Source organism: Balaenoptera acutorostrata, chromosome 10 (assembly GCF_949987535.1).
Source record: "Balaenoptera acutorostrata chromosome 10, mBalAcu1.1, whole genome shotgun sequence".
Lineage (NCBI taxonomy): Eukaryota > Metazoa > Chordata > Mammalia > Artiodactyla > Balaenopteridae > Balaenoptera > Balaenoptera acutorostrata.
In genome coordinates this window covers 85124323-85263168 of record NC_080073.1, presented here as the reverse complement: position 1 = coordinate 85263168, position 138846 = coordinate 85124323, and the positions used below count along the sequence as shown (strand labels likewise).

Sequence of the window (138846 nt, the reverse complement as noted above, 5' to 3'; positions counted from 1 at the left end):
GGACCAGGGCTCGAAACTGTCCCCTGCATTGGCACGTGGATTCTTAACCACTGCACCACCAGGGAAGCTCCAGGAATGCCGTTTTAAAATGCAGGCAGAATTTAATGCAATCCCTATCAAATTACCCATTAACATTTTTCACAGAACTAGAATAAATAAACCTAAAATTTATATGGAATCATAAAAGACCCAGAATTGCCAAAGCAATGCTGAGGAATAAAAACAAAGCTGGAGGCATAACCCTCCCAGACTTCAGACAATATTACAAAGCTACAATAATCAAAACAGTGTCATACTGGCACAGAAACAGACACATGGATCAATGGAACAGAACAGAGAGCCCAGAAATAAACCTACACCTACGGTCAGTTAATCTTCTACAAAGGAGGCAAGAATATACAATGGAGAAAAGACAGTCTCTCCAGCAAGTGGTGTTGGGAAAGTTGGACAACCGCATGTAAATCAGTGAAGGTAGAACACACCCTCACACCATACACAAAAATAAACTCAAAATGGCTTAAAGACTTAAATATAAGGCATGACACCATAAAACTTCTAGAAGAGGACCTAGGCAGAACATTCTCTGACATAAATTGTAGCCATGTTTTCTTAGGTCAGTTTTCCAAGGCAATAGAAATAAAAGCAAAAATAAACAAATGGGACCTAATCAAACTTACAAGCTTTTGCACAGCAAAGGGAACAATAAGGTGAAAAGAAAACTTATGGACAGGGAGAAAATAGTTCAAAATGATGTGACTGACAAGGGCTTAATTTCCAAAATAGACAAACAGCTCATACAACTCAATAACAACAGCAAAAAACCCAATCAAAAAATGAGAAGACCTAAATAGACATTTCTCCAAAGAAGACATACAGATGGCCAAAAAGCACATGAAAAGATGCTCAACATTGCTAATTATTAGAGAAATGCAAATCAAAACTACAATGAGGTATCACCTCACACCAGTCAGAATGGCCATCATCAAAAAGTCTGCAAATAACAAATGTTGGAGAGGATGTGGGGAAAAGGGAGCCCTCCTGCACTGTTGGTGGGAATGTAAATTGGTGCAGCCACTGTGGAGAACAGTATGGAGATTCCTTAAAAAAACTAAAAATAGAGTTACCATATGATCAAGCAATCCCACTCTTGGGCATATATCTGGAGAAAAAACTAATTTGAAAAGATACATGCACCCAGTATTCATAGCAGCACTATTTATAATAGCCAAGACACAGAAGCAACCTAAATGTCTATTGACAGATGAATGGGTGAAGAAGATGTGGTACATATATACAATGAAATACTACTCAGCCATAAAAAAGAATGAAATAATGCCATTTGCAGCAACATGGATGGACCTAGAGATTATCATACTAAGTGAAGTAAGTCACACAGAAAAAGACAAATATGATATCACTTATAAGTGGAATCTAAAATAGGATACAAATGAACTTATTTACAGAACAGAAACAAACACATAGACATAGAAAACTTATGGTTACCAAAGGGGAGAGGGTGAGGGAGGGGTAAATTAGGAGTTTGGAATTAGCAGATACACACTACTATATATAAAGTAGGTAAACAAGGTCCTACTGTATAGGACAGGGAAGTATAGTCAATATCTTGTAATAAATTATATGGAAAATAAAAATAACCATAGAATGGCACTGAATCCATAGTTGAAAACCTAAACAGAGCCCATGATGTCAGGATGATCTAAACAAAATGTAGGTGTCAGAGGCTGAAGACCTGAGCATTGGTGTAACCGCATCCGATTGTGTGTAGGCAGGAATGCTGAAGGAGAGTTCTGTAAAGGGAAAACCGGGGCTGAAGCAGTCTCTTTGAATATTGAAATGAAAGGTGTGTCCTATTGTGACTGTGGACGTTGGCAGTAGAAGTCAAAAGAAAACTGAGGAAACTGAGGCAATATGGAGCAAATCAGGGTAACAATAGAATCATTATGAGAAGAAAGGGAAGGATAGCAGTAAAGTTGACGTAAAGCCCATGTTGAAAACTACTAAGGAGATTAGATGAGTCCAGGATTCAAGTCATAAGGATAGATAACCAAAGGAGAAATACTTGAAAAAAGTGGATGATGTGAACTCTTTCGTGTTGAAGTCTAGTATTGATGAATTAGTCTAGAGGGTAAAGAGAAGATGGACCCCACCTCATTTCTGTGGGTCTTACCTTGCATTCCTTTCACACCCGAACATTTACTGTCCCAATTCTGGCTGAATGGCAGGTAGTCAGGCTTGAATTCTTTCAAAAGGCGTGAAATTGTGCACATGCTGAGGTGCAAGTGTAAGCCATGCATAACAGTAACAGATTCACTTACTTCACACACAGATGTTCAAATATGTTCAATATTTCCTTTAATTAATCTGTTATTCCTTGTGAAATACCAATATATCACTAAGGTGGGTTAGTTTCTGCTTTCAAGCAATGGAATGTCTGGTATCTATAAATACCCACTTACAAGAGTATTAATAGAATGCAGGTTTAAATTAAATGGTAAATGAATAGTACAGATACTGATTGCTAATGTGGGCAGGAATTATTTACAGAATAAACTCTTATTTCACTTTCTTTTCTATCTTGATCTTTAGAGCCCTCTGGCCATCCCCTACTTGGCAGTTATCAAAGGCTGCACTTAATATCTCCCCCTTCTAAGTGTGTTCTTCTCTTCTCTAGGGTTCAATAATTAAATAAATGACTTCAATACCTACCCCCCAGGTAACGTAGATGTCATCTGTGATCCTTTCCTTCTACCACCCACCTCTAATCTCTCTTGAATCTGTTGTACGTCTCCACCCCCTGCCATTACTATCATTTAGATCACAGTTCTGTGATGTTGCCTGGCTGCCCACCACAGCCTCCCTCCACGCCCCCCCACCATTCCCTTCTCCAAATCACATCCACAGTGAGAGTTCAAAAGAGCAAGTCAGCACTGGCCATGCAGAAGGCAGAGACAGTATCTTATAAGGCAGCATAAATAATATTTATAAAGCAGCATAAATGTGGGTCTTGGCACCAGAAAGTCTTTGAATTCCAACTGTATGACCTTGGGCAGATTACCTCTCTGAGCCTGGCCTACACTCTCACCATGACCCTCAATGCCACCCCACAGCTGAGAAGAAACAGTGAGCCCAAGGGATACGGTGAGTGACTCTAGTCCTAAGACTAGAGCAGAACTGGCCCAGGCGCTCTATACACACCAGTACCTGCTCAGGAAGTGATGGAGAAATAAGCTAGAAGGAACCTGGTTCCCTAAAGGCTGGAATAGAGCCCTGGAAATTGCCTCCCTCCAAAATTTACATGTGAGGACATAAACATATCTTGGTGAAGTCACTGCTACTGGGATGAGGGAGGGGTTGGGTCTTTGTTACTTCCAGATCTCCCAGAGATGGCTCAGAGCCAAGGCCCAAGGAAATCCTGGTAGCAGAAGTGCTATCTGCAGATTTCCTGGTGTAAAGAACTCTTTCCTAGCAGGCTAGATTCCTGATTCTATGTGAAGCTGTTTTTCTCCACCTTGATTCGTGTAGCCCTTTTTTGTTCTGGAGGGAACTGGCATGGCCACAACTGGGATTTCTCTTGCTTCTCCGATAGTCCAGATAATTTAGTAGCAGGTTCACTCTGCCTGGAGCCTGGGATTCAGGAGGACTCCAATTTAGCATCTTGTCTTCAGAGGTAGTCCTATTTTTTTAATGACACATATGTGTGTGTGTGTGTGTGTATACACACATAACTGTGCCAATTAAAACTATGTGATTAATTAATCCATATTAATTAAGGGGTTAATATACAGACTATAAAGAATTTCTGCCAATCAATAAGGAAAAGTTAAAAAGCCCATAAAGAAGCTGGACAAAGGATATGAATAAGGAATTCACAAAGGAAGAAATGCAAATGGCCAATAAGCATATAAAAAAATCATAATTCTATTAGTATTTGGAGATTAAAAATAAAAACAAGACACCATTACACACCTAAGAGATTGGCAACTATTTAAAAGTTTGATTAATATTGGCAAGGATATGGGATATGGGATGTAAACTGGCAAAGCCAATTTGGAGTTACTTTAGTATCTATTAAAATTTTAAATGCATAAATGATGTGATATTTTAATTTTATCATCCCACTGTCCTTGATAACTAGAATTCTTGACATGGGAGAAAAGTGTGGTAGGCAGGCTGTAAGATGTCCTCCAATGATCGCCGTTCCCAGTATTCAAAGCCTTATATAATCCCTCACCCCCTTTAAATAACTTGCTTCTAACCAATAGAATACAGTAATGTTGAGGGGATGTAACCTCTGTGAATAGGCTAAAAAAAATTTTTTTTTAAACTGTGATTTCTGCTTGATAGCTGATGCTCTCCTCTGGGGATTTAGATGAAGCAAGCAATCATGTTTTAAACAAAAAAAAAAAGAAAACTTATGGACTGGGAGAAAAATATTTGCAAATGATGTGACCGATAAGGGCTTAATTTCCAAAATATACAAAGAGCTCATACAACTGAATAACACAACCACAACAAAAACCCAAACAACCTAATCAAAAAATGGGCCGAAGATCTGAATAGACATATCTCCAAAGAAGACAGATAGCCAAAAGGCACATGAAAAAATGCTCATCATCGCTAATTACCAGAGAAATGCAAATCAAAACTACAATGAGGTACCACCTCACACCAGTCAGAATGGCCATCATTAAAAAGTCTACAAATAACAAATGCTGGAGAGGGTGTGGAGAAAAGGGAACCCTCCTACACTGTTAGTGGGAATGTACATTGGAGCAGCCACTATGGAAAACAGTAGGGAGGTTCCTCAAAAAACGAGTTGCCATATGATCCAGCAATCCCACTCCTGGGCATATATCCAAACAAAACTATAATTCAAAAAGATACATGTACCCCTATGTTCATAGTAGCACTACTTACAAGAGCCAAAACATGGAAAAAACGTAAATGTCCATCAACAGATGAATGGAAAAAGAAGATGTGGTGTATATATATATATAATGGAATATTACTGAGCCATAAAAATGAAATAATGCCATTTGCAGCAACATGGACCTAGAAATTATTGTACTAAGTGTAGTAAGTCAGAAAGAGAAAAACAAATACCATATGATATCACTTATATGTGGAATCTAAAATACAACACAAATGAACGTGTCTACAAAACAGAAACAGACTCACAGATATACAGAACAGACTTGTGGTTGCGGGAGGAGGGATGGAGGGAAGGATTGGGAGTTTGGGATTAGCAGATGCAGACTATTATGTATAGGACAGATAAACAACAATGTCCTCAAAACTCTGCAACTCAGTCGTGGGGAAAACCTAATCTTGATTGGGAGACAAGATGGCAGAATAGAAGGACGTGAGCTCACCTCTTCTTACATAAACACCAAAATTACAACTAACTGCTGAACAACCATCAACAAAAAAAATGCTGGAACCTACAACAAAGATACCCTACATCCAAAGATAAAGAAGAAGCCACAACAAGACAGTAGGAGGGGTACAATCATGATAAAATCAAGTCCCATACATGCCAGGTAGGCGACCCTCAAACTGGAAACTAATTATACCACAGAAGTTCTCCCATAGGAGTGAAACTCCTGAGCCTCACATCAGGCTCCCCAGCCTGGGGTCTGGCAATGGGAGGAGGAGCCGCCAGAGAATCTGGCTTTGAAGGCCAGTGGGGTTTGATCATAGGAATTCCACAGGACTGGGGGAAACAGAAAGTCCACTCTTAGAGGGCACACACAGGGTCTTCTGTGCACCAGGATCCAGGGGAAAAAGTGGTGACCTCATAAAAGACTGGGCCAGACTTAACCTGCTAGTATTGGAGGGTCTCCTGCAGAGGCAGGGGGTAGCTGTGGCTCACTGCAGGGACAGGGACACTGGTGGCAGCAGTTCTAGGGAGTACTCATTGGTATGAGCCCACCTGGAGGGCACCATCTTCTCACCAAGACCTGGCCCCACCCAACAGCCTGTAGGCTCCAGTGATGGGATGCCTCAGGCCAGACAACCAACAGGGCGAGAACACAGCCCCACCCATCAGCAGATGGGCTGCTTAAAGTCTTCCTGAGCACACAGCTTCCTGATAAACACACTCCCTGGCAGGGCCCTGCCCACCAGAGGTACAAGACCCAGCTCCACACACCAGTGGGCAGGAACCAGTCCCTCCCACCAGGAAGCCTGCACAAGCCTCTTAGACAGCCTCATCCACCAGGGAGCAGACAGCAGAAGCAAGAAGAACTACAACCCTGCATCCTGCAGAATGGAAATCACAATCACAGAAAGTTAAGACAAAATGAGATGGCAGAGGAATATGTCCCAGATGAAGGACCAAGATAAAAACCCAAGAAGAAAAGCTAAGTGAATTGGAAATAGGCAATCTACCTGAAAAAGAATTCAGAATAATGATAGTAAAGATGATCCAAGATCTCAAAACAGAATGGAGGCACAGATCAAGAAGATACAAGAAATGTTTAACAAAGACATATAAGAACTAAAGAATGAACAAACAGAGGTGAACAATACAATAACTGAAATGAAAAATACACTAGAAGGAATCAATAGCAGGATAACTGAGGCAGAAGAACAGATAAGTGAGATGGAAGACAGAATGGTGGAAATCACTTCCGTGGAACAGAATAAAGAAAAAAGAATGATAAGAAATGAGGACAGTATGAGAGGACTCTGGGACAACATTAAATGCACCAACATTTGCATTAAAGGGGTCCCAGAGGGAGAAGAGAGAGAGAAAGGATCTGAGAAAGTATTTGAAGAGATAATAGCTGAAAACTTCCTCAAAATGGAAAAGGAAACAGTCACCCAAGTCCAGGAAGTGCAGAGTCCCAGGCAGGATAAATCGAAGGAGGAACATGCTGAGACACATAGTAATCAAACTGACAAAAATTAAAGACTAAGAAAAAATATTAAAAGCAACGAGGGAGAAGAAACAAATAACACACAAGGGAATTCCCATAAGGTTATCAGCTGATTTCTCAGCAGTAACTCTGCAGGCCAGAAGGGAATGGCACAATATATTTAAAGTGATGAAAGGAAGAAGAACCTACAACCAATAATACTGTACCCAGCAAGGCTCTCATTCAGATTTGACAGAGAAATCAAAAGATTTACAGACAAGCAAAAGCTAAGAGAATTCAGCACCACCAGACCAGATTTGCAGCAAATGCTAAAGGAACTTCTCTAGGCAGAAAAGAAAAGGCCACCACTAGAAACAAGAAAATTATGAATAGAAAAGCTCACTGGTAAAGGCAAACATACAGTAAAGGTGGAAATCATCTGCACACGAATATGATATCAAAACCAGCAACTGTGAGAAAAGGAGAGCACAAATGCAGGATATTGGAAATGCATTTGAAATTAAAAGACCAGCAACTTAAAACAATCTTGTTTATATATAATCTGCTATACCAAAACCTAATTGTAACCATGAACAAAAATCTACTATAGATACACACACAAAAAGAAAAAGGAATCCAAACACAACACTAAAGTTAGTCATCAAATCACAAGAGAAGAAAGAGAACAAAAGAGGAAGGGAAAAAAACCACCTATAAAAGCAAATCCAAAGTAATTAACAAAACAGCAATACGAACATACATATTGATAATTACCTTAAATGCAAACGGATTAAATGCTCCAACCAAAAGAAACAGACTCACTGAACGGATAAAAAAACCAAGACCCATATATATGTTCTCTATAAGAGACACACTTCAGATCTAGCCACACATACAGACTGAAAGTGAGCAGATGGAACAAGGAATTCCATACAAATGGAAATCAAAAGAAAGCTGGAGTAACAATACTCATATCAGACAAAACCGACTTTTTACTTTTTTGGCCACACCATGCTGCATGCGGGATCTTAGTTCCCCAACCAGGGATTAAACCCGTGACCCCTGCAATGGAAGTGTGGAGTCTTAACCATTGGACCTCCAGGGAAGTCCCCAAAATAGACTTTAAAATAAAGACTGTTACAAGAGACAAAGAAGGACACTATATAATGATCAAGGGAGCAATCCAAGAAGAAGATGTAACAACTGTAAATATATATGCACCCAACATAGGAGCACCTCAATATATAAGGCGAATACCAACAGCCATAAAAGAAGAAATAGACAGAAACACAATAACAGTGGGGAGTTTAACACCCCATTTTCATCATGGACAGATCATCCAGACAGAAAATCAATAAGGAAACACAGGCCTTAAATAACACTTTAGATCAGATGGACTTAATTGATATTTATAGAGCATTCCATCCAAAAACAGCAGAATACACATTCTTCTCAAGTGCACCTAAACATTCTCCAGGATTGATCACATGCTGGGCCACAAAGAGAGCCTCAGTAAATTTAAGAAAATTTAAATCATATCAAGCAACTTTTCTGACTGCAACGCCATGAGACTAGAAATCAGCTATTGGAAAATAACTAAAAAACACAAACATGTGGGGGCTAAACAATATGCTACTAACCAACCAATGGATTACTGAAGAAATCAAACAGGAAATAAAAAAATACCTAGAGATAAATGAAAATGAAAGCATGATGATCCAAAACCTATGGGATGCAGCAAAAGCAGTTCTAAAAGGGAAATATATAGCAATACAATCTTACCTCAAGAAACTAGAAAAATCTCAAATAAATAACCTAACCTTACACCTAAAGGAACTAGAGAAAGAAGAAAAAACAAAACCCAGAGTTAGTAGAAGGAAAGAAACCATAAAGCTCAGAGCAGAAATAAATGAAATAGAGATGAAGAAAACAACACAAAAGATCAATGAAACTAAAAGCTGGTTCTTTGAAAAGATAAACAAAATTGATAAACCTTTAACCAGATTCAACAAGAAAAAGAGAGAGAGGGCTCAAATCAATAAAATTAGAAATGAAAAAGGAGAAGTTACAACAACAGACACCACAGAAATACAAAGGATCACAAGAGACTACTACAAGCAACTGTATGCTGATAAAATGGACAATGTAGAAGAAATGAACATTTTTTTAGAAAGGTACAATCTCCCAAGACTGAACCAGGAAAAAACAGAAAATATGAACAGAAGAAATAGAAAATATGAACAGACCAATCACAAGTACTGAAGTTGAAAATATGATTTAAAAACTCCTAACAGGGGTTTCCCTGGTGGCGCAGTGGTTGGGGTTCCGCCTGCCAATCCAGGGGACATGGGTTCAAGCCCTGGTCCAGGAAGATCCCACATGCCATGGAGCAACTAACCCTGTGCACCACAACTACTGAGCCTGCGCTCTAGAGCCCACAAGCCACAACTGCTGAGCCCACATGCTACAACTACTGAAGCCCGCACACCTAGACCCCATGCTCCACAAGAGAAGCCACCACAACTAGAAGCCTGTGCACTGCAAGGAAGAGTAGCCCCCGCTCACCACAACTAGATAAAGCCCGTGCACAGCAACGAAGACCCAATGCAGCCAAAAATAAATTAAAAAAAAAAAACCTCCTTTTGTTTAAAAAACAAAAGTCCAGGACCAGATGTCTTCACAGGTGAATCCTATCAAACATTTAGAGAAGAGTTAACACCTATCCTTCTGAAACTATTCCAAAAAATTGCAGAGGAAGGAACACTCCCAAACTCATTCTATGAGGCCACCATCACCCTGATATCAAAACCAGAAAACGACACCACAGGAAGGAAGGAAGGAAGGAAGGAAGGAAGGAAGAAAAGAAAATTACAGGCTAATATCACTGATGAACATAGATGCAAAAATCCTCAACAAAATACTAGCAAACTGAATCCAACAATACATCAAATGGATCATACGCCATGATCAACTGGGATATATCCCAGGGATGCAAGGATTTTTCAGTATCTGCAAATCAATCAGTGTGATACACCACATCAACAAATTGAAGAATAAAAACTATATGATCATTTCAATAGATGCAGAAAAAGCTTTTGACAAAATTCAACACCCAATTATGATAAAAAGCTCTCCAGAAAGTGGGCATACAGTGAACATACCTCAACATAATTAAGGCCATATATGACAAACCTAGAGCTACATCATACTCAACAGTGAAAAGCTGAAAGCATTTCCTTTAAGATCAGGAACAAGACAAGGATGTCCATTCTCAACACTATTATGCAACATAGTTTTGGCAGTCCTAGCCATGGCAATCAGAGAAGAAAAATAAATAAAGGGAATTCCAATTTGGAAAAGAATAAGTAAAACTGTCACTATTTGGGACTTCCCTGGTGGTCCCGTGGTTAAGAATCTGCCTTCCAATGCAGGAGACGCAGGTTCAATCCCTGATCAGGGAACTAAGTTCTCACATGCTGTGGGGCAACTAAGCCCATGTGCTGTAGAGCCCATGTGCCACAATTAGTGAGTCCGTGCACTGCAACTACTGAGCCTGCATGCTCTGAAGCCCGCATGCCATAACTAGAGAGAAGCCCACATGCTGCAACTAGAGAGCCCATGCCCCACAACTACTGAGCCTGTGCACCACAACCAGAGAGAAGCCTGCGCACCACAACTAGAGAAGCCCACGCGCCACAACAATAGATCCCGCATACCACAACAAAGATCCCACATGCTGCAACAAAGATCCCACATGCCACAACTAGACCTGACACAGACAAATAATAATAAAATTAAAAAGAAAAAACAAAAACTGTCACTGTTTGCAGATGACATGACACTATACATGGAAAATCCTAAAGATGCTACCAGAAAACTGCTAGAGCTCATCAATGAATTCAGTAAAGTTGCAGGATACAAAATTAATACACAGAAATCTGTTGCATTTCTATACACTAACAATGAAAGTTCAGAAAAAGAAATTAAAGAAACAATCCCATTTGCCATCACATCAAAAAGAATAAAATACCTAGGAATAAACGTACCTAAGGAGGCAAAAGACCTGTACTCCGAAAACTATAAGACGCTGATGAAAGAAATGGAAGATGACACAAATAGATGGAAAGATATACCATGTTCTTGGGTTGGAAGAATCAGTATTATCGAAATGACTTTACTATCCAAGGCAATCTACAGATTCAGTGCAATCCCTATCAAATTACCAATGGCATTTTTCACAAAACTAGAACAAAAAAATCTTAAAATGTCTATGGAGACACAAAAGACCCTGAATAGCCAAAGCAATATTGAGAAAGAAAAACGAAGCTGGAGGAAGCAAGCTGCCAGACTTCAGACTATACTAAAAAGCTACAGTAATCAAAACAGTATGGTACTGGCACAAAAACAGAAATATAGATCACCGGAACAGGATAGAAAGCCCAGAAATAAACCCATGCACCTATGGTCAATTAATCTATGACAAAGGAGGCAAGACTATACAATGGAGAAATGTCAGTCTCTTCAATAAATGGCTCTGGGAAAACTGGACAGCTATATGTAAAAAAATAAAATTAGAACATTCTTAAACACCGTACACAAAAATAAACTCAAAATGGGTTAAAGACCTAAATGTAAGACTGGATACTGTAAAACTCTTAGAGGAAAACATAAGCAGAGCACTCTTACACATAAATCACAGCAATATCTTTTTTGATCCATCTCCTAGAGTAATGGAAATAAAAACAAAAATAAACAAATGGGACCTAATTAAACTCAAAAGCTTGTGTATAGCAAGGGAAATCATAAACAAAATGAAAAGACAACCCACAGAATGGGAGAAAATATTTGCAAACAATGTGACAGACAAGGGATTAATCTCCAAAATTTACAAACAGCTCATGTGGCTCAATATGAAAAAATAAACAACAACCCAATCAAAAAATGGCAGAAGACCTAAATAGACATTTCTCCAAAGAAGACATACAGATGGCCAAGAGGTACATGAAAAGATGCTCAACATCGCTAATTATTAGAGAAATGCAAATCAAAACTACAACGAGGGAATTCCCTGGTGGTCCAGTGGTTAGGACTCCACGCTTTCACTGCTGAGGGCCCAGGTTCAATCCCTGGTTGGGGAACTAAGATCCTGCAGGCTACACGGCAAAACAAAACAAAATAAACAAAAAACTACAATGAGAGGGACTTCCCTGTGGTCCAGTGGCTGGGACTCCATACTCCAAATGCAGGGGGCCTGGGTTCGATCCCTGGTCAGGGAACTAGATCCCACATGCTGCAACTAAGAGTTTGCATGCTGCAGCTAAAGATCCCACATGCCACAACTGAAAAAGATCCCATATACCGCAACTAAGACCCAGCATAGCCAAATAAATAAATAAATATTTTTAAAAAAAGAAAGAAACTACAATGAGAGGGAATTCCCTGGTGGTCCAGTGGTTAGGACTCCATGCTTCCACTGCTGGGGGCCCAGGTTCCATCCCTGGTTGGGGAACTAAGATCCTGCAAGCTGCACAACATGGCCAGAAAAAAAACCCAAAGAAACTACAATGAGATATCACCTCACATCAGTCAGAATGGCCATCATCAAAAAGTCTACAAACAATAAATGCTGGAGAGGGTGTGGAGAAAAGGGAACCCTCCTACGCTGTTGGTAGGAATGTAAATTGGTACAGCTACTGTGGAGAACAGTATGGAGGTTCCTTAAGAAACTAAAAATAGAACTGTCATATGATCCTGCAATCCTAATCCTGGGCATATATCTGGAGAAAAACATGGTTCAAAAGGATACATGCACCCCAGTGTTCATTGCAGCACTATTTACAATAGTCAGGTCATGGAAGCAACCTAATGTCCATCAACAGATGAATGGATAAACAAGATGTGGTACATATATACAATGGAATATTACTCAGCCATGAAAGAGAATGAAATAATGCCATTTGCAGCAACATGGTTAGACTTGTAGATTATCATACTAATTGAAGTAAGTCAGAGAAAGACAAACATCATATGATATCACTGATATGCAGAATCTAAAAAAAAATTGATACAAATGAACTTATTTATAAAACGGAAATAGAGTCACAGACTTAGAGAATGAACTTATGGTTACCGGGGGGATGGGTGGGGGGGAAGGATAGATTGGGAGTTTGGAAATTTACATGTACACTCTGCTATATTTAAAATAGATAACCAACAAGGACCTACCATATAGCACAAGGAACTCTGCTCAATACTCTGTAATAAACTAAATGGGAAAAGAATTTGAAAAAGAATAGATACATGTATATGTATAACTGAATAACTTTGCCGTACACTTAAAACCAACACACATTGTTAATCAACTATACTCCAATATAAAATAAAAATTTTTTAAAAAATCCATAGGAACTGAAATCTAAAAATAAATAAATAAATAAAAATAAAATAATAAACAACAACAACCCAAAAACAAAGTCCTATTTATAGCACAGGGAACTATATTCAATATCCTCTGATAAACCATAATGGAAAAGAATATATATATATATGTATAACTGAATCACTTTGCTGTACAGCAAAAATTAACATATTATAAATCAACTATACTTCAATAAAAATTTAAAAGTATATAAAGGCAGCCATGTTAAAGAGGCCTACATGGCTCTCTTGTCAACAGCCAGCAAGTAACTGAGTAATTAAGGCCCTCAGTCCAAGAACCATCAAGGAACAGAATCCTGTCAACAACCATGTGAACTTGGAAGCAGATCCTTCCCCAGACAAGCTTTCTGATGAGACAAAAGCCCTGTTTAACACCTTGATTTCAGTCTTGAGAGACTCTGAAGCAGAGGACCCAGTTGAGCCATACCTGGATTCCTGACACATGAAAACTATGAGATAATGTTTTAAACTACTAAGTTTTGAAATAGAAATAACTAATACAAAAGGAGACACAAAAGTAAGAGAAGTAAATACCCTATAGTCCTGAATTTGAATTGGAAGTATCAATAAAATATAGATGCCCTAGGTCTTTCTACTAAAATGGCTTAGAAACAGTGGACATCCCCTGGCATCCAATTTGTGGTCTTGAAATTCTGTTTCCCCAAGAAGAAACCAAGGCTCCTTGGAGAAATGGCTGAATCCAGATCTGAGGCAGGAATTATATGACATAAGCCTGAAACATCTTGTCACCATAAAGCAAGGAAGTTCCTGACTATGAGGGTCTAATGTCAGAAGCCAACCTGAAGAACTTCCCACTTGAAGATGGGAAAATTTGAGCATCAGTAAAGATAATGACAGCAGTGGATGAAACACTTTAAGGATGTTTACATCCATGAATTCATAATTACTCTTATTTTAAAAAACTGGATTGGTCACCACTAGAGAATGCTAGAGAACCAACTAACTATTCTGAAAACTGGTAAATAAAAGGAAACAATCAAGGATTTATCCTTCCTTTTCCATGTGAATTATAACACTTGGTAACCAAATAGATGATAAGAAAAAGTTTCTTTTAATAAACGTATTCTTCTAGGGAATTCCCTGACGGTCCGGTGGTTAGGACTCCATCCTTTCCCTGCCAAGGTCCCGGGTTCGATCACTGGTCGGGGAACTGAAAAATCCCACAAGCTGGGCTGCGCAGCCAAAAAAAAAAAAAGTATTCTTCTAGTGAATAAAGAAGGAATGATATAATTAGAATATTGTGATTTTGCCACCAATTATGAATTAGTGGATAGAGACACTATTCATCAATGGCTGCTAACATCACAAAGAGAAACCAGACATTCCTTCCTGATGGAAGAAAGTGACACCATGATTAAGTGGTCTTGCCAGAAAGGCTGAACCTGAATATGTTCAAGCCTCCAGACTGAACTACCAATTTCCAGGAAACAGAAACAGAGAAAGATGTGAAAGTACACTACAAGGAAGCATTTGTCAAAATGCATACTGGGGGCAACTACAGGATAAACAACCCCCACCCCCAGCAAATACAATGCAATGGGAAGAAAGAAATGGAGCGGAAATCCAATTCAAAGAGACAAGAGGGACTTCCCTGGTGGCGCAGTGGTTAAGAATCCGCCTGCCAATGCAGGGGACACGGGTTCGAGCCCTGATGCGGGAAGATCCCACATGCCGCGGAGCAACTAAGCCCGTGCGCCACAACAAGAGAAGCCACCGCAATAAGCCCGCCCACCGCAACGAAGAGTAGCCCCGCTCGCCGCAGCTAGAGAAAGCCCGCTGGTAGCAACCAAGACCCAACGCAGCCAAAAACAAACAAAAAAATAGACAAGACCTATCAGTCAAACACATTTTGTAGACATAATGGGGATCCTGATTCAACTAAACATTTATATATATATATGATATATGATATACATATTCAACTAAACATATATATACATATAAGAATTGGAATGTAAGCACTTACTGGATATGTAATGACATAAGGAATAACTATTAAGCTTTTATGAGATAAAGGTATTATGCCTATGTTTTAAAAAGTATTTGTTAGAGATACATACTGGAATATTTACAGGTAAAACAGTATATGTTTTTGCTTCAAAATAACAAGGGAGTGGGTGGATGGGGACATACATGATACAAGACTGGTCAAGAGTTGCTAACTGTTGAAGGTGGATGAGCATGTAAGTGTTCATTATATTATTCTTTCAGTCTTTGTCAACGTTTTAAATTCTTTGTAATTGAAAAAAAAAGCTTTAAAAAATGTGCATATGCTATGGTTCTGCACTTAACACTTGTGCTCAAGGAGGCAAGTACACGACCTGGCACTGCAGTGTTGTTCCTAATAGTGAAAACAGGACACAACCTCAATGTCTATCAGTAGAACTGCTAAAGAAACGGTGCTCTCAATTCTAACTAGGGTAGCAGTTAAAACGGAATCCAGTACAGCCTTGACAGCACTGATGTAATACTTTGTAGCTTCTTACTGAAATGGGGTCAAGAGCACAAAGGGGGCCTTCAAGCTGTGTGACCTTGAGCGAGTGACTTAACCTCTCCGTGCCTCAGTTTCACCCTCTTTAACATGGAATTGATAATAATCATATTGACTTTTTTGGCCACGCCCCTCGGCTTGCGGGATTTTAGTTCCCCGACCCTCGGCAGTGAAAGTGCGGAGTCCTAACCACTGGACCGCCAGGGAATTCCCGTATACAGACCATTTTTTGACGATTAAATGAGTTAATTCCTGTTAAGCGATTAGAACAGTGCCAGGCTCGTGGTGAGCGCTACAGAAGTATCTATTAGTAGTAGTCGTGGTATATCTATTCCTGGAAGGCCGGCCTTGGTTCTTGGCGCACCCCGTACTGCGCGCCCTCTTTCCTGGACTTTAGCCTGGAGCCCGATGCACCGCCCCCGCCCGCCCCGCTCGCCCGGGGACTCACCTGAGCCGGGTCGACCCGCGACCGAGACTCTTGAAACGCCGGTGGGGCCTTGGGATCTGGGCCGAAGGAGCACCGCGGACCCTCTCTCCGCTCCGCTAGGCTGACACTTCCCGCTGTCTCTTTAGGCCGCTCGGAAGCTGTTTCATGTCGTCGGCCTCCTCACTTTGGGCCCATCCAGTGCAAAGAGGCAAATAGGAAACTGTCCCCCTTCCCCCGCTCCCCCCAAATCCTGGGACCTCCTGTTCCATACAAGCCTGGCTCTTCCCTTCCATTTCCTAGCCCCACCCCATCCTGCCCCCGACTTGCCCCACAAGTGGATTTCATTTGGTGATCAGAGGAGCAGCACCGCGAGACCCAGAGAAGGGGTCGCCTGCATTGCCTTACCCCTGAGAGCCCCACACACCCGCCTGGCCTTCTTGTCTTCCCACTTGGGCACAGAGAGGTGAAGTAACTCGTCCACAGCAACACTAGTGGACAGGGACAAACCACAGAAGCACCCTGCTACCAAGACACTCATTCTCCCACCCCGCGGCTTTCCCCGCCCTTCCTTCCCATCGGGCTCTGGCTGCCTGCAGAGTCCCTGCACCTGGCCACTCTCCATGAGGATCATCTGAGAAACCCCATGGGAAAGCTTTTTAGTCTATACCTTAAGGCCTTTTCATCAGCTGATCCCACTTCCTGGATTACCCTCCCAGGTAGCACTGAGCTGATTCCCTCATCTGCTCTGTATCTTAGCTCAAACGCCTCTTTCGTAACGAAGCCTCCCCTGACCACCCTAATGAAACCTCACTCCTTTATCCTGCTCCACTTTCTTCTGTTTCCAAAGCACTGTATCACCTATATATTACACTATATCGTTTATTTATTATACTTATTGTTTTTCTCAGGCAGGGTTTTCTGCTGTGTCCCAAATCCCTGCAACAGCGTCCACTAGCCCATAGCGGTGCTCGGCAGATGCTGCCGACTGGTTGAGTGCCCTGTTCACTGCCTGAACTTCCTTTCTTCTCTAGGTGCTCCGCTGATCACAGGCACTGAAAATCCTTCATGACACTGTCAATGAGGCTGAATGCAGGGGAGTGGTATCAGCGACACTTTGGACTAGATTGGTGAAAGAGAAACTGAAAAAAACCTGCAACATTCCCAAATTCTCCCTTCAACTTTCTCTTTGCTGCAGGCTTACCCTATCAGGCCCCCTCTTCTCCCCCTGTCTCTCCCTTCCTGTCTCTCATTCATTGGGAGGCCTCTCCTCCCCTTTGCTTTTCTCCTTTACTCCTTGGGCCTCTTTTGTGACTGCTTTCTCCTCTGTGAGCTTTTCTTTGCCTTTCTGGGTAGGTGAGAGAGGAAGGGGCTGTCTGAGCAGTGGGGTTGGAGTCTCAGAGAGACCAAACTGAAATTCAGTGTTGAAGGTAAGTGTGGTCTGTACTAGCAGCCTAGATAAGGACACGGCAGCTGAGACTTTGTCCCTGTGTCCTGAGATGCTCAGGGAGCACAGGGAGGACTGCAGGTCTGCACTGTGCTCGTAAACATGCAACAGCTGCTTTCCCCTCACCCTGGGAGCCCACGTGAAGGGGAGGGAGGAGGCAGAGCGGAAGCTCTGTAGCAGCGGCTTTTTCCTAAAGCAAACGTTTATAGGAACTGCTTAGGCTTCCCAGGTAAAGATTTGGCTTAATCTGCCTGTGCTAGAGCAGAGAACACTGCCTGGTTTCCCAAACCCAACTCAGCCCACCTGCCCATTGCACTTCTGGGGCATCTCACTCCTCTGAGGGTGGGGTGGGCAGTGGGGAGCACAGGTATAGGAGCAACATGCTGATGTAGAGGTTGCAGGTGGAAGAAGGATGGGAAGGAAATGGATTTGCTGGCACCTCTAGCTGATTAGAAGGACCATCAGGAGTGTCTGGGGCCTTGATACTCAAAGTGTGTTCCATGAACCAGCAGCATCAGCATCACTGGGAGCATACTGAAAATGCAGATTCCTGGGCCACACTGTGACCTTCTGAATTAGAATCTGTATTTTAACAAGATCTCGGGTGATTTGTAGATACTCTAAAATTCAGTAAGCACTATTCTAGGGACTTCCCTGGCGGTCCAGTGGTTAAGACTCCATACTTCCACTGCAGGGTGCATGGGTTCGATTCCTGGTTGGGGACCTAAGATCCCACATGTCACGCAGTGCAGCCAAAAAAAAAAAAAAAAAATTCAATAAGCACTATTCTAGGTAGTCTGCATTTAGCCACTGTTCTATTTACAAATGAAACAGTCAAGGAATTTTAGAGTTTTTTGGTTGTTGTTATGGTCCCTAAGCTATAAGGAAAACCAAATGTATATACATATGCATATACATATATACACACATATATAGACTTCTTTAACTTTTTAAAAATAGACTTTGAAGACATATTTAGTACAGTATACTCTTAGGTTGAACTTTTATTTCCCTTCTTTTGAAATTCTGATTCAGATTTTGACTGTGGAGAAAAGTATAATGAGACTGTCAGCAGAGCCATTTAACATTCTATTTAGTTCAAACATGATACTTACAATTCCACCTACATTCATTAGATGGTATTATTTCTTTATGTAAATCATAGTGCACGTTTGTTGAGAGTTATGTTTTCAGTGCTTTACAAGTTTGTATTAATTTATTCTTATGTTCCCTATGAGAAAGGTCCTCTTATCCCCTATTTTATAGACAGGGAGACTGTAGCATAGGGGCATTTAATTAAACTGCCCAAAGTCACACAGCTCACAGATGCAGAGGCAGGTATTGAACCTAGACAGTGTGGTACCAGACTTGTGTGTTTAACCCTGACAGTAAATGGCCTGAGAACGCTGGACTCCCCAGTTAAGCAGCAAGCTGCCCGAGGTCAGAGGCTCCCTTTCTTGACAGAGTCACAATGATGCTGCTCGCAATGGCCCTCCCAAGTTGCTGACTAGCCTTCAAAAGGTAGTGGCAGAAAAGGCTATGAATAAAACAGGCACACTGAAAAGGTTTTAAAGTATCATCTTATTCGTTATTTATAACAAAAGTGGAAACCTTAATATGGTAATGACCTGCACTGGGAATTTGGAGTTAGATATCAAAATGGGACATGGATTTCTAAACCATCAAATCTATAGGTTTCACACCATGGGTAATGCTGCTTAATAAATGAGTTTGCCACCCATTCTGATGAAAGCAACAAAGAAATCATCCATTAAATTCCTGGGGAGACTGTAGCAATGATATCCTATGGGAATGGGAATGATTCTTTTTTTTTTTTTTTTTTTAATGAGGATCTTGAATCAGATGCGTATGTTTGATTGATTGATTGATTGATTGATTTTGGCTGTGTTGGGTCTTCGTTTCTGTGCGAGGGCTTTCTCCAGTTGTGGCAAGCGGGGGCCACTCTTCATCGCGATGCGCGGGCCTCTCTCGTTGCGGAGCACAGGCTCCAGACGCGCAGGCTCAGCAGTTGTGGCTCACGGGCCCAGCCGCTCTGCGGCATGTGGGATCTTCCCAGGCCAGGGCTCGAACCCGTGTCCCCTGCATTAGCAGGCAGATTCTCAACCACTGCGCCACCAGGGAAGCCCATGGGAATGATTCTTATTCCCCCAAATCTTAATTGTGTTTAAAATGTCACTTTTACAAAAAAAAAAGACTCATCTCTGAATATCTTTTGAATGTATCCAATCTTAAAAAAAAGTATACACAATTGCTAGTCATTTAGAGTTATTCAATATTAAATATTACTCAATAATGGCCCCTCCATACCAATTTATCTCCAGGTAAGATTTGGTCCCTTGAAGAGAAATCGTTAGAAATGAACCAAGGGATAGGGAAGAAGGAGGTTGCCAAGCAACTGCCAACAGTCATCCACCCAGGAGACAGCAGCACCTGGTCTGCAGAAAAGCCACACATTCCAAAGCAAAATAAATTTCATAAGAGCAAAATAAGCCACTTGAAAATCCTACTTTCCAAGTTCACCTCATTTAGGGGCCCTGGTGGTCCATGGGATTAGTCCAGTTTGGCAACAGTATGGATTCTAAAATGCCTAATGAGGTTGCAATGATGACTGAAGGCTTTCCCACACTCATCACACTCATATGGTCTCTCTCCAGTGTGGCTTCTCTGATGCTTTATAAGGAGTGTTCGCCTACTAAAGCTTTTACTGCACTGACTGCATTGATAGGGTTTCTCACCAGTGTGGATTCGGAGATGCTGGAAAAGCCCCGCATTTTGACTGAAGGCTTTACCACACTCGTTACAGCGATAGCGCTTCTCTCCAGTGTGTATCCTCTGATGCTGAACAAGGTATGAGCTCAGGCGGAAGGCTTTCCCACACTCTTCACATTCATATGGTTTTTCCCCTGTGTGGATCCTTCTGTGTCTGATGAGGCCATTGCTGGCACTGAAGGCTTTCCCACAATCCTTACATTGATAGGGTTTCTCTCCAGTGTGGCTCCGCTGATGTTCAACTAGGCCTGACCTCTGGCTGAAGGTCTTTCCACATTCTTCACATTCATATGGCTTCTCCCCAGTGTGGATTCTCTGGTGCTGAATGAGAACTGAACTCTGGGTAAAGCTTTTCCCACATTCGTTGCACCTGTGACGTCTCTCTCCAGTGGGGTGTCCCCTCTGCTTTTCTACCCTGCTCTCACGTTTACAAGTTTCTCTGTACTTAGAATCTAAAGGAACATCTCTTTGGAGTCTGCTATTCTCAAAATGTCCCATTTCTTTTAAGACTTCTTGTTTTGATGCCAAGTCCTGGTTTTCAAGTACAGTTTCACCATCTAGAATAATAAATAGATCAAACGTCATCTCTTTCCTTCATGAAAGAGTATAACCACAGGATGGGGAACAGGAAGATCCATATCAAGCACACACATTCTAGGAATCCAAAACTGGCAGTGTAATGTAAAGAAGACCTAAATGGAGATATTGAGACCAACAGAGTGAGGGGTCATCAGCACCTGCTGAAATGGCTGGAGGGGGTCACCCAGAGAAGGAGAGGCTTCCAGAGAGGATGTAGGCAAGCAGGCACTGTGGAATGCTTACTAGGAAGCAGGAACTGTTCTAAGTGTTTTACGTATATTAATTTATTAAATCTTCAAATGACTCTCTGACTCCATACTATGATTATCTCCGTTTTTACAGTTGCATAAACTGAAGGCACAGGAAGGTTACTTGACCTGCCCAATGTCACACAGCTTCTAAGTAGCACTGCTTAAATTCCAACCCAGGCAATTTGGTGCCAGAGTCCACAGTCTTTACTACCCTATACTGAACCACCAGAGATCCCCTGAATGGACCTGTGAAATCCTTACCTTGTTCTCCAAATTTGTGGGGCCCAAAAGATTCACATTTGAGCTGTGTCACCATGGACTGAACCTGGAGAGCTGTTGATTCCTGCTTGGCCTTCAAATGTACTGCATCCCCTGAGAGCACTTCAGAATGTCCGTGTTCACAGTCTGGGGCCTGAAGGCAGGTAGGTATATTTGGGTTCATAAGAGGAGGACTACAGGAATCCAGGCTAATACTCAATGAAAGAGATCATATGGAACCATATGAGACATTTTGTAGAGCAATGGCACAGTGGAAGACCCAGAGTTTAAATCCACACCCAAAAGCAGAAGGGGGAGAACAAGAGTGGCCCAACGTGATATGGTGGTTTAAAATATGTTCATAAGTTCTTTGATGCTCCTTCCATTAATTCCTCTCCCCTTGAGTGACAGCTATACTTAAAATGGCTCATTTCTACTGAATAGAATATATGGCAGAAGTGATGGTATATAATTCCTGAGACTAAGTAGTAAAAAGGATGTGGCTTCATCCTTATTCTTTCTCTATTTCTCTGTCTGTCTCTTGGGGAAGCCAACTGACATGTTGTGAGGACACTCAATGAGCCCTAAGGAGTAACCCACATGGTAAAGACCTCCCACCAACAGCCAGTGAAGAACCGAGGCCCCCTACCAACAACAATGGGAGTGAGCCATCTTGGAAGTGGGTCCACCAGCCGCAGTCAGGTCTTCAGAGGACTATAGTCTTGGTTGACATCTTCACAGCAACCTTATGAGAGATCCTCCTAAGTGGCTCCCAAAACCCTGACTCAGAAACTGGGAGATAATATTTGTTGTTTCAAGCCATTAAAGCTTAGGGAGGGGGGTAATTTGTTACCCAGCAACAGAGAACTAATACATGAGGCTATAGCCAACCAACCTGGGTCACTGAACTTCACCCTTCATTTAATATTCTGTGTCCAGGAGCCTATCTTCCTCCTCTCACCTGGTTCTCTGGCTCACTTAGCTCTCGCTCCAGATCTTCAACTGCAGCCACCGCCTCCTCCCCACTCTCGGGATGGTGTTTCTGCACCCAGGCCTGGAGCTCCTCGGGCAGGATAGTCAGGAACTGCTCCAGCACCAGGAGCTCCAGGATTTGCTCCTTGGTATGTGTGTCTGGCCTCAGCCACTGATGACAGAGTTCCCGGAGCCGGCTCAGTGCTTCTCGGGGACCAGGAGTCTCTTGGTAACAAAAGTGCCTAAAAAGTTGGCGGGAGGCCTCCTGGCCAGAAAAGCTGCTCTCCTGAAGGTAGGTTCCTTGATCCCAGATAGGGTCTTCCTCCACCTTCACAATCTTAAGTCCATCCTGTTCCCCTGTTGAAGCCATTCTGGGATTAACTTAGAAGGGCTCACTCCAGCCTGAGGCAGAGGGGTAACTGATTTAAGATCCCCTGATTTAACCTTCTTTAGGAGGATGTACCTGATGAGAAAAATTATGTCTTAATGGAAATTAAAAAGTAATGGGGAAAAAAAACAAAGTATAAGAACAATAAGTATTATGCTATCATTTATGTTAATAAAAGGTATATATAGTATTTTACTTCTGTACGTTTAGAAATTGGAAAAAAAAGGCATATGGCAGAATACATTACTGACCCCAATTCTTCACCCTTCCCTGTAGATATGTACTTTGTTGTGCCCTCCCACTGTGATTCTGGGCTCAGCCATATGACTTGACTTGGCCAGTGTGATACTAGCAAGTGTGATACAAGCTAGACTTGAAAAGTACTTGTGTGATTGGGCTTGCTTGCCCTTGCCTGCTACAATTGCTAGGAGGATATGCTGGCTTTCAGATGATAAGAAACATGCAGGACAGAGCCAAATCACCCCAGAGGGGCAGATGAGACCATCCTAGGTCAGCTAACAGCCAGCTAATCCCCAGACATGTAAGTGAGCCTAGCTGAGATTTGCAGAGCTGCCTGGAGGACTCACAGCTGACTGCAGATATACAAGTAAGCCCTGTCCCTATGAGCTGAACCCCAGACTCATGTGCTAAATAAATGTTTATTGCTGTATGCTGCCAAAGATTTGTAATTGTTACACCACATTATTATAGCAATGAAAAACTAATACAGAGGGGTGGCCTCTGGGGAGGGAACTAGGTAACTCAGAATAAGAGAGGAAGGAAAATAATACCTTCTGTATTTTTTCTGATTGTTGAGCCATTTCAAATAAAGTACTTATTCCAAGAAAATAAATAAATAAATTTTAGTGATTTAAAAGCCTCATAGTCAATATATGGTAGCTTTAGGGGAAGAACAGGACATATAAAACTAGCCATAATATCAAATGATGAGTGGTATATAGAGGCTTCAACAGAATACCTAGGGAGTGATGAGCAGGAAAAACATAATTCTGACAGGGTATGGAGCAGTGAAAGAATGTGGCTTAGGGGCAAGTACATTTGAATTAGGGCTAAAATAACGAACAGAAATTTGTCAGGCAGAGAAAGGGTGATGGGAGGAGATTCAACATCACAGGCCAAGCAAACAACAGAATCAAAGGTATTTAAGGTTACACTGCACAGTGACTCTAAGGATAGGCAATGGGTCCTGGTGGCTGAACTACAGAGTATAGGGTGTGGGGAGAAAAAGCATGACAAGAGATGAGGTTGGAAAGATGCATTTCATCGGAATAGAGAACAACCCTGAACTCTAGGCTAAGATGTTTAGACTTTACGATATGGAAAACTGAGGGTCATCAAGGTTTTTATTTCACTGTCATAGAGTTAGACCTGTATTTTAAAGGAATACTAAGTAAGATTCAGGAGGGAAATGGTAAGAATATGCTGTAGGATTGTGGCAGTTTAAGTTGGGAGGTTTAATGGTGGTTACACTGATACAATGTTTACTTTAGCAGTGGAATTTAAGTTTTATATATAACTTTAGTCCTGTTTTAATAGACTCATTAAGGTCTGAGAGAACTGAGAAGAGTTTCTCAGTTATACTTTATTGGGGGAAAATGTATTTATTCCATTCATTCAAATATCATGTGCCTACCAGATGCCTGGCATAGTGTGGGCACTTAGGTCAAAGTGGTGAAACGGAACAGACCTGGTCCTTGCCTTTATGGGATTTGCAGTGGGAGAGACAGACTTTAGTACAATATTCATATCAACTTATGTTGTAGTGTTAAGAATAGAGAGCGTTACAAAGATTGTGGGTCTTATTCTTTGTCCATGTCCAGCATCAATTCTATTTTTTTACTCCTTACTGCAGCATCTGGGTATCAGGTTTGTTGAGTCTTCAGTCCAGGAAGACTGTAAGCCTGAGAATTCTTATGAATTTACATCGGATTCCACTATTATTAAAAATGTGGCAAAAATTGTTCTGTGACTATAGGTTCTGCACCTGAACGCTACTGAGAAACCATGGTGATCAGGTTTTTCTCTTGAGCACCACAGGCAACCCCTCACAGACCCAAAGCCCCAGGTGGGGCAGCCTCTGCATTTGCTGTGCTGCTCTCCCCACAGTTGGTGGACTTAGGATTTACCTCCTGATCTTGTGCCACCATGAACTCTGTCTTTATCCCTGTTTTCTGGATAAATAAATGAATTCTCCCTATCTATGTCCCTTTTCCTTTCATCAAGCCATGGCAAGGGCAGGGAAGGGAGAAGGCAGAGAAAATGCACTCTTCCTATTCTCCCCTATGCCACCTCTGCTCCCAGGATCTGTATGTGTTACCCTATGTTCCCAGCTAGTCCTCCCTTGTCTCCTGTCTCCTCTCCCAGCCATGTCCCAACCTGCTACAGATCCCAGACACCTCTTGTACTTGATACACATCTGATAAACTGAATGGACTGAGTTCTTTAAAATCATCTTTAGAGAAGCACTGCAAGGTAGAGACTAATGTTCAAATCATGTGGCCTTTCTAAAATGAGACTGACCAAAGCACCCCTCTCACAGAACTGTGATAATTATATAAGGTAATGCATATGAAAAACTTAGCACAGTACCTGGCCCATAGCAATTGCTAAACATTAAAAAATTACCAGGTATTATTAGCAAAGCAGTATTAATAAGGTGAATATCCTCTTTTTATAGAGGAAATAGACCCAACAAAATAAACCATTGAATTCACAGGCCAAATGCAGTAGACTGTTGAAAATCTTGGAAGAAATATTTTCTGATGCTAGAGGCTTCAGTGGACTTCCACACTCATGAAAGGGGGTAGGAAAAAAAAAAAAAGACTGTAGGCTACTGACTCAGGCTACGGCTTTATCAGAAACTATGGACCCAGTGGCCAAGGGACAGGACCAGTCTCATCTTCAGTAACTAAGCCCTGAAGCTGCTGGCCCCATACTAGATCTGCCCACCCTAAGAACTTCTTGGGGCAGCAACACTCAAACACTGGGTGTAAGTTCCAGAAAGGGTCTTAAATATAATGCTGAATGAAGAGAGAGAAATCTAAGACAGAAAGCTGCCCACACAAAATAAACCTACAGACTAAATTCTAAAACGCATGAATAACTCTAACCCTAAGAAAAATAATCAACAAATCAGAATAGAAATTCACTTGATATGAAATTTATTTTATAGTCCAAGGAATTTTTTAAATAAGTGATTTTGAGAAATACATGAGATAATGAAACCAAAACAGGCAAAAAATGCAACATCGGGTAGATATAAAAAAGGACTAATGAGAAATCTTAGGATTTAGAAGAAACTTTGACATTTAAAATGCATTAGAGGATAAACAACAGAATGGACACAGCTGAAGAACAACAGTGATTTTTAAGACAATACTGAAGGCTTTACTCTGAATGCAGCAGATGAAAAATATGAAAGAGCAGTTAAGAAGAAAGAGAGAATATTTCATATATATATCTTCTTAACTGCTCTGTCATATATATACACATATATAATACCTAAATATATATACATACTGTATATATAAAATGTTAAGAAAATACAACATTAATATACAGGAGCTTCAGAAGATGAGAATGTAGTGAATGACTGAGAAATAATAGTTGAGAAAAAAAATTAAGAATTTTCCAGAAATGAAGGCCTGACTTCTCAGATCAAGAGTGCACACCTAGACATAATATAGTGAAACTGCAGCCTATTGAGGATAAAGAGACAATCTTAAAAGCTACCAGAGGAAAAGAGACAGATTACCTACAAAGGAAACACAGCAAAGTGCTCATTAATGGATTTCAGAAGGCAGAGTGGGGAAATGACTGTTGACACACAGAATTTACCCCCAGCCAAAAATAAATAAATAGAGCAAAATGAAGCCATTTACAACCCACGAACCTTCCTAAGAGAGTAACTAAAGGATGTAGTTCAGCAAACAAAAGTGAACTCAGAGAGAAGGTATGAAACAGAGAAAACAACATAAGTCCAAAAACTGACAAAATATGGCAATAAATTTAAATGATTATGGAAAAAAAAACCTCCTGTAAATATATTCATTCACATGTAAAATGATGTACATAAAAGGTTATTTACTGTAGCACTGTTTGTGAGGCAAAAGGTTGGAAACAACCTAAATGTCCACCAATATAGGACTGGTTAAATAAATTAGAGTAATCCATATATTGGACTACTACTATGCAGTTTTTAAAAATGAGGAAACTCTTTATGTACAGATATGAAAGAATTGACTATTTTTCACTAAATGCAAGATACATTTAGTGAAAAAAGCAAGGTGAAGAACCACTGTGAAAATATTATCAGTTGTATTTTAAAAAGGAAAAAATATATATATATATTGGATACCCAAGCAACATTACCTATCTCTGGGAATGGGAAATGAGTGGTTGGGAGCAGGCATGATGTGGAATTTTTCAATGGATAACCCTTATTACATTTTTTTTACATGAGAATGTTTTACTACGCAAAAGGGGAAGAATATAAAACTAAAATTCTTTATAATAACAAGATGTGGTAGATGGTCAATTCAGTAGAAAGAGTGTATTAAGGTTTGTCAGGAGAATAGAAATACTGAACAACAGACCTCATTAAAAAAAATTCTAAAAGTAAATACACATCTTATAATTTAAGGGTAAATCAGCAAGGAATTGGAGCAAATGGAACTCTCATACATTAATATGATAGTTTAATGGGTACAACCACTTTGGAAAATTCTTTAGAACTATCTCTTAAAGCTTGAGAATAAAAAAAGTTCTGCAGCTGTGGTATCAAGTAGCCCAGAACTGACCTAAATGGGAAGGAAATCCAAAAAAGAGGGGATATATGTATACGTACAGCTGATTCACTTTGCTGCACAGGAGAAACTAACACAACATTGTAAAGCAACTATACTCCAATAAAAATGAATTTAAAAAAAAAATGTAGCCCTGAACTGGTCTGTTCAATCAATCAACAATTCACTTCAGAGAACATGTTTTTGTAAGTCCATCAATTAGTGGTAACCCATAGCTTTTGAAAATCAGCCAATCCGTAATGACTCGTTCCAATAAACACAGCTCTGAGAGCCAACTAATCAACAACAGTTTGTCCCATGAAACCAAGCCCCCAGAGATGATGTCAGCCCACCGAACTCCATGCTTCTCAAAACGCCTGTGTAAGAGCAGCAATCTCTTCTGTACCTAGTGAGGACTGTTCCTAGTCAGGATCTCTCTCCAGCTGTCTTTTCATTTCAGATATTGAGTGATGGTCTCATCATTCTTTGACAAGCTGAACATATGTGTACGCCATGACCTAGTAATTCCACTCTTGGATATATTCCCCAAGGAAACAAGTGCTTACGTACACTAAAAGCTAAAACTACAGGAATGTTCAGAGCAGCTTTATTCAAAATAGCTCCAAATTAGAAACAACCCAAATGTCCATCAACTGCAGGATAAACAAACAGTGGAACTGTGGTAGGCAGAATTCTAAGATCGTCACATGATCTCCGTCCTCTATGACTGTCATCATGTCACTTAAGATTATTAGTTTACATGATAAAAGGTGTAATTAAGATGCTTCCCTGGTGGCGCAGTGGTTGAGACTCTGCCTGCCAATGCAGGGGACACGGGTTCAAGCCCTGGTCTGGGAGGATCCCACATGCCGCGGAGCAACTGGGCCCGTGAGCCACAGCTACTGAGCCTGTGCTTCTGGGGCCTGTGCTCCGCAACAAGAGAGGCCGCGATAGTGGGAGGCCCACGCACCGCGATGAGGAGTGGCCCCCGCTTGCCGCAACTAGAGAAAGCCCTCGCACAGAAACGAAGACCCAACACAGCCAAAAATAAATAAATAAATAAATAATTTAATAAAATAATAACAATAAAAATAAATAAATTTAAATTTCCATCTTCCCTAATGTCAATTAGTGGTTCTTACAAAACAATCAAAAGACTAATTTAAAAAAAAAAAAAAGATGTAATTAAGGTACCAATCACTTGACCTTAGGAGACCTCTAGGTGGGCCTAACCTACTACATAACTCCTTTAACAGCAGAGTTTTCTCTGGCTGGTAGCAGAAGACGAAGTCAGAGATTTGAAGCATGAGAAGGATTAGATACACAATTGCTGACTTGCTGATGGAGGGAGCCACCAGTAAAGGAATGCAGGCAGCCTCAAGAAGCTGAGACCAATTACATGAAATTTCTAAAAATCTTAAAAAAAAAAAAAAAAAAAAGAAGCTGAGACCAGTCCCACAGTGGCAGCCAGCAAGGAAAGGGAGACCTTGGTCCTACCAGGGACTTCAGTTCTACAACTGAAAGAAATTAAATTCTATAAATGGTTTAAGACTCTTGTATTTTTAAAACATAGTCAATAAATTTATTGCCATTTACATTAACCAAAGTTTTCCTATTTGATTTCCTCTGCTGTCCTGCTTCCTGGCTGTGTTCCAGAGAGAACCAGTCTCTGTGTTGCTAGAGCTTTCATTCTAATGGGGAAGACACTGAGTTATCAAATAAATGGAGGACCTATTAAGATAGGATGGTGAGAGGTGAGCCCTTAAGAACAAAAAGGAGTGAGCCCTGCAGAGTAGAGGTGGGGGACAGGGGGGAGAACTGTTCAAAAGCCCTGAGGCAGGGCATGGTGTGGTCAAAACAATGAAAGGAGGCAGAGTGCCTACAGCCATGTGAGAGGAGAGTGGCAAAAATTAGGCTGATAAGACAAGCCAGATCATGCAGGGCACAGGAGTTTATTTTTTAATTCTAATTACACTGGAAAGCCACTGAAGGCTTTTAGGAAGGTAAGTGACAAGACCGGGTTTACGTTTTAAGAAGCTCTGCTACTGGATGGTAGGCGAGCTGAGGGAATGAAGGCGGAGGCAAGAGAGTGGAGGCAGAAAAGGCAAAAGTTGAAAGCGTGGTGGTGGAGGCTATTGCACTGGATCCAAAAGACTGCCACTTAGGTATAATGTTAATGTATTCATCAAATTAATTTAACTTTGAAAAATACAACTGAAAGGCAAAACAGCTTAACTTTTGTTTGAAAAAAGTGCTTCGGTCTTTGGACAGATATTTATGGAGCTGTGCTAAGAGCTGGGTATACACAGGAGTTTATAACTCATGGAGATAAAATTATAATAGAATGAAATAAAAGCCATAATCTCGAAGATGTGTATAAGGTACACTCCTGGAGGAAGTAGGACAACTCATCCTAAATTCCGTGCATTACCTGTAACCCACAAAGGAATTCACTTCAAAAATATTTACTAAGTGCCTATTACGTGTCAGGCAACAAACGCATGATAAAAGAGTGATACAATTGCAGAATTTGATGTGTCCTCATCTCCCTTAATTGAACTAAAAAAATTAAAACATGACGTGGCGTAAAGAGCGTTTTCCTTTCTTTCCTTTTTTTTTTTTCTGGCAGCGCCCCGCGGCTTGCGGGATCTTAGTTCCCTGACCAGGGATCGAACCCGCGACCCCTGCGATGGAAGCGCGGAGTCCTAAACACTGACTGCCAGGGAATTCCCACGCGTTTTTCTTATTAGCTTCAGCATACTAGCACATCAGCACAACGAAGAGATAATGAAAATCATAAACCACCTGTGTTGCAAAATAAATTCCAAAGGAAAACTGATGACAAAGGCAAGGAAAAGAGGAACAACTTAAATACCACAAGGAAACAGGCAAATCCGGAAATGAAGATACTCTACGGGACGACTGGCAAGTCCTTCAACCAGGCAATAGGATGGGAAGAAGGGAGGGGAAGGATAGGGCTGTTTTAAATTAAGAGACTTAACTACATGCAACGAATGGTCTTTAACTGGATCCTAGTTGGTACAAACCAACTGCAAAAAACATTTGTAGGACAACGAGGGGAAATCTGAATATGAAGCAGGTGTCAGGCAATACTAGGGAATGCGCTTAGGTTTAGTTGGGTGTGTTGATATTGGGGTTATGATTTGTGTATGTAAAATGTCCTTAATTTTCAGAGATGCACATACGAAACTATTTAGGGGTGACAAGTCATGATGCTTGTAATTTATTTCGAAACACTTAAAGAAAAAATAGATGCGATAAATACTGTATAATGTTAACACTTGTTAAATAAAAGTGATGGGTATATACGGAGTCGGGCTTTTGACAGGGAGCGAGACTCCCAGTCGGACGCTCCTCCTCCACCTCCCCACCTCCGCTCAAGACCACAAAGCCCCGCCTGGGCAGGGGCGGGACCTCCTTCTACTCCACTGGGGCTTCAGCCCTGTGTCGAGGAGACGGCGAGAGGATGGCGGGGCCACGCCCGCGCAGACGTCCCCTCCCTGTCTACCCCAAGTCACCGACTTTAATCTTCCCGGGGCGGGAGGGTCGGGACGAGGGGCCTGGGACTCACCTTCGGGGTCCCGGGAACTTCGGATCCGTGGCGCGGGCGGCAGCGCCCGTACAACCGACAAACAACAAAGGCCGGAAGTGCGTCATCGTTCCGAGCCCCGTCGCTGAAGCCAAGCAGCCCTTTCCGCGATCTTGTTCTCTCTAGGAGCTCCGGAGGTTGATGCACTTTATGACTGCCTCATTACAAGGCTCGGAACCAGAAATTCAGCCCGAGGCGGGGAAACCCAGCGAGATTTCTGTACGGAGTGGCTCCCGGCATCTGGGAATCAGATGGTCATAGCAATGAAAAATGTTAGGGCCGAAAGGGACTTCATAGTTCCTCCAGTCTGGTACTTAACCGCCCATTGCTTCCTGAGGCGATCTCCTAACTTTGGTCCCTTTGACACCACAAAGGAGAGATGGTAGTTGTTGGGGTTTTTTGTTTGTTCATTTTTAACTCTCAACCTCTGTTTTCTAGAATCGCAGTCTAGAAGGAGACACGGGGACAGAAACAAGTAACTACATACAACTGATTTGTATGTGAAATGAAATAAAAATGAAGTAAATGTTTGTAAATCGATTAGGATAGTCCCTGGACCATAGTAAATGCCGTGGAAGTATTTAGAAGATAAATGTATGTATTAGGCCAAAGAGGAAAACTAATGGAGCAGATCAGGAAACTGTAGGAGTTTGCCCTCGTATTTAATACAAGGGGAATAGAACAAGAGAAAGGAATGTCCGGAGATGGAATAAAAGAATAAAATCAGGAATGGGGTGAGATACTTTGGTCATCCAGAAAATTGGGCAAATCACGATGGCTGGAGAACGGAATATACAGCAGGGGGCACCTGCACTTACTGTTCCTGGATCCCTAACCAGAGAGTTTGGGCAGATATGATCCGATTTGCCCCTAGAAATGTTACCATGGCAGCAGTGTGGCGGGTAGACTGGAAGGATTTGAGATTACAGGCAGGTAGACCAGTTAGGAGACAACTGCAAGAATCCAGGGTAGGTATAGTGAGGGCCTGAATCAAGGCAGTAGCCACAGTAGTGGAGAGAAGGGGATAGATAATATATGTTAAGAGGTTGAATTTATTTTTTTATCCATTCATTTAACAAATTCTCTTTGAATGCATTCTTTGTGCCAAGGGTTTCCTCTAAGGACTGGATATAATAATAATGAACACATGGGGCTTCCCTGGTGGCGCAGTGGTTGAGAATCTGCCTGCCAATGCAGGGGACACGGGTTCAAACCCTGGTCTGGGAAGATCCCACATGCCGCGGAGCAACTGGGCCCGTGAGCCATAATTACTGAGCCAGCGCGTCTGGAGCCTGTGCTCCGCAAGAAGAGAGGCCGCGATAGTGAGAGGCCCGCGCACCGCGATGAAGAGTGGCCCCCGCTTGCCACAACTGGAGAAAGCCCTCACACAGAAACGAAGACCCAACACAGCCATAAATAAAAAAAAAAAAAAAAAAAAAATAATGAACACAGATCTTGACCCTCAAGAAGCTTATAAAAGAAATGTAGACAGTGCAAGATCTAATATATATAATTTGGGTGAAACATAGGTATGAAAATGGAGATTTGGAATGGAAAATCACGTATTACAAATTTTAAAGTCTTAAAAGCATCGCAAACATGAAAGTCAGAAAAATAATAAAATATTTTTATTAATTAACTGCCTGATGCACTTCTATAATAATTTTTTCCTAAATTGTTGGCTTTATATTCTTGGACTGTCTTTTAATGTTAATTTTGTAATTTAAATTTTTCTAGAAAGAATGAAAAGATAATGTAGCAAAGTCTATCCTCTAGCATAACTCATCAAAAACTTTTTAGGGCTTCCCTGGTGGCTCAGTGGTTGAGAATCCGCCTGCCAATGCAGGGGACACGGGTTCGAGCCCTGGCCCGGGAAGATCCCACATGCCGAGGAGCAACTAAGCCTGCGAGCCACAACTACTGAAGCCCGCGCGCCTAGAGCCTGTGCGCCACAACAAGAGAAGCCACCGCAATGAGAAGCCCGCGCACCGCAACGAAGAGTAGCCCCCGCCAGCCACAACTAGAGAAAAGCCCGCATGCAGCAACAAAGACCCAACGCAGCCAAAACTTAATTAATTAATTAAAAAAAAAACATTTTAAATTGTTGATATTTGGGTAAACCTCTATCAAGTTTCTTTCAATTATGAGCTACAAGATTTTAGGATGTTTTAAGTTTTTTGTATGAGGACTAATCTGAGACTCTCATATCGATGACACATTAACTAGATTGTTTTGATGTCCTCAGTGTCAGTAGCAGACATCGTGTCAGTATTTTATGTCAAATGTGCAAGAAATTTAAATCTCTTTTCACTGTGTTCAGTGATACACTGCTCTTCATTAATTAGATTATTGAACAATCCAAGAGCCGATTTATTATTTCATTCAATATTTAGCTTTCCTCTTATTGAATTACTGTTTTCATGTAATCTGAAATTTGTTTTGTTATAACTTGATTCTTTATATCAGAACAAAAATCTGTTTATTTCATTCAATATCTTTATTGCTTTTGTTTCTCACATTACATCCTTTTAATTTGAATTTTCTCCGTTCTTTAATAAATTATCTTTATTTCAAAATTTATCATTTGTTCCTTAAATCATACCAAAATGTCTTTCCAAATTGTAGATAAAATGACTTATTTCTAACCTCGATAGAGGTTTGGATTACACAGGGGCATGCATTTATGAAAACTCAAAGAATGTACAATTAAGGTAATACATTTTATTATACATAATTTTACCTCAGAAGAAAAGAGCTATGAACAAATATTGAAATCTAGCTAATGACATGCACACTGAAGTATTATATTTAGGGGGAAGTATACTGCTTGATGTTTGCAATTTACTTTGATATATTAAGAAAATATAGGTGCTGGGAAAATTGGACAGGTACATGTAAAAGTATGAAATTAGAACACTCCCTGACACCATACACAAAAATAAACTCAAAATGGATTAAAGACCTAAGTGTAAAGCCAGACACTATCAAACTCAGAGGAAAACATAGGCAGAACACTCTATGACATACATCACAGCAAGATCCTTTTTGACCCACCTCCTAGAGAAATGGAAATAAAAACACAAATAAACAAATGGGACCTAATGAAACTTCAAAGCTTTTGCACAGCAAAGGAAACCATAAACAAGACCAAAAGACAACCCTCAGAATGGGAGAAAATATTTGCAAATGAAGCAACTGACAAAGGATTAATCTCCAAGATTTACAAGCAGCTCATGCAGCTCAATAACAAAAAAACAAACAACCCAATCCAAAAATGGGCAGAAGACCTAAATAGACATTTCTCCTAAGAAGATATACAGATGGCCAACAGACACATGAAAGAATGCTCAACATCATTAATCATTAGAGAAATGCAAATCAAAACTACAATGAGGTATCATCTCACACCGGTCAGAATGGCCATCATCAAAAAATCTACAAACAATAAATGCTGGAGAGGGTGTGGAGAAAAGGGAACACTCTTGCACTGTTGGTGGGAATGTAAATTGATGCAGCCACTATGGAGAACAGTATGGAGGTTCCTTAAAAAAACTAAAAATAGAACTACCATACGACCCAGCAATCCCACTACTGGGCATATACCCTGAGAAAACCATAATTCAAAAAGAGTCATGTACCAAAATGTTCATTGCAGCTCTATTTACAATAGCCAGGACATGGAAGCAACCTAAGTGTCCATCATCGGATGAATGGATAAAGAAGATGTGGCACATATATACAATGGAATATTACTCAGCGATAAAAAGAAATGAAATGGAGGTATTTGTAATGAGGTGGATGGAGTTAGAGTCTGTCATACAGAGTGAAGTAAGTCAGAAAGAGAAAAACAAATACAGTATGCTAACACATATATACGGAATCTAAGGGAAAAAAAAAAGGCCATGAAGAACCTAGTGGCAAGACGGGAATAAAGACACAGACCTACTAGAGAATGGACTTGAGGATATGGGGAGGGGGTGGGGTGAGATGTGACAGGGTAAGAGAGTGTCATGGACATATATACACTACCAAATGTAAAATAGATAACTAGTGGGAAGCAGCCTCATAGCACAGGGAGATCAGCTCGGTGCTTTGTGACCACCTAGAGGGGTGGGATGGGGAGGGTGGGAGGGAGGGAGATGCAAGAGGGAAGAGAAATGGGAACATATTGTATATGTATAACTGATTCACTTTGTTATAAAGCAGAAGCTAACACACTATTGTAAGGCAATTATACTTCAATAAAGATGTTTAAAAAAAAAAACCACAGTGAGCTATCACCTCATGCCTGTTAGGATGGCTATCATTATTATTTTTAAAATAAATTTATTTATTTATTCTTGGCTGCATTAGGTCTTCATTGCTGCACGCGGGCTTTCTTTTGCGTTGAGCAGGGGCTACTCTTCGCTGTGGCGTGCAGGCTTCGCATTGTGGTGTTTCTCTTGTTGCGGAGCACGGGCTCCAGTAGTTGTGGCACGCGTGCTCTAGAGTGCAGGTTCAGTACTTGTGGCGCAAGGGCTTAGTTGCCCTGCGGCATGTAGGATCTTCCCGGACCAGGGCTCGAACCCGTGTCCCCTGCATTGGCAGGCGGATTCTTAACCACTGCACCACGAAGGAAGCCCCAAGATGGCTATTATTAAAAAGACAAGAAATAACAAGTGTTGGCAAGGATGTGGAGAAAAGGGAGCCCTTGTGCTCTGTCGGTGGGAATGTAAATTGGTGCAGTCCCTATGGAAGACAGTATGAAGATTCCTCAAAATATTAATAGAACCACCATATGATCCAGCTATCCCACTTCTGGTTATTTACCCAAAGAATATGAAAACACTAATTTGAAAAGATATATGCACCCCTACGTTCATTGTAGCATTTATTTACAGTAGCTAAGATACCTAAGAGCTCAACAGATGAATGGATAAGGAAGATGTGGTATATATATACATGATAGAATACAACTCAGCTATTGAAAAAGATGAAATCTTGTCATTTGTAGTATGCTAAGTGAAATAAGCCAGATGGAAAAAGACAAATATCATATGATTTCACTCATCTGTGAAATATAAAAACCGAAGAAACCCCCAAAACACAAAATAAATGAACAAACCAAACCAAACAAAATCAAACATGTAAATATGGAGAACAGAATAGTGGTTACCAGAGGGGAAGGGGCTGACAAGAGGGTGAAAGGGGATCAACAATATGGTGATGGATGGAAACTAAATTTTTGGTGGTGAGCATGCTGTAGGGTATACAGAAGTAGAAATATAATGTTGTACACATGAAACATACTATGTTATAAACCAATGTTACCTTAACCAAACAAAAAAACAAAAAACCTGCCATGTTCAATCATATACTTGTGCAGTTTACTGTGTATCAATTTCCCTCAATAAAACTGTTTAAAAAGTCATAACAGATTATACTGCAGATTTTAGGCAAGTAACTTGAAAGTCTAGACAGAATGGATATTTTTCTAAGCAAATAATAGATTATCAGAATTGACTCCCATTATAAATAGCCTAAATAGACCATTTTTGTAGAAGAAATAGAAAAAAGTTACCACGGAACTATCCCACAAAAAAGTACCCAGCCCAGATGGTTTCACATCAGAATTCAACTTTCAAAAACCAGATAATTTCAATGCTTTACAAATTGTTCTAGAACATTAAAAAATAAAAACTTAGTCCTTTCTGTGATGCAAGTAAAATCGAAACCTGAACCTGAAAAATACAGAAAATTACAGACCAGTTTTACATAAATATTGAATTAAAATGTACTAAATAAAATATTAGCAAGTAGAACCCATAAACACATGAAGAAAACACCATGCCTAAGTGAAATTTATTCCAGGAATGCAAGATTGGTTCAATGTCAGGAAAGTCTTTCATGTAATACAAGATAATAAAATTAAGGGAAAAAAATAATGTAGTTTCTATGGATGCTGAAAAATCCTTTTATAGAACACAATCCATCTTTTAAAATAGTGACCGTAATACCTATTCAGAAAATTTAGGCATATACAGCAGATATAAACTCCTAATTGTGAAACAATCATTGCAAAGTTTTGAAATCTGTGGTTCCTATATTTAGTGACCTACTATAAAATCCATAGGCCTCATTTTCATAGAGATTGGGCTACATTGCCAATTTGCTGAAGAAGAGCTTCTAAAAGATTCTTTCCTCTTTTAGCCTGTAGGTTTTAGAACTGAAAATAATAATAAACAAATTACTTAAAGTATTAGCCTTCAGGATATTATGTGTTACCTATAAGGGAAAATACCTCTATTATTATCTGTCAATAAGCTATATGTGAAATATCTTTTTTTTAATATATTTATTTATTTTATTATTTATTTATTTAGGCTGCGTTGGGTCTTTTGTTGCTGCACACGGGCTTTCATTAGTTGCGGTGAGCAGGGGCTACTCTTCATTGCAGTGCACAGGTTTCTCATTGCGATGGCTTCTCTTGTTGCGGAGCACGGGCTCTAGGCACACCGGCTCTAGAGCACACCGGCTCTAGAGCACACGGGCTCTAGAGCACAGGCTCAGTAGGTATGGCTCATGGGCTTAGTTGCTCCGCAGCATGTGGGATCTTCCCGGATCAGGGCTCGAACCTGTGTCCCCCTGCATTGGCAGGCGGATTCTTAACCACTGCACCACCAGGGAAGCCCTCTTTTTCTATCTTAAAAAAAAAAAAACCAAATCTGGGACATATATACTCTGTGAATGACACCTATATGGCCTTGTGTTGGGAGAACACAGAGGCAGTGCCAAATCTAGGAAAGCAGCCAACGTCCAACAATTCAGTGATGTGGATCCTTTCATTATGTTTATTGAAACTTTAATAATGTCATTTTTATGCCCTGGTATACTCATACAAGCCTATTTAGCCCATAAAAATAATATATATATATGTGTATGTGTGTGTGTGTGTGTGTGTGTGTGTGTATATATATATATATAGTTAAAATAAACAGTAGACAATATTGTTTACACTTGAATGAATTTAAGATATGAGATTAGAGTGGGCATGGGAAAATAACATGTCCCCAGTAAACAGATAATCATCTCAGAGATAGTGTCACAAGTCCAGGGATGCAGGTAAACATCTTAATTTCAAAAGTCCTGGTTGCTTATGTTTACAGACTCCTTTGAGAAGCGAAAAGAACTTCTGACTTTTCCTTTTCGTGACTTGAGACGTTCATTGAATGTTTTTAGTGGCTACAATGGGCAATTTAAGATAACCATTCCCCATACATCTTGCCCATTTACATTAATTTTCCAATATCGTGGAGACTATTGTTGAGGTTTGATGTCTGTCCGTACAACTTCCCACAATCTTCTCATTTAAAAGAGCCTCCCTAATATGGACTCACTGCTGTTTACTAAGGTCCAACCTCTATCTGAAGACTTTTCCATACTCATCACACTGTCAGTTTTTCTTTAGTGTGATTTCTCCAATGCTGAATAATGCTGGTGATTCCGTGGAAAACATTTCCACATTCATCACGTTTGTAAGATCTATCTCCTATGTAGAGTCTCTAGTGCAGTCAGTCCTGACTTTTGGGTGAAGGCCTTCCTTCCTACTTCCTTCACATATGGTTCTATAAGGTTTCCATGCTGAATAAATAAAGGCATCCTTACATCCTGCATCACATTTATGCAGTCTCTTGCTCATGTGGATTTTCTGATATCAAATAAGGCTGCTTTGGCTTATGTCAAATATGGCTTTCCCACATTCCTTATACTGATAGCATTTTCCCCTGTGATGGATTTCCTAGTGGGAAAGGAGGGACCCACTGTAAACAAAAGCTTTTCCAAGTGTTGCTCTCAAAGACATTCTCTTTGGTATGTACTTCCTAATGCTGAGTAATTACTCACCAGTAACTAAAGCTTTTACTAACTTACTGCATTGATGCTGTAATTCTACAGATTCCCCCCACATGATTTAGCATCTTCAGAATTTTTTTGTGTTGGAGACAAGTCCTTATTTTCATTCTCAGTAACACCATCTAAAAAAAATGCACAGACAATTCAAATGTCAGTTGTCTCTTCTGCTGAGATCATGAGACTTATGATGAGAAACAGCGATCAAAATAAAACCCAGTTTTATCTAAAGTGCATGCCTTTTCAGTATCCCTAAACTACCAATTCAATTTTGAAAAGCATGCAAGAAGGCATGTGAAGTTCCAGTTTGAGAAGAGACAGCTGGACAGAAAGAGACTGGAAGAGCATACAGAATTTTCTCACAAAATGTGACAAAGAATCAAAAAGGTATAATCAAAAAAGTTAAGAGGCGGTCAGTTTGAATCTGGAGGTGAAAAAAAGGGAATATCATGAGACCAAGAGAAATTTTAATTTGCTAAAGCGTAGTTAAAAGTACCATTTACACCAAATGAATGTACCTAGGCCACTAGTATAGACAAACAAAATGCTCCATAAATGTTTGTTAAATGGATCAACAAACAATGGCATATAATAAAAGTTAACTTGAAGCAATAGGTAGATCAGTTTCAAAATGCATACTATTTTGATGTGGGGAAATTAGTAAACTGGAAAAATAACAGTGGGGAAAATAATTTTTTCAGTTAATATTCAGGATTAAAAGATAAGAAGAAAAACATTTTAAAGCTAAAGGAGTTGAATAAGTCAAAACAATAACAAAACAAAACACAGACACCTCCCAAATATTACTCAGAGTTTCTACCTAAAGAATTGGGCAAAGAGACGGGTAGGGGCAAGGTTTCCAGGGAAAGAACACTAACAAGAGTTCTAAAAACCTTCTTTTCAAGGATGTCTTCTTTCTCTGCAGACATTCTTTCTCATCTGCTTTCCATTTCATAAGGCAATAACATGAGAGTTAAACTAAGGTAGGGTCTTAACAGACTGGACCTGACACCTTTTGATTCCAGGGTACTATCTTGCCATAAGCATACCTTGTTCTATCCTTGTTCTATCTGGGCCCTAAAAGCAATGGATGAAGATGGTCTTGGAAAATTGAATTTGAAGCTATCCTTCAGTAAAAACACCCAAATAACAACAACAACAAAAAACAATATAGGTAGAGAAGATTCCAGAGGTGTACATGAATACCCGGCGGAATTAAAGCCCATGAGGGAGATACTGGGTTATGGCTCCAGAGACATCTGGTGGATCCTAAAGTTGTTTTGCTGCTTTCTGTTCTATTCCTGAAGCCTTTCACTAGTCAAGCCATAAATGATCCTCCCCACCTTTCCCACCTGATGGCTTGTCCTTCAAGCTGTCTCTTCAACCTTTCTAGCATAACTGATGCCTCTTCTCTACATTCTGAATGATATTATCCTCCTTAGGTCTGCAGCTCTACAGGCAGAGGTCAGGACCTGCTTCAGCACCTGCTCCTTGGTCTGTATTTCTGGTCTCAGCATCTGTGGGCAGAGCTCCCCGAGTCTTCTGACAGCCCTGTGAGGTCCAAGTATCTATTTCCTGGTAGCAACAACTTAAAGTTGGAAGGAAGATTTTGTTTTGCCAGTCTGATTCTTGGTCCCAGGCACAGCCCTCTCCCTCTACCATCAGTCACTATTAGAGATCTTTCCTGCAAGAAGACTGCCATTCTGGAATAAGCGAGCTCAGGAGAAGATTCACTCCAGCTTGGGGTTCACACTGATTTTTCAGAAGTATATCCTTGTAGCTAGTCTTCTTCCTGAGGCATAGAACAACACTGTTAACAGAACTCTAAATTTTATTTAGCTCTTACCCAAGAACTCACTTACCTGACAACGCACTGAAATAAAAAAGGAACTCTGTCAGAAAGCTTAAAAAATTAGAAGACAGAGTGGGAGTGACTGCAAATTATTAGTAAACACTATCTGCTATAATCTCTTACTTCCTAGTTTAAGTTAATAAAGCTTGAGAGAAAGACCATGACCCTCTTCCCTTTGGTTCTCCCCTTCTAAGAATCCCAAATGGTAAAGAACGTTAGAGATCAGAAAATAACGGCTAATATTTATTGAAAACTGACTGTGAATTTACTCATCTAAGCAGATTTTATCATTCCACTTACAGATGAATGATACTGAGGCACGGAGGGATTAAGTAATTTTCTAAAAGTCAAACAAGTGGATTCTATGTCGTTCCTTGTGTTCCGACTTATTCTAGGGAGTCATGAGTGGGATCATCTCAAAGGAGCCCAACTTTCCTTTTACCAAATTGGGATTCCAGACCTTCGTCTTTTTCTCAACAGCCCCAATAACCTATGACAACTCAGGACGTGGAAGCCATCTTTAACTTTCGCCTGCAACTCAATTCGTCCGACTGAACTTCACCGGAGTCCCTAAAGGGCCGGATCACACACTGAGTCGAAGCCTGAGTCCATGAACCCGCTACCACCACCACCTACGACCCAAAGGCCGAAAGAGCTCGCAGTTCTAGGCCTGCGGCTGTCAACAATGCCTCACCCTTAGGTCTCCTTTAGGAATCTGGAGGTTCTCTCCTCTCCGTGGTTGCCTGGCAGCATCCCCGCCCCTGCTGAGCAGCGCAGGCTCGGGCAGCTAGGTCAGGTAACTACAAGGGCCTGCGCTCCGAGGCTGGGGCATGGCAGGCTCCGCCCAGGGTCCGCCTTCCCGCGGCAGAACTTCAGGAGAGCAACTCAGACAAAAAGGGAAACTCCTTAGCTAATTATCTCTTACAGGGGTGGAGACAAAAGATAGGAAAATCTTTCCTTGCCAGTTTAGGCGATGTTTATGTCCTGCCAGCCACTGTTCATTAGTTCCCAAGGTAAGAAAGTAAAAGTAGACCTGAGCGGGAGCTTTAATCCCAGCGGCAACAACGCAGCAGTCCTGGGAAAAATGCAGCGTAGTTACAGGTAATTTCAGGCCTGGGGCTGGAGCATCTAGAGGCAACGCATTTGAGAGAGCCCACTGAGAGAGCCCACGGCAATAGAACAATAGCAAACGGCTATAAAGCACTTAGGTGCTAACCACTGTTCTAAGCACTTTATATAAACCCCCCATTTATCCATATAACAATTATCCTCCCTAGGTCTGCGGCTCCCCAGGCAGAAGTAGGTACTATTGTTGATATTATACTTTATGAGGAAATGAGATTAAGTCGCTTGCTCAAAGTCATTGAGCTAGAGTTTGGCTACAGCAAGCTGTAGAGTTCCTAAATTTCCTCCTCCTTTATCAGGGATGAAATGGTGATATACCTACTCTTAAATATTTCACTTAAGTAGGCTGAGCTGAGGCACTAGATCAAAAAGTAAGATACGCATTATCAAGCTTAGACAGGAATAATGACGATCTGCATAAATCAGAGGTAACAAATGGCCTCCTCTTAGGAATCCTCGGGACACCCAGGACCAGGCCATTTGGGCTTAAGAAGACGATTGGTAGAGCAAACATATATTCCCCAAAGATCACCTTGAACTGTGATGGGTGAAAACTCTGGGAGCCTTGACTGATGGGTTTTCAGACCTGGAAAAGGTCTTTTATACGTGTGGGAAGAGAATCAACTGTTTCCAAGAAATCAAGGGATAAGGCTGGCTCTCAATAATGATCTCACAATGTGGGCTAGGGAGCTAAGCAATTAAGAAGTTTAAAACACTTATCGTGGTTGGCTTTGTCAAAACCAAATTATATGTATATAAAATGAAAGTATATGTATAAAATAAAAATTAAAAACATTTTATATAAAATATAACCATACCTACTTTTTATATACAAATATGATATTAAAATACTATGTATAAGAAACAATGTTCAAGAACTCCTTACCAGTTATACCCAGAAACATTTGGAAGGAGAGAGGACCCAAAGAAATTCTAATAAAATGATGAACTGCTGGAGGGGATTTAAAATGTAAAATTTTCAGTGTGAAAGGTTGAAAGTTGAGAAAATTCAATTAAAGTTATCAAAATGATTATCCCTATATTAAACAAACACTTGTTGCTCAAATAAATTCTGTGCTTGTGGAGTCAGGAGGAGCATCTGAAAGAACTATTTTATATAATATATACTTACCTAAGTTTTTTTTAATCCAAGAAGTGGTACTAGCTACAAGTAAAAAAACACTTTTAAAAACCCTCATCAAAGGTATATCCATAGTGAGTTATTGGATAGATCCATAATGGGGACATCTAATCTTTATGATTTATATTAGACAGTCAGATATCCCTTATTCTGTCAGAATAATGCATAGAATAATGGTTCTAAGCTAGAAGTGTGATCCTTTCCTATAAAGAGCTCATCTTTAAAGTGAAATGTCTCCCGCAGACACCCTCATTGTGCAGGCAACAAGAATTAGGGCTGATATTTATGCTGGCCCAAACTTCATCCAAGATTTAGTATGCAAGAGGATGGGGATATTATTGCCTTTGGTGTTTGGACCCAGGACTCTACAGAGTTTCTTAAGTATTTTCCAGAATAGTGATAGGAATTGAAAATTTTCTACAGGTAATAACTCAAAGCACTGAATACCACTGCAACATGCAGTTTGTTCATCTGAAATAAACAGAGGAAGAGTGGGCTCTGGAACTGCTTAGTTCATATCTTGGTCCCACCACATACTAACTTTGTGACCTCAAGCACCTTTATTGATTTGTTTCCCCAGCTAAAAATGAAATAATGTGAGTAAAGCATTTAATAATGTCTGCCCCTTAGTAAGCAGTTAACAATTACATACTACTCTTAATAAATCCTTTCCTCTACTCCTAAGGATTGCCAATAATAAGACTTTGACTGTTAACAACTTTACAATCAATCACTGAATATTAATGAAAGAGGCTACTTCTGTTCTGAGTACAGGAGTGTAGAGCTTTTCTAAGTGCTTCTATCTGATTGCTCTCCACCTCCATCCTCACCATGCCCATGAGATTTCTCAATCCCAGAGCCCTGCTCAGCACCCTTTTTTGTTTGCTTTTGTTTTTTTTCAAAAGGGGCCCATCTTCCTTCCCTTCAGTCTCTTTCTATTACACTCTCTGGAACCCTTTTGTGACTGTCAGGTTACTTTTTCATCCAAAGCCCATGTTTAAGCTCATTTTACTTTTCACTGCTTTAGAAATTTGATTCTCCCCCAACCTCTCCAGGTGTTTTTTGCCTTAAACACTCAATATCTTGTTTACCTTCGATCATTTAGAAGAGAGGCTAGTCAATCTTATTCTCATCCTTAATGTTATTTCTAAGCTGCTGCTTCATGATTCCTTTGAGTTTTATACCAGTTGTTCTACCTGGCTGTTGTATTACTGGCTGCCATTACTTCTCTTGTGGACTTGCTTCACTTTCATACTCTTTTCTTTCCATCCTGCCTCCTGTTACTGATGATTTAAAAATCCACATAGATGAACTGCTTCAAGGGACCCTGATTTCCTAGGTCCTGTCATTATCACACCACATCTTTTATACATAAAGATGTACTCCTGACTTCATCTCAAGGCATTTTCTGTTCACTGCACTCCCCAACTCCATATCTAACATGTCATGTCCTCCACTTGCCCCTCAGGGCCTTCAACTTATCTGTGTGGCCAATTTAGTTCCAGATAGTAACCTTATATCTTCTCCTTATCTAGGACTAGTTTGGCCCCCTTTGATGCCTACCTGGAAACCCCACGCCACTCCGCCCTTTCTTTTGGTTCTACAACTGTATTTAAGCACAAGAAACAACCAGAACAAAACCCCCACATTTATTTTTAAATAAGTTACGAACTGTATTCTTCTATATCATAGGCATATTCCATTGTTCTGGGTCTTTGTTTATGGTTCCTTTATAATATTACTTAAGGGAGTTAGAGGCAAATGGAGGAAGCTGTGTGCACTGAGAGAACACGTTAAGCAGAAGACGAACTGGAGAGACTGCAAGTAACAGCATGGACAGTAGATAGCAAGTTTAAAATAAGGATTGCATTCCATTGAGCAGTCAGATTAAAGAGAGAGGCTCTGACATTATGAAGAGCAATTTCAGTTTGGAAAACATGTTTGTGGAATCAGATTAGATGACAAGTATGGACAGCATCAGTTTGGTAAAGAGATGTTCTCATGACGGCTCTTGTTACTAAGTCAAGTCCCCTCCAAAGAGACGAATTTACATGAGAGAAATTTGAGACAGGGTAACCTTAGGTAGGGAATAGGCCTCATATACTTACAGCTACAGAGCTCTCAAGGCTCAGTTCTAGGATCCTTGTTCGTTTTCCGGACATAAAAAAAAATTGTTTCCAATCCTAGCTGCCTCAATGCCTGGTGCACAACTCCACTGTTGGTCTTATGAAAAAGCCTAAGCAGTCCTCAACTTGTGAATGAGTTGTTTTTTAAATGTTCATTTGCTTTCCTATGTTGTGAACTCAGAAAGTTTTCCCAGTCAGCGTAAATCTAATCCCAAAAGCCAATGTGACACATAATATGCCTAAATTATAGCACTAATACCATTATCATTTTCATGGGAAAATGTGTTCACAATTACAATTTAGAAAGCTAGGAACATATATATTTCTATAGGACTAGGGACTCTTCTAGTTCCAAGCCAGTGATGATATTCCTATGTCCTACATAGGGATTACGGATAAGAGGGGCAAGAGACAAGGGCGCTAGGGAAATGGGGGTAGAGTATATTATAGGAGTGGAGAGACGGGATAAAGACAGGGCTGGGCAGAAAGGTAGTTAGGAATAGTTAAAGAATGGTGATTACCCTTCTTTTTTCTCTCCTTCCTCTTTTGTCACTATCCTACCACTTCAAACCCACTGACCAGCTAGAGGTGAAGGGAGATGAGGGGACTGAAGTTGTGTGGGGTGAGGTGGGAAGGCAGTCCTAGAAATTATGGAGTTTGCTGTGGCAAGGTCGAAAAGGAAAGAAATAAAAGGACATCTCAGTAGAGATCAAATATGACTTCTGTAAATAAAAAGATAAACAGACCAGGAGCTGTGTGTACTTCTTTGTGGCTTGCCTGCTATCCACTACAATGATCATCACAGGTTCTCATCAAAAACAGAATTGTTTACTCAGTAATATAGGGATAATGTCAACCAGTTTTTGGTTGATTTTTTTTTTCTGAAGCCCCAAGGGAAAAAATCACTCATCTTTGGCTCTTTTATGTGCTCAAGAAGGTATACAAGCCAAAAAATTATAAGCCAGTTCTCACGAGAAATTATTAGGGGATTCAGAACACAATGGTAACTACGGAGGTGGGAAAAAAGGGAAGTGTATAACAGGGAAGAACACCAGCACCCCACCCCTAAACACACACACACACACAGTCTTACACTCAGAAGAACCTTGGGAGCCTTGGAATATAGGTCTTTTTTGAAACATTTAAATTTGAAGGGACAGAAAGGCCATTTTGAAGACCTAGTTATTAGGCATGATGGTGGTCCAATTCCCTGTTCATTGTAAAGAGCTGGTGGCACATGTCGCCTGAAGGGCTTTCCTCATGCTAAAAATCTGCAGCGGCCTGTGTTCATGCTTCCTCACTTCACTGGCAACCACGAAGGCAGCAGTGATTCAGCGCAATGTTTCTCAAAATTTAGAGTACATCAGGTGACTGTGGAGCTATAAAAATGAAGATTCTCAATCCCCATCTCAGACCTAATGAAGCATAGTATCTGTGAGTGGGACTCAGGTATGTTAAACAAGCTCCACAGGTGATTCTGATGTTCACTGATGTTGAGGAATCACTGGTATAATGAACAGGACTTGAAGTCACAAAACTGCACTTAAGCTGCTGGTCTTTTCCTTTGTGTGATATTGTAGCTATATCACCATCTCCATAAGCAAGAGTATCCTCATTTTTAAAATGGAGAATAATTTTAATTTATAGAAACATTTTAGGAATTCAATGAGAAAAGTGCTTTGTAAGTGTCAAAGTATAAGGTGAAATTATTGGCATTCTAACCCTCCCAGAGGCTGTCCTCAAGCTATGTTTCCAACGTAGTGCCATCAACTGCCCAGTTTGAATGAACTCTCTACTTTAGGTTGGCTAGTCTTGTCATTGATGCTTCCAAACTACATGCACTCTGCTTACATTTGTTCTACCCTAAATGTTTTCTCCCTTTTGCCTTCCAAATATCCCCATCAAAACTTTATCTTAAATAAAGTCTTTCCTGACCACTTCAGGCAACAGTGATCTGTCCTTCAGAATTTATAGCTTGCCAAGTGCCACTTTAATTCTACACTAGTTTGAGCATCAATTCTATTGTCCTATAGTCTTGACTAAACAGGTGGACCTTATATATCCCAAACTAGGTTGTAAACTCTTTGAGAAAAGGAATCTGGTGTTATGCTTCTTGTTCTCCACAGCACCTAATGAAATGGGCAGCACAGAGTGTATTTTTTATGAAATATCCGAAGTTACCTTATAGCAATAGTGACTAACATTTTGTCCTAAATCATCTCAAAGCTAGTATTCCTCTCCAGCCTGCACTCTGTGAGACAGCTTCCCTGCAGTCTTCACACAGAACCAGATTTTTCTCCTTTGTGGGTAGTCTGATGTTGAGTAAGAGTTGAGTTCTGCCTAAATGACTCCCCACACTCTTTACATTTATAGGGACCACCTCTATTGTGGATTCTCTGGTGTTTACTAAGATCTGACCTCTGTCTGAAGGCTTTGCCACATTCGTCACATTGGTAGGGTTTCTCGCCAGTGTGGATTCTCTGATGCTGAATGAGACTGGTGATTCCTCGGAAGGCATTCCCACACTCATCGCATTTGTAGGGCCTCTCTCCGGTGTGGATTCTCTGATGTTCCGTGAGGACTGATCTTTGAGTGAAAGCCTTCCCACACTTATCACATTTATAGGGTCTCTCTCCAGTGTGAATTCGTTGGTGTTCCATAAGACTTGTCCTCTGAATAAAGGCTTTTCCACATACATCACATTTGTAGGGTTTCTCCCCAGTATGGATTCTCTGATGCTGAATAAGGCCACTCTGACTGAAGGACTTCCCACATTCCTTACACTGATAGCATTTTTCTTTGTGGTGGATCTCCTGATGGGAAACAAGGGAGGAGTTATAAACAAAGGCCTTTCCACACTCGCTGCACTCATAGGGCTTTGCCCCAGTATGGACTCCTTGATGCTGGGTAAGAATTGAACGCCGACTAAAACTTTTATTACACTGAGTACAATGATAAGGTTTGTCTCTTGTGTGGATTTTGAGATGGTGAAAGAGGCCTGCTTTCTGGCTAAAGGCTTTGCCACATTCATTACAGTGGTAGTGTTTCTCTCCTGTGTGAAGTCTCTGATGTTGATTAAGAGCTGACCACCGGCCAAAGGCTTTGCCACACTCATTACATTTATATGGTTTCTCTCCCGTGTGTATTATTTTGTGTCGAATAAGCACAGTTCTCCCACGGAAAGTTTTTCCACATTCTTCGCATTTGTAGGGCCTGTCTCCAGTATGGATCCTCTGATGTTCTACGAAGCATGAGTGTTGACTAAAAGCTCTTCCACAGTCATCACATTCATAAGGCTTTTCTCCTGGACAGACTTTCTGGTGTTCAGAAAGGTCTGAGCTCTCAGTCAAACTTACTCCATTTTCATCACATGTATGTTGTTTATCTTCCCTGGAGTATCCAGAAGGCTCTCCTATTTTTTCTTCATGTTCATAAGTTTTTTCATACCTAGCTGACTGAGACATTTCATTTTCAAATTTGCTAGATATAGTCCCATATGGTTTCATTTCTTCAGAAACTTCTTGCTTTAGAGTTAAATTCCTATACTCATTTCCAGTCTCAACATCTGAAACTAAAAATGGATCATAAATGTTAACTAGTTTCTTGTGATAGCAAACAGCAACTTCACTAGGCAACATAAAATTATTCAAATGAAAAATTACATAAGAACCTAGAGTTCCTGCATGACTATAAAATGGCACTAGAATATACGACAGACTAATAAACAAAGCACTCCAAAAACTGTTAAGGAAGAGACCAATAACCCAATAGAAAACTCGGCAAAGAAAAAAACTGATGGTTTCCAGGAAAGGAAATACAACAGTTCTTAAACACAAGAAAAGATGCTCTACCTCACAATAAGGGAAAAGCAAATTTAAACAATATTGAGTATAATTTTCACCCATCAGATTTGCCAATAGCTTGATATAACACCATGTTCACGACATGGATATCATACATTGCCAGTGGGAGTGTAAACCGACCCAAGCTTTACAGAGGGCAATTTGACAATATATATAAACATTACAACTATATAATAAAACCTTTGACCTAGTAATTCCACACAGAAGAATTTATGCTACAGATATACTCACACATACAGTTATTTACCACAGCACTATTTGTTACAGTAAAAGAGCAGGGCCAACTTAAATGTCATCAGCAGGGGAAGTTAATTGCATGATATATCCATACATTTTAATATTAAGCAGCTGTTAAGAAATAAAAAATGCAAGGTTCTACAATCTTAGTGATAAAGAGAGGAAAATATATTTGAATATGAAAAACATACATATATGATTAAAAAATCTCTAGAAGGACACACAAGAAAATAGTAACAGTGACAACCTATTTCAGAATAGGGGTAAGGAGACCAAATGGCTAGGGAAATTGAGTGGAATGAAAACTTTTCACTGGGTAACTTTAAATTATTATTTTTTGAGCCATGTGAATTTTCACCTATTTAAAAAAATTAAATGAAAAAAACAATAAAGGAAGTAGAAATAAGGAAGGTACTGAGTCTTTCACCCCTTCACTAACTTTGAACATTCTACCCCATTTGCTTTATTACTCCTTCTCTTTATAAGAGTAATACACACACACACACACACACACACACACACACACACATATTTTTTCCCTGTACCATCTGAGAGTTAGCTGCAGACATCATGGAGCAAAGGTTTATTTAACTGAAGGAGGCAGGAGATAGTCGAATTGGAAGATAATGGTATTGTCTGCTAGGATAAAGGCTAAAAATAGCAGAAAGGTCAGTACAGAGGAAAATAACTGTCAGAAGAACTAAACTAAGTGATTTCAAATAAAATACAGCCAGAATTTTAAAAATATTAATATAAAGAGAAAAAAAGAGCTGTAGAGTGACAAACCAGGCTGCCTGAGGCCTACACATGAGCCGTCAGATTTCTAGAGAGACTTTCCTGACTTTAATGATCAGAAACAGCACAAAGTACAAAACACCCTCGGTGTCCTGTGTTAGCCCCATCTTCCCCTTCCTCCCAAGGTGGGTCTTTCTTCTTTACCTTGCTTCTTCTGGGCTTCAATTTCTGGAGATTCACATTTTAGCTGGGCTTTCACAGACGGGAGGGACATTCTGGGTTCTTGTTCTGTTCTTAGAGCTACCATCTCCTGCAAGAACATTTCCTGTTCCTCAGTGTGGACTGAGACCTGAGGTAGATGAGATATAACTGAGATACTCACTCTGATAACATTAAACAGAAGAGTATACTATTCATGGCAGTGGCACCCAGCTCTCTGAAACTTGAAATAAACTTCTTTCCAGATATCAGCTTATCATAATCCTACTCGTTCTTCAAGGCCAACATAAATGTCACCTCCTCTGAGAAACCTTCCCTTCTGCAGCTGGAAGTAATTTCCCCTATTCTTAACAGTTAAAGAATGTTGATTGTGCCCCTTTTACTTCTTTGTCTGTGCTCAAAGAAATGGAGAAGTGAAAGAGAGAAAAAAAAAAAAAAGAAAAGAGAGAAGGAAAAGAAGGTAAAAAGAGGCAGAAAGGAGGGGAAAAAAACTTAGGGGGAAATAAAACAGAAGTGAGAAAGAAGGAAAGGGGAAAAGTAAAGAGAGAAAGAAAAGTAAAGAAAGGAAGGGAAAAAAGGAAAAGGAGAGAAATCTCTTCCATATTTACCCCAAAAGCTGTTCCTAATAGACTCTGCTCTTCTGAGGTCCCCATCCCACTTCTTTCTGGGAAGATGATCTTATTTTCTATTTATCTAAGATCACAATCATCTCAAAAAATCATCTCCCCTTCACTTTATCTATCTCCACTCTCATACTCTTCTCCTTCCCTTGTATCTTAGAGGAAGATGTCTTTTCTTTTTCAAGGCTTGTATCTACTTTTGCCTTCAATCTCATCCTTTTCCGCTTCCCTGTGACCCTTGCTCCTTCAATTAACTCATTTACTCAGCAATTTCAGCCACTCTGTAGCTTCCACTACTCCACGGGCCCATTTCCTCTTGCATTTAAAAGTAATAGGTTTCCCCAGCATGGTATTATAAAAAGTAGGGATCTGGAATCACTCTAGTTACTTACTCTGATCCTTAGTTTAGTAGCTCTGTCACCATGGGCTAGAAATTACTTTGAGATTATGACACCACACATGTAAAGCACTTCGCACAAGGCCTTGGCATATGACAGGCCCTCAAGTTACTTCCCCATCCCCTTCAATGGCTAAATTTTGTAAATAAGAAATCACCATACACTGGCTCTATTTCCCTGACATAGTTTCATTTTGTAATCTCTCCCTCAGAATAAGAGCCAAAATCAGCAGGTACTATCTCAGATGTACAGAAAAAGTTGTTTTGATACTTCAAATTTTGGGGAGGGGGAAGCAAAAAGAGGCCAGTAGAGTGAACTGTGCCTTCCGTCCCTGGATCTTTGGCTAGGCCTCATAAATCAAGCTGTAAACTCCACTACCTACCCTCAGCAACCCTCAAGGGAAAGGACTGGCTGGCAATACAAACTCAACACGACTAAAACCAAATTACTTTTGCCTGCATCTGAAAATCTCATTCTTTCTTTCGGTTCTCTTCCTACCTCCCCGGCTACTCCCCAGTTTCCACTGCTGGTTACTCCCCTGATGATCCCTTTTTGTCTCATGGCTTAAATTATCATCCATATTCTGGCAAGTCCCAATTTTATATTTCTAGCACAGATTCCCCCCACTGAATTCCAACTTTTTATATCCAGTTGCTTGCTCAAACTTTCCACTTGGATTCTAATAGGAATCTCAAAATTTACATATCCAAAACCTAACTCTTGATTCCTTTTACCATCTCAGTGAATGACAAACCCATTCTACCTGATGTTCAGACTAAAAACCTTGGCATATCTTTAACTCACGTTCTCTCACATCCCGCAACCTATATAGAAACAAATCCTCTCAAGCTCTACCTTCAAAATGTATCCAGAATCCAATCACATCTCACCACTTCCACTGCTGCTTTCCTAGTCCAGGCCACCAGCACCTCTTGCCTGGATTATTGCTTACAGCCACAGCCTCCTAATCTGGTTTCCCTGCTTCTAACTTTGTCCCCTATGCCTCCCCTAGTCCCACCATGAGCCCCAATGTAGAACTTTTCCAACATAGCAGGTAGTGATTATGTTAAAATTTAAGTCAGATTAAATCTCTCTTCTGCTTGAAACTCTCCAACGGCTTTCCATCTCAGAATAAAATCCGAATTCCTTATAATGGTCTACAAGTCCCTTGTATGGTTTGATCTTCTTATAACTATCTGATTTCATCTCCTCCTTGACAAATACATCTCTACCATGATAAGCACATTCTCACCTTAAGACCTACCCATTTACTACTGATATTTCCCCTGCCTGAACACTCTTATCCTAGATGGTTGCATGGCTTGCTCTTTTAATTCAGATCTCTGCTCTAAATGTCACCCTATCTGAAAATCTTTCCCTGACCAGTCTATTGAAAACAACACAATCTTCATTTTATTCACTATTCCTGTTCTCTGCTTTACTGTTGCTTCTTTAAATATAGAATTTATGACCACCTGATGTATTATATGTTTGTTGATTTTTTGTTTACTGTCTGTCTCTTCTCAGTAGGCTAAAATCTATCAACGTAAGAGCAGCAATCCTCTATACCTTGTTAACTGGTGCATTCCCAGTGCCTAGTAAACAACAGATAGTCAATAAATATCTGCTGAATGAATGAACTTTTCGCAATCCACCTTCACCTACAATCTTGAACTCTGTTAGAAGTGTCTCCGTTATGCTAGTCTTTCAAGCTTCAAATCCCTACTGCTTAGCCTAGAATAGACTGCTCAGTAAAGAGTTCTCCATTCTTTCTTCCTTCTTTATACCTCTACTCGGTCATCATTTTCAATTAATTCTTACCTAAGACATGCCTCTTCCTTCGCAGTCACACTTTCATGACCCTTTTTTAAACTTAGATCTTTTTGCCACATGCTCCTTTCCTCTTCAGTCTTTGTACTTCAGTGCTAGATTATATTTCCTTCACCGTTTATACTCTCTATACCAAGCTTTCTTAGCCTTGATTCTATTGACATGCTGGGTCAAATAATTTTCTGTTGTATAAGGCTGTTCTTTCCACTGTGAGATATCTAGCAGCATCCCTGTCCTTTAGCCACTAGATGCCAGTAGTACCTCCCGCCGTTAAGACAACCAAAAATGTTCCACGACATTGCCAAATGCCTTCTGCGGTACAAAATTGTCACCGGGTGAAAACCACTGTCTTTTATCAACGCTAAAACAAAACAAAATAGTCCTACGTAATTTGGTTCTTTTTTATATCTTGGCGTTAGTAAAATTCATTTAGACTCAGAAAGAACAGATTAGGAGCTTCTGTCCTACAGAATAAAATCTAAACTCCAGAGGTTGATATTCAAGGTCCTGGACTCTCTGTGCTTAACTCTTCTACTCACATCTCACCTTTCCAACTTAACTGGGCTTTCAACTACTCAAAGAAACATGGGCCCCATGACCTGCCCCTCCCTCCTAACTTTCCACTCTGCTCCTACATCTCATTCCTCTGAGATGGTGACTTTGATTTCTCCATCTTTTAGTCCTTTAATGGAGACAAGGCAGTGGATATATCTGCAAAACCTTATTTCTTAATTATTTGTATTGTGCAGCAGAAATGATGCCCCTTTCAAGAGGCTGCTACCCACCTTGTCACCATCATCTCTCTAACATTTTCTCTCTGTCCTACAAGTCTTCTGTTTCTAATGTTTCTGGGCAGCATTTCATCAAACAGAATTTTGTAGCTTAATGCAGAAATACATGATCCTTCTACAGAAAAGATATAAATAAGTTAGGATTATGTTAACCAATGTTCTGCGACACTCAGGCCCCTTTCTGACACACCAAAGTGTCGAGAATACCTTTTGTGAAATAATGTTAGACTTCATTCTGGCCTAGAAATCTCTAATTCATCTTTTCTCAAACAGAAACCACCTCTTTGTTCTCACCTGATATCCTGGCTCATCCAACTCTCTCTCTAAATCCTCCAGCACAGTCACCACCTCTTCCCCACTCTGCGGATGCTGTTCCTGGACCCAACCTTGGAGCTCCTCGGGCAGGATGGTTAGGAATTGCTCCAACACCAGCAGTTCCAGAATCTGCTCTTTTGTATGGGTCTCTGGCCTCAGCCACTGATGGCAAAGTTCCCGGAGTTGGCTCAAAGCCTCACGGGGTCCAGATGTTTCCTGGTAGCAGAACTGCCTGAAGTACTGTCGGAAGACCTCCCTGCTGTGGGTGGTGTTCTTTTGCAGGTTCTGATCCTGTCTGGCGGTATACTTATTTTCCTCCTCCACCTCCTCTTTCTCTATCTTTATTTCCAAAAGTTCATCCTGGCCCTTGTTGGCCTGGATGGACCAAGTAGATGCCATCATAGCTGTGCAAAAGCTTATGAATGCTTCAAACAAGATCTCCTGTGCCGTCTCTTTCTGGCTGGAACCGAAGAAGAAGCCATCATCATTAACACAAACTACACCATAAACAAAAACTGCAAATTCTAAGAATTTAAAAATGCACTTTGAAAGCCTCCTCCAGGTTAATTTTCTATACGCAGGAAAATACTCTGATAAAAAAGGCTCAAGAATAGACTAATTTAAAGTAAATTATTTATTAAGTAAAAGGTGCTAAGTTGTTTCAGGACTCTAAGAAAGAAGAGTAAGACTTGGTAGGAAACATTTCCACTTGATGATAGATAAAAGAACAATTAAACGGAATAAACAAACATTTACAGCAAACAAATAATAAAAAGTTGAGACATCCTTGATTAGCTGCTTTTTAAATTTTTTAAATGCTCAGATGTCTGGTGGAGATCATGAAGTCATAAAAGCAGCAAAGTCACATGAATTTATTCCCTCAGGGGCCTAATCTCTCTGCTCCTCATTCTTCATTTATCAAGCGAAAAGGCTGGAGACATTGGTCTTTAAGACTTCCTTCTACCCTCGCGTTCTGTGATTTTAACTCTAAAGGCAGGCCCAGGAAAGAGGCCCTAGGACGCCAGTCAGCGTCTGTGACCCAAGACTGTTCAGAAATGTCAGAAGGCGCATAATTCAAGAAGGGTACACCGCGCGAGACAAGCCCGGGAGGAATGGAGCGCACAGCCGGGTCTCTCCTTCATCCCCGGGCTCCGACCCACTCTCCGAGGGGTCGGGGGTCGGGGCTAGCTTCTGCGTCAAGGAGCTTCTCGCGGATCCACCTAGGCAAGTGAGGCCCGGAGGCCGCCCCACTCCAGCCGGGGCCGAGAAGGCCGTAGCACCCCCGCCCGCCGCGTCCGCAGCACAGGATCGCTCACCCGCAGCCCCAGGACGCCAGCAGCGGTTTCTCTCCGGGGACAAGGCGCTGAGGCCTCCAACCGCTTCGAAACCGGAACCCACCAACAGCGACCCACAGAGGCCGGAAGCGGCCGCGAAGTATGGAAGACCGGTTCACTTCCGCCGCCGCTCTAGAAAGGGGGCGGGAGGGGCTTGCAAATCGGTCGATATCCCGCGTGCCCATGCGAGAGGACTGCTAAAGACTCGCAGGCCCGCGGTTTCGCGATATTGTTTTCTCCTGCTCCTCTTCGGCTGTTATCTCCACTTCCCCCGACCCGATGGGCGGTCGAGCCTACCTGTGCTAGGGAAATCCCATGCTTTTTCCACTCTCACTTTTATTTGGGTTTCTGCACCTTTGATGTTCAAGATGCCTCAAAAGGATGTTCTCCCGAGGTCCTTCCCGACTCAGGAAGGGACCTCTTCTACACACACTTCTCAAGGGTCAACCTGGTGGTTTCTGCCTGCTTTTTCACCTTCTTCGGTTCTCTCTTATACGCTGACGATAATGATTATACATCTGAAAACCCATAGGGTTCAATGGGAAAACTAAAAGATCATTTAGTAAAGTAGCAAGATATAAAATTAACACACTAAAATCAAGAGCCTTCCTATATGCAAATAACCAGTGATAAAGTTACAAGATATAATGGAAGAGAATACCGAATTTACAATAGCAACAACCAAAAAGCAAGCAAACAAAAAAAAACAAAAAAACAAGAAGAAAGAAAGAAAGAATAATTGGGAATAAGCTTAGGAAAAAATATGCAAAACCTGTATGGGGAAAACCTCCTGAAAGGCCAAGTGTATACTTAGACAAATAGAAAGCCATATGCCAACAAGACTAATAAGAGTTTTGGCTCGAAAGACTCAATGAAGAAGTCAATCTTCTAAAATAAAAGTATTGACACATATTGTTCTAGAATTAGACAAGTTGATTGTAAAGTTCATATGGGAAAATAAGAATAGCCACAATACCCTCTGAAAAAAGAACAATGGTGAGGGACAGCCTAATCGGATATTAGCACATGTTACAAAGCCTCTACAATTAGGAGTGTGATATTGTGTAAAAACAGAAATAGACCTAGGTACCTATGGATATTTAGTAAAAGATGGTGGCATCTCAAATTAACAGGGGAAATGACAGACTTGTAAATAAGTTGTGTTGGGACAACTGATAGCCATTTGGTCAAAAATAAAATTGAATTAATATCTCCCATCACATGGCACAGTCAGGATAAATTCCAATTGGATCCAAAAACCAAATGTAAAAAAATGTACCTATACATGTATTAGAAGAAACATGAATAATAATTCTAACATCTGGGAACAGGGAAACCTTGTGTAATAGTGTCTCAATTTCCAAAAGCAATAAAAAATTAAATTTAATCAGATAAATCTGAATAAATAAAAAAGTGAATTGGTTATCAAAAAACACTATAAAGAAAAGTCAGAAGACAAATGACACGCTGGAAAAATGTTTGCAACATATCACAAAGGACTAATATCCCTAATATATAAAGGATTCCTAAAATATTTCCTAAAAAGAAAACAACCAATAACCCAATGGAGAAAATGGGCAAAAGAAATGAACAATTGACAGAATAAGAAATTGTAGCAGCCCTCAAATGTCTGTAAAGATGCTCAGCTTCACTCAAAATATAAACATACAAACTAAAAACTACACTGAGGTGCCATTAGTCATTTTATCTGATTGGCTCAAATCCAGAAGTTTGACAATATACTCTATTTATGAGGAAAGAGGAACTCTTATACATTCTCAGTGGGAACACAAAATAATACAACCCCTATTTGGAAAAATAAGAAAATGTAGCAAAAGCACTTACATAAGTTTACCCTTTGTCCCTGCAATACCACTTATAGAAATCCATCCCAAAGACATATTAACAAATATATGAAATGACATGCGCACAAGGTTATTCATTCAGGTATTCAAGCTAAAAGACTGGAAACAAACCTAATGTCCATCAATAGGTGACTGATTGAATAAACTGTGGCATAACTACCTAGGCAGCTATAAAAAGAAATGAGAAATCATGATGTACTGCTATGGAATGACTGACAGGTGCTGATAGCATAATACCCGTGGTAGGCAGAATAATGACACCCCCTCCCCCAAGATGTTCACTCCTCACCTAATCTCCAGAACCTGTGAATTTATTATGTTACATAACAAGGGGGAATTCAGGTTGCAGATCAAATTAATCTAATTCTATTCAACTGACCTTAAGGTAGATTTTCTTAGTTGAGGACCAACTTGTTTTGTTCTAATAAAGCTTGATTTCTGGACACTGAAGTTTGAATTCAATATAGCCTTCTCATATCACAAAACACTACACTTCCTTTGGTTTTTTTTAATTAAATTTTATTTTAATATAATTGTAGATTCATATGCAGTGTTAGAAATAATGCAGAGATCTCATCTACTCTTTACCAGGTTTCCACAAATAGTAATATGTTGCAGAACTATAGTACAATGTCACAACTGGAATATTTACATTCTTACAGTCAAGATACACAACAGTTCCATCACTACAATCCCTCTTATGAACACACCCACTTCCTGCTCACTCCCACCTTCTCATTAACTACTGGCAACCAGGACTCTGTTCTCTGCTTCTATAATTTTGCCGTTTCATATTTGGTTTTTTCATCTCTGTTTTCTTTTCTTGCCTTCTTGTAGGCTACTTGAACGTTTTTTAAATTGTATTTTAACTTATCTATAACATTTTTGGTATATCTCTTTGTATAGCTTTTTTAGTAGTTGCTCTAGGCTTCACATCATATAGACACAACTTAGCACGTTCTATTGGTGTCATCATTTTACCAGCTTGAGTGAAATATAGAAACCTTACTTCCTTTTACATCCCTTACCCTACCCATTTATAGTTCTTTTAAATATTTCCTCTAATAAATGTATTTAGCACCACATCAGACAATGTTATAATTTTTGCTTCAACAATTAAACATAATTTAGAAAAATCAAGAGAAGGAAGCTTATTGGATTTACCCATATTCTTTCTCCTTACCTGATTCTTCTATTTAGAGAAATTCCTTTTGCCATTTTTTAAACGTAGGTTTCCTAGTGACAAATTCTATGTCTTACTCAGCCGAGGATGTCTTGATTTTCTCCTTTACTCCAGAAGGATATTTTCACCAAGTATAGGATTCTGGCTTGACAGTTCCTTTCTTTCGGTTCTTTAAAAATACTATGTCAATTCCTTCTGGTCTCCATTATTACTCATAAGAAATCCACTGTCATTTGAATTTTCTCCTATAGGTAAGATGTCATTTTTCTCTGACTGCTTTCAAATCTTTTGTCTTTGTGTTTGGGAAGTTTAATGTGACGTGGTTTTGAATGGATTTCTTTGGGTTTATCCTGTTTTCGTTTTGATCAGCTTCTTGAATCTGTAGGTTTACGTCTCTTGCCAAAACTGGGAAGTTCTCAGCCACTACTTTTTCAAGTACTTTTTCAACTCCATCCTCTTTGGGGCTTCAATGACATGAACATTACATCTTTTCTATAGTTGCACAGGTCCCTGAGGTTCTTTGTATTAGTTTCCTTTGGCTTCTATAACAAATTACCACAAACTTGTGTCTTAAACACAACAGAAATTTATTCTCTTACAATTTTAGAGGCCAGAAGTCTGAACTCAAGATGTTGTCAGGGCTGTGTTCCCTCCAGAGACTCCGGGGTAGAGACCCTGTTTCTTGTCTCTTCCATCTCCTGGAGCTGCTTGCTGGTCATGCCTCAGTGTTCCTTGGGCTCGAGGCCACATCACTCCAATCTCTGCCTCCATCTTTCCATCACCCTTTTCTCTGTGTCTAATCTACCTCTGCCTCTCTCTTACAATGATATTATAGCATTCTGGACCCCCCTGGATAATCCAGGATAATCTCCTTGTCCCAAGATCCTTAACTCAATCACTTATTTTGCCATATAAAATAATATTCACTGTTCTGCCACATAAGGTAATATTTATAGGTTCTGGTGATTAGGAAGTGAACATACCTTTGAGGGGCTATTTTTCCAGCCTACTACATTCTGTTTCCTTATATATTTTTTTCTCTAGTCTATTTTCTCTCTGTTGTTCTGATCGAGTTATTTCTGTTGTTCTATCTTCTACTTCACAGATCCTTTTTCTCCATTCTGTTGTTGAGAATGTATTTTTCAGTTCTCAAATTTCCATTTGGTTTTTCTTTATAACTTCTATTTATCTGCTAGGACTTTCTATTTCCTTTCTGAGGCTTTCTATATTTTCATTTTTTTTACACGTGTTCACAATTTCTCATTGAAGCTTTTTTTTTTTTTTTAAATCGTGGCTGCTTTGTCAGATTAATTCTAACATCTCTGTCAGCTTGGTGTTGGCATCTTTTAATTTTCTTTTTTCATTCAGTTTGAGACCTTCCTGGTTCTTGGTATTTGAGTGATTTTTTTAATTGAAATTTGGACATTTTGTATTGTTATGAGACTGGATCTTAATTAAACCTTAGGTTTCAGCTGGTTTTCTCTGAAACTATTGTGGCAGGGGAAGTAGGGGAGGGTGACACTGAGGCAATGCCAGAAAAGGGCCAGTAGAGAGTCAGGACTTTCACCATCACCCAGCAATAACAAGTCCGCGCTCACACAGTGTCTGTGGTGACCATGTGGAAGCCAGAACTCCTACCTTTATGGAACAGTAAGGAGGAGCGCAATGTAAATCAGGTGGGGAACCTGGACTTCTACCTCTGTCAGGTAGTAATGAGGTGCTACCTTCCCCTACTTCCCCTGCCACACTCTTTAATGTTTTCTTAGCCACAGAAATTGACGTGGCACTTCCCTTTGTTTTGCAAAATTGCGAGGATCACATTATAGTAAAGTACTTTTTAAAAGAGCTAAGCCTCTACGGTACAAATATGTAATCATGACCATTACTATAACGGGTTTTAATGAAAACTGAGAAACTGCTCAGATAAATTCAGGTAAGGTATAAGAAACCATCTTTTAGCCTTAAGGATCCGTCAGCCGATGGACACCGGAGGGTGCTCCCCACTGGTGAATCTATGTCTCCTTCGAGAAGCAAGTAGTCTGCACAGACCAGGCTCTGTACAGCATTTGTGTTCAGTTCTCTGCATCTCTGAAACGTCCGGAAGCACCGACACGGAAAAGGGAGTCGGATCCTGAGGAATCTATGTAAGGCAAGGAAGAAGAACCCAAGCCAGGCCTGGAGAAAGGGGGCAACACCCCAACCTCCAACCCCAAGGTCTCTGCAGAGGTACAGGGCATCCTGCGTGGGGAGGAGCCAGATACCCACCTATACCTGACCAGAGTCGGGAAGCAACGACCGAAACGGGATATTTGGGCTACAGCGCACACCAGGAACCGGAAATAAGTCACAACGCTTGACCGCATCTCCGCCGGCTCCTCAGCCGCCTCTCTAGGAAACTTGGAGGACCCGTCATCTCAGTGGTTGATCTGGCAACCTGGCACGCCTTCGCGTGCTTGGCTTCCTCCTAATGGCTCAGGCAGGAAAATCGACGAGGGCTCGTAACCTCTGGGGTCCAGCAGCCACTCAGTCTGGGCTAATATCTTTCTACTCCACTGAGGACACCTGGCCACTCTGACCGGATTCTCGAAACCCTAGGTTCCCTTAGGACCCGGTCCTCTGACGTCCCAGCCTTCAGGGTCCCTCTCCTGCAGTCTCTTAAGGTACCAACTGTCAGTTAACTTCCAGGGTCAGAAGCAATCATCAACATCCACCTAAGGAAAGCGGCAACAAGAGGGGCAGAGGTCGGCTTGCTCTCCACTGTTTTAAATCTTTGCATAATCGGGTCCCTCTGAGTAACCTAACCACTGATTTAGTCAGTCTGGGGTGGGGCCCAGGCAACTGCACTTCAAACAGCCCAGGTGATTCTAACGCAGGTATACACCAAGAAACAGCGGCTTCATCATAAAGCTAAGGTAGCTGGCATGGAAATCTGGATGTGGGTCCAGAGAGACCTAAAAACATCACAGAGTAATTTATAGACTGTGCTCTTCTCCCTGTTCTCCTTTTTATGGAAAGTACTAAAATGAGTGAGGAGCGAAGGCAGTGAGACTATTTTCACTGCTTCAGACTCTGTACCTAAGACACTTGGAACAACTGAGATGGAGGAATTTCTAGTAAGTACTGTGAAGATGAAGCACTTATCTTGGTAGTGCTGTCTCTGCATCTATCTTATTTTTCCTTCTCTTTGGTCACAATCATTGTTGGCCAGAGTTTTGGTGTCTCATTTTGCTTTCTGTCTGATTCCTTTTTATGTTCTCACATTTTGTCCATCCTTTTTCTCTTTCCATCCCATTTGTTTTTTGCAGTTGCCTAAAATGTGTCTCAGGGCTCCAAGTCTAAGTGTCCATGAAACTACATATAATTCACGATGATCTTTGTTCATAGTTTTGTTTTAAAAAAACTTAATGTGATTAAAAACTAGAAAGATCACTATAAGTACTTAACCACTTGCGTTTCACTTTTCTCATGTAGGTATGAAATGAGCAAAACTCCAAATTTTCTTTTTAAAGCTCAATATTCTCTGATTCTATAGTAAAAAGCTCCTATCACGCACAAAAAATACTTTTGATGATTCTACACTGCTTATCAAAGACTCAATGCATTAGGAAAGTGTTCAAGGCCCTCTCAATCTGGCCCTCACCTACAATCTCCCACTCCCGCACTTCTTTGCAGGAACTCCGTGACCCAAACTGGAAAACCCCTGGCTCTTGAGCATGTCTTAAATGGGGGTCTTGCCTCACCCTATTCCCTGTGCCCAAAACACTTTCCTCTGTCCTCCACCTCCCTCTGCAAAGAATCTGTTTCTCTCAATTACTAATTCAACATTTAACCAATGACACATGTATATTCATATATTTTTATATTTCAAAATTCTTCCACAGAAAATACTTCATATTTTATAATAATTTTGACCTACTTTTATTTTAAATTTTCCTCAGAGATAATTTTTGTCTTACTAGAAAAATATAAAACAATCTTCTACTATAAATTATAATTATGTTTTTTAAAAGAAAAGTATTGTCAGATATAGAAAATAGGAGTCATTTCCAAATACAAAATATGGACACAGACTTGATTCTCCTGTTGTCCTGACCTTCAACTCAAAATTATAGTGAAAGAGAATCTTCAGGGCTCTATCTACAGCTCTAGGCAGGTTTTGGTTGCGAGATACTTAGCCACTTTTTGATGCAGTGTCCACTGTCCTAACAGTGCTCAAAGGGGTGCTGGACTATCCTTCAAGAACCAATAAGGCTATTTAATTGGATTTGAATCAATATTTCTTACACCTTGCTCAACCATAAAACCAAACTCTGCTCTCTCAGATTGGACTTTTCAAAGGGATAGGGAGGGATGGATACTGGTCCAGGGAACACGTGAAATGAGATCAATACTAGAGACTTCATAGGCTGAATAAAAGGAGCCAGGGTGGAAAAGAGAGGAGAAGTGAGGGAAATTTAGAAATATAAAAGGGAGACAACTAAGGACTTCTGGCCAGAAAGACTGGAATAATCACAGAAGAAGTCAAAGTCTACATGCCACTGTCTATAGGTTGAGACAAATATTATTTCTCACATAATGAGGAATGTGCATCCTAGATAAAAGAATCAGCATAAGAGAATTAGTACAATTAGTATCAGAAAACAAGGAAAGTTAGTTTGGTGAACTGTCAGTCATTTTAATTGTGTTAACCATCATTGCATTCTAAGCAGTACATCTGTCTCTACGGCATATATAATGTATTTTGTTTCTTGGCGTTTTACCAGTTGTTAAGAAAATTGAGAATTTTTGAGAAGCTGTAAACAAAACAAAACAAAAAAACAGGCACAGAACAAACCAAATATCCAACCTTCAACTGCAAGTGTAAAAACTCAGTCCATTAGAAATTCATCCTCTAAAATACTAATCTGTTCATATTTAAAATCTTTTAAGAGCTGATATAATTGAATTATCCAAACATGCTGCTTCAGCATATTGGAGAAACATTTAAAATACTTATGAACTCAGATTGTAATAGTATATGTACTATATCACTATATGGGATATATATTTAACTTGAGAAGTTGAGTTTTTTTGAGAAGTTAATTTTATTTCAAACTTACGTCTACTATATTTTCCTTAACTTCATCCTAAAATCCCTATTTATTTCTCTTGGATATAATTTAAACCTCAAGACAATAAAATATACTCTTGAGGAAATTTAAGACTTTTTTCTTCTAAGATTGTTGATAATGCCTACAATTAGTCACAAGTAGTGACACAAATAGTTTGAAATGTTAGGTCTAAGAATATATAACAGAACAAAATACATGAAACTGAAAAATACCACCTATCACTTCTCCATTCTCCACAGAAGCATTATGTGTAATTCTAGTCGTCCAAACCCTGTTTCCTAGCTCATGTGGAAGTTGTTAGCTTTTAAATAGAAAGTGTTTGACTTGGACTAAACTGGGGAGAAGAATGAAACAATACATAACATTTCAAAGTAGTGATTTTTCATCTGTAGGAGTATGTTGAACTATGGAGCACCAACAAATGAGATACTGTCAACTTGTAAATAGAATAAGGAAGCCCTCTGTTATAATGCAGAAATCTCTAAAGATTATATTGCTTCATGAAAACAATAAGGTATTGAAGAATATAAATAGTATGCCATCGTTCTGTGTAATCAAGGGAATAAGATTATATATTCATATTTTCTTGTACTTACATAAAGAAACACTGAAAGATACATAAGAAACTAGTAAATGACTACCTATAAGGGAAAGATAGCGACCTTTTTTTAGTGTTGTTTCGATATTAGAACCAGGTGAAGAATGAATTTTTTTAAAAAACTCCTTCTAAGTAAATTAAAATTTAAAGTTAAAAATAATCACTCACTACAAAAATAAATAAAATGCCTCAAATGAGAGATAAGTGGGAGGAATCTTTCCTGGAACTCCACTGTAAATTAAATAGGCTGTACATTTATTGAAACATATAGATGGGAGGGTTTGTTGAGCTAAAAAGCAAAACCTCGGTGCCTTCAAGTCCTCTAAGTTCTATATGGCAATACAGTGCTTCCAGTGGCTTAGTAGAAAGAGCATTGCACTAGGAATTAGGAGAGAGGGTTTTAGTTCCAGCTCCATTAACTAGCTGTATGATCTTACACAGTCACTTCCTAGAGCTTCTGTTTCCGTATCTGTCAAATAAGGGCACGTAGAAGTGATCTCTGAGGTCCCTTAGAGCATTTCTATTACTCTTAAGTTAACTGTGTATGTATTTGGTATTCCAATCCAGATTGTTATCACCATAGATTTTTCATTTTTTTGGTCTCCTGGCCTTAGTATAAAGTTTTGTAACACTCAGTCAGTGTTAAGGAAAAGAAATCTTTTTATGTATGACCTTGATAATAATCAATAGGTAGTGCTGAGAGGCATGGAGGTTATAAAAAGCAATCAACATGGAAGACTGATCATACTTTTCTGTCTACTTTTGTATATGTTTGAAATTTTCCATAACAAAAGTTTAAATAAAGAAAAACCCCAAAATGCTCATAAGTCACAGGAAAAATACAATGAGGCCTATATTTTCACAATAAGGATCTGAAGTGAGATATCAGATTTTTACCTAAGTGTCTTGGGCTTTGCAAAATTTAAAATCATGAGCAATATTTGTTATGACTAGCCACTGAGCTACTAATAATATATGGTTGCTTCAATACCTTGGTTCCTAAACTGAAGGCTGAATTACTAAACCTCTACAGGGAGAAGCCTTCTATATATTTATGGGAGGATTCATCTGCCCCCTTTTGTAGGTTAAAAGCAAATTATCCTATCTTATGTGAATGGAAACTAATCTAATAGTTTACATTACAGATTTTACTGCAATTATTTTTAAATTAATTTTTAAATACTCAGTGAACTACCTTTGACATTTTGTATTCAGGCTGCATATAATTTTTAAGATTGTTTTTTAAAAGTTTTTAAAAACTAGGATGAAGGAGTTTTCCTGAAGTACATGTAGAAAATTTTTGGGACAGATGTGTTTGAGGCTATGTTGATGAAGTCAACACAATATTCAGTATTGCAAAGTATGGATGTCACTGACCAAAGAGATTTTGACAGATATATTTAAGATATTATATGTCTCTCAGCATAAAAATAAGGACGTTTTCACTAGTCTTCCTTGGAGCTTCCTATACTAGATGATTAATCTCTTATTGTTCTCTCAGAGACAAAGTAAGAACCAGGACCCTTGCTACCATGCCTAGTGGTCTGACATCATGAAATTTTGCCCTACCTGTTCCAAGGAGCTAGCTGGATTCAGCCACAGGGTGGACTTTCCGATGCTGGACAAGGTTGCAGTGGTAACTGAAGTTCTTGCCACATTCCTCACATTCATAAGGTCTTTCTCCAGTGTGAATTCTCTGATGCTTAATGAGGACAGAACGTCGACTAAAGCTCTTACTGCACTGACTGCACTGGTAAGGTTTTTCCCCCGTGTGGATCCTGAGGTGATGGAAAAGCCCAGCGTTCTGGCTGAAGGCTTTACCACAAACGCTGCACTGGTAGCGCTTCTCCCCAGTGTGGAGTCTCTGGTGCTGGAAGAGGCCTGACCGCTGGCTGAAGGCCCGCCCACATTCATCACACTCATAGGGCTTCTCACCCGTGTGCGTTCTCTGGTGCTCGATGAGGATGGAATTCTGGGTGAAGCTTTTCCCACATTCACCACAGATATAGGGTCTCTCCACCGAAGAGCTTACCCGTTGCCTTTCCCATCTGGCTTCGTGGTCACAGGTCTCTCCACACTCAGGCACTGGAATAATATCACCATTCAATGTTTCAGGTACTTCCACACGAGATTTCGTTTCTTTAGACAGATCCCTCTTTGGGGCTAACTCCACATTCCAAGTCCCAGCCTCATCATCTGAAATAATAAATGGATGGCATGAATGTTATGTTTCCAAAGAAGAAAGAAAAAAACTGGTCAGGAGAGTGGGTGGAAAGGGACAAGCAACACATTTTTTGTTTACTTTCCCACTCTCAACAATTATACCAGGACTTCAGGAGAAGATGCCCTGTATCGTAACTGCTTGCTTATTGTCTGCCTCTCCCACCAGACTGTAAACTTCCTGAGGGCAGGAACCACGTCTACCTTCCTCATCACTGTTTCCCCCGTACCCAGCACAGTGCCTGGCACACAGCAGACACTAAGTAAATGTGCTGAATCAATGACCATTCAGGGAATGAGTTAGGCTTCCTGAGGAAATTCTAATCCTCACCAATCTCCTGAACCGGGCACACGCCTCGCAAGTTCCACTGAGGCTGCTCTTCCAAGGTTTGGAGCTGGCCACCTGACGACTCCTGGGCTGCTCCTAGAGTTGCTTTCTCCTTCACAAGCTCTTCCTGTTCATGATCATGGGCTGGGACCTGGTAAAAATCAAGGACAGTTAGGAAGCAAATATCAAAAAAGACATTGCAAGGCCTTCTCAGGACCAGTGGATAGGAAAAGAAGGCTCAAGAAACTGGCAAAGAAAAAAAGGCAGAGATTAAGAGCCTATTACAGATCAAGTTAGGCATAAAGAAATCCATCTCTTCCTCCTCTTCCTCTTACTGTACTGAAACCCCATGCTTGATCATACGAGCACAAACCCCTGTTCTCCCATCTTCCCACCTGCTCTCCTGGTTCATCCAGCTCTCTCTCCAAATCCTCCAGCACAGTTACCGCCTCCTCTCCACTCACTGGGCGGTGCTCTCTCACCCAGGCCTGGAGCTCCTCTGGCAGGATGGTCAGGAACTGCTCCAGCACCAGCAGCTCCAGGATCTGCTCCTTGGTGTGCATCTCTGGTCTCAGCCACTGATGGCAGAGTTCCCAGAGTCTTCGAAGAGCCTCTCGGGGCCCAGGTGTCTCCTGGTAGCAGAATTGTCTGAAGCGTCTACGAAAGATCTCTCTGGTGTGAGGGTTATCTCTTGACAGGCCAGATTCTTGCCCATAGGCATGGTCTCCCTCTTCCTCTTTTACTTTCACTGCTATAAGTCCCTCCTGCATCTCTGGAGTCTGAAGGGCCAAGGCTGTGGTCATTTGAGGTTTAACTATTCAGAAAAAGAATCTATTCTTGATAATTCCCCCTTGATCTTTTCTTCTGGAAATCCCAAAATCTAAAAAATAATTTGCAGGAAAAAAAAAATATTAAAATGTAGAAAATCTTTTCTGCTGGTAGGCACTGGGAGTATTTATACTAAAATTAGTAACTTCGTCTAATGAAGAACATAAATGCATGATTAATAAGGACTATGCAAATACTGATGAAGGTAATATAGGAAGGCAAACAAAACCAAAACAGCACCACCCCCTGAGTTTTATTGAAGGAAGGGACCATTTTGATTATCCTGAATGAATCAGCTCAAATAAATCAGCTTGGATGTACTGGGTTTCCATTTGAATGGCAAGATACTGGACTCATAGTCAGTTTTTAGTTGAATGGGGGTAAACAAACACTTTGGGCCCAAGTGGTCACAGAAGACACTAAGAATCAAGGAGAAAAAGGAAAGAAAAAGGAGGAGGAAGGGAAAGTAAAGAAGATAAAAAGACACAATGAGGAGCAAAACAAATGTGCTTGGGGAAGAGAAGCAGAGTCCTTCAAATCAGGTGAGGTGTGGAGGAAAGAGATGTATGCTTGGAGTGGGGAAGATCTGGGATTGAGACTGATCTTCCAGGTACTCCCTGCACAGTCTTGGGCTTCATCTTTTGAGCCTTAGTCTACTCAATCTGTAAAATAGGGATCTTAAAGCCAACCTTGTCTACCTTTCTAGGTTGGTATAGAAATAAAATAAGATCACATATAAAGAGCACAAAGAAGCTGGCAGTTTGGTAAACTCGAAAGTATTATAAATTACCACTATTGTTATTTTTCTTATAAATTTTATTGACAGACTAAATGAATATCCTAGTGATCTAAACACTAAGGAGAAAGAATCAGAAAGTAGTCAACTGGAGTGGTCTTGGTCCACAGATATTAAAATGAAGGAAATATTAGTTCTAATATTTTTAAATCACAGAACTTTAGCTCTTTCTTGCTCTTCAATTTCTTGGAAATTGTTTCTCTTTGAAGTTCCTTGAGGATGGAGAGTGGGCAATTGTATGTAAAATAAAATAAGCGCTATTAAAGAGACAAACATCTATGACCACTTAAATCTTAATCAGGATAGTAATTAATGAAGGCAATTTTCTGAAAGAAAAATAATTATGTGACCTAATGATTTCCAAGCACCATTTTTTTTCTAGTACATACTTTATTTTGTTTTAAACATCTTTATTGGAGTATAATTGCTTTACAATGTTGTGTTAGTATCTGCTGTATAACAAAGTGAATCAGCTATATGCATATGTATATCCCCATATCCCCTCCCTCTTGCGTCTCCCTCCCACCCTCCCTATCCCACCCCTCTAGGTGGTCATAAAGCACCGAGCTGATCTCCCTGTGCTATGTAGCTGCTTCCCACTAGCCATCTATTTTACTTTTGGTAGTGTATATATGTCAATGCTACTCTCTCACTTCGTCCCAGCTTACCCTTCCCCCTCCCCGTGTCCTCAAGTCCATTCTCTACGTCTGCATCTTTATTCCTGTCCTGACCCTAGATTCATCAGAACCATTTTTTTTTTGATTCCATATATATGTGTTAGCATATGATTTTCTCTTTCTGACTTACTTCACTCTGTATGACAGACTCTAGGTCCATCCACCTTACTACAAATAATTCAATTTTGTTTCTTTTTATGGCTGAGTAATATTCCATTGTATATATGTGCCACATCTTCTTTATCCATTCATCTGTTGATGGACACTTAGGTTGCTTCCACGTCCTGGCTACTGTAAATAGCACTGCCATGAACATTGAGGTACATGACTCTTTTTGAATTATGGTTTTCTCTGGGTATATGCCCAGTAGTGGGATTGCTGGGTCGTATGGTAGTTCTATTTTTAGTTTTTTAAGGAATCTCCATACTGTTCTCCATAATGGCTGTATCAATTTACATTCCCACCAACAGTGCAAGAGGGTTCCCTTTTCTCCACACCCTCTCCAGCATTTCTTGTTTGTAGATTGTTTGATGATGGCCATTCTGACTGGTGTGAGGTAATACCTCATTGTAGTTTTGATTTGCATTTCTCTAATGATTAGTGATGTTGAGCATCCTTTCATGTGTCTGTTGGCAATCTGTATATCTTCTTTGGAGAAATGTCTGTTTAGGTCTTCTGCCCATTTTTGGATTGCGTTGTTTGTTTTTTTTGATATTGAGCTGCATGAGTTGCCAAGCACCATTTTTGGGCAGAGGCTTTCAAACTTATTTGACCAGGACCCTCAGTAAGAAACATTGTATATTGTGACCAGAACACACATACATGTGCATACGAATACATGTTTGTGCATGTGTGAGATACACATATACAAATAATTTTTTTACAAAATACTATGTACCCTTACATTATGTGATATATACTCTTATTTTTTAAATCCTATTTCATAAAATGAAAAAACAAAAAACCCTGGTCATAGCCCACTACATAGATTTCACGACCCACAAAGGGATCATGACCTATAGTTTTAAAATGTTTTTGTTTTAATTTTAAGTAAAATCATTGTAATTCACTGTAAAAATAACCCTACACTATTCTTAAGTATTGGCATGCATCGCAAAATTTAAAAAACCAAGGGTAGATTATTTAAATTATAAGTGAACACTGATCATACTACAACTAGAAGAAAAGTTAAATTCATATTGACATTATTGGTTATAATTATCAAAGACAAAAAAAAAACACATTGGTATGGGACAGCATCCTTCTGGATAACCTGTGAACATTATTCCCTCACAAATTTCTAACATCTTTGGCTTGCTTGACTTCTATAGACCACCTTAGGAAGAATGGAGAGGGTTTTTACTCAAAAGATAGGATCCCTGAGTTCATGTTTTCCCCCAACTCACCACCACTCTGACCACCACATTATCTTTTTCTGTCAGAACTTTTCATATTCCACTCATTCATTGAGCAAATATTTACTCAGAGCCTACCACATTCCAGGTACTGTTCTAGGCTACAAACAAAAAAAATTTCTCATCTCAAGGAATTTACATTTTTATAGCAATATAATAATAGCTGACATTTATAGTGCTTTTAATGTACCAGGCACTGTTTTAGATGCTTTACATATATTAACTCAATTAATCCTCAAAGCAACTATGAGTAAGGTACTATTATTACCCCCATATTGCAGATGAGAAAACTGAGGCACAAAGAGTTTAAGTCATTCATGCAATGCTTCACAGGTAGTAAGTGGTGAGGCTGCAATTTAAACCCAGCAAAGCTAACTCTAGAATTTATAGTCTCAGTCACTACACCACTCTCTCTCCTCTATGTGGGGGTAAGGGGACAGGATGAGGAAAGGGGGCCATAGGAGACAGAAAATAATTATATGTCAAGTAGTGATAAATGCTATATAGAAAAATAAAGGTAAAGGAGATAAGCAGTAAGGGAGAAGAAAGGTCTCTATTTTATGTGGGGTAGTCAAGGAAAGCCTTGTTGACAAACCATTATTTGAGCAGAGACTGAAGGAAGTGAGAAGCAAGTCACATGACTATCTGGAGAAAAACTGTTCCATGCAAAGGGAACACTTGAGTTCTTGGAGGTAGAAGCATGCCTGCATTTTTCAAGGGACAGTAGGTTGACCAATGTGGCTAGAATAGAGAAAGCAAACAAGACAGGAACAGATGAAGTCAAGTTAGGAGCAGACCATGAAAAACCATCGTAGCGCTCTGCCTCATACTCTAAGAGATGAGGAGGAGGTTTTGAGCAGAGGGGTAATAAAATTTTATTCAATTTTAGTATAAAAACATAACTGGCTGCTGTGACAAGAGACCACTGGGAAAAGCAGATGCAGGAAGAGAAGCTACGGTAATAATCTAGGGAAGAGATGATGGTAGCATGAACCATGGTCTGCTGAGCTTGTTCTAGGGTGAGAAATTTGGGGGGTACAAATATCAAATAGGTAAATTAAGAATATGTGCTCTCACATTACTCGGTTAACCCAGCATGGGTTCAAAGAATTAAACAACCGCTTGTTTTCTCAACCTTCCAGGCCCCTGAAAAATGTCTTCTTCCTATCTGCTGCCTACCCACCTTGGTTTCAAGTCAAAGTTTTTCTATTCACAGACAATGCAGCTGAAGCTTTGAGCTCTGCCAATAGAAAATCATTTCTGGTATATGGTGTTTCAAATCTTTACTCAGTTTCACTAAGATCAATTTCCCTCCATTCTCTGTATATCCTAGGTTCCCTTTTGCTCTCCCTCCCCTGAATTTGCTTTTATCTGGTGGCCTGAATACCCAGGTCTTCGCACCAGCATATCTTAGTTCTTTTAAGCCACTGTCTCTGAAAGGCTTCCCAAGTATTTTTTTATAACCCTGCCCTCCTGGTCACAAGCATACAGCTACTAATCTCCCATCCAGGATCACCACCGCGTTGTATATGCCAAGTACATAATTGGCATAATAATCTCCCCTACCTTAAAAAATACACCTGCATTTTAAAGCTGGTTTCTCCTAGAGCCTTGGCAAGCTCAACACCCTTAAATCTACATCATTCCTGTGGAGCAATGCTCTTTACCAAGGATATGCATGTAGTGAAGACAAAGCAGCACACAATGCAAAGGTGCCTTTATCATAATACATCCCCCTACCCTCACTTCTGATGTCACCATCTATGGCTCCTCACTACTTATCCCAAACTCTCAAGCCTGGCTCAAGACCAATTACACTTCTAGCTTCCACTGTCTGGCCCCACTCTTGTTTTCCTATATTCCACATGCAGAAACTGCCAGCTCCACTTAGGCGTTTCTTCTTTAACCAGGCTTTTCTCGTCCCTGTTCCATGTCACTGGTCTTGCCTTCTGCATTATTCAAACTCTACCCGATCTTTGCAGTTTGATTAAAATCTCACATCCTCCCTGACGTCTTCCTCATCCACCCCAGTCTACTCTTATTAAAACAAACAAAAAACCCCAAAAGTACAGAATTTAGAATTCCTTCACCAAGTTCTACTCCTGAGAAACAGACACTGTTAAAAATTGGAATGTATCCTTTCTATGTGTCTGCAATCACACACACACACACACACACACACACACACACGACATAGCTCATATTTTTCCTATTAACTAAGCTAAGTAGAAGATAGTATGAGGCAGCAGAGAACATAGATAGGCAGATCTGGTTGTGAATTCTGACTTACTAACGATGTGATCTTGGGCAAGTTACTTGATTGATTTTTCTGAGCCTCGATCTCATGTATGCAATGAGGACAACTACCCTGCAAAGCCGTTGAGAGAATTAAGTGAGATAACGCTTATAAAGTGGTTTTGCACAAAGAGCACAGCACATATTAAACATGCCAATTAACCACCTTTTAATGAGATAATGTACAATTTTTGGTACAAGGATGGCTTGATCAACAGCTGCTACCTACCTTTAGGGCCAAGACTGTCATCTTTTCTACTGCTCAAAGCACCAACACCAGTGAGTGGGTGGGGAAACACATGTACACACACAAATGAAATGGCTGTTTCATTAGGTTTGCAGACACACTCTGACAGACTTACATGTCTTCCAGTATACACCTCTCTCTAATCTTAAATCCTAACTAGAAGTTCAGGATTACTAAGGTAGAAAAGGGGTAGGACCAGATTCAAATAAGGGAACTCACTTACTGGGTTGTGACTGTAAAGCTAATGCAGAGAAAAAGAGCAGAGTCAGCATAGCAAAGGTTTTAAGAAAATGGACTCTGAAGCCAGACTCCCTGGATTTGAATCCTGACTACACCCCTTACCAGCTGTATCAACTGGGGTGAGTTACTTAATCTCATTTTCTTCCTGGACCTTAAATAAAGGGGGGGGGGAGGAGGGAGAAGTTACATACTACCAGTGCCTACCTCATAGAGTTATGAAAAGCAAATAAGTTAATATTTGGAAAGTGCTTTGAAGGGTGCTGGTTGACACGTAAGTGCTATTTAAATATTCGTGTTTTTTTTTTTTTTAAATCAACAGGTGGCAAGAGCCTTTACACTCTTGAGTGAATCAGACTAAGAGAGGCTGTGGCATGTTATAAAACTATCCTTGCTCGTTGTTTAAAATAAGCCCCCAGTCGAGAATGGTAGACGTGGGAAAACAGAAACCATCCTGGATATCCGAATCTACCCTTACCCTTAGATGCGGGGAAGGACAGTTCCGAGGGGCACGGGGGCTAGGACGGAGTGGTTGAAGGGCTCAGGAACAGACGAAGGGGATGGGGGTGGGGGCAAGGACGCGGACTCAGTTAACAGGGCCCTTCTAGTTTCGGGGGGCAGCCTCCTCTGCCTCTCAACTGTCCGGCCAAACTCTGGCCAAGAAGACCCGCTGCCTCCTCCCCACGCCCAGTCCAGAGTCGCAGCGCACAGCCCGGACCTTCCAAAGGCCCTGCGGCAGCCGGACTCCGAAGCTCACCGGGTAGCCGTGGCACCACCTCTGAATCCTTGACAACCGCAGCCCGGATGATGATAGACTACAAAGGCCGGAAGTGCGTCACACCGCCGCTCTCCGGAGGAACAGCGGTTCTGGCCGCGTTCCTTCTAGTAAGCCCGGAGGTTTTCACACCTCTGTGGTCGCCACGCTGAATCCCCTTGCAGGCGTAGTGAGGCGCTAAGTGGCATAGTCTCTTCCAAGGGGGTTAATATACAGTAATAACAGCTAATATAGCGTTTTACGCATACTAACTCATTTACACATGCTAACTCACTCTACATTAACAGTCCTGTGAGTTCGGTATAATTATCCCCATTTAGGAGATGAGGAACCTAAGGCACATTCCTTCTACATTTATCAGTTGCAAAGAAAGTTTCCTGCAAAGAAAGTTTTTGTGCACTTTACTTTCTCGCACGAGATATTCCAGGCTCATTTTACACTTTTTCTGCCTTAGACCTGGAATCCACCATTGCTCCATGAAGCTATGGTTCCTTTTAATGGAGAATAATATACAGAAACCAGGATCTAGATTTTGAAAAATAGATAAGCTCATTGCTACTGGGATAGGTCATTGCTTCTAGGCCCTATCAGTGGACCTTAGAGCTGGAATAAAATATACATATGATAGGGATTTTATAAGATATTTCCAATTCAAATACAACTTCACAGATTTTTTTTTTCATTTTCACCGTTGCACATTTGATTTTCCTTTCTTCCACAGTGAACACCCTGGTTCACAGCAGCATCAATATATTCACTCAATTTGCTCTTACAATCTTTTTTTTTTTAATTTTCAAAATTAAAATATCAACATCACTAGCAACAACACACTTACTATGTACAGTGCAAAATTTCTTTGCTTGCTTTATTTGTTCTTGAATTGTATCCCATTAAGGGAGTATAGTTCAGAGTACATATACGTACCTTATTTGAATTCTTTTCTCTGTGTAGTTATGTTATAAACTTGATATACAGTTAGTCATTTGTTTCTGTTTTAATTTCAAAATTTGCTTTCCTTTCATCTTTTTCATTTCCTTTCTGAACATGCAAAACAGTTCAAAATCAAAATTATATAAAAAGATATATTCAGAGTTTTGCTTCTATCCCTAATTCCTTTATCTTATATATACTCTTGTTCCATTTTCATTAGTTTTTAATTTATCCTTTCCTTCCTACTTCCTTCTCTCATCCCTTCCCTTCCTTCCTTTCTTTTACAAAAATAAGTGTTTACCCTTTTACCACTATAAGTTATATTATACATACTCTTTTGCATCTTGCTTTATAACTTAATAGAATAACCTGGAAATTATTCTAAATCTGTTCATAGAAATATTCCTCTTTTTCTCTTTACAGTGGTATAGTACTCCATTGCGTAGATGTACCATTATTTTTTCAACCAGTCTCTTAGGGATGGGTATTTGGATTGTTTCCAATATTTTGCTTTAACAAATAATGCTGCAATGAACAATGAAGAGAGGAGAGGAGAGAAGTGTCTTTGTAAGGGTTGTATGATTTTGCACTTTCAACAGCAATGCAAGATAGTGCCTGTTTTCACACTGCCTCCCCAACTGTATGTTTTCAGGCTTTTGAATGTTGCCAATATGATAGGTCATTAGGTATTTGTTAAGAAACCGCAAACTGAAAGCTGAAATCCCTGTTAAAAATGAATTCACAGTGCCAAATGTTGGCAAGGATTATGGAGCAATGGAAATTTTCATACACTGTTGATGAGAGTGTAAATTGGCAACAACATTTTTGGGAAATTCTTTGGTATATCTGCTGAAGTTGAACATATGCATATTCTATGACCCAAGAGTTTCACTTCTAGTTATATTGCTGCCAGAAATGCATATATATTTACATCTAAAGACACACTTTAGCAGCATTTTTTATAGCTCTAAACTGGAAACAACCCAAAAGTCTATTAAGAATAAGATTGGTACAAAAATTGAAATTTATCCATACAATAAAATACTATGCAATAATGAAAATGAATGAACTACAGCTACAAGCCACAGTGATAAATTTCACAAACGTAATAATGAGTGAAAGAAGCCAGACACAAAAAGATACATACTTCATGATCCCATTTATATAAAGTTCAAAACAGGCAAAACTAATATGTGTTAGAAGTCACAATAGGGAGTAGGAAAGGAATAGTTTGGGAGGGAGCGCCCCTGGGGTCTTCTGGGGAACTGGTAATGATCTATTTTTTGATGTTGGTGGTGATTATGTGGGTGGTTTCACTCTGTGAATTTCATTTAGCTGTACACCTGTAATTTATGTACTTTCTACATATGTATACAATATTTCAATAAAGTTTTTTTTTTAATTCAAACCATTTTTTACAGCTGAAGAAACTAAAGTTCAGAGAAATGAAGTGTATTGCTGAGGTCAGCAGAACCAGGACTCAAATCCATGTTTCCTGATCAGCTATCTCCCTTGGCTCTGAGGGATCAGTGCCTAGGAATCCTTACATACAGATCCTAAAGGGGCCCTTTTTTTGGTTGCAAGTTTATCACAGTGTCCATTAGACAAAAATGAAGTTATCAGTAATGCTTAAATATATATGTATGACAATCTTCTTACTCAACTATTCTACCTTATGTGAAGTGCATTCCAAATAGAGATAGAGGTGGCCTTAATAAATATAAAGCCTAAAGTGACTTAAAATTATTATACAAGCCATAAGGTGATAACTATGATTATATAGAAACATGGAAAGTTTTTCTTAAATAAGAGTAATTGCTAAAAATAGAGCAGAAAAATTCTAAATACAGAAAATAAAATTATGTAAAGTCATACACCTAATTATATCTATCAATGTCTCTAAATACACAATTTAAGAAATGAAAATAATTCTTAAATTAAGAGGTAGGATTCTAGAGGAATATTTTTCTTTAAAAAAGTTCTTTGATACCATTTAGGAATGGATTTAAACTCTTACTGAAGAAAGCTTAGTGAGTTTAGTGAACTCACTGAAGAAAGCTTAGTGAAACTCCAACTCAGGAGTTTTATCAATTCTCATTCCCCACTTTCCTCTTTTCCTTCTCCTTGTTCTATTCCTCCCCTCTTAATATCCACTAGACCACTATATCTCCTGGTTCTCATTTTGTTCCTTGCACACATTATCAGTCATTCATGCATTCATTCATCTGTTCATTGATCTTTTAGCACAAATTTATTGAGTTGGTACCTGCATGTCAAGATGGCAGAGTAGAAGGACATGTGCTCACTCCCTCTTGTGAGAGCACCAGAATCACAATTAACTGCCGAACAATCATCGACAGGAAGACACTGGAACTCACCAGATAAGATACTCCACATCCAAAGACAAAGGAAAAGCCACAGTGAGATGGTAGGAGGGGTGCAATCACAATAAAATCAAATCCCGTAACCACTGGGTGGGTGACTCAAAAACTGGAGAACAATTATACCACAGAAGTCCACCCACTGAAGTGAAGGTTCTGAGCCCCATGTCAGGCTTCCCAACCTGGGGGTCTGGCAATGGGAGGAGGAATTCCCAGAGAATCAGGCTTTGAAGGCTAGCAGGATTTGATTGCAGGACTTCTACAGGACTTGGGGAAACAGAGACTCCACTCTTGGAAGGCACACACAAAGTAGTATGCACATCAGGACCTAGGGGGAAGGAGCAGTGACCCCATAGGAGACTGAACCAGACCTACCTGCTAGTGTTGGAGGGTCTCCTGCAGAGGCAGGGGATGCCTGTGGCTCACTACGGGGACAAGGACACTGGCAGCAGACGTTCTGGGAAGTACTCCTTGGCATGAGCCTTCCAGGAATCCGCCATTAGCCCCACCAAAGAGTCTGTAGCCTCCAGTGCTGGGTCGCCTCAGGCCAAAAAACCAACAGGGAGGGAACTCAGCCCCACCCATCAGCAGACAAGTGGATTAAAGTTTTACTGAGCTCTGTCCACCAGAGCAACACCCAGCTCTAACCACCACCAGTCCCTCCCATCAAGAAGCTTGCACAAGCCTCTTAGATAGCCTCATCCACCAGAGGACAGACAGCAGAAGCAAGAAGAACTGCAGTCCTGCAGCCTGTGGAATGAAAACCACATTAACAGAAAGATAGACAAAATGAAAAGGCAGAGGACTATGTACCAGATGAAGGAACAAGATAAAGCCCCAGAAAAACAATTAAATGAAGTGGATAGGCAACCTTCCAGAAAAAGAATTCACAATAATGATGTAAAGATGATCCAGGACCTCGGAAAAAGAATGGAGGCAAAGATCGAGAAGATGCAAGAAATGTTTAACAAAGACCTAGAAGAATTAAAGGACAAACACCTAGAAGAACTAAAGAACAAACAAAACAGAGATGAACAATACAATAACTGAAATGAAATATACACTAGAAAGGGGACTTCCCTGGTGGTGCAGTGGTTAAGAATCTGCCTGCTAATGCAGTGGACACGGGTTCGAGTCCTGGCCTTGGAAGATCCCACATGTCATGGAGCAACTAAGCCCATGTGCCACAACTACTGAGCCTGCACTCTAGAGCCTGTGAGCCACAACTACTGAGCCCACGTGCCACAACTACTGAAGCCCACGTGCCTAGAGCCTGTGCTCTGCAACAAGAGAAGCCACCACAATGAGAAGCCTGTGCACCTCAACAAAGAGTAGTCCCTGCTCGCCACAACTACAGAAAGGCCACGCGCAGCATTGAAGACCCAATGCAGCCAAAAATTAATAAATAAATAAATTTATAAAAAAAGAAACACTAGAAGGAATCAATAGTAGAATAACTGAGGCAGAAGAACGGATAAGTCACCTGGAAGACAGAATGGTGGAATTCACTGCCGTGGAACACAATACAGAAAAAAGAATGAAAAGAAATGAAGACAGCTGGAGAGACCTCTGGGACAACATTAAATGTAACAACATTCGCATTATAGGGGTCCCAGAAGGAGGAGAGAGAGAGAAAGGACCCAAGAAAATATTTGAAGTGATTATAGTCAAAAATTTCCCTAACATGGGAAAGGAAATAGCCACCCAAGTCCAGGAAGTGCAGAGAGTCCCAGGCAGGATAAACCCAAGGAGAAACACGCTGAGACACATAGTAATCAAATTGACAAAAATTAAAGACAAAGAAAAATTAATGAAACCAACAAGGGAAAAACGCCAAATAACATACAAGGGAACTCCCATAAGGTTAACAGCTGATTTCTCAGCAGAAACTCTACAAGCCAGAAGGGAGTGGAACAATATATTTAAAGTGATGAAAGGGAAGAACCTACAACAAAGATTACTCTACCCGGCAAGGATCTCATTCAGATTCAACGGAGAAATCAAAACCTTTACAGACAAGCAAAAGCTAGGAGAATTCAGCACTACCAAACCAGCTCTACAACAAATGCTAAAGGAACTTCTCTAAGTGGGAAACACAAGAGAAGAAAAGGACCTACAAAAACACACCCAAAACAATTCAGAAAATGGTAATAGGAACATACATATCAAAAATTACCTTAAATGTGAATGGATTAAATGCTCCAACCAAAAGACACAGGCTTGCTGAATGGATACAAAAACAAGACCCCTATATATGCTGTCTACAAGAGACGCACTTCAGCCCTAGGGACACATTCAGACTGAAAGTGAGGGGATGGAAAAAGATATTCCATGCAAATGGAAATCAAAAGAAAGCTGGAGTAGCAACACTCGTATCAGATAAAACAGACTTTAGAATAAAGAATGTTACAAGAGACAAGGAAGGACACTACATAATGATCAACGGATAATTCCAAGAAGAAGATATAACAATTATAAATATGTATGCACCCAACATAGGAGCACCTCAATACATAAGGCAAATGCTAACAGCTATAAAAGAGGAAATCGACAGTAACACAATAAGAGTGGGGGACTTTAACACCTCACTTACACCAGTGGACAGATCATCCAGATGGAAAATTAATAAGGAAACACAAGCTTTAAATGACACAATAGACCAGATAGATTTAACTGATATTTATACGACATTCCACCTAAAAACAGCAGATTACACTTTCTTCTCAAGTGCACACGGAACATTTTCCAGTGTAGATCACATCTTGTGTCACAAATCAAGCCTCAGTAAATTTAAGAAAATTGAAATCATATCAAGCATCTTTTCCGACCACAATGCTATGAGATTAGAAATCAATTACAGGGAAAAAAATGTAAAAAACACAAACACATGGAGGCTAAATAATATGTTACTAAATAACCAAGAGATCACTGAAGAAATCAAACAGGAAATCAAAAAATACCTAGAGACAAATGACAACAAAAACACGACGATGCAAAACCTATGGGATGCAGCAAAAGCAGTTCTAAGAATGAAGTTTATAGCAAAACAATCCTACCTCAAGAAACAAGAAAAATCTCAAACAATCTAACCTTACACCTAAAGGAACTAGAGAAAGAAGAACAAGCAAAACCCAAAGTCTGTAGAAGGAAAGAAATCATAAAGATCAGAGCAGAAATAAATGAAATAGAAACAAAGAAAACAATAGCAAAGATCAATAAAACTAAAACTGGTTCTTTGAGAAGATAAAGAAAATTGGTAAACCTTTAGCCAGACTCATCAAGAAAAAGAGGGAGAGGACTCAAATCAATGAAATTAGAAATGAAAAAGGAGAAGTTACAATGGACACTGCAGAAATACAAAGCATCATAAGAGACTACTACAAGCAACTCTATGCCAATAAAATGGACAACCTGTAGGAAATGGCCAAATTCTTAGAAAGATACAAACTTCCAAGACTGAACCAGGAAGAAATAGAAAATATAAACAGACCAATCACAAGCACTGAAATTGAAACTGTGATTAAAAATCTGCCAACAAACAAAAGTCCAGGACCAGATGGCTTCACAGGCGAATTCTATCAAACATTTAGAGAAGAGCTAACACCCATCCTTCTCAAACTCTTCCAAAAATTGCAGAGGAAGAAACACTCCCAAACTCATTCTATGAGGCCACCATCACCCTGATACCAAAACCAGACAGAGATACTACAAAAAAAGAAAATTACAGGGACTTCCCTGGTGGTGCAGTGGTTGAGAGTCCGCCTGCCGATGCAGAGGACACAGGTTTGGGCCGTGGTCTGGGAGGATCCCACATGCCGCGGAGCAACTGAGCCTGTGAGCCACAACTACTGAGCCTGCACGTCTGCAGCCTGTGCTCCGCAACAGGAGAGGCCGCGATAGTGAGAGGCCCGTGCACCGCAATGAGGAGTGGCCCCTGCTCGCCACAACTACAGAAAGCCCTCGCACACAAACGAGGACCCAACACAGCCAAAAGTAAATAAATAAATTTATTTAAAAAAAAAAAGAAAAGAAAATTACAGACCAATATCATTGATGAATATAGATGCAAAAATCCTCAAAAAACACTAGCAAACAGAATCCAACAGCACGTTAAAAGGATCATACACCATGATCAAGTGGGATTTATCCCAGGGATGCAAGGATTCTTCAGTATATGCAAATCAATCAATGTGATACACCATATTAACAAACTGAAGAATAAAAACTATATGATCATCTCAATAGATGCAGAAAAAGCTTTTGACAATATTCAACACCCGTCTATGATAAATACCCTCCAGAAAGTGGGCATAGAGGGAACCTACCTCAACATAATAAAGGCCATATATGACAAACCCACAGCAAACATCATTCTCAATGGTGAAAAACTGAAAGCATTTCCTCTAAGATCAGGAACAAGACAAGGATGTCCACTCTCGCCACTATGATTCAGCATAGTTTTGGAAGTCCTAGCCATGGCAATCAGAGAAGAAAAAGAAATAAAAGGAATACAAATTGGAAAAGAAGAAGTAAAACTGTCACTGTTTGCAGATGACATGATACTATACATAGAGAATCCTAAAGACGCCACCAGAAAACTACTAGAGCTAATCAATGAATTTGGTAAAGTTGCAGGATACAAAATTAATGCACAGAAATCTCTTGCATTCCTATACACTAACAAGGAAAGACCAGAAAGAGAAATTAAGGAAACAATCCCATTCACCATTTCAACAAAAAGAATAAAATACCTAGGAATAAACCTACCTAGGGAGACAAAAGACCTGTACTCAGAAAACTATAAGACACTGATGAAAGAAATCAAAGATTACACAAACAGATGGAGAGATATACCACGTTCTCAGATTGGAAGAATCAATATTGTGAAAATGACTATACTACCCAAAGCAATCTAGAGATTCAATGCAATCCCTATCAAATTACCAATGGCATTTTTTTACAGAACTAGAACAAAAAATCTTAAAATTTGTATGGAGACACAAAAGACCCTGAATAGCCAAAGCAGTCTTGAGGGGAAAAAAATGGAGCTGGAGGAATCAGACTCCCTGACTTCAGACTATACTACAAAGCTACAGTAATCAAGACAATAGGGTACTGGCACAAAAACAGAAATATAGATCAATGGAACAGGATAGAAAGCCCAGAGATAAACCCACACACCTATGGTCAACTAATCTATGACAAAGGAGGCAAGGATATACAATGGAGAAAAGACAGTCTCTTCAATAAGTGGTGCTGGGAAAACTGGACAGCTACATGTAAAAGAATGAAATTAGAATACTCCCTAACACCATCCACAAAAATAAACTCAAAATGGATTAAAGACCTAAATGTAAGACTGGGCACTATAAAATTCTTAGAGGAAAACATAGGAAGAACACTCTTTGACATAAATCACAGCAAGACCTTTTTTAACCCACCTCCTAGAGTAATGGAAATAAAAACAAAAATAAACAAATGAGACCTAATGAAACTTAAAAGCTTTTGCACAGCAAAGGAAACTATAAACAAGACGAAAATACAACCCTCAGAATGGGGGTAAATATTTGCAAATGAAACAATGGACCAAGGATTAACCTCCAAAATATATAAACAGCTCATGCATCTCAATATTAAAAAAAAAACCCAATCAAAAAATGGGCAGAAGACCTAAATAGACATTTCACCAAAGAAGACATACAGATGGCCAAGAGGCACATGGAAAGCTGCTCAACATCACTAACTATTAGAGAAATGCAAATCAAAACTACAATGAGATATCACCTCACACCAGTTAGAATGGGCATCATCAGAAAATCTACAAACTACAAATGCTGGACACGGTATGGAGAAAAGGGGACCCTCTTGAACTGTTGGTGGGAATGTAAATTGATACAGCCATTATGGAGAACAGTATGGAGTTTCCTTAAAAAACTAAAAATAGAATTACCTTATGACCCAGCAATCCCACTACTGGGCATATACCCAGAGAAAACCATAATTCAAAAAGACACATGCACCCCAACGTTCATTGCAGCACTATTTACAATAGCCAGGTCATGGAAGCAACCTAAATACCCATTGACAGAGGAATGGATAAAGAAGATGTGGTACATATATACAGTGGAATATTATTCAGCCATAAAAAGGAACAATATTGGGTCATTTGTAGAGACGTGGATGGACCTAGAGACTGTCATACAGAGTCAAGTAAGTCAGAAAGAGAAAAACAAATATCCTATAACAATGCATATGTGTGGAATCTAGAAAAATGGTACAGATGAACCGGTTTAGAGACACGGATGTAGAGAGCAAACGTATGGACACAAGGGGGAAAAGCAGGGGTGGGGGGGTGGGGGGATGAATTGGGAGATTGGGATTGACATATATACACTAATATGTATAAAATAGATAACAAATAAGAACCTGCTGTATAAAAATAAAATAAAATTCAAAAAAAAGGATACTTCAAAAATAAAATAAAATAAAAAGATAAAGTTAAAAAAAAAGAAAAAGAAAAACCCTTCACAAATAATCCATGACCAGAGCTGCTGTAAGTAAAAATAGATGGTCACTCACAGCACACACACACATGAGTTAGTACCTGCACTTTAGAACTCAAAATGCCATGACTTTATTTGGGACTGTGGCAGGCTGTTGATTGCCTACTAAATAAGTAGCTCCTTTTTATTAGATAACAGAAATCTAATTTTTTATTTGTGTCCTTTGGCACCTGGAATAAAGATTACATTTCTCAGCTACCCTTGCAGCTGAGTTGTGGTCATGTGACTAAATTCTGGCTAATTCAGTATAAGAAGAAATATATTGTCCTGAGAAGGCTCCGAGAAAGATGCTGACTGATCTGGGAGTCCCTTTTTGGCCCTTCCTGCTGACTGGAATGTAGAATTGTTGGTTGGTGCTTCAGCAGCCATGCAGAGGATGGTGAAAAGTGGAAGGGACCTGGATCCCTGATGATTCCATGGAGTAAAAGCAACAACCCTAAACTATCTACCTTTAGACTTCTTTTACTCGAGAAGCATACAGCTTGTGTATTTTTCAGATCTTTATTACCAGTAGCTGATCATAAATTCTGATGTAGGTGTCTGTACTTTGACTCCCTATCTAGGGTTTTCTTTTCCTTTTTTTTTCCTTAAATGTGATGCCATCATCTCTGATTGAACCCACTATCTCTGCTTCCTTCTCTGAAACAATGATACTTAGGAAACGCAAGTTTGGAGGGAAGGCAGAGAATTAGAAAGAAATGATGCCTATGGTATTACAAGTGGTCTGAAAGAAAGGGAAGAGAGATTCCCAAGAGGGTCAATACTATTTAACCCAAGCCCTTTTTTTTTTAGATTTTTTTTTCTTTTAATTAATTAATTAATTAATTAATTTATTTATTTATTTGGCTGTGTTGGGTCTTCGTTTCTGTGCGAGGGCTTTCTCTAGTTGCAGTGCGAGGGCCTCTCAGTGCTGCGGCCTCCTTGTTGCAGAGCACAAGCTCCAGACGCACAGGCTCAGTAGTTGTGGCTCATGGGCCTAGTTGCTCTGCGGCATGTGGGATCCTCCCCGACCTGTGTCCCCTGCATCGGCAGGCAGACTCTCAACCACTGCGCCACCAGGGAAGCCATCCCAAGCCCATTTTTAAGTGACACCTTAGGAGTACTGCATACAGCCTCTGGGAGGTTCAGTGCTCAGAAAGCTTGTTTATTCTAAGTGGAGTTACAGTAAGACATACATCAAATTTAACTGGAGAAACAACAAAGATAAGGAGGGCATTCAGGGCGTGAAGGGGGTTAGAATGGAAGACAAAGACATGGAAGCTGGAGTGTACTGGGGGGAGCTCGGGAAAGTGAGACCAATACAATAAGAGCAGAGAGCTCTTGTAGGATAGTGAAGAAAGTAACATTTCCTACTGGGACAAATTTGTAGAGGAGCCTCTTGAATGTCAGGTTGAGGAATTAAATACAGAAGCTTGAAGGCATTCACAAAAATCAATTGTAGAGGTTCAAGGGATCTTTGAGAGAATATATATTCTAATCCCATAATTCACAGATGAGGAATGTAAGGCCTAGAATGTGTGGGCAACTCGCCTAAGATCACACAGTGGCGTAGTGGATACTAGAACCTAGTATCTTTCCTCACCCCATGTCAACCCCCTTTTAAAGCAACATCTAACAAGTTACTAAGGTGTTGATCGCCACACGTAAAGCAAAGGAAGAAAAAGCGAGGAAGAAAAGCAATGCCTAAACCTTTAACTACTCACTTGAGAAATGTTATGGTACTTTCAACTCTGGGTTATGGGTGTGCATTTTTCTCTAAATTTCATTGTGGATAGGATGAAACAGGCCATTTTGAAGCTTTACATTTTAAATTAGTCAGCCTTGAGGCCTAGAAATAGAAAATCTGGATTAGCTCACTCTGAGAATCTAGTCTGTAGATACTTTGATGTCAGAGAAATTGAGACGGTGACAGATATGGAGAGTGCTCATGTAGCTTCTCTGAATTCTACGAGAAACAAATGCTGTTTAACATTCTTACTACAGTAATTAAAGCAATGTGATTTTTTTTTTTTTTTTTGCCGTGCCACTTGCAGGATTTTAGTTCCCTGACCAGGAATCGAACCTGAGCCCTCAGCAATGAGAGCTCAGAGTCCTAACCACTGGATCACCAGGGAATTCCCAAAGTGATTTTGATTAGTTGTGCTTTTTTTTTTTTATGTTGAAAAAGACCTGTTCTCTGTTTAAAGGCTCTTCCACACTTACTACACATAGGGTTTTTCTTTGTTGTGGATTCTCTGGTGTTCAGTAAGATGTAAGCTCAGTTAGAAGGCCTTCCCACACTTGTCACATTCTTAGGGTTTCTCCCCAGTGTGAATTCTGTGATGTCTAGTAAGGTCAGAACTTCCACTGAAGGCTTTTCCACATTCATCACATTCGTAGGGTTTTTCTCCTGTGTGAATTCGCTGATGTTTAGTAAGGTTTGAACTTTCTCTGAAAGCCTTCCCACAGTCATTGCACTGGTAACATTTCGTTAAGGTATGGTACCTCTGATGCTAAGTCCTGTGCTGTTACTGAAGGTTTTGCCACATTCATTGCACTCATAAGGCCCCTCCTCAGTGTGATTTCTTTGATGTTTCATAAGGACTGAGCCTTAACTAAAACTTTTGCCACAATGATTACACTGATAAGGTTTTTTGCCAGAGTGAATTATGAGGTGATTTAAAAGGGTTGTATTTTGACTGAAGGCTCTTCCACATTCTTTACACTGAAAGGGTTTTTCCCGTGTGGATTCTCTGATGTCCAGTAAGATTCATGATGTGCATGAAGCTTTTCCCACACTGATCACATTTGTGTTCTTTCCCTTCCTCTGCGTTTCCTTCATGCCCTCCAAACCTGTCCTTGCATTCTCAAAGGTCTCCAAAATGAGCCCCCAAGAAAATGTTCCTGCCTCTGAAGATTCTGTTGAGTATCATCTTCTGTGATTCCATTCCTTTGGACATTTCTTGCTTTGCAGTCAACTTCCCAGTCTAAGGTTTGCTCTCACTTTCAAAAATAGGAAATGGATCATTTAAATGTCACTTTCTTTTTAAGCTTTTTATTATGGAAGGTTTTAAACATATGTAAAAGTAAACAATAGAAATGTCACCTTTTTGAACTGATGAAATATTAAACTCCTAAGGGATCATTTATCTCTTTTCTAGTCATGCTCCTCCAACAATTAATAAATAGCTCTTATGTTCAATTAAGGAAAATGCTAGAAAGGAAAGTTGAAATAGACATATCCTAGGCATAAATAACCTATGTAATAATTACTAAGGTAGGATTGAGAATAATCTTTAACACCAAAAAGGGGCACTAATTTGTTAAAGTCTAAGTGTGTAAACAGTACTTTAAATTGCATTCAAATACAAGTACAGTTGTCCATTGGTATCTGCAGGGGATTGGTTCCAGGACCCATGCCTCCATACCAAAATCTGAAGATGCTTAAATCCCTTATATAAAATGGCATAGTATTTGCATATAACCTATGTACATCCTCCCATATACTTTAAATCATCTCCAGATTACTTATAATACCTAATACAATGTAAATGCTATGGAAATAGTTGCCAGTGTGTTGCAAATTCAATCTTTACTTTTTGGAATGTTCTGGAATTTTTCTTCTGAATATTTTCGATCCACGGTTGGTTGAATAGGAGGATGTGCGACCCGCAGATACAAAGGGCCCACTGTATAGCAGAAAGGCAAAAGTGTATTTCCTCTATTGCTTGGAGAGAAAACCCTTTGTCTTAATCTTCCCCCACATAGAACATTGCTTGAAGATTCAGTGTAAACCAATAATTCCTTCAAACAAACTAACATCAGTATTGCTTTATGAACACAATAAAATACACATTCTTAGTGAAATTTGGCCTGAAGGAAATAAATTAAATGTCCCATCGAGCTCATTAAAATGGAGATTCCACTTGAACTCAAAGGAAATACTGGAAAAGGACTGATTTCTTGACTCTTCTGGTCACTTTATTGCTTTTTCTGGAGATAGATTCTAAAGGGGATCAGGATGTAAAAAGGGAGATGCTTAGTAAACGGAAAGCACATTTGGCATGTAGAGAATGTGGAAAGGAAAAGGTGTAACAAACCTAGACTGGAGTGACACGTAGGGGAAGCTACTGACATGAAAAGACAAGAGAATTTAATGTGGAAGAGGACAGGAGAAAGGTAGTCAAAGTGAAACTCTTAAAAGATGACTTTATCACTGATGGGTATAGAAAACTTACAGATACAGGGTAGGATAGGACATTTAGAAGGTCATTGTAAAGGACACTGTAAAACAGAGGTGGTATAAAAAGCAACAGAATGTGATAGTTTAATGCTTTAATGAAAACCAACATGGTATATGAAAACATATAAAATAAAAATATTTTGCTTAAAAGACCAAGAATAAAGGTTGTACTTTGTAAAGAGAGAGGTAGATGAGCCAGGGAAGATTTCAGGTGAGAGTTAGGGTTAGAAACACTAATGATTAAGTTGTAAAGGATGGCTTTGGTCGGCCAAGTAGGAGCCTGCTACCCTAACCCACCTTCCCAGATAGATTCCTCCCTCTCCTCCTCACCTCTCTCGTAGGAAATGGGGTTTTCATCTTAATACTTTCTATATTTTGTGAATATAGAGTCATGCTTGAGCAGGGTCTCCACGTGCCAGAGCTGACAACTTGGTGACTGTTGTGCAGCTCTCAGAGATATCACCTCCTGCCAGAGCATTTCATGTCCACCTGCTTGAGATGTGCCCTGGGGACAATTAGGGACCATTGGGCTTAGGAGGAAACTACTATGAAAACCAGAGCTAAAACCTTAGGAAACAACTCCCATGGAGACAGGATTAGGAAAAGGGACTGAATGGGCTTAGCAGGAGAGATGAGACAGAAAAAGGAACTGACACTATTAAGGAACCAAACTATTAAATGTGGTTAATTTAATGGTCTGATTGCCACAGCAGAACATCCTTCCTCTTCCCACCCGAAATTCTGGATCATCAAGTTCTCTCTCCAAATCTCCCAGCAAAGACACAGCCTCATCTCCATTCAATGGATGATGCTCCCGCACCCAAGCCTGGAGCTCCTCAGGCAGGATGGTCAGGAGCTGCTCCAACACCAGCAACTGCAGGATCTGCTCCTTTTTATGATTCTCTGGGCTCAACCACTGACAGCAAAGTTCCTGGAGTTGGCTCAGAGCCTCCCTGGGTCCAGGTGTCTCCTGGTAGCAGAACCATCTAAAGTGTTGGCAGAAGACTTCCTGGCTGGACTGGCTATTCTGCTGCAAGTCAATTTCTTGTACAAAAAAGTTCTCTTCCTCCACCTTTACTATCACAGGTCCCTCCTGGTTTTTTTTCATTCTGAATAATAAGATCTGTAGTCATTTTCTCTCAGGAGAGGGGTCCCTGCAGATAGGTTCACACCCCAGGGAGACTCCCCTTTGCAAAATATAGAAAGTATTAAGATGAAAAACTGCCATCAGTTTAAAAACATCCACATGTATTATTAAACACTGCCTATACCACTTGAAGAAAAACACAACAGAAAAGGTTTTTGAAATCTGCCTAACAGTGATGTAGATGACTTGAGGATTTGACATTCTTGGTAATGGAAATTCATATGATTATTTTAGAAATGAAAAGAGTAAACTTTTTCCTATACTCACTCTACTCCAAACCTTTTCTATTTTAGACATGTTAAATGCAGTCTACCTGAGGCCCTTCACACTTGCGTGGAATGCTCTTACCCAGATATTAGCATAGGGCATTCCCTTGTTTCTTTAAAGTATGCTCAAAAATCATCTTCTTAAAGAGACATTTCTAGCTCATTGTATATAAAATAGTTTTCCGACCATTATCCACCCTCCTACTCTACTTTCTTTGTAACACTCACCACCAACTGACAACATATGTTTATTTGCCTTTTGTTTGTTACTCCACAATAATATAAATGCCGTAAGAACAGGGGTTTTATCTATCAGTTTGGTACACTGCACCATTCTAAGTGCCAAAAGAATGTCTGGGACATATAAATCATCAATTAACTATCTGTTGAAAAAAATAATGACTAACAAAAGGTATTAACTCTAAGACTTTTTCAATAGCTTGCTCAGGAATTGTTTGCTTTAATACTGTGTGATACATAAACAAAACAAGATTAGAGAAATAAGGCAGTGAAAATATTAACTAGAACGGGTCCACAATCCCTCCTCCACAATTTTGATGTCCCCCAGAGTTCTGAAAACCAAGAGTATTTTCATAAGTCATTTGATGGCAATACTCAAAGTGACATAAATTCATTTTGTAACAGCTTGGCTTGAAATGACATGAAATTATTTATAGTTTTAGAGTGAATATTCATATTTTGTTACAGAAATATTAATACTACTTTCTGTAATAAAATATGGGACTGCCCCAGACTCCTGGGGTGTTATGCATTCAATATACTATATACGCACCATGTTTTTTAAAAAATTCCTCAATCTGATTTCAAAAACACTTCTGACCCCAAGGACTAAAGAAAAGTGCCTGCTTTCTATGCGTCAAAGACCCACCAGATTCCAAAACAAGCCACCCCTCTTACACTCAGGAGTCCTCTGCTTCTCTGAAACCTCTGGGGCCCGGTCGGGGTAAGAAATCTGGGGTCGGGTCCGGGCACAAAGCCCAGTCTCCCACGTCAGGGGTCACTCCAGGAGACCAGCTCACGGCAGCCGGGATTGGAAAGGGGGGGAATGTCTCACACTGGACCCGGGCCGGCCCGGGTCGACCCCATGCTGCGGAGGTTGACCCCGGCTGCAGCTCTTCTCCCGACGCGCGCCCAAGCCCCACGTACCCGGAAGCCCAGAAAATCCACCTCTCTAAGGACCTGCAGATATCCCGGAAGCCACGCCCCAGAGCCACGCCCCTCTAGGAGTATCCATCTCTATGGCTGGCGCCTTCCAGCCGAGTCCAACAGGTTTCCAAGGTCGTCCCGTATAGCCCGAGAACTTCGCAGCAAACCAACTGCCAAGTCAACACCTGGTTAGTCCAGGAATGACCGCTCGGTATGACGATACTGATTTTTTTCTCTCCTTTCCTCTCCCCCCAAGTTTTATCAATCTCTCTCCATCCACCGCCATCCAAAAACCCAGCACGTTCCCGTTCACACAACGTATGTCTAGTATGCATTCTTCCATATTTTTCTCTCTGCTCATATAATCATGTACAGACATACACATTTATATGCAAAAAATTTATATGCAAAAGATAGTGTGGTGCTTGAGAGCTTGGTTTGTGAGCTTGACTTGGAAATCTTGTTAGCTTTGTGCAATGGATCAAGTTACTTCATCTCTATGTGCCTCATTTTCCTTACCTGTAAAATGAGAATAATAGCACATATACCTAAAAGTTACTGTGAGTATTGAATGATTATCATGTAAAGGACCCCTGAAGCACAGTAGATACCAAACAAATGTTTGCTAATTATGTACATATGTAGGTTTTTTTTGGGGGGTGGGTGCATATTTGACTTTCTCTGTTTGGTCCTAAGTTGGAAGCAGGGATAAAAATGAGGAAGCTGTCAGTTATTAATCAAGTCCTTGTAATTTGGAGCCAATTGTTTCAGAAGTTATTGTTTGGTTTCTGGGGCTTGTTGCTAGAGTAGTGGACTGACTTCCTACAAGTCTGACTTACAGATAATAGGCTGGCTTCCTGGGCTGGTTATTATAGATAATTATGTTGGTTTCCTGGGCTGGTTGCTACAGATTTGGGGTCAGAGTTCTATCTGCATATATGATCTGGTCATTGTCTGCTTGGATACTCAGTGTCTTCATTTTTAAATGAGAAATATAAATATATTTATAATATAAATATAATTCTTATATTGATTTATACTATATCTATCCCATTAACACTCCATTATCTGCTCTACATACTTCAATCTGTTGTCTTCCTCTTAAAGTGCAAGTGTTCTTCAAATGTTTGATACTTTTGTTCTGCAGTTCATATTCTAGAACATCAACAATCTCTGTCGGTAATGTGTACCTGGGTGGAGGAGTGAAATTACAGGTCAACAACTGTTGCCACTCTGTATGGTTATTAACTATCCCAAGGAGTGAAGTGGAGAATGGTACAGACCAACCTTTCTTACTTTATCTGTTGTAATTTATATCCATCTTTAGCCAGGCTCTGACATCATCCTGGTAGATCCAGTTCTAGACAGGTCCGCTAGAGTGGAAGACTGCTTTTGCTCTTAGTGATGAAGGAGGCAAGGATCCTCTCATGTTTGAGGGCCAGCTTATTCTCTAGCCCTGGCCTTCAAACCTCTTGCTTTAGGGTTCTGTTTTCCTCAATGTAACAGGACTCAGCTAACTTCTATATTCCAAAGGATTTCTCACACTTAAAAAATATTAGTTTCTGACATCCACCAATTTCTTTCACATATCTATCATATATCCCAGTTTGGGTTAGCAGAAGGAACCAGGAAACCATGTCAGTTTGCAATCTCTTCTGAATTTTTAAAAACTTGTTTGTAAGGGGCTTCCCTGGTGGCACAGTGGTTAAGAATCCGCCTGCCAATGCAGGGTACACGTGTTCGAGCCCTGGTCCGGGAAGATCCCACATGCCGCGGAGCAACTAAGCCCGTGTGCCACAACTACTGAGCCTGCGCTCTAGAGCCCGCGAGCCACAACTGCTGGAGCCCGCGCCCCTAGAGCCCGTGCTCTGCAACAAGAGAAGCCACCGCAATGAGAAGCCCGCACAACGAAAAGTAGCCCCCGCTCGCTGCAACTAGAGAAAGCAAAGACCCAACGCAGCCAAAAATAAATAAAAATAAAATAAATTTATATTTAAAAAAAAAACTCGTTTGTAAGACTGAGTTTTGTCACATAATGATATATTGCCTATGTTTGCCCGTACGTAAAGTGTCTGTCACTAAATAGTGGTTGCTTATTTCAGGGTATTATACATATATATTTGTTAAGTCTTTATATATTTTATATAGAAAAAAACATAATATTGGCTACATTTTAAAGCAACAACTTTACTCTTGATGTTTACTTTGTTATATACATCTTTATTATTTCTATTCATCTTGTTTTGGTCTTTTTTTCCATATATTCAATTGTCAGAAATGTATTTCTCTTCCACAACTATGACAGAAAAGTATTTCATTTTTAATGAAAAGCTTTTTAAATGTTTAACTTCTTGATTCAAATTTAATTTGTTGTAATTTGTGGTATGAAGTATAGACTCAATTATTCAACATACCAACATCCGATAGAATCAATATTGTTTAATAATAGTGCTTCCTTGTCCTGTTGAAATAACTGTGGTTTGATAAGTTTTAGAAATAATTAAATGTACGAAGTCATAAAATAATTTTATATTTTCATCAATGAAAATTTTATACAGTTTTGATAATTATATTTTAAGGTTTTTAAAGTTCTAACATAATAAAACACTTTCCCAGGTAATTCCTTTCAGATTTGTTTCAGAACTTTACATGCCCTTAGCATTTTTCACTGATACTATACTAAAGGTTCCAAAGAATTTTCAAACTAACTTTTAGGGTTTTTTTTATGAAGATGCTTACTTTCATAAGAAAAGTATGATAATAAGAAACATATATTTGGTCTTTATTACCAGTTTCTGACCTAGAGCGTCTAAAACCCTTGGAATTTCCTGACTGATAGGGGTGATCTTTTGTTATTCATAACAAGCCCCTTTCAGCTATATTTGAGTTTATCCTAAAGTGATTCTTGGTGGGCTCCTGTATGGCTTCAGAATGTGGGCTGGTTGCTAGAGGGAAGCATCCATGTGTTTAGAGGGTTGGAACTTTCAGCCCCATCCCCTGACTCTGGGGAGGGGAGGAGGCTGGAGATTGAGTTAGTCACGCACCGCCAATGATTTACATAATCATATGGGAACCTCCATAAAAAAACACTGAGCAATGAAGTTTGGAGAGCCTCCTAGTTGGTGACCACATTGAGGTGCAGGGGACCCATGCCCTGAAAGTGAGTGGAAGCTCTGCCCACTGCCCCTCCCTGTCATATTTTGCCCTATGCATATCTTACATTTGGCTGTTCCTGAGTTGTATTTTTTATAATACATTGGTAAAATATGTGAAATGTTCCCTTGAGGGGCTTCCCTGGTGGTCTAGAGGCTAAGACTCCGAGCTCCCAATGCAGGGGGCCCAGGTTCCATCCCTGGTCAGGGAATTAGATCCCACATGCTGCAACTAAAAGATCCCGCATGCTGCAATGAAGATCCCGAGTGCCACAACTAAGACCTGGCGCGGCCAAATAAATAAATATTTTAAAAAATGTTTTCTTGAGTTTAGTGAGCTGTTCTAGGAACCCTTGACTTTGTAGCTGGTTGGTCAGAAGTACAAGTGGCCTGAACTTGTGATTGGCATCTGAAGCAGAGGTATTAGAGCAGGTAGGTAGCTAGATATGAGCAGAGAAAGGGGGTGGGGGGCACGGGTCAGGTGACAGGAAACCTTACATCTTGAGGCGACAGGGGTCCTAGAGGCAAAGAAAGGCGGCAAAAGGTGGGAATCTCTGGCTTCCAAATGTAACCTTTTGCTTGTTACGCCCTCATTACAATAAAATTAGCCTTGCAGAAAAGAAGTACCCATGATGCACCGACACCATGACACTTACAATCAAGACCAAGAAAGGGCAAAAATTCCTCCTCCCCCGGGGAAGGTGGAGCTGGGATGAAAATCAGGAAATTTGACGCCAAACCCCTCCCTCCTCAATGAATATTTTCTGCCCAATCATTTTCATACCCTATGTAACCAGCTTGCCAAAGGAACTCAGAGCAGCTGCTCACCTGAGCCTGCCTGCTCTCCCTCCTGAGAGTGTACTATCAATTAATACTATCAATTAATAAATCCTCGCTTTGCTTTCTTAGCCTCTAAAATCTTTCTGGGATGAGACAAGAACCTACTCTCCAGTAACAGAGGCAGTTTTGTGGAATTGAGCCCTTAACCTGTGGGGCCTATGATAACTCTGGGTAGTTCGTGTCAGAATTGAATTGAATGTAGGACACCCAGTTTGTTTCAGAGAATTGGTTGTTGTGGGGAAAAAAGCCAACACATTTGGTGTCAGAAGTGGTAATCACAACACACAAAGGTTTTCTTGAATTGACTTTTGAGCATGATTTTGATGCTATTTAAAGGAGGATATATTTCAGGTTATTGTTGGGTTTTCCCATTCAGAATAAAGCATCATTTTCTTACATTCTTTTGGACAAAATGGCCCTCTTCAGAAGTCTCCTCAAAGCTCCTTTAACATCCTTGTTCCTCAAGGTGTAGATGAATCGGTTGGCCATGGGAGTAATAACGCAGTAAAACAGCATCAGAACTTTGATGACGTCTTGAGGGCTGTCCCCTGAAGGCTGCATATAGATGTAGATGCCAGAGCCATAAAATAAAGACACCACCAGTAAGTGTGATGAACAGGTGTTGAAGGCCGTAAGTCTCCCATCAGCAGAAGGGATTTGAAATACAGCTTGGGCAATATAACTGTAAGAGACAAGAATCATGGAGAGGGGACCCATTATCAGGAAGGTGGCCACCACTGTAAGCTCACTGACTGTGGTGTCCACGCAAGCCATCTTAATTAGACTGGGCAGCTCACAAAAGAAGTGGTCCAATTCCTGGTTCCCATACAGGGGCAGCTGGACTGTGAGTGTGGACTGCAGTAGTGAATTGGCCAGACCAATGAGCCAAGCAGTGCTGGAGAGCTGCCAGCAGAGCTTGTGGTTCATGATTACAGAGTATCTCAGAGGCTTACACACAGCCACATAGTGGTGTAAGGCCATGGTGCCAAGCAGGACACATTCAGTACAGCCTAGCCAGTGAAATACATAGGCCTGGCTCATACAGCCTATGTAAGTGATGTTCTTCTTGGGCCCCCCACCAAGTTGAACAGCTTTTGGGGTAGAGTTGTGCTGGTGAAACAGAGGTCCAAAAAGGAGAGGCTTGTGAGGAAGAAATACATAGGACTTTGGAGTTGGGAATCTATTTGAGAGACCAGAATAATAGTAATGTTTCCCAACAGTGTGAACATGTAGGAGATTAGGAGAGCAAAGAAGAGAGGAAGATCCAACCACGGATATTTGGTAAAGCCCATGAGAATGAAATCCTCTGGAAAACTTTCATTCATGTGCTTCATTGAATTTTGCTGGGAGACACCCACTAAAATCAAGGAAGAGAAGGGTGATTTTAAAAACCCTGAGTTGGCAGAAGTTTTGACGATAACAGGGAAAAAATACTTTTATGGGGGAGCAATGGGGTACACCCTCAGTAGAAATCATAACAACATTAATGAATATAATAATTATAATTAATAAGTCACATTTGAAAAATCCTTTCAGTAGAGAAAGTGGTTTCATTTTTTCCCCCCTAAATCAAAGCCCTATGTGATGGGTTAGTGGACATTCATTATTAGTTATGGCTCTTCTGTATGATTAAAGAAGCCAATGGGAGGTGGTCTTCTCCCAGCTACCTTGCAGCTAAGGGAGTGTGTGACCTAAGAGGTGGGGTCGTGGGGAGGTGCTTAGGTCATGAAGCTAGAGCCTTCATGTATGGGCTTAGTGCTCTTATAAAAGAACCCACAGCGATTCCTGTCCTTTCCACCATGTGAAGTTACAGCTACAAGGTACTATCTATTAACCAAAAAGTGGGCTCTTACCAGACACTGAAACTGCCAGTGCCATGATCTTGGACTTCCCAGCCTCCAGATCTGTGAGATAAATGTTGCAATAGGTCTCCTGGTCTCTGGCATTTTGTTATAGCAGCCCAAATGGACTAAGACATATGTCATCAGGGAAATACAAATTAGAACAACAATCAGATTCTACTACACACCTATTAGAGTGGCCAAAATCGAGAACAATGACACCAAATGCTAGCAAGGATGTGGCACAATAGGAACTCTCATTTGCTGGTGGGAATACAAAATGGTAGGGCCACTTTGGAAGACAGTCTGGCAGTTTCTTACACAACTAAACATACTCTTACCATATGATCCAGTAATCACACTCCTGGGTATTTACCCACATGAGCTGAAAACTTACATCCACACAAAAGCCTGCACAAAGATGTTTGCAACAGTTTTACTCATAATTGCCAAAATTTGGAAGCAACCAAGATGTCCTTCCGAAAGTGAATGGATAAATAAACTGTGGTACATCCAGACAATGGAGTAGTATTCAGCACTAAAGAGAAACAAGCTGTCAAGCTATGAAAAGACATAGAAGAACCTTGAATGCTAATTACTAACTGAAAGAAGCCAATCTGAAAAGGCAATATACTGTATGATTCCAGCTATCATACAGTATGTTTGGAAAATGCAAAACTATGAAGACAGTAAAGAGATCAGTGGTTGCCAATGTTTAGGAGGGAGGGATGACTAAGTAGAGCACAGAGGATTTTTAGGCAGTGAGACTACTCTGTATGATATTATAATGGTATATACATGTCATTATACTTTTTTCCAAACCCATAGAATGTACAATACCAAGAGTGAACCATAATGTAACTGTGGACTTCGGGTGATTATGATATGTCTGGGTAAGTTCATCAGCTCTAACAATTGTACCACTTTGGTGAGGGATGAAGGTAAAGGGGGAGGCTATGCATGTGTAGGGGCAGGGGTTATATAGGAAATCTCTGTACTCTTGCTGAGTTTTGCTGTGATGTGAAACTGTTCTAAAAATAAAATCTTAAGAAAATTGTGATACTTCCTTACTGAGTGGGATGCAGAGTAAAAGGAATAATTCTCCTGATGGCCCTCTCCATACCCATCAGGTAAACAGGGTTCGATTGCTGCAGGCTCTGCCAGGGCAAGAAACATTACAGGTCCTTGCTAATTTGGGGCAGAAATTTGGAGACTGTATATGGGAATGAATTTTGAGAGCGTTTGACCCAAGAAATTAGATATGAATTTGTCATAATTGTTACCTTTACCAGAGAGACTTGTTTCAATTTACTGGCTGGAGCCATGAGTATGGTTTTAATTGTTTTTTTTTTTTTTTCTCTGTTGTTTTAGTCAACACTAAAACCTGGTCACTTTAAAGTGACCCATCTAAATGATGCTGATTTGTCAGAATTCCCTTAGCATACAGTAGAAGGACCCTGAAGATGTGTGTGGATTATGTAATAAGAACAGACTGGTGTTGAGGACAAGATCCCTTGTCATGTCTCCAAAAACAAACAAACAAAAACAACAGGAATTGTACCATCTGACCATCTGTGAGAATTGAGAAGAGTTTTTTTTTTTAGGTAACCATAGTTCACTAAATGATTCCACTGTGACTAATGTTTATGCAGTCGTGAAAGTGTAAACTCTCCATGCTGATATAACCAAAAAGTATGATATAAGAGTATCTGGAGAGTAAGGCATAGACATTCTCTCTCTCCCTCTCTCTCTCTCTCTGTCTCTTGTCCTCGCTCTTTCTCTTTGTAATGTAAGGGTTAAAAGTTCTCATTTTTTATAGTAAGTGATAAATAAGTCATATTTAAAACTAAAAAAAAACCACAAATAGAATAAAGACTTGTTATTAAGAAGTATGGGTAAATAAAAGAAAACACTGAAATTATTAAAAATGTGTTAACTTGGGAGACCAGGAATTGAGAGTGAGGAATGATGAAGAAGGGAACTGCTATTTTTCATTATAAGCCCATAGTATTATTTTATTTTTTTAACTTTGATCGCATATGTCTTTAATATAAATGAAAATTGAATAAGAAGGAATGGAAGGGATCTGAATATTTGTCAATGATGGTGAAGGCATTAGAGTCGTATACATTGTTTGAAAGCGTGGAAAGCACACATCATCACTTACTGCAGCATAGGGTGCATAACATGGTGTAGTGGAAAACCAGGTTGCAAAAATAACTTGGGTCCAGGATATGGAAAATCTTGAACACTAGGTTAAGGAGTCTGATCAAATGAAGATTTTTTTTTTCAGAAGAGGTGTGAAATGATTGGAGCAGCATTTAAAAACATTTATTATGGCTGAATAACGAGGGATTCAAGAAGAGACTGGAAGCTGGGAGCTCAGTGGGGAGGCTACTGCAAGAGTCTATGGGAGAGAGGCTGAGAACGTTAGCTCAGATAGTGGCGGTGGGAATCAAGAGCAAGGTATGAATGTAGGAGAGAAGAAGGAGCTGAAAGAACATTTGAAGTTTTAATCTGAGGCGCTGAAAGAATGGAAATTCAATTAAGAGAAAGAAGCATGTATATGAGGATTGATCAGAATACGTGATTTAACTAAAAAAGACCTCCCCAAAAAGATAAATTTAAAGCTTGACCTATAACAATTGGCCCTGAGGGTCCATTCACCAGAGGATGGATTCCTGCTTCATCCAGACACCTCTAGGTCAATTTGACAAACTACACATTTACATACAACCACTTGAATTCATGGCTAGGATGGTTTGTTGCAGCTGTTTAACCACCAAGGACAGGGACGGGGACAGAAAGAGGGAGAGGCAAGGGAGTATGTCTCCAAAAACAGAAAAGATAATCGCCTGCATTTGACAGGAAGTTCATGCATTTGTGTATAAAATGGCTGAGGAAAAGAGAAAAACAAGATCCCATTACCCCACACCCCACCTCGCAAATCCTCAATATTTTATCATTGGTTATTCTTTATATTGTTTGATCTTCAAATTTATCTTCAGAGTAGTGGCATTTATTATTTATTCATTCATTCATTCATTCACTTTAAAGCAAAAAGATAAAAACTTTATTACTGGGAAATTCTTGCTGGTCTTCACATAGGGATGTGACAAAAATGACAGAGTATTGGTTTTAGAGAATTGATTTTTAGTGACTTGACCTGCTTTCTCATTCCTCCCCATCTCCTAGATAATTGGATTTTTTGGACATAATTCTCGGATCAACATAATTTTGAACAAGTGACAACCATTGGTCTGGCATAACGAGAATTCATTTAGCTCATGGAGGCATCTTACCCTGCCTGATATTGCCAAAACTCAGAACCTTCATTTTCTGTCTCAAAACAAAACGCAATACCATCTAGGCTGGTGTGAATAGAAAGAGACATCACTAGAACTTACCTCTTCTTATTTGAATTTGTATTAAGCAAATGTGTTTAGCTATAGAAGCTTAGTCAGGAGAAAGTTTGCAGAAGGGTTGGATTCCAACAGTCCTGAGAGAGGGAAGCAAGTATGATCAGGTCAGCACTTCAATAAAAGCCACCAAAGGTCTTAATATGGCAGGTAGGGTGAATGTGATTCTGGAGGCATTGGATAATCTCTCCTGGTTCCAAATCTGATTCAAAGGCAGATAAAACAAGTTCACACGCAGTGTGCCAGTGATCCCATAGGGGCTGTCACTGGTGAATTAATCTCTCTGGAGACAGTATCTATCTTTTATTTATACTTTTGGTTGTGATTATAGATTGCATCAGTTCTTCCGCTCATTAATCCCATCTTAATAGCAAGGGAGAGCAGGATTTACCCCAATAATTTTCAGAAAGAAAACAAATATAGTGCTATTAACAGTAACGATGATAATAATGGCTTAACACATTCTAGACAATTTATATGAATTGTCTCCTAACAACTCCTTGAGGTGGGTACTATTATTGTCCTCATTTTATAGTTGAGGGACTTAAAGCTTAAAAAAGGTAAGTAATTTGTCCAAGGTTCATAAGGCTCACACACTTCCAGAATTCACACACCAACTGGATGCTCTGCAAATGTCATGAGTAAACATAGGATTTTTAAATATCTGTAGTGTTTGGGGTACCTGCTTATTTGGTCTTTTCAACCATATTGAAAGCTCCTTGGGGGCAAGGTTTATGTCCTCTTTTTCAACTGGCTAAAGCACAGTGCTGATCAAATTAAGATCCTCCTCTTATTTCTTACAAATGCAGGTATAATATCCACATCTCCATCACATGAAGACCATCTCAGAGCAGGTCACTCCTCAGAACAAGGTAGAACTAAAGAAGCAACTGAATAAGTACTTTAAAGGACAAATCCTTGCCTAATTGTCTGACAATGCTTTTTTTTCCCCCTTTTTTATACTTTGTATTTTAATTTTGGGGGGATGTTAATTTTACAATAAAAATTATTTTTATTCATGAAATCGTTCACTCTTTTAAAAAAATAGTTTGTACATTTGGTGCCATGTTGAGAATGGCCTTCTCCACCTCAAGATATTATAAATATTACCTACATTTTGTGCAATATTTTATGGTTTTACTTTAAATATTTTATAACAGTATTTTCTGTTTTTACATAAATATTACATATTTTTACATTTAAATCTTATTACCTGATACAAAGTGTCTGACAAAACTTTTATCTCAACACTTTCTTCACATCCAAAAACTCCCTTTTCAGGCTGAACTTCAAAAGTTATTAGATGCTGTCATGACTGAGTTGTTACTCAGAGCTAGGCCATACAGTCCTCCCTCTTCCTACTTGTTATGGACTGGATGTGTTCTCCCAAAATTCATATTTGGAGGCCCTAACCCCTAATGTGACTACATTTTGAGACAGGGCCTTTAAGGAGATAATTTATGGTTGAATGAGGTCATAAGGGTGGGGCCCTAATCCAATAAGACTGGTGTCCTTATAAGAAGAGGAAGAGACACCAGAGCTACCTTCTGCTCTCGCTCTCACTCCCATTCTTCCCTTGCACGTACAGAGGAAAGCCATGTGAGGACACAGTCAGAGGGGGCCTTCTACAAGGCACAAAGAGAGGTCTCACCAGAAACCAAGTCTGACGGCACCGTGATTTTGGACTTCTAGTTCCAGAACTATGAGAAAATAAACTTCTGTTATTTCAGCCACCCAGTCTGTGATATTTTATGGCAGCCCTAGCTGACTAATACACTGTGTTTAAATCTAAAGAATCAGGGCATAAAGACAGCATGTCCAAGGCAAAAAAACAAAACAAAAAACCAAAACCAACCAACCAAACAAACAAACAGAGCCTAGGAGATGAAGAAGATTATTTCAGTTTGTTAGTTATATGGCCTGCTCATTTTTTTGTGGAGAACCTCCTACATAGATTTCTGAGGTTTTATTTTATATTTTCCTCCTCCCTAAGTTAAACGAGTTAAGCAACTGTTCACTGGGCTGATTATCTTCTAGCAGAAAACAGACAGTTATCTCAGGATCCCTAACCCCTAGGACTAAGGTTTGAGATCAGTCTAAGTTGCTTAATTTTATTTAGCTCTGCAGCCAAAAACTTCATTCTTGACTCTAATCAAATAGAAGACAGATATCATGAGAAAAGCATGGATTCCAGAATCAGACAGACCTGAGTTTGAAACTGAACTTTGTCACTTACTCTGTTACTGTGAATATTATTGAACCTGTTTCTTCATCTTCAAAGAGCTGATTATAACACATATTTGACAGGATTGTTGGGCTGATTAAATGACAGCGTGTCTGGAAACTCTTGGAATGTAGTAGACTTCCAATAATCCTAACTAGATGATAAAGAGGGTAAGTAGATGTTCATGAATTAATACAAAAGTGCTAATAGCATAGCTGGACCTCACTTTCAGTTCTGCTCTGTGTGTAATATTCTAAGCAGGATTTTTGCAAATGTGATTCACTTGCTTCAAAATCTCTTGGAGTGCTTGTTAAAAACACACATTTCTGGGCCTTTCACCAAAACAGAATTAAAACCTCTGGGGATAAGTCCCAAGAAACTGTGTTTTAAGTAGTTCCCTAGGTGATTTAAATGTCTACTAAGCTTGGGAATCATTGCATTATAGGATCATTCCATTTTTTAAATTGCAGAATTAAAGTTCAGTTTCTAGTGGGGCCAATTTATGTATTCCCTTTGGGACTAAAGCCCTTCCTTGAAGACTGAGGGCGTACAAGCAAATGTAAATTACTGTTATTATAATTTAGTAATATTTGGAAAATCATATGTAAAACAGATAACATAATGCTGAGTTTCCTAGAATCACTAATAAATTACATGGGAATTCAGAAAAAAGCTTTAAGAGTTGGTACAGTTTTGTTGCCCCCCCCCCCAACTAAAAAAAAGAGGACAGGGAACTTCAGCAAAGATGAAAAACAGAAGGTCATTTTCTTTCTGTTCCCATAAAGTGACCCACCACCTTTTCCTTAGGAGCGAGAACTTTTGTAGTCACAGCTGCTTTTGAGTGAGTGGATCACAATTCACAGTACTACTGAGTACGGTGGAGAATTAGTAGTAATGGGGGGTTACTGAAGAATTTGGCTTCCTAGGGAGAGGGAAAAAGCCAAGGCCCCACTGGGACTCGAACCCAGGATCGCCTGTTTACAAGACAGGCGCTTTAACCAACTAAGCCATGGAGCCCACACGTGAGCATTCTTTTGTTCTAGATCTGTGCTTACCGTGAGATTAAATATTCCTGACGTAGTTTATGTGATTTAGTGCAGCTTATTGTGAGAAAAGAGACAAACTCCAAGAAGACGTTTTGCTTACTTAGATGCGCTGCAGAGCTAATACAAGCGGGAAAAAGTTTCGGGCAGCTTGAATGTTGGGACCAATAGCACTTCAATTAGTCGAAGGATAACCATCAGTAAAAGTCGAGGCTACTCACTTTTCCCAATTAGGATAAAGTCTTCTAAAAGCAAAATTTGCTGTTACTGCACCTCGTCTTTTGTAACTAAGATTCTTCATTCCAATAAACTAAGTGAGGAACTCTAAAAATAGAACTCCACTAGAAGACTCTTAGACCGCCGGGCTAGAGCACCTAGTGTCCCTACACGTCACTTGCACTTAGCAAGCAGTGACTTGGAGGGGAAGAATCAGGAGCGGAGAAGAGGGGGCTGGGAGTGTAGAGTTCAGCTACACAGTCAGTCACATCGCTCTCAAAATCCTAAAACGCCAGTGTCAAGGTCGCTGTAAAGACTCCGATCAGACAACCACAGGTGTAGAGCCCCTTGGAATGGGGGACGGGGAGAGGCGGAATGGTCCCCTGCTGGCCACAAGGTGTTCCCTGTATCCAGGTACAATCCTCCTTAGGTGAAGAGCCTTACGGTCCCAGAGAACCACCCGTTGACCACTCCCTGCCCACCAAGTGCCTGATTTCCAGTGCAATAGGTCTTCAACTCGCAAAGAGGGCAACACCTTCTCCCTTCTAACCCGGTTCCTTCACTCCGAGATGACCCGCCCTTTCCCCCCCTGTCGCATCCCCCTGAGGAACGAGCAGAGAGCTAGGTCTGAGGGCGGTCCCCTGATCGCAACTGCGGGCCACCTGAACGCCCAGAAGGCTTTACGGGGAGCTGACTGGGGGGATCGTGGTAAGATAAAGCAGGTGACGTTCGCAGATGCGCCTCTGATATTCCCAGGGGTAGGAATCGAAGCTCCTATTTTGTACAAAGAAAGCAGAAAAAGCAAAGTCTATTTAAACATACATACGGAATACAGAACTTTCTTAATATTTTTTGGAAATGAGAAAAACGTTTGATTAAAACGTTTGGAGGTAGTGTGGGAGCCTTCTAGGATGCAGCATTGTCTCTAATTTCTTTAGAAACATTGGTTCAAATCCCACCGCCACATCCCAGCCCCCTCAGGTCGGCAAGTGGAACCCCAGTAAACAAGCTCTTCCTTAAAAGCTAACGGAAAATTCACACTTCGGGGAATTAGTTTAGGTGACAAGAGTTCTTTCACCAAGGGCAAGAACCTAAGGGTGTGGGAAACTCTCCTAATCCAGTCCTTTCCTCTTTCCAATTCGTGGAGCTTCTCAGAGACATCCAAACTACAGAATTACAATGAAATAATATTTTCTACCTAACAGACTGGTAAACAAACAAACAAAAATTGTTTGTGGTAGCACTTGAAGACATTGTATGAGTTTCCTGTGGCTTCTGTAACAAATTACCAGAGCTCAGTGGCTTAAAACAACAGAAATTTTTTTCCCCACAGTTCTAGAGACCAGAAGTTCAAAGTCGGTATCACTGGGCAGAAATCAAGGTGTTGACAGGGTCATACTCCCTTTTGAGGCCGTAGGGGAGAATCTGTCCTTGCTTCTTCCAGCTTCTGGTGGCAGCCAGCCTTCCTTGCTTTGTAGTTGCATTACTCCTATCTTTGCCTCTGTCTGTATTCATGTTGTCTTCTCCTGTTCTGTCTCTGTGTACTCTCCCTATGCTTCTCTCTTGTAAGGACACTTGCAATGGCATTTAAGCTCCACCTGGATAATGCAGGATAAATTCCCCATTTTGAGAGTCTTAACTTAATCTCTTCTGCAAAGACTCCATCTTTTTTTTTTTTTTTTTGGCCTTATAAGGTAATATTTACAGCTTCCAGGAATTAGGATGGAGATATCTTTTGGAAGACCATTTTTTAGTCTACCCTACAGTATTAACGTCTTGATTCCTCCACCCACAAGTAAGAGATTAACTGGTTATAACTTCAGTTTATTTGTCTCTAAAATGGGAATAATAATATGACTTTCTTATATATTACTGAGAATATAATATGACAATGTAAAGAACTATGACAATATCTGGGGCTTAGTAAGAACTAAATGGCTATTAATTCTCATTGTCACAGGAATGCTCTGTGCTGGTCAGGGTGTCAAGGAAACAGGCCCCTCCTTGGCTCTATAGGAGGATAAATTAGTAACATTTAGGGAAGACTAAGACAAGAACCACCGAAATTACCATCACACATATGATTTGATTTAGCAATTGCACTTTCAGAAAATTCTCTAGTACACACCCTTATGAAATGCAGATATTATTTATTTCAACATTGTTTATATTGTTAAATGTGGCTGGTTAAATTTAAGATATATCCATAACATGGAATACTTTTGAGACAAAAGAAAAAGAAAAGAAGCTCTTTCTATGTTGATATGAAAACCACGGCAAAATACGAGAAGTAATAAAGGCAAGATGCAGTAGAATAGGTTTGAAAAGTGCAAAATGTGAGGAAAATAATAGACTTCTACAGGCTTGCATGCAAAAAGTATACCTTCAAGGTAACTCCAGGCTCTAACATGTTTGCGTGAGGAACCAGAATCCGGTGCTGGGGGGAAATGAAGTGGGATGAGGGTAGACTTTCACTGTGTATCTATTTTAGTAATTTTGAACCATGTGGAAGTTTTATTTATTTCTGTACGAACATTTAAAAAACATTTAAAAGAATTCCCTTCGATCCTAAATCCTGTTCTTCCATACAAACAATTGGCAGTCAGGCTCTTTTTTTCCCCCCTTAATTACCCCTGAAGTCGGAAAACAAGGTTCTTCCGGCCTCAAGCAACTGTTCCAAATAAACGGGTTTAACAACAGAGCTAGCAGCGGTGGGATTCGAACCCACGCCCCCGAGGAGACTGAACCTTAATCCAGCGCCTTAGACCGCTCGGCCACGCTACCATCCATTTAAGTTCTTTAAAACTCTCCTTAACACTTTAAAAGACACAAGTCTGTTCTCGCGTGTGTTATTTTTTTTTCTACAGCATTTGCCCCCCACCCCCCGCCGGACAACTGTCATCCCAACTACCAATAAAATCTGCAAATAGATTCCTACTTCGGGAGACACACTTTTGCCTCCTATGCTATGTTTGTGATACTGGAAAGTAAAGGGGGAAGCAGCCAATGCATAATATCCCTCAAACGAAGAAAATCAGTCGTTACAAAAAATGATTAGAAATCACCACCGCCGATGCAGCACCGGAACTCTGAGGACGCAGAAATCAAGAGTCTCCAATTTGTCAACTGCGTTTGGGGGTCAGCAGCGGGAAGTTATTTTTAATGTCCTCACCTAGAAAAAGGAAGCTCCCCTTCCCACTCACTCGGAACTTGAGTCAGGGTTTGTATGTCTGTGTGTGATTTCTTATTGAAGGAAACAACTGCGCAAGCAGACCTACTTTTTGCTGAATGTGATCATGGTCTAAATTTACAAAGTTCAGGGAGGGAATTAGTTTGCTTTTGGTGCGGGGCGTCCCATCCTCTCCAGACCCAGAGAGGACGCGTTCTACCTGCTCCAACCCCAGCAACGCGAACTGGGCGAGTCCCTTGGTCTTTTTTCCCCCGGTCTCTGCCTGCAGGCGGCTCATCCTCTCGCTGACCGGCCTGATCCATTATATGCGGCACCGTTTAAGTGAGCCCTAGTTCCACTGTTTCACATCGACTGAGTAGCCACAAGCCTACTGGCAAGTCACTTAAACTTATTGGGTCTTACTTTTCTCATACGTAAACTGGAGACAATAATAAGACTCGCCTAAAGTGATAGATAGGTAGATAGATAGGTAGGTAGGTAGGTAGATAGATAGATAGATAGATAGATAGATAGATAGGTAGATAGATAGATGGTCAATACATGTAAGATACATATAAATTGCTTAAAAGAGTGCCTCGCCCATAATAAGCACTTAATACAGTTTGCTATCATCATTTGTATCACTTACTAGTATTCATTGAACAACTTTTTTGCGTGTGTCAAGTGTTCAGTCTTTTAAATAATACTGTGAGATATTATCCCATTTTACAGATAATGAAGTTTTTAAAATTGACATATTCCCAAGAAAACCAAGTGAATTATTTTTCCTAACTTAATAGATGGCACATACAAGATTTACACTTCAGTCCTACAGTTTCAATTTTGGGACCGTTTCTTACTTTGCCGGATTGAAATCCAGTATATTCTTTCTCCATTCTCAATCATCTCACCTCATCTCTTCCACCTTATCTCGCCTCTATTTACATTATTCTGGACTTCTAGCCAGAAGAGAAGGGCCTTCAGGTCATGGTCATGGTCATGGTCATGATCAAAGACATCGATTGTAAGAGGAACACTGGCAGGCAAGGAAGCTCCAGAGCTAGATAAGGAGACAGCAGCTTCGCCCTCAGCAGAGCTAAGCATTTTTGTGTGTCCCTCATTGTTGCAGTCTGGAAATCTTCATGCCTGTGGACCCAGCTCAGGCCCCTCGTATCTGTATGTCACTTTCTACACATGTTGTGAAGTGGGGCAGTGTGAAATCTAATGAAGTCTAATGTCTCCCAGCAGTAAGTAGTGTTTAAGGCATAATGGAAAAAAAAAATTCACCATGTGGCATATTTAATCAAGGATAAAATCCTGAAATACTTTTGATCAATCACTGCGACATACTCGGAGCAACGGTAAACATATGCCCTAGCACATACTCTTATTTTGTACTCTATTCGAAAAATATAACTTCCTAGAAAGTTCGTATAAACATGAAAGAGAATCGATAGTTCTACCGAAATTGACACAAGCCATGTGCCTTCTTAGCGCAGTAGGCAGCGCGTCAGTCTCATAATCTGAAGGTCCTGAGTTCGAGCCTCAGAGAAGGCAAAAGAGTTTTGTCGCTTCCACACGTTCTCCTTTGAGAAAGAAACAGGGTAACAAATAAAATTATCCCACTGATCGAGCTCTGCGGTGTGAAATCTAGGTACCAGGGCTAACTCCCGGTCAATCTGATGTGATTATACATGGGGCTGTAGTCTTTCAAGAAATTCAGCAGGTTTCTTTGGTACCAGTTTCCTTTGGCAGCAAGACAGTTTTTCAATACGTTGACTACAGTGCACACCCATACCATAAATCTGTATTAACTGTCTATTTGCTGCCCTAGAAAATTAGCAAAAATATACCACCTTAAAATAGCATAAATTTATTATTTATCAGTTCTGGAGGTCAGAAGTCTGAAATGGGCATTAAGGCGTTAAAATCAAGGTGTGGCAAAGCTGCCTTCTTTCTAGAGGCCCTGGGGAGAAATCATTCCTTGCTTTTTTCCAGCTTGTAGACGGTGCCCCTATTCCCTGGCTCATGTTCACATCACTCTGACCTCTGCTTCTGTTGTCTCATCTCCTTCTCCGACTCTGACCCTCCTACCACCCTCTTATAAGGACCTTATGATTACACTGAACCAATCCAAATATCCAAGATAATCTCCCTATCTCGAGATTCTTAACTTAATCACATCCCTTTTGCCTTGCAAGATATCATATTCACAGGTTTTAGAGATTAGGAAAAGGACATCTTAGTCTACCTGCTGGTCCCCAAAGATTCACACTCATCCCACATGGAAAAATATTAACCCCATTCGAATTTCCCCCCAAGTCTTAACTCATTTTCAGCATCAACACATCTAAATCTCATCAGTTCAAAAATTGCAAATATCACCTAAATTTGGAATGAGTGAGGCTCTGTGTATAATCAATTCTGGGCACAATTTTTACTTTATTGATTGCTTATTTATGTGCTAGATATCCTTCTAAAATATTTTATGTGTATTTACCCCTCAAGTCCTCCCATTAACTCTATTAGGTAGTCCTATTACTATTTCCGTTTCACACATGAGCACAGTGATGACCATTGAGATAAAGCAATTTGCCAAAGGTCCCTTAGCTAATAAGTGGAGCAGCTGAGGTTTGAATACAGACAGTGTGAACTAGTTCAATAAAGCCCTAATCAAAATGAATGGAGGTGAGATCCAGGCATTGCCGGGAGTCAGTTTTCTGATTATTCAATATTGCTACTCATGGTTCTTAGAGTAATAATAGTATCCACTTTGTAACTATTTCTCATTAAAAAGTTAAAATATAATTTTTTAACATTTGCCAGTGATTTTACCAAGGGACAGGATGACACTCTTTGGTTACTCTGCCTCTACCCTGTACTCTCCCCATATTCTTTCACTGCTTTATTTTTCTCTGCAGACTTCACCAGTATCTTATATGCTTACTTGTTTTACACACTCATTTCTTTATTTTTTGTGTCACCCCCCACCAGAATGTAAGATCCATAAGAGGAGGGCTTTTTGTTAGCTTTGTTCACTGCTGTATTTCCTGCCCTTAGAAATATGCCTGGGGTGGTTACCAGAGGCGGGGATTGGGGGTGGCGGGCAAAATGAGTGAAGGTGGTTAAAGGTACAAACTTCCACTTATGAGATAAATAAGTCCTGAAGATGTAATGCACAGGTTGGTGACTATAGTTAATGATACTGAATTGTATATTTAAAAGTTGCTAAGAGAGTATATCTTAAAAGTTCCCATAACATGGGGAAAAAAATGTAACTGAAAATAAAAGGAAGGAAAGAAAGAAAGAAGAAGAAAGACAGAAATATGCCTGGTACATAAAAGACCAGCAGTTTACGCTGTTGGATTAATTGATGAATGAATAGGAGACAAAAAGACACAGAAGTTCCATAAATCTTTAGGGCTGAAATTCAATTGCTTTAGATATCTGGCAGAATTCTCCAACTTGCTCTTTTCTCACAGCAACTTTGTCCTAGCTCTAGAATGTTTGTGTTTAGGACAGTTTTCCTTCCAGCTGATCATCATTCCTTAAGTATTCTAGTGTTTTCCTTAAGAGAAATAACATGGGAATATACTGTTCAAAATGGCAAGCATGCCCCTGCAAACATCCTAATTTTCCTTTATAGCTAGTAGTGGATTCATTGTTCATTAATTTATCTTATTTAATGAAATCAATTTTAGAGCTGGAGATTGTTAGACTCTAGAGAGATTATACATATCTTCCTGTTTGGGTACTTTAAACTGTAACACATTGTAGGTGCTCAAAAACATCTTATCACAGTTCAATGCAAAACCTATTTGAAAAGTGATTGAGGTAAAGTCACATTCAGTATTCTATGGAGGTGGTTTGCATTTGAATTGTCATCTCCCTAAGAATCTACTTCTCTTCAAAAGTAAGGAATATGAGCAAATTGCAGTCGAATAACTTGTAATGTATCTGATTGAGTTCTAGCGCTGTACGTTTGGTGAGAATTTGTGGGGGATTAGTAGGAAGACACAATTAACTCGCCAACATAAAATAAATGTTTAGGAAGAGCTGGCTTCCGGGTAAAACTCAAGGCCCTACTGGGAGTCGAACCCAGGATCTCCTGTTTACGAGACAGGCGCTTTAACCAACTAAGCCATAGAGCCACCTAGAAGGCAAAAGTGGAGCCGAATCTACCCCATTTTACTTCCATTGGGTGAAAGAAATGACTTTACACTGTCCAGTGTTAATCTGTTGCCTTTAGAAAATATGCCAACTCCGTGGAGATGCTTCACTTCCTCAGAACGCACTAGAGACAAAAAAATACGAAAGGAAAAGTAATAGGTAGGTGTAGCGTTAGACAAAGGATTTTACTGTCATCCCAAGGAAAAGCGTTACAGAAGGTCGAGGCTAGGAAATAAGTGGTAAAGACTTTTACAAGGAAATATGTCTTTTAAAAACTATATGTAATCTTTTAAAAATCTTCAAGGATTTGCATGAAATAACTGGCCATACGTGACAAAGTAACTCATTTGAGGTACCTGAAGGTGCCGGATTGGTGAGAGGAGGAACGTGCGTCTCTCGGGTGGAGCCGAGGAGGCTGGGCGTTAAGGCCATCTTCCTTCAGCTACAGGTGTCAGCCCGTTTAGTTTCCCTCCAAACCCCGTGCTGTCATTCTCAAGAGCACGGCCAAGATCTGTTGTAACAACCTTCCACTTGGAGCCGCTCAGGGGGTGTGTGGAGGTGGGAGTGCGGACAGGGAGGCAGGAACCTCTGCAGCTTCCGCCTCAGGAAATTTGGTGAGCATCTGAAAAAATCCAACCAGGAAAAAGGCTGTTTACTTCAGTTCCCCCCACTTTTTTCCTCCTCTGTTCTTCTCGGACTAGGTTTTCACACTCAGGTAGTTCTGAAAATCAGCTCGTAGAAGAGGTAACGCCTTGTCCCCTCTAACCCGGTCGCTGCACCCCACGGTGACCCCCCTTCCCCGCACCTCCCAGTCGCATCCCCTCGGGGACGAGCAGAGACCAAGGCTGGTGGGCTCTGGACCACTTCGCGGCTGCGCGCCCCCAGAAGGCACCGCGTGGGTGGGGGAAGGGCCGTGGGAGTCGGGATGAGTCTGGGGGCCCCCAGGACAGGCGGGAACTGAGACCACTGAGGTGATGCGGGCAGGGAGGCCGGGACAGGAGAGGGGAGACCCGAGGACCAGTCCAGACTGCGTTCGCAGGGTCAGAACCCGCAGGACCCGGGTGGGTACGAAGACGCGCATCACGGATCCCAGCCCTGAACTTTGGGAATTCAGGCCATAAACATATTCAGCAAAAAAGTGGGTCTATCGCACAGAAGTTTCTTTCCATATCTTTTACAACAGGGTCTTTATTAAAAGGTCGGGGCTCGAAGTCCAGGTGGTTAGGGATGCGGGGGCAGGGAGTAGGGAGGGGAGTTCGTCTGCTTTCCGGTTGCGGACAAGAAATATAACTTCTCTCCACCGACGCCTAAACTCAGCCGGCAAATCTGAGACTCATCTCAGGGTCGTCACAGTTCCAAAGCCAGGTCGGCCATGGTTATTTTCAAACGTTTTCTCGATGGTTGATTTTTCTAGACTCTAATGGATTTATTCTCTGTCGACCTCCTCGTCCTCATGAGAGACCGCACCAGAGGCGAAACTCGGGGCTGCTGGGTCCGGGTTGGACGGACAGAGGGGCGACCACCCGAAACCGAATTTTGCTCTTTCTCGGTAGCTGGGAAGACTCATTACAGCGCAGAGAATCAGGGAGGATGGAGCACCTGATACTTGGTGCGTGGGAATCTAGGAATAGTCTGAGCATACAATTTTAACTCTAATTTTGCCTGCTTGAAGGACGTGAAGTTCCCGACGAGTGTCTGTTGAAAGGGAGTAGAGAAGGTAATAGACACAAAGTTCACACTGAATTTACTTTCTTTATATGTCTTTTGAGCATTAGAAATAGCTGTAAAGTAATTTGCTTTTTTTTTTCATGTACATAGAGGTAAATTGCCTAAGCGATCCAAAGCGTTGGGAGAGGGCGCTAGTCTCGTGGGGTACGGAGATTCAAATCTCACCCCTACCAATCATTTTTGTACAGACCTTTCCATAAAGGGGAGAGAGCCCTTCCAGTCGCTTTTTTTGGGAGTTGATAATTTGGCAGAGACGTGTTTAGGGAAGAACTTTGTCTTTACCATAATAAATTAAGGATAATTAAGGTTCAGTTTTAAAAGATTTTATGTTGTATATGTAACATTTTGACAAGTCCCAAACCTGAAAAAGTGTCAAACAGACCCTCCTTACCCCTCACCACCGTGCCCCCGCTCCCTGTCCCCAGTCTCCCACCTCACCTCCACCTCCCAGAGAGGGAGCCTTACAGCCTTACAAGACAGCTTGTCAGCCTTCCAGACACACATACTCATTTTTGTGTTTCCTTCCAAGGACAAGTGCATGCATATAGCATTAACCCACTTTTTACTCAATGAGAGTGTACCAAACACACTCTTGTGCACCTTAATCATTTCTAATATCTTGGAGTGATTCCACAGAGAAACATAAAGAACAGGATTTTTGCTAAAGACAGGCCAAGGTAGAGGACTAGTAGGGAAGAGGGCTCAGAGAAGCCTGACTAAAGTTTGGTCAAAAAGGAAGTCTGCCAGGTAATACACCTTGAATTTGGACCCAGGTGGAAACCACAAAGGTCAGAGACTGAGGAAACAGAAAACCAAGGGGCTGAATTGTCCATGTCAGCCCTGGGGTCCTAGGAACACCTAATGGCTGAGCGGGGGAGGCACTGTAGCCATGGTCATGCAGAGGACATGGTAGCCACATGGAGTACTAGAGAGATTTTCCTCATTCATCCTTTGTCAAAATTTCAATACCTTCTGCTGATTCTCCATTCCCTAGAGCAGTGGTCTTCAAATTTTAGCCTGTACTAGTATCACCTGGAAGGCTTTTTAAAACACAGATTGCTGTTCCCACCCACACCCCGGCATCCTCACCCTCCCCAACCCTCGTTTATGATTCAGTAAGTCTGAAAGTGATCTAAAAACTGCATTTCTAACAGGTTCTCAAGGGACTCTGTTGGCTGCTGGTCAGAGGACCATGCTTTGAGAATCAACTCCCTAGAGATAGAAGGCAAGAAAGAGAAAATGTTGACTGAGTGAGGACCTCTATTGGGGATTCCTCTGAATAATGAGTTGTTCATGGAGGGTAGTAGATGGTCTCCATGGCCTTATTCAGATGTGCTTGAAGGATTGTCCATCCATCCCTACCTGCCCTGAGTGTTGGCTCCTAATGGCCCATAGCTGTCCCTTTTTCAGAGTATTACCTTCAGCTGCCATATTCTTCAGAGAATTTCCTTCAGCCAAAGGGAGCTGTCTCACATCGGTTATGCCCCTGGGGCTCAAGGGTGAGCCCATAGCTAAGGATTGACAGACATGAGTTACAAAAGGCCATCTCTCTTCCTTCAAGATGGAAATAATTATAGTGCAATTTACCTGAAGCTAAACTCCATCAGAAATTGCATCGTTACTTCTCTCTTCACCCTGCCCTATTCTGCTTCACTGATTCCCTCTTCTGAGACCACTCTCTCAGTAAATTATGTGTACCTGACTGCTAGTCACAGCTTCTGTTTTCTGAGACCCGAAGCCAAGTCAAGGAGTATTCACGAGACCACAGAGCAAGATTTGATGTGCTGGCTATGGGAGGGACTTTGGCTACTCTTTATCAGATTTGGGGAATCCAGCTTCCAGAACTAACACAGGCACTCTCAAAGTCAAACAACCACCAGTGTCCATGCAGTCTACAGGGAAGATACTACATCTATGCAATAACTGTCATGGGGGAGACAGTATTGGGGCCTTACTTCCAGGGATGGGTTGCTTAACAAACTGGGAGTAGGATGATTAGAGAAGGTCTGAGTCCTGGTTCTCTGAACTTTAGAACATCCCTGTCCTGTCCAGGGACTCTCCTCAAAGGTTTTGTGATTAGCGGAGCCTTAGTGATTTTAGATGCCTGCTAGGTGGTTTGTAGGGGTAGTAGATTTATGCAACAACACTAGTCTTAGATTCAATTAGCTCAAGTCTATCTAATTTAAATGATAAATTGTGGGAACCTCTGGTTCGAAGAAAAAATTTGCAGCAATAGTAGTGCCAGTAATGATGATGATGATCACCATGACAGTCACTGTAAAGTTTTGTTTTTTAAAAAAAAATAAGCTGTGGGGTTTCCCTAGTGGCGCAGTGGTTAAGAATCCGCCTCCCAATTCAGGGGACACGGGTTCGATTCCTGGTCCGGGAAGATCCCACATGCCGCGGAGCACCTAAGCCCGGACGCCACAACCACTGAGCCTGTGCTCTAGAGCCCGCAAGCCACAACTATTGAGCCCGTGAGCTACAACTACTGAAGCCCGCGAGCCTAGAGCCCGTGCTCTGCAACAAGAGAAGCCTGCGCACTGCAACGAAGAATACTGGCCGCAATTAGAGAAAGCCCACGCACAGTAACGAAGACCAAATGCAGCCAAAAATTAAAAAAAAAAAATCTGCCATCAATTTAATTAAATTAATTTATTTATTTGGTCGTGCCACACGGCTTGTAGGCTCTTAGTTCTCCAACCAGGGATTGAGACCGGGAATTGAACCCAGGGCCACAACAGTGAAAGCCCGGAATCTTAATCACTCGACCTCCAGGGAACTCCCTCATAGTAAAGTTTTAACTGCTATAACAGACTAGCGTTCGAGACCCTCCTGGGCAGTCTTCCCCTCCCAGAATGTTCTGCCTGTGACTTTCCTTGGGGACTAAAGTCTGTTACATGTATTGGTGAGGAAGGGAGAAGTGGAAAGCTGTATCCCTTGATCTTCTCTTTATAAATACTTTATCATCATCATCATCATCATCATAATCTGCAACATTCTGATTAGGACTGCTGCTTCCACACCTGCCCCTCACCTGCACTCACCTCCCAGTGCAAGGAAGTTTGTTTTTCATTTCTCTGTTCTTGGCTCTCCCCAGAACAACCTTTCTTTTCTCTTCAGGGCAGCCACTGGAGGGCACCAGGAATATGACACCTGGATTTTCCAGAGCAGTGGCAGGACTGAGATCTCTCCTGACACTCAGGCATAATGCACTCAGGTTGAAGCCACAGTCCTCCACCTTCATCACTTTAGGTCTTTACTGTGGAACAGGTGATATTGTTCCCCTGGAGAATTCACTTTTGTCCAGTACAGTTTCCTGGTTTGGGCTGAACCAGTATCTTGAGAGAATTCTATACATTGGGTCATCCCATCCTCCTCCACCCACTTCCTGCACCTCGAGTATTCTGATCTGAAAATAGTAACAGATTGGGAACCCTTCTGAGGACTGTTAAGGTTCCTGGAGGTTCTCAAGAACTGCAGAGATTTCAAAGAAACGAAAACATGAAACACGCATTTCTCAACACCACTGTAACTGGTTCTGTAATCCCCTCACTGCCCTAACTGCCATAGTGCCTAGTAGAAGACTTATGACGTCTCAAATCCTGTGGGTTATGGCCAAGGACAGCCAGGCTTTTTCTTTTCTTTTTTTTTTTTAATCCATTTTTTTCTTACTAGATTTTGAGTTCAAGAAGAAAAAACATCCAAATATTTTGAAACTATTTTCCATTTCTCATGTGTGTCTATCACCTATGAATTTTTAGAGTCTTAAGAATCACTTTCCTGGTCATTTCTGGCTTAGTCTGTCAATTTTCATGTTGCTGTATGAAGATTGTCAGGGACCACATTTCTGTTTAGGTACAAAACAGGATTATAATGTTTGACATTACTCACCGATATTTAAATTCTGTGTACTTTTTTTAGTGCAAAAAAATCTTTAAGTGCAAGTACCTATGTTCATAGTAATTTGTGAAAAGGAAAAGAAAAACACCTATTTTATTCCTCATGCAATCTTCTCTTTCCTGTTTCTGATATTCTGAAATCTGTCTTCATATAAAAGACTGAACTTTAATTATAAAACAGCAGGGGCTAGATAAGGCTTCCAGCATGTTCTTTACTCCTGTGATTAGGAGTAGGTTTTTTTATGCTTTTCTTCTAATTTAATGTGATTTTAGATTTTTAACAGTGAACAGAAATTAATTTTGTAAACAGAAATATATGCATATTTGTTGAGAGAGAGAGAGAGGAGAGAGAGAGACTTTTTAAGAAGCAAGGATTCCTCTCACATAGGGGTTCCCCAGGAGACCTGAATGGGGGGAGGGGTACAGGGGGCTGACTCCAAGAGGTCTGTGTTCATGTCACAGCAACTCTGTGAGCAGCCAGTCCCACCCAGTGTTCTTGGATGGGCCAAAAAAAGGTCTAGAGCACTTTTGTGAAAACCAAAATACTAAAGAGCTAGGTGAGGTAGTCAAGGAAACAGAAACAAAGTGAGAGAGGAAGTGGTATGACTCCACACAAAATATGGGACTGGGAAAACACCAATGGGAAGCCAGATGCTGCAGAATTTTTTTTAATTTGAGATAGTGACAATGATGAGTTTAAAGGGTGAGGAAAAAGCCCATCATTCAGAAAGAAGGAACATCCCTGTCCAGGTGCCATGACCTGAATGCACTAAGGGACAGGCACCAAAGAAGGTTCTGGTAGGGTCCGACCCACAGGGGCTTGGGGATCCACCATCATGGAGATGCCCCTCATTTCATGTGAGTTGAGGTTTCTGCTCTCACTCTGCCTTCAGAGCTCCTACAAGAGAACTACAGGGTGTCAGGGAACTAAAAGAAAACTAACTAGGGAGAGGAAGAGTTTAAGGTTGCATGCCTGTCTTGGAGGAGGGAAGAGGCTGTTAAGGAGATCTTGAGAGTCTTGCTGCCAGTTTCTGTTTTCTTTAAACCTTCAGGATGTGGAAGGAGGGTGTCAGGACTGCTGGGGATTACTTTTTTAGGGACATGGGTAGTCCGAACCATCTACCTATAATATGATTTTCCTTTGGAATGGAGTGGAATAAACTTGATACTTTGGGATCAGACAGTTGGGAGATAGGTTTTCTTTCCCTTAATCTCCACACACACACACACACACACAAACGCACACACACACACACACACACATGCACAGGTATTTGGGCCGTACAGGATGTTTTGGTCATGTGGAAGCTGGGTAGGATGGAGTCTGGAGCAAAGAGAGATCCTTAAATGTGTTCTTCAGGTAGGAAGCAACTTCTGATGATGTCTGGCCCTTCCTATTTGCTTTTGAACTGCTTCATGTACTCCAGGATGTCTGACTTGACTGTGCTGATGGAAGCCCGGTGGAACCAGCGCATGATAGGGACTCCATCAGGCCCCACCAGGAACTTCTCAAAGTTCCAGCGGATGTCATGGACCTTCATGGGCTCCCAGAAGAGTTGGCTTGATGAGCCCAAAAAATCAGAGGTTGGAGGGCAGGAGTTCTGGAGCAGAGATATGGAAACAGCAAGACAGTTTTTCTTCTGCTTCTGTGTGGTCCAGTCTTATCCCTACCCCTAGAAATTCTACTCACCATTATATATCTCAATATATTAACTACTTGACATGCTCCTATCGAGCCACAGACATTTCAGTACATCACTACCAGTACAATCAAACAACCAAGAGCTAGAGAGTATGATAGCAAATAGAAAAATTTCCTCCTTTCCCTGTCTCTCCCTCACTCCCATGATTATATCATGGTGCTTCAATGAAAGACTATCTTCTGTTTTCTTTGGTAAGTCATAACATTTCTTTAGCTTCAGTTTCTTTACCTGAAAAAAAGGGGTCCTTCTATTCTGGGCTTATGTGGTTCTAACACTCTGTGACTCTAAAGTTAATTACGACATGACACTCTACATATCTGTTTCTATATTTGCCTCTCTGATTAGATATGAATTCCTTCAGGGAAGAGATTATGCCCTATTAATATTTGTGAACTCATTGTGCAGCACAGTTCTTGCACATAATCAGGGATTTTATAAATGATTGTTGAATGAATGAATCATTACCATTCTGTAGGGAAGGTCAGTCTATGTTAGAGCAATCATATGTTATATGTTTCCTCTACTTGAAGCTAAAGCCTCACAACAGATATTGCCATGATCTGTGAACTGAGCATTTCTTTCCAAGGAGTCCAAACTCAATCCTAGACTTGAGCCCCACACTTTCAGGGCATCTCTACCTACCTGACCAATCCTTGCCAGGTTTATGTTTGCTTACCTTCAGGAAGCTAAAGACCTTCTGTTCTTTTTCTCCATTCACGTCCCCTTTCTCAAAGAGCTGAAAATTGGGAACAAAGTCACCACCTGGACGTACATACCTGCAATGAACCAGAGTGTTCCTGAGAGGACCCAAATTAAGAAAAGGATGGATAATAATGGCCACCACAACTTAACCACAAAAGGAAATTAGAGGTAAAAAAAGAGAGGCCGTAGACAGGGAAGGTGAGGAAAGAGGTCTTTGGGAATCAGGACTTCATGCACAGGCTTTAGGGAACCAATGGAGAATTCCAAGAAAATTGGAAGGCAAAAATTACTCAGCCATAAAAAAGAATGAAATAATGCCATTTGCAGCAATGGATGGACCTAGAGATTGTCATACTGAGTGAAGTAAGTCAGACAAGTAGTCAGTGAAGTAAGAGAAGGACAAATATCATATGATATCACTTATCTGTGGAATCTAGAAAAAAATTATACAAATGAACTTATTTACAAAACAGAAATAGAGTCACAGTTGTAGAAAGCAATCTCATGGTAACTAGGGGGGGATAAATAGGGGGATTGGGATTGACATATACACACTACTATATATAAAATAGATAAGTAATAAGGAGCTACTGTATAGCACAGGGAACTCTACTCAGTACTCTGTAATGGACTATATAGGAAAAGAATCTAAAAGAGTGGATATATGTATATGTGTAACTGATTCACTTTGCTGTAAGCAGCAACTAACACATTTTAAATCAACTATACTCCAATAAAAATTTTAAAAAAAGAAAATTGGAAGGTTAGGATTCTTGATTCATTTCTATTTCCTGTATCTTCTCCTTTTGCCTGTGCTTCTTTTACATTAGATTTCCCGTAGTCTTACCATTAAAGTACTGAAAGGTAGAGAGAATTATTGAGCACTGCCAGTAGGGCAAGACTAAATTCAAAGCATCATAATGATGTTCCTGAACCCATTAATCTGTCAGTCACCCCAGAAGTCTCCAGAATAAGAAGCCTCTAGGTAGAATGTGGAAGGAAAATCCTGACAGGGTCTTGCAGGGTCCCAAGCAGGCACTTACTTAAGCCCCAAAAGGATCTCTGAGTTTTTTGCTGGTTCTTGTTTTCCAAATTGGTTGCAGGGAAAGCCCAACACAACCACACCAAAAGGCTTCAGCTCCTCCTGTAGTGCATTCAGTTCTGTAAGTAGAGAGTGAACTGCATGGATAACCTGGCCAGCAGCCCTACCTTGAGCAGTAAAAGACCACTGATTTATCCATTTATCACATGAGTAAGCTGAGGACTATGAAGGGAAAGGTTCAAGATTACAGAGATTGAGGAAACAGAGCAAAAAGCTAGAACACAGGTTTCCAGAAGCACATCCCAGTATCTGCCATTTTTCTTGTGCAATACCTCCCATAAGTGGCTCCACTTCATCATCCAATAGGAGCCCTCCTTTAAAAGCACAGATTGGTTAGTACTCTGTGTGTGTGTGTTGGGGGGAGGGGGGGGGTTCTGCTTGATTCTGATTCAGACTTCTGAAGAGAAGTCCATTGCCTTCCTAAGTTGATGGATTGATTGATTGATCAAAAATGTTTTAAGGAAAGGCAAACAAAGTGGACATGCTACCCCCTTCCTCCTACTATGCCCCATGATGACACAACCTGACACTCCAGTCACCTTCCCAGGAGCACTCTTTGGTGCTCTAACCTGGGAGTTGCTGAGGGAATCAGTGAGATGCTAAGCCTAGCTCCAGAGCATTCTCTACCTTTCTGTCAGTTCCAGTGACATAACTGATGCCATTTCCCTGGAACACTCACCGGGATTCTAGGCTACAAACTCCAACTGTTCTTTACCACTGCCAGGAAGCTTTCCAACTCTCTGTCTGGACTTGTACCATTATTTCCAACTTTAGCCATTTTCGGTTCAGATTTACTGATTCCATGACCAGCACCAGCCAGTCTTATTCAGACTCGGCTCTATCTGCTGGCATCTCCCCCAAGGACCTCTTCTTAAAAGAAAGTGCCTTCTTTTTATATATTTATTCAATTACTATCTCTCTTATCTTTAGCCATCAAGAATATTTCCTCCCTGTTGCGGAAATACCTAGCAAACTTTGGTTCTAGTCCTTTGGCAAGTTCCTTAAACTCTCAATGTCTTCATCTGGAGTAAAATTTGAATGAGATGCTCTTTATAATTCTCATGAACTAGTTTAATAAATTATAGCACAGCAATACAATGGAAAACTATATCCTTTTTTTTTTTCTTTTTTTGGTCTTGTTTGTTTTTTGGCTGCGTCAGGTGGAATGTGGAATCTTAATTCCCCATCCAGGGATGGAACCTGTGGCCCCTGCAATGGAAGCACAAAGCCCTAACCACTGGACCACCAGGTAATTCCCTGGAAAACTATATCTTAAAATGAATGAGGAAACTCATCATGTGGTGATACGGAATAATGTCAAAGATATTTTATTATGTTAAAAAGCACTGTGCAGAATCATTTGTGTGTGTGTGTGTGTGTGTGAGAGAGAGAGAGAGAGAAAGAGAGAGAGGAGAGAGAGAGAGAGAGAAACTGATTTGCTTGCATATGCATTAAAGATTTATGCAGGGATTCCCTGGTGGTGCAGTGGTTAAGACTCAGAGCTCCCAGTGTAGGGGGGCTCAGGTTTGATCCCTGGTCAGGGAACTAGATCCCACATGCATGCCGCAACTAAGAGTTCACATGCTGCAACTAAGGAGCCCACATGTCTCAACTAAGGAGGCTGCCTGCCGCAACTAAGACCTGGCACAACCAAATAAATAAATAAATAATAAAATAAATATTAAAAAAAAAGATTTATGGAAATGTACACCACAAACTGATGACACTGGTTGCCCAAAGGGAAGAGACTGTGGAAGATTTCACTGTAAAGCCCTTTTGTACCTTTTAAATTTTGAATCTTGTGACTGTATTACCTATTCAATAAGTTTAAATTAAAACTGAATTAAATTAAAACAGATTTAAAGGCAGATTTACATTCCATGGAACTTCTGTTTACACCTCACAACTTTTTAAGCTTACCATATTTTTCAAGCTTAACTTTTTGAAGGGAGGAGAATCTCCACTTGCTAAATGATACTAAACTGTTGTTTAGGCTCTTATAATTAGATCCTGAGATTTTTATAAAAATTTAAAAAAGTAGTCTTTATCTTTTCAGGTTTTCCCTAGAGTTGATTGTACATAAAAATAATAAATATAATGTGACTCCCAAATTCTTTTAAATGTCTTGATCTTTTCAAAATCTGTAATTTGAGAGTATCTTTTTATGCACAATTTCAACATTAAATTGAAAAGGTCTTTAGCTTCTTTTGGTAAATGTGAATCATTTGGTTTTTGTTGTGCTTTGGTGGAGGGGGTATTTTAATATAATTTTTGCCTGAATCAAGCAGTCCCCACTGTCAGTCCATTCAGGCTGCTAAACAAAATATCAGACTGGGTGCCTTGTAAATAAATAAATGAGAAATTTATTTCTTGCAGTTCTGGAACTTGGAAGTCCAAGATCATGGTGCCAGTATGGTAGGGTTCTGAACAAGACCCTCCTCTAGGTTGCAGAGTGCCAACTTCTTCCTGTGTCCTCACATGGTGGAAGGAACTGGGGAGCCCTATAGGGTATCTTTTGTAAGAGCATTAATCCCACTTGTGACCGTTTTACCCTCATGACTTAAGCACCTCCCAAAGGCCCCACTTCCTATTGCCATCACATTGGGCATTAGTTTCAATATATGAATTGTGGGGGGACACGAATATTCAAACCGTAGCACCCGCTGAATGTTAATTTTCAAATATCAAAATTTGGTGAACCGGGACTTCCCTGGTAGTCCGGTGGGTAAGACGCTGTGCTTCCATTGCAGGGGGCCCCACGTTCGATCCCTGGTCTGGTTAACAGATCCCGCAAGCATGCCACAACTAAGGAGCCCACCTGCTGCAACTAAGGGTCTGAATGCTGCAACGAAGATCCCACGTGCCGCAACTAAGACCTGGCGCAGCCAAAATAAATAAATTAATTTAAAAAATATTTGGTGAACCATATATCTTAGAAGTGAGATTGCAATATGCCTAAATTTAAGTGGTGTTTAAAAAGGAGAAAATTGTTGGATTTCTTATTATTGGAGCGCCATTAAGACAAATTAATAGGACTTTATATTTTTGATCAGTTGACTAGATACTGATGTCAATATGTGAAAAAATTTCTTAAAATTCGCTCATGTATTTTTTTGATCCATTTTTTGGTGGCACTGGTATAATTAATCTTTCGAATTTATCTTGAACTTTTTAAAAAAGCTGAAAATAAAGTTCTTGGCATGTCAAAAACTCCATCTATCTCTAGTATAATCCATCTAAAACTTTAACCTTTTCTGGATCAGCAGGAATTCCAAACTCGTCCCCATGAGCGCACAAAGAAAATGGAAAATCCACCTCAGCCACCAAAGGTTGAGCCAAGTTTGGAGAGATGAAGCATTTTCCCAAATAGCTCTCACTCCAGTTAAATACTATGTAGATAGTAAACTACATTTCCACTTCTCTGCCATTTGGAGGTGCCTGCGGAACCCAGGGGTGTTTTCCAAAAGATCAAAGATCAATCCTCTTTCCTGTTACCAGAAGTCACCAGTGAGAAAGATAAAATCAGCCCCTGAAAGCTAGATTCTGGCCTGGGAGTCACAGCTAGGGTTTGGTGTTCTCCTGTTGAACATAAACAGTTTCACAGAAGATCAATATCATACAATTGACCATGATGAATCAAGACAAAAACAAGGACCACTCCATAATCATGTTTCTTTTTTTTGGGCTGCGTTGGGTTTTCGTTGCTATGCACAGGCTTTCTCTAGTTGTGGCGAGCGGAGGCTACTCTTCGTTGCGGTGTGCGGGCTTCTCCTTGCGGTGGCTTCTCTTGTTGCAGAGCACAGGATCTAGGCACGTGGGCTCCATAGTCGTGGCTCACGGGCTCTAGAGCGCAGGCTCAGTAGTTGTGGCGCACGGGCTTAGTTGCTCCACAGCATGTGGGATCTTCCCGGACCAGGGCTCGAACCCGTCCCCTGAATTAGCAGGCAGATTCTTAGCCACAGCGCCACCAGGGAAACCCCTTAATCATGTTTTAACCACACAAAACATGAACATTATCCAGATCACAAAAATGACCAAGCATCATCCTATTCTTACCAATCTAAGTGATTGCTGTTTCTTTACCCTTGCTTTATTCCTCCTACTCTGTAGATATGATTTATTAAGATACCCAGTCACTTACCTGTGCCCATTTCCTGACAGCATCCAATCCAGAGCAAAGCTTCAATTCCTTGAACCCTTCCCCAAATCACCTAACACAAGCCGAGATCCTCAAGTCCGTTCTAACATCTTCTTACTAAGAGCCCCATGGTTGCCTACAGTATATGTTTTCCCTCAGAACATTGAGCAACAAACTCAACTACAGATATGTTCCTGGTGGTCTTTGACTAAATCTTTGGGAGAATCTTCGTTCTCAAATCTGGAGGTAATTCTCCTGGCATTCTAAGAAGCAGAGAGCAGTGGCAGGATTTAGGGGAATAGAGTCACATGATCACCTATCTCCCCCCCCCCCCATCCCCCTGCTTCCTCCTAATAACAAAGTAGCAAAACCTTCTGGAATTAGAATATGGTCATCTGACAAAGCTAGTTCCAAGAGAGGTGAAACATGAGTTCTTACCAGGATACTGACCTGCCAAGCCTCAATAGGTGGCCACATTGACAAAGAGGACATGCTTGCCCGCATACTGTTTGAACTGGATATACTCCTCGCCATTGAGGGCGAGAGCTCCATACTCATAGATGGTGCCTGTCACCCCCTTATAGCAATCCACCTGGAATGTGACAAAAATAACCATAATGATGCGATGATAAGACAAACGATAATCCCCAATATCTGTGGACTTTTTTTAAACTCTAAGAACTGAAGAGAATTTTCCAAGTGATATTTTTAGTTATGGCTAATGCCACAGTTAGAACTTATATCTTCTAACTTACAATCTTTTTTTTTTTTTTTTAACAGTGGGACAATCACTTTATAATCCTCTTCCCATTCCTGGAATATTAACACAATTTACCTCCATTCTCCGCTCTACAATTTACCTGCACTCTCCTCCACATCCTAACACCGCATTCCAGTCATCCCGTCCCTTCTCAAATATTCTTAACAGATTTTGGCAGAGTTTCTCATAACAGAAATATGTTTTACATAAATTTCTCATCTATATATTCTTACATAGTAATTTCCTTCCCCCAGAGCCCAGCAAATAACTTGTTCCTCCTCTGGATCCCACTGAAGGCACTTTCCAGAGTTTTGTTGGTGGGGGCTCACTGGTACCTACAGAATTCATCCTCGACACCCCTTTCTTCTTATCTCTATGTGAAACAGGAAGCAAAGGGAAGAGACTTCCTACCCAGAAGCATGCCAAGGGAAAGAGCGGACAGGACCTGGAGCAAAAAGCTAAAATACTGTTATCTGAGGAGAGGGACTCTGGAGATGTGGAGAAAAGGCATAGAATTTTAGAGTAATTTAAGTGAGTTTCAATTACTCTAAAATTCTATGTACATAAATGTCTGCCCCATGCAGTGAAGGAATTGCTTGTGGGTGAGCTCCTGTGGGGAGAGTGGGGCAGAAAACTCTTTTATCATTTTCTAAGCCTGTTAGTTCTGTCACTAGGATACCAGGCCTAGCTTCCCCTTCATTATCCTTGGAGAGAAGGAGGCTGACGCAGGGCAGGCACGTTCCCTGTGTTCCATACATCCATACACATCTGTGCACAAACATTAATCCAAATATTTGAGAGTATTAGCCTAAGAAAGCCACCATGAAAGGGTTGTCATCTATGTGCCTGCATTCTCTTTTGCATTCATGCTACCTCAGCTCTGTGCTGAAGAGTTTCTAGCATTTGCCTTTCTTTCTAGTACAATTTTTTTTAAAAAGGGGAAATCATCCTGTGAGCTGTCATTTGTGTGCCTCCATTTTCCTTGTCTTCATGTTGCCTTAGCTCTGGGCTCAACAGCTTCCAGCTGTCTGTCTCACACATGGATATCAACCTGTGATCCAAGCTTGTTTCCAGGACGTCACATCACCTCCCCTGAAATTAAAATTGGCCAGCAACTCTCTGGGCCTTTTGTGTTTTATTATTCCCTGACAAAAAAGAAAAGAAAAAAAACCCTCTCCCAACCCTAAAACTCCTTAGGGCACATTTCAGCACCAGCTTCTTTTCCACCTGCCCCGGGGTTTCACCCTCCCCAGGAGCAACCAGTTCAGCTTCCCTCTAATCCAGTTGCTACTTCATGTCCTCTTTCCCGGACCCGCAATGGTGCCTGAGGTTCCAGACCAGAGTGGAGGGGACGGGCTCTGGGGTATCAGGCGGCCACCAGGGGAAGTGGCAAAGCAGCGAGAGCAGCCTGCGTCCTTCGCCCACTTTCGGCCCAGTGACCCACCAGGCTCAGGGGAGACGATCCACGTAAAGAGAGTTTGGAAGAGGCTCTGCCTCACAGGACAGCAGTGGCAGTGGCAGATGTCAGTTTGGAAGGGCTGAGAAGACGGATCTCGTCCTTCGTAGAGGGGGAGAAGGGAGAACTCCTTGCATCCTTGGCGGCCAATTTAGTCATCACGTGCTGAAATCCGCCTGGGTTCCCTGCGGGGCACTCACCTTCATCTGTTGCTGTTTCGGGGTCGGCTGAGCGAAGCCGACCAGGAACAGTGAGAAAAGACAGCAGGCCCAGAACTGCGGGATGGCTTGGACTAGGAGTTCTAGGCGAGCCTCAGGTCCCCAGGGATCTCGGCTCCTTTTGAGCCCCTGGCACAGACCAGTTTGAAGATGCGCTCTCCAATCGCAGAGCAGCATTAGCACACCGGCAACCCCCCCTTCCCCGCCACCCCGCTCTCCCTCCCCTTTCTTCTTCTTCCCTCTCCCCAACCTCCCCCTCCCCCTCCCCCTCACTCCTCCGCCCACTCCCGCAAGCCCTGAAGGCTCAGCGCACCCAGTGCCTCCGGGTCAGGCCACCCGCTGGTGTTCTGGCGCCCGTGCTCTGGCAGGTGGAGGCGGAGGCTTCCCTCTTTGGAACTTAAAGTACTGTCTCTACCTTCTCCAGGCAGTTCCTAGGTGCTGGCTCTGCATCCAGGAAGTAAAGCCACCACCACTGAATCAGAATCTGCTTTTTAAAATTAAGATCCTCATGTAATTTACATGCAAGCTAAAGTTTGAGAAGCACTGTCTCAGATGACTATTAATCCTTTGTACTCTCCCCTCAGACTTTCATCACTTAGTCAACAGCACACTGTATTTTCTAATTATGAAGTCCAGATGTGGGGACCTGCATGTCTTAGACCCTTTGCCCTGAGATCTGTCCCCTGGAGAAGGGCTTGTTAATGCAGGAGTAACACAGATGATGGATACACATTCACAGGGGGAAGTTATCCAGGAGAAAGATCTAAACTGTGCATTAGGGAACTGCCTTGGGCTCGACTGAGCTTCATTCTCTGTAAATTATTGTAATCATCTCTACCCCACTTACTCCATAAAACTATTTACTGTGAAGTCCTAATAAGGTAACAATCTGAAAGTTGTTGCAAAGTATTTGAATCGGTGAAGAGTCAGAGTTGTTTCTCCCACCCCTCCTCCCTCCCATCTGCTCCCTTCCGGCTTTTCACTGCCAGCTCAGTGTTACTAAACTCCCTTGTTTATTGAAGTGATAACTTCTTCCTTTTCAGTTCTAAGCCCCTTGACATCCAGTCCTCTCCATCTGCCCTGCCTCTTCCAGGTTTGTACAAAAGCCTTTCTCTGCTCCTGAAACTTAAGTCTGGATGGGGTTGAATTCTCATGAACTCTGATGGAAGATAAGCTTTCTGTTATCTCAGATTTCTTCTCAAAGGCCTATAATCTATGGCCTGATGGCTGATATCTGATCCAGCCAAGCAGGTCCTCGAGGCATTTAGAGCAGTCATGCAGAAGGCGTCCCTCTTTTGGCACAGACCTACACACAAGGAGAGGCTCCTTGGCCTCTCACCATTCTCATTTTTAAAAATGGCTGAACCTTAGACTGTGAAGCTATAGCGACCATTGAGTTCAATACCCATGATAAGGGTATTAACTAGCTCCTTATCTCAGAAAAAGCTAATGTCCCTGTACCTTAGTTTTCTTACCTGTAAAATCAGGGTAATAATAGTGTCTACCTCCTACGGCTGCTTTGAGGATGGAAAAGAACTCAGCCCAGGGCCTGAAACATGTAAGCAACTGGAAGTCTACTTATCATCCACATGTTCATCTTTATGCATCAGAAAACTGAAGCCCACAGAGAGAAGGGACATCTCAAAGGTCACAGGTTAGTAATGGTGAAATGAAAGCAAATTCCTGATTCTAACCATAGAAACCTTGCTCTGGTTCCACATGGATCATCAGTTGTTGTGACTAAATCTTCTTTGTCTGAGGCGATTTACTTTTGCTCATCTTGCAATAACTAGCCCTTGAGTGGTGAGGAAACACTTCTGAATAGACCTTATCAGTAAGTCAAATAGTCTAAAACCCCAACTTCCCATGTTTCTATTCCAATATTCCTAAGTTTTTGAGCACCTTGGGTCCTGGCCTCCAGTGATGAGAAGTGAAGGTACAGAGCACACACTGAGCAAGAGGAAAGGGGCAGACATCTCATGTCCCTGATCCCCCTGAAGGTATTTCAGGGCTACAATTCCCCTTCACTCCTCCTCCGGAGCCATAGTTCACATCCCTATTAGCTCCTTCCAGGAGCTTTGCTTTCATCCCTTAGTTTGTCTCTTCACTTCCGTTGGGGCCCAGGGCAGGCCACCCCAAAATATGCCTTAATGGCAGACTTTCCTGGTGGTGCAGTGGTTAAGAATCCACCTGCCAATGCAGGGCAGACGGATTCGAGCCCTGGTCAGGGAAGATCCCACATGCCGCAGAGCAACAAAACCCCTGCGCCACAACTGCTGAGCCTGCGCTCTAAGGCCCGCGAGCTACAACTACTGAGCCTACATGACACAACTACTGAAGCCCGGGCGCCTAGAGCCCATGCTCTGCAATGAGAGAAGCCACCACAATGAGAAGGCTGCGCTCCGCAATGAAGAGTAGCCCCTGCTCTCCGCAACCAGAGAAAGCCCGCACGCAGCAACGAAGACCCAACGCAGCCAAAAATAAATAAATAAATTGCTGTTGTTTAAAATATATATATTTATACGCCTTAATGGCATGTTGATTATTTTGAATTAGTTACTTAAGAAATGATTGATGCAAGAGAGACACTTTGACCCTCCTCCCTGTCTCCCTGAAAGCAGGAAATAAATCTCCCATGTGAAAGGTACATTCCCTGCCTCTCGAGGCATCAGGACAGCTTATCATCAGAGATAGGGAATTCCGGCAGAGAAGCCTGTATAAACAAACCTTGTTACTTCTTTAATTTACTACCCCAAGCCCAAACTCTGTTTAGATTTTTCACTAATTAAGCACCCAAAGCCTAAGTTTCTTTGTCTTGTCAAGTCCTCACATATTTATTGGTCTTTGTCTAAAAAGTATAAAAGCTGCCTGCTTTGACCACTTTTGGGGACCCATTTCTATAAGACCTCCATGCACACAAATTAAAATTTGTTTCTTTTTCTCCTGTTAATCTGTCTTGTGTTGATTTTATTATTAGTCCAGCCACAATAACTCAAGAGGGATAGGGGGAAATTTCCTCCTTCCCATACCTCCCAGATCTTCTCCAGTCTCTTTGTCCTCCACACTTTGCTTCTATTCTATTACTTTTCTAAAGGTCAGTCTCGTTGACATCGCTCATATTAAAAATACTTTGATTCCTCCCTAATTCTTACGCTTTCAATTTGAAATTCTCCCATGGGGCACTCATCCTTCCTGATTTGACATTAGTTAAATTTTCAGGTGTACCCTTCCCTCCATAAATGTTATGTTTCTGGCAGATTGAACTGTCTTCATCACTCAAAATCCATCTATCTAGGTATTGATTCTTGACATTTTAGGTAAAATCTGGGCCAGTACTTTGGGATCATTCCTGAAAGATTTTTTGACACATTAATTGCATGTTTTTATTCAAAATGATGGGACACAATTATCAAACAAGCCCTCAGAGGTAACTCTCTGAGGCCTGAGTCACAAATCAGGGTTCTAGTGAGCTTGATGAGGCCTTGAACTGGACTCAAGGTCAGTCTCGCTGCCTTTCTCAAATAGCCTAGGGCTAGGGCAAAAGAGGATGGGAGACTCATATCAATTTGTCTCAATCACTATTTCTTTGACCCAATCAGGATGAAGCAGTTTAGATGACATAGACAGGATTCCTAAGAAGAGAAATGATTTGTACAAGGTCACAGGATGTTATGGGCTGAGTTATATTCCCCACCCCCCCAAAAGATATATTGAAATCCTAACCTGCAGGACCTCAGAATGTGACTTTATTTGAAAGTAGGATCTTTGCCAATGTAATTAGTTAAGATGACATCATAACTGGAGTAGGATGGACACCTAATCCAATATGACTGATATCCTCATAAAAAGATGGCCTTGTAAAGGACGTAAAGAGATTGGAGTTGTGCTGCCACAAGCCAGGGGATGTTTGGGCTTACCTGAAGCTGGAAGAGGCAAGGAAGGGTCCTTCCCTACAGGTTTCAGAGGGAGCATGGCCATGGTGACTCTTTGAGTTCAGACTTTAGCCCCCAAAACTGTGAAACAATACAGTTCCATAGTTCTAAGCCACTTAGTTTGTGGCACTTTGTCATGGCAGCCCTAGGAAACTAATTCCTGTAAGTAAGTCTCAGTTCAGAGATAAGAACTGAGTTCTCTCTGATTTCCGACAAGTTTCTTCCATTGCCTTATGTCTACCCCACATTCACCATAAAGTTCTTTCATTCTCAGTTTCTTTGATTGTAAAGGAAACAAAATTCTTTATTGCTTCCATACAGGCCTTCATCTTAGTTCCAGAATGAAACTATTTCTCTATTTCCCTGAACCTCAACTTAGAGATTCAAGCCTCTGCTTGATTCTAACTGAAATATTTTTCTGATTTAATCTATCTCCCTAGGTACATGGACCCTCCTCTCAGGACTCCAGGATTTTCTTCTCTGGACTCCAGGGATTTTCTTCTCTGCTTTGCAAAGGAAAGACATAGACTTTAGTTGCAGATCTGCCACAATTTTGTAATGCCATTCCATATTGTAAATGATATTTTTCATTTTGCCCTCACTACCAGAGTAGAAATAACTCAGGAGAGTAAGACATTTTCCCCCCCGCACCATGCAGCATGTGAGATCTTAGTTCCCCGACCCGTGCCCCCTGCATTGGGAGTGCAGAGTCTTAACCACTGGACTGCCAGAGAGTCACTTGACTTCAAATCTAACTTTGTTTGTTTTAAAATCGCCTTTGACTTCCTTAAATCCATTAACTACACATAGTGGGAATTTGAGTCTGTAACAGGGAAGAACTAACCTCCATATTGAATCTATATTGACTCCATATTGAATCTATTTCTTTAAGTTCTAGCCTTTGTGCTCTATAGTTAATTGCCTCCTGCCCAGCCTTGCTAACTCTGTACATAGGCATGTTAATCATAAATTGAATGTGGCCTGTAGCTTGAAGTATACAGAATAGTCCCCTTCCAGAAACTCTGCCTCCCATGCTTAACCTTTAAAGCTAAACTACTTTTGCTTAGCTTGTAGGTATACTAATCATTAGAAAGATAATTTTCCCTTGCTTGGTGACCACTCATCCACATAGAGATAAAGAGTTGCAGAACAGGAAATAACATCTGTCTTGTTGAAGATTTACAGGAGCATCATGGCCAACCCTACAGTGGACAACTCAAGAACAAACGATGACCATGTCCCCTCCAAGATCTGGCTGGCACCAAGAAGTGTGCAACAACTCGTCACCTCTTGACCTCACTTCCTCCCATTTTCCTCTCTTTGTAGCATAACAGAAGCTTGTATTCAAACCGAAACAAGATGGTTCTTTAGGACATTAGTCTGCCATCTTCTTGGTTTGCAGGCTTTCTGAATAAGGTCTCTATTCCTTGCCCCAACACCTTGTTTCTCGACTTATTGGCCTGTTGTGTGATAAGCAGTATGAGCTTGGACTTGGTAACAAGGTGAATGATGTATGCTGTAGTTTCCTTTTTTGTAACATTTTTATCCATGTTTGTGTCTACTATTGCCTCATCCTTGAGGACACCTCAGATCCAGGCTGGCTATGGCCCTTAATGTCTTCATTAAGGCAACTTGCCCTGAAGCAAAGTATTCCTGTAGGCTCTGCCACTATTGCCAAAGTTTCCATCCTCATCTGCTCCAAGAAATAATTCTAGGGTTTGGTGAGACAAAAGGGATAATGTGTAAAGAAGAATGTGTACTTTCCCAGGTAGGGCCTGTATCTATTATTTCCACCTTAATGTACCAGGGAAGTGCCACTGTGTCCATGCACAGCCACAGGCATCTGAGACATCCACAGCACCCACAAGAGCTAAGCAATTTATTTGGCCACAGACCCAGACATCCCCCAACAAGCCATAGTCCCAAAGTTTCTGTGACTCAGGCCTTGCTCCTCCCTCAGAAGTAAAGACTATGCCATCTCATCAAATACTGCAAACCACAATCCAACAATTAACCTGGGGGTAGGAGTTTGGACTAAAAGATGACTGCCTTTATGTCCTTTCACATTTAATAATCTTTTAATATTTCCTCATCTTTTAATAGGTTCAGATCTCTTGGTTATCTAATTTGACCAATTTTCACCTTGAGAAGACTGAGAAGTGAGAGTATTGACTCAGCAAACTCTAAAATTGTAGTGCTCAATATTGCAGCTTCCTTAATTCATGTATGGAAAGGCAGAGGCCCAGAAAGTGGAGTAATCGACACTTCTGACCTTGGATAACCTCTGTCACTGGACCAAGCAAATCAAGTTAGGGGCAACTGACAGAAGTGGGTCAAATTTGACTTCTCCCACTTGATTTATTTATTTATTTATTTTAGGCCACGCCACGTGTCAAGCGGGATCTTAGAACCAGTGTTCCCTGCAGTGGAAGCTCAGAAGCAGTTTAGATGATCCTTACTTCGAATGGTTCAACACCAGCTGGTAGGTTCCTGCACTTCTCAACGGATCTCAGGGCCAACTCTGTGTATTCCCTGGACAACGACCTCAGGAGGATAAGTCAGTAGAAACAAGTGATGCTAGGAGGAATTTGGTCCCGTAGATAGAATGGGGGAGGAAATAGAGAAGAAATAAGGTAGTGATAAGGGAGATGGGAGATAAAGAACAAAGTATGAAGGAGGAGAATTAACACGTATTGACTCCCTTCTTACTCTGTATTAGGCATATTTTTATAGATTTTCTTAATCATTACCAAAATAGCCATAAGGTTAATATTTTCTCCATTTTATAAATAATGTTATGAATACAAAGTAGAAATAATTTCCCTAAGTTACAGATCTGTGTCAAACTGGGACTCACATTCAAGTGTGTTCTGATCCAAAATCCAAAGTCTGTAGTAGCCTAAATAATAACATCCAAAGATATCATATTTTAACCCCTGGAACCTGTAAATGTTATCTTATATGTCAAAGATTTTGCTTATGTGACTAAGTAAAGGATTTTGAGATGAAGGGATTATCCTGGATTATCTGGGTGAGCCCTAAATACAATCACGTGTATTCTTATAAGAGGAAAGCAGGTGGAGATTTTACTATAGAAGACAGGGGAGATATAACAATTGAAGCTAGAGGTTGGAGTGATGCCAGGAAGGAGTCACAAACCTCTTTTTCTATTTTTCATAACGTGTTCCTTATTTCCTTCTGATCCCTTACCAGAAGCATCTTTTTTTTTTTAGAAGCATCCTTTAATATCATATTTCTACCAACAGTTAGTTCAAGGCATTCTAGGCTTTTCCTATCATGTACTTCAAGATTATTCCAGCCTCAACCCATTATCCAATTCCAAAGCCACATCAATATTTTTAGGTATTTGTTACAGTAGCACCCTGCTTTTAAGTACCAAATCCATATTAGTTTCCTTTGGCTGCTGTAACAAGTTACCACAAAAAAACCTGGTGATTTAAAAGAATAAACCTTTATTCTCTCATAGTTCTGGAAATCAGAAGTCCAAAGTCAGTTTCACTGTACCAAATCAAGTGGGGGCTCTAGGGGAGAATCTGTTTCTTACCTCATCCAGTTTCTTGTGCTTATGGCTCTCCTTGGTTTGTGGCTGCATCACCGTAATCTTTGCCTTCATGGTCACATTGCCTTCTCTCTTTCCGTCTGTAGTCTAATCTTTCTCCTAGAGCACTTAAGAACTGACAAGATGGTAATGCACTACCAAGCCAATTGTGCAGAAAAAGAAAGTGAACACTAATAACATTTTTTTCTCATGAAGGGCTAATATCTCTCCAGGTAGAGTTGAATTTCTGATTTGAAAGCCTCTTGCGTGTAGGGGGTATGTGATTCTCCAGACACCAACTTGGTGTTCAACAGTTCAATTCAATTCTGACACCAACTCCCAACTCTTCTCAGTTTAAGGGCTCAGTTTCACAAGATTACCCCACTTCAGGGACCATCTACTAATTGATTAACTATAAATTGGGGGTTCCCACGACCCCCTCTTCACTTTTGATAATTTACTAGAAGGACTCACAGAATTTGGGAAATCACTTTACTTACATTTACTGGTATATTATAAAGGATGTAACTCAGAGACAGCCAAATGGAAGAAATGCAAGGCAAGGTATGGGGGGGTGTGCGGATATGGAGTTTCCATGCCCTCTCCAGGTATGTCACCTTCCCAATGCTTCCAGTGTTTATCAACCAGAAAGCTCTCAAACCCTGTCATTTAGAGTTTTTTTTATGGAGGTTTCCTTACAAAGGCATGATTTATGAAATCGGTGACCACTGGTGATTGAATTCAATCTCCAGGGCTTCTCCATTCCCTGGAGAGAGGGCGGGGCTGGAAGTTCCAATTCTCTAATTATGACTTGGTCTTCCTGACTAGCAGCTTGCATCCTGAAGTTATGCAGGAGCCCCCAGCCACCAGTCTTCTCATTAGCACGCATCCCACTCAGGAGATTTCAACAGCTTTAAGAAGCTCTGTGCCAGGAAGTGGGGACAAAGAGAAAATATTTAATTTTTGTTCTACCACAAGGGTCAGACACCAAGTCCTAGGGTCCATTCAGTAAGTCTGCCTACCTTAAGCTATGGTCTGAACAGCGTAAACAGCTTGTCCTTACCTCTTGGTAAGGACAAACTAGAAAACACCAATCCACCCAATGACAAGCGTATGCAAGGAAATTAGGGTTCTCCAGAAAAACAGAACCCATAGGAGAGAGATAGATAAGGAGATAGAGCTATCTCTACTGGTTCTTGTTTCTAGAGATAAATAGTTACTAGATCTATCTATCTATCTATCTCTCTATCTAAAAAGATTTATTATAGGGAACTGGCTCACATGTTATAGGCTGAGAAGTCCCAAGTCAGGAAGCTGCAGTCAACAAGCTGGAGACCCAGGATAGTCAATGGTAGGCTGAGTCTGAAGGCTTGAGAGAACCAGGAGAGCTGATGATACAAGTTCCACTCTGAGTCTGAATCCAAAGACAGAAGACCAATTCAAAGACAGGCAGAAAGAGAGAGATTTCTTGCTTGCTCAGCCTTTTATTCTATTAAACCTTCAGTGGATTGGATGAGGCCCACCCTCATTGTGGAGAGCAATCTGCATTATGCAGTCTATCAGTTTAAATGTTACTCTCTTTCAGAAACACCCACACAGATACACTCAGAAATAACTTTAACCAAATATATGGGCAGTGCATGGTCCAATCAAATTGACACATAAAATTAACCATCACAGTAAATGCATTACTAAGATTGACCATGTAAACATCTTTCTCTTTATATATTTAGATAGGTAATATCTATTTATGTTTAAATATACCAGTGATATAACATATAATTATATAATGTGTAAAAAATTAATAAACAGAAACCTCAGTTGAATAGAGTTAGGAGACCAGAAGGGGGAGCTCTCACAGTCTGTGACCATAGCAGAGCCCAACAGGAAGAAGAAAAACTTCTTTTCTGGCAATTGAACTCAGCCAATGAAAAGCCATGGATTCTTTGTTTACTGTAGCCCGCCCAACTTCCTTTTCCTCTCTGTAAAAGGTCTCTTTCCTTGCCTGTGGGGACTGGCACGTGGCTCACCACGGTTGCAGACCCTGAAATGCAATTCTCTGCTCATCCTGAATAAACTCATCTTTGCTGGAGAAATATCTGGCAGCCTATTTGTTTCAGACCAACAACTCATATTTTAAACTCACAGCAAACTAAGAATACAAGAGACCTTTTCAACCTGATAAAGAGTATCTAACACAAGTCTACAGCAAATATCATACTTAATGGTGAAATATTTAATCATTACCCCTTGAAATAATATTCAAGGAAAGAATGTCTCTACTACTACTTCAATTCAATTCAGTGTTGTATTGGCAAACCTGGCCAGTGAATTGAAGGCAAAAAAGGGAAATTTAATGTACAAAGATTAGAAACAAATGAAACTACCATTAGCATACCTTATGAACATATAATTTAAAAAGAAACTAGCAATAAATTATTATAATTATGTGGATTTAGCAAAGTTGCTAGATAAAAGAATCAATACAAATTTTATTATATTTATATATTTTCAGAAACCTTTAAAAAATTAAACTTAATTTTTAAATTACATAAAATAATCAAACACCTAGCAGTAAACTCAGCAAAAGATGACTAGATCTTTATGATGAGAAATATGTCTTAACTGGCACAGTTTTGAAGAGCTCTAAATTAATTCTGAGGTATATTATCTTAATGGATTAGAAGAGTAAACACTGTAAAAATGTCAATTCTACCTAAACTATTCTATAGATTCAATACAATCTCAACCAAAATCCTAACAGACATTCCTGAGGAATTTGGAAAAGATGCTTAAGAAACTTAAGTGTAAGTGCAAATGGACAAAAATAGTCAAGACGCTTTTGAAGAGGGTGGGAGAACTTGCTTCATAAAATACCAAAATTCATTTTTAAAACTATATGTTAAAATCTACCTTAAACATGCTTAGCATTTCATAAATATTAAGTTCTCTTTAAATATTTGGCTTTAGGCTATTATAAACATGCCAATTCAGATTCAAGACTAAGTTATCTCAGATAATCAGTCACCAATATCAAATTAGTAAGGTCAACAAAAAGATTAGCTAAATGAACTGACCTTCATAGTCTGATGGGTATATATCCATTTCCTCCTGTGTAAATGTTTCTACTTCTAAAAGATCCTCATCAATATCTACAAATTCTTTTTCACTATCATCAGTGACAGAAATAATTTCATCATTGGTTCCTTTTATTTCGGGATTTTTTACTTCAGTTGGCATTCTACTGACAAAAAAGAAGCAGCTAAATTATAACTCATTCTTGGGAACAAAGAGCTTGCTTTCAATTGATTCAGTTTATTGAAAAAGAACAAACTAAGCTTTCATATTTATAAAGGCTTTGTTTTTTAACCTTGTATGGCACATAGTAGAAGCTCAATAAAAGGTTGTTCAATGAAAAAAAAAGGTACATTAAAAGTTGTTTGTTTTAAGAATAAATAAATAGAACAATGGAAAGAAATAGAGAGCTCAGAAATAGACTTGTGTATGTAAGGACTCTTGATTTATGACAAAGTACAATGCAAAGTAATAGAAAAATAAAGGATGGTCTTTTTTTTTTTTTTTAATTTATTTATTATTTATGGCTGTATTGGGTCTTCGTTTCTGTGCGAGGGCTTTCTCTAGTTGTGGCAAGCGGGGGCCACTCTTCATCGCGGTGCACGGGCCTCTCACTATCGCGGCCTCTCTTGTTGTGGAGCACAGGCTCCAGACGCGCAGGCTCAGTAATATGTGGCTCACGGGCCCAGTTGCTCCGCGGTATGTGGGATCTTCCCAGACCAGGGCTCGAAACCCGTGTCCCCTGCATCGGCAGGCAGATTCTCAACCACTGCGCCACCAGGGAAGCCCCAAAGGATGGTCTTTTAAATAAATAGTGATGATTCAATTGGATATCCATGGGAAAAGAAATTAAAACCTTACTCCTACCTTATACAGTCAGCCATCTGCAGTTGGTTAAATCGATGGATACAAAACACGTGGATACAAAGTGCTGGCTGTATCCGTTGTATTGTGTTATTTTATATAAGGGACTTGAGCATCTGCAGATTTGGGTATCCATAGGGGCTCCTGGAACCAATCCCTAGCAGATACTCAGGGATGACTATAACATTCACAAAATTCTAGTCCATCCAAGTCTTTGACCTCACTTCCAAAACAAGAAATATAGGCACACCTTAGAGATACTGTGGGTTTGGTTGCTTCCAGACCACTGCAATAAAGTGAGTCACACAAATTGTTTTTTTTTGGTTTCCCAGTGGGTATAAAAGTTATGTTTATACTATACTATTAAGTGTTTAATATAGCATTATGTCTAAAAAAACAATGTACATGCCTTAATTAAAAAAATAATGCCGGGACTTCCCTGGTGGTGCAGTGGTTAAGAATCCACCTGCCAATGCAGAGAACATGGGTTCAAGCCCTGGTCCGGAAAGATCCCACATGCCTCGGAGCAACTAAGCCCGTGCACCACAACTACT

At 40.6% G+C, this 138846-nt stretch overlaps 4 protein-coding genes, 3 non-coding genes and 1 pseudogene across 7 annotated transcripts; 1 reads left to right on the top strand and 7 right to left on the bottom strand.

The window, feature by feature from the left end:
• Positions 1-18761: 18761 nt before the first annotated feature.
• On the bottom strand, positions 18762-61829 carry LOC102999721 (zinc finger and SCAN domain-containing protein 12). The gene is made up of 8 exons (XM_057555775.1): positions 61142-61829; positions 58877-61016; positions 54474-54954; positions 50526-50670; positions 47852-49057; positions 22542-22933; positions 21584-21734; positions 18762-21049 (listed from the first exon to the last, which is right to left on the bottom strand). The coding sequence occupies exons 2-8, from the start codon at positions 58909-58911 to the stop codon at positions 20274-20276; spliced, it is 3186 nt and encodes a 1061-aa protein (XP_057411758.1). The 5' UTR covers positions 58912-61016; positions 61142-61829; the 3' UTR covers positions 18762-20273.
• On the bottom strand, positions 40913-74442 carry LOC130704534 (zinc finger and SCAN domain-containing protein 23). Its single transcript, XM_057554195.1, has 5 exons — positions 74386-74442; positions 67529-68013; positions 67137-67284; positions 66155-66781; positions 40913-41034 (listed from the first exon to the last, which is right to left on the bottom strand). The coding sequence occupies exons 2-4, from the start codon at positions 67934-67936 to the stop codon at positions 66168-66170; spliced, it is 1170 nt and encodes a 389-aa protein (XP_057410178.1). The 5' UTR covers positions 67937-68013; positions 74386-74442; the 3' UTR covers positions 40913-41034; positions 66155-66167.
• Positions 74443-86381: 11939 nt separating this feature from the next.
• On the bottom strand, positions 86382-89607 carry LOC114237377 (zinc finger and SCAN domain-containing protein 31-like; annotated as a pseudogene).
• Positions 89608-95464: 5857 nt separating this feature from the next.
• On the bottom strand, positions 95465-96405 carry LOC103000004 (olfactory receptor 2B11-like). Its single transcript, XM_028165691.1, is given in 2 exon segments — positions 95465-96148; positions 96151-96405. Coding segments are annotated over 2 exon segments (939 nt in total).
• Positions 96406-103498: 7093 nt separating this feature from the next.
• Positions 103499-103572, bottom strand: TRNAT-UGU (transfer RNA threonine (anticodon UGU)). The gene has a single exon. It is a non-coding gene; the product is annotated as a tRNA-Thr (tRNA).
• A 4895-nt stretch (positions 103573-108467) lies between these two features.
• On the top strand, positions 108468-108540 carry TRNAM-CAU (transfer RNA methionine (anticodon CAU)). Its single transcript has one exon. It is a non-coding gene; the product is annotated as a tRNA-Met (tRNA).
• Positions 108541-111060: 2520 nt separating this feature from the next.
• TRNAT-CGU (transfer RNA threonine (anticodon CGU)) lies at positions 111061-111134 on the bottom strand. Its single transcript has one exon. It is a non-coding gene; the product is annotated as a tRNA-Thr (tRNA).
• A 7043-nt stretch (positions 111135-118177) lies between these two features.
• On the bottom strand, positions 118178-134428 carry GPX6 (glutathione peroxidase 6). The gene is made up of 6 exons (XM_007179105.2): positions 134360-134428; positions 126845-126991; positions 124867-125020; positions 120232-120349; positions 119163-119262; positions 118178-118384 (listed from the first exon to the last, which is right to left on the bottom strand). The coding sequence occupies exons 1-6, from the start codon at positions 134426-134428 to the stop codon at positions 118178-118180; spliced, it is 795 nt and encodes a 264-aa protein (XP_007179167.3).
• Between the last annotated feature and the right edge of the window lie 4418 nt (positions 134429-138846).

Excerpts from the sequence above, each read along its gene's own strand:
- LOC130704534 (XM_057554195.1), bottom strand. The coding sequence starts at position 67,936 with ATGACCACAGCCTTGGCCCTTCAGACTCCAGAGATGCAGGAGGGACTT. Across the intron at positions 67,285-67,528 it reads TGGATGAACCAGGAGAGCAG|GTCCCAGCCCATGATCATGA; the intron begins GTGGGAAGATGG and ends GATTTTTACCAG. Across the intron at positions 66,782-67,136 it reads GTGCCCGGTTCAGGAGATTG|ATGATGAGGCTGGGACTTGG; the intron begins GTGAGGATTAGA and ends TTATTATTTCAG.
- LOC102999721 (XM_057555775.1), bottom strand. The coding sequence starts at position 58,911 with ATGGCAAAAGGAATTTCTCTAAATAGAAGAATCAG. Across the intron at positions 49,058-50,525 it reads TGAAGCCCAGAAGAAGCAAG|TTTCAGATGTTGAGACTGGA; the intron begins GTAAAGAAGAAA and ends ATCCATTTTTAG. Across the intron at positions 22,934-47,851 it reads TAGAGGTGGTCCCTATAAAT|TTAATCCCAGAATGGCTTCA; the intron begins GTAAAGAGTGTG and ends AGCCCTTCTAAG.